The following is a 144,179-nucleotide window of genomic DNA, read 5'->3' as shown; positions in this document are numbered from 1 at the left end:
TCAGGGTTATTAGCATTAGTATATCTACCACTTTAAACAATTTATTTCATTTAAGAAGAGATATAATAAAACATTCTTTTCAGCAGTTTGAAATGCACAATTATTAATAACTATGTTCACTCTATTATATGGAAAACACTAAAATTTATTCTCATATAATGAATTGACTCATGGAAAAATTTTCCCATATTCTGATAATTTTCTACTTTCAGATTTTTATATGTTCAACAATTTTAGAGAAAAAGTTTCAAAATTTTTCAACATTACACACACTCACATTTTCACACACACACACACACACACACACATATATATCAGTGAATGATGTTGTGAACTGGGTTTGTTTTCACAAAGATAAAACAACAGTCGACGTTAGTGAAAACCACCAGCGTGTACTATGAACCAATCAAGAAGTACTTGCAAATACATCACTCACTGATCTGAAATAATTAAATGTTTATTTCATCAGTTTTGACTGTGTGACCTCTTTGACTAAATCATTTATCAATGGCCTATTTCAATAATGACAATTTTCACAACAATAGTCCCAGTCGTTGAAGATGTCATAGAAGTTTCAATCTTCTTTAGGCAGATTCAAGCCCTTGTTGCTTAGAGATGGAAGTGAAAATAACTTTGTAGGGCCCCTCTTGCAGTTTGGAAGTTCTGCTTGCTTTCCCTCTATAATAAAACTCTTCCAAAACTCACTCTCTGTGAAATTATTTCTGGACTTTGTGAGATGAGGGACCTAGAAGTCATTGGTCCAGGGAGGGTTTGGTGGCCACTGATTGGGTTTACACTTAGCCACTGAGTCACCCTAATGGGAGATAAAATTTTTCCTGGTGGTTCAAGGACTGTCTGTTTTTACCATACTTTACTTGCATATAAAATATAACTGTATGCATCTGAAGCACATACCATGCAGTAGAAAGGAAAAACAAATAGATCACTGGAAGGGAATAAGAGACATCAAACATGGTGCAGAAATCAAGTTGAATGATCATACCTGTATGTTCATTGCCACCCTGACTGTAATATAGATGCACACAGCAATGCTCATGATATGTTCTCACTTCCTTGAATTCTCATAGATGAATGTGACCTAACACATGATTGGCCAAGCTAGACCTTATTACCTGACCCTCTGACTCCCAAATATACTGTCCCCTCACTATACCTACCATCCAGATGGCATACCACTCTCCAGTCTTCATGATATTCCATGCTCAAATGTTTTCCCATTAAATTGGATAAAACATAGGCATGTGTATCTGCCTTCCCCCACATGTTCTGAAGAGAATAATGTATTTCACTTTGGGATACAAAACACCAATGGCTCGTGCTGTAAGATCAAGAATTGACAAATGGGACCATATAAAATTGCAAAGCTCCTGAAAGGCAAAGGACACTTTCAATAAGACAAAACAGCAGCCAACCAATTAGGAGAAGAGCTTTACCAATCCTAAATCAGATAAGGGGCTAATATCCAATATATATAAAGAACTCAAGATGTTGGACTCTAGAAAATCAAATAACCCTATTAAAAATGGGCTACAGAGCTAAATAAAGAATTGTCAAGTGAGCTAAATAAAGAATTGTCAACTGAGGAATAGAAAATTTCTGAGAAGCACCTAAAAAAATGTTAAACATCCTTAATCATCAGGGATATGCAAATCAAAATCCTGAGATTCCACCTCACACCAGTCAGAATGGCTAAGATCAAAAATTCAGGTGACAACAGATGCTGATGAGGATATGGAGAAAGAGGATCACTCCTCTATTGTTGGTGGGACTGCAAGTTGGTTCAACCACTCCAGAAAACAGTTTCACAGTTCCTTAGAAAAATTGGACATACGCCGGGCGGGCGTGGTGGCACATGCCTTTAATCCTAGCACTCGGGAGGCAGAGGCAGACGGATTTCTGAGTTCGAGGCCAGCCTGGTCTACAAAGTGAGGTCCAGGACAGCCAAGGCTACACAGAGAAACCCTGTCTCGAAAAACCAAAAAAAAAAAAAAAAAAAAAAAAAAAATTGGACATAGTACTACCAGAAGAACCAGCAATACCACTCCTGGGCATATACCCAGAAGATGCTCCAACTTGTAATAAGGAAACATGCTCCACTATGTTCATAGCAGCCATATTTATAGTAGCCAGAAGCTGGAAAGAACCCAGATGTCCCTCAACAGAGGAATGGATACAGAAAATGTGGTACATACTACTCAGCTATTAAAAACAACGAATTCATGAATTTCTTAGACAAATGGATGGTTCTGGAGGATATCATCCTAAGGGAGGTAACCCAGTCAAAAGAGAATACACATGATATGTACTCACTAAGTGGATATTAGCCTATAGGCTCAGAATACCCAAGTTACAATTCATAAAACACATGAACTCAAGAAGAAGGAACACCAAAGTGTGGATATTTCTATCCTTCTTAGAAGGGGGCACAAAATACCCATGGAAGGAGTTATAGAGACAAAGTTTGGAGCAGAGACTGAAGGAATGACCATCCAGTGATTGCCCCACCTGGGGATCCATCCCATAAACAACCACCAAACCCAGACACTATTGCAGATGCCAACAAGTACTTGCTGACAGGAGCTTGACATAGCTCTCTCCTGAGAGGCTTTGCCAGTGCCTGACAAATACAGAAGTGGATGTGCACACAGGGTCCCCAATGAAGGAGCTAAAGAAAGTATCCAAGGAGCTATGAACTAACCAGTACCCCCAGAGCTCCCTGGGACTAAACCATCAATCAAAGAAAACACACAGAGGGACTTGTGGCTCTAGCTGCATATGTAGCAGAGGATGGCCTAGTCAGTCATCAGTGGGAGGAGAGGCCTTTTGTCCTGTGAAGGTTCTTTGCCCCAGTATAAGGAAATGCCTGGGGCAGGAAGTGGGAGTGGGTGAGTTGGGGAACAGGGGGAGGGGGTAGAGGATAAGGGATTTTTCAGAGGGGAAACTAGGAAAGGGGATAACATTTGAAATGTAAATAAAGAAAATAATCTAATTTTTTTTAAAAAGAAAATAAAATAGAAAAATAAATGGAAAAAAAAACCCTATAATATTTGAGTTTGTGATACTTGAAGTTTACTTAAGGGGCATTAACAATTAGATTGCAATAAAAAGGCAAAGTATTGCCTCTCTCTTTTCCATCTCCAAGATTTCTAGAATGAGATGTGAGTACCTCTGTGTTTTAAAGAATGGAGTTCTGCACTCAACCATGACATCCCTTTAAGAAGTGGATGCTCACAGTCAGCTATTGGATGGATCACAGGGCCCCCAATGGAGGAGTTAGAGAAAGTACCCAAGGAGCTAAAGGGATCTGCAATCCTATAGGTGGAACAATATGAACTAACCAGTACCCCCCTGGAGCTCTTGTCTCTAGCTGCATATGTATCAGAAGATGGCTTAGTCGGCCATCAGTGGAAAGAGAGACCCATTGGTCATGCAAACTTTATATGCCTCAGTACAGGGGAATGCCAGGGCCAAGAAGTGGGAGTGGGTGGGTGGGGGAGCGTGTGGGGAACTTTTGGGATAGCATTGGAAATGTAAATGAAATAAATACCCAATTTAAAAAAAAAAAAGAGTTAAATGTAGTGGAGTTGTAACCTGCATTCTTTCTATTACCAACAATTTGAATGTCAATGTGCTCTGTGACTGTGGCTGCCAGAGGAGGCCTTTGAGCACCAAGACTTCTATTTGTGGTAAGTTATTATATTTCTCACCAACACTGTTCAAAATGTTTGTGCCTGCAGGTGGCCCGAATTTACACAAGTTGAAAGATAATTTCTTTATGATTCTGGTGATAAGAATGTGAAAGTAATTTCTAATAAAGCATTGCTTGTCTTTTCTTTTTTCAAGATTAATATAAAAATAAGAAAAAAAAGGAAAGAAAGAAAGAAAGAAAGAAAGAAAGAAAGAAAGAGAGAAAGGAAAAAGGAAGGAGATAGGATCAAAAGAAAGGAGGGTCCAATGATGGTCTACAAAATTCTTTATCACTTGCATCTTCTGTAAGACTCTGACAAGCCTTAACTTACCAGGGATCCCCTGAGTGAGCCACGTGGAGCCAGAACGGAGGCAAAAAGCAAACGGAATTCATTGGTGTCCAACATTTTGTGGTCGTCTGGCACCAAAGGTGAAGTGGTGACCCTACACAGCTCATTCAGTAAGCCTTTATACAGTTTTCAGGGCAGCAGTCATTAGGCACAATGTGATTGGCAGAACAGTGTGATGTTTTATAACTGATTGGTCTTTTGGGAATGAGGCGGCAAGAACTTCCCTTGTCTGAAGGTGTACAACAGTCCTTCCTGTGGAAGGTGTCCTGAATGTGTCCCCACCCACAGGTGGTCTAAAGAATGTTAATTAGCCTCTCCCTTCCAGGGGGGCAATTGTTCCATGACCTTCCGGAAGTTCCTGAGCTGACCTTTTCACTTCCCCCTTGGTTCCTGTAAAGTATTGAGAATTGCTCAAAGCCCAACTTAACAACAACATGGTCTACTAGATAACAAAGTATTCTCAGGACTTTTTATATCAATTGCACATTTGGGGCTTTCAGTGGTTAATCCTGAGTGTCAACTTGAAGGAATTTAGAAATTGTATATAATGAAAATACTCTACCATTATAATTTTCTTTCTGTATAGAAAATTTTACTAATGCTCCCCTCATAAAGTGTTTTTTACATCTCATATTTTAATGTAGGAAGACTTCCATTACAGTGGTTTCCCAGGGGGCACTAGGGCACTTTATTCAGTGGCCACAGGTGGTAAGTGAGTGATCGACAGCTATGGGTGTGTTTGAATCACCAACTGCTTCTTAGATTCTCTATAATCCTAAGAAGTGTGAATTCCCTTATCTTCTTAAGACAAATTTCTGTGAGTAAATGTGCATATATTTTGCATTTCTTAGACAATCCCAAGCTTATGATTCTGTAACAGTATTCAGAATTCAGAAATTGTTGCTTGCGGGAAGCGGGTGTGGTTGCATGGGCCAAGACGGTGCCCTGGCTCATTGCCAGGCCCTGTGAACCCTGCATGCTTACTGCCTTGCCCGAACATGCACATGCGCAGTGAAACTGCATGCGTATCCCTCGTGATCCAGACCTGTCAGCCTATCTGTGATCGACCTGAGCTCGTGCCTGGAGCGTGTGTGATTCTGATTGGATGAGGTGGGGTGGAGCGTGATGAGGTCAGTTGCCACGAGTATAGGAGTATAGCGCTTGCTGCAAGAAGGACAGGGGAAGAAGAAGCTGCGGGGGGGAAGAGCTGGAAGTGAAAGAGCACCAAGTAAAGGAGCTGCTGCATGAACCAGCCTTGGTGTCCGTGTTGTTCTTGTCTCCGTGGGTCAGAGACTGTGGCAGTTGCTCATAGAAGTTTTGTTTACAACAGAATGAGAATAAACCAGTGGATAATGATGAGAATTCTTGGTGGCTTTTTAAGCTTGTCTCATGATATTCCTGGCAATGCTAGTGATGAACACAAGTGGACAGATTTCCAAGTTAACAAAACTAAAAACTGAAAGATGAGCAATGGTCAGAACAATCTCTTCAGCAGGTCTTATAGATGAAAGTAACTGTTTTCTCACTTTAATGAATGAATGAATGGATTATTTTAAATAATTAATGAAGAAGCATATTCTGACATGCACAGCTAGAGACAAGCCACCCCTACTGATCACCTTACCACATACTTGCTGATCTACCATTCATTTGAGTCATAGAACTTCTGCAATCTATGAGATGAACAAATTCAATCAGGCTCCAACTGTAGTGTCCAGTAAAGAAATTGAGACACTATAGATAGAATGAAATACACATGAAAATGAGATGAGTATTCTATGGTGGTTTGAATAAGAATGGCTCCCATAGGATCATACACGTGAATAAGTCATCAGAGAGTGGAAATGTTTGAAAGAATTAAAAAGATTATGAAATGTGGATTTGTTGGAGAAAATGTATCATTTATGGTGGGTGGACCTTGAGGCTTTAAAAAGCCTATACCAACTAGGCATGGTGGTGTACATCTTTAGTCCTAGCACTCAGGAGGCAGAGGAAGGCACATATCTGTGAATTTGAAGCTAACCTTCTCTACACAGTGAGCTAATGGACAGCTAGAGCTATATAGAAATGCCCTGCCTCAAAAGAAGTAAGTCCCATTCTCTCCCTGTTCCCTGTGGTTCAGGATCTAAAGCTCTCAGTTCCAGGACTATTGCTGCCTGCATGCCATCATGCTTCCTACTATTGTTAGTGGAATAATAGAATAATGGAATCATAAGCAAGCCCCCAATTAAGTGCTTTTTTAAAAAAAATAAGTATTGCTTTGGTCATGGTATCTTCTCTTCACTGGAATAGAACAATTACCAAAACAGAGTCCAACCACAGGTATAAATTAAATAATATTGTTTTTGCTGTGTGGTAAATCACAATAGTTAATTTTGCTATGTTACTAGATAACACAACTTTAAAAGGTTAAGGATCTTACAAAAATGTAATCACTGGAAAAATACTACTGTATGCACTGCCTTTCTCAGTGAAATCACAGAAGACTCTGAGGAGATATATTTTGGCTCACAGTGTGGGTACAGTCCATTGTGGTGACAGAGAAAACATGCCTACAAAGGATTGGATCAGCTTATCTGTTTGTTGGCTTGCTTTCCTTGGCTCTTGCAGCCTGGTGTTTTTAAACAACCCAGAAACATCAGCCCAGAGGTGCCCACCCCCACAATACACTAGCTCCTCCCACATGAGTAATCAATTGAGAGAGAAAATGTACTACAGACATGCTCAAATCAATTCAAATGGAGGAATTATCTCAGTGAGTTTCCCTTTTCTGGGATGAGTCTAGCTTGAGTAAAGTTGACAAAAGAAAATCCTAATCTGTACATCCTTTTTACAAGCCTGATTTAGGTGGCAGTGCCTTTTGACCACCATACTTCTTCCCTCATTTGTGTATCTCTTCCCATAAGACTGATGTTCTGATAAGCTCAGTCTTCTCTCTGCTTCAATAATTCTGAAAGATAATGGGTCTTTCTTCACTTCACCACCTATTTAACATCAGAATTCACTTTCACATTTCCATTCTTTAAAGCTTGACTAACCAATTACCTGGGTTTATTTTGTAAATGTTGCCAGACATTTTTATTGGAGTCAGAATTTGTGTGTAATTTTTGGTAAACATTATCGGCATTTTCCAACAGAGTATTATCCTTTGTAAGCTAGCCATCCCATTCATTTATTAAGATTTGGTTGTAATACATGGCAGTTGGTTTATTTGTCCTGTTTTTGTTTCTTCTTCCAGTCTGCATCATAAAGTCAAGCTCTTGGTCAGTGCTTGCAGTCTCAAATTAGAGAGAGAGAGAGAGAGAGAGAGAGAGAGAGAGAGAGAGAGAGAGAGAGAGAGAGAGGTTGGGGAAGAGGGTGAATGCTGGGTCTACCATGGCCTTGGTAGGGGTAGAATAATATGGTTCCTACCCCTGGAACCAAGACAAAAGGCTGTGGACCTCCTTGAGACACTGATGGCTGCTGTGGGCTTAAGGCTAGTTTGTATTATAATGCACATATTTTATGTTCCTCCTAAAAAGATTATCCCCCCTGTTAATGTTAATGACTCCACGGTAATCAGAGACATCAGAACGTGAAGGTGTGGCTAATATCTCAGCAACATCTTTTGGAGTTTTGTTGTTGTTGTTGTTTGTTTTGTTTTTGTTTTTGTTTTTTGTTTTTTGGATTTTCGAATCACGGTTTCTCTGTATATCCCTGGCTGTCCTGCCACTCACTCTGTAGACCAGGCTGGCCTCTAACTCAGAAATCTGCCTGCCTCTGCCTCCCAAGTGTTGGGATTAAAGGCGTGTGCCACCCTGCCCAGCTCAGCAACATCTTAAATGCAGGGATCTTCAGTCTGTGGAAGGGGACTCTAAAAATATGAGTTCAAAATATGTAATTTTTCAGGTATGCAAAATGCAAGGATGGAATATGAATCATATGAGGAGGCTTTGTGACTCTAAAGAAACAAAAGTAGCTGTACTGTGAGCCAACTCATTAGAAAGATATTATAAATGGAGATGGAGAGATTTGGGGAGTAGTGATCAGAGGAGATCTCACCCAGCTAAGTTTTTTTGTTTGTGCTTACTTACAAAGGCAGAGAGATTCCTGAGTTTATCAGTCTGGGAAAGAGCAAGATTAGGACTTAACTAGGTAGAACTGCTAATTTCAGGACAGGGTCCCACCCAGCTGACTTATCATTGTGCTTAACTGAGGAAGGCAGATCTCTGATTTCTTTTGCAAGAAACAAAACAAAACAAAACAAAACAAAACAAAACCCTGCATGTGTGCTTGCTGTCTTCTCAGAATTAAGAGGCTCCTGTCATTGTAAACGAACTCACAGGATAATCAAAAGGGAACCTGGAGTAAATGTCTAGATTGATGTTGTAAGACCCCACTCTCGGTCAGTGGTACTGACTTCGAGATGCCCCTAAAGTCAGACACTGAGAGGTAGATTCATTCAAAGGCAAGAAGTTTATTTTCTGTCAAGTTGGGTCGACCTAAAAAGAGTACCTAGAAGGTGTCCCTAAATGGCTATTACAAGCAGTTTTTATACTTTTTAGGGGCACAGATTACATCAGCAAGGTTACAGTTCAAACTTATTGGTTAAGCGTATTGAGCTTTAAATCTATTGACTAGCAAGCAAGATACACATTCAAACTCTACCTGGTACTTTCCAGGGGGTCAAGTGACTATCATCAGTCAGTACATTCTGAGAATTTTTTACTGAGAATGAAACTTGGCCTAGCCTTGATCCCACCTGTGGGAGAGTTTGGGACTGGAAAAAGCCCCTAGGGTCCCTCATTATGTAAAATAAAAGGTTGGGCTTGTGATCTGCAAGAGATTAGCTACCCGGATAATTTTTTTTTTTTTTTTAGAATAGTAAGAGAAAACTGCCTGAAAAACTGTCTCCTGCAGAAAATAGAGAGAGGGCTGTCTACTGACCTCCAGAGAAAGCAGAATAGAAAGAAAGCAGGCTGGAAAGCTGCCTCGAGCAGAACATAGGCTGCCAGCTTGAACCGGGAAGTTGAGTTCAAGTAACTTGTTTTCTCCACTCTCAGACACCTCTTCTCTCAGAACCCCTCTCCAAGTCGAGGCTGTTTCTTGGCAATGCACGCAAAGTTAATAGTTTTGACCAAGTGAGGTGTGCTACATCAAACTGTGAATTAAACTCTATGTTGCAGGTCTGGGGAAATGACTCAGAGAATATGGGGCTTGATGCACATGAGTGAGAGGGAGCAGAATTTGAATCTTTAAAACACATATTAAAATAATAATAATAATATGTGTGGCATCAGAGACAGGAAAGGCCTCAGAAAAAATGCTTAGCCAGACTGGCCAGAATCTATGACCTCTGGATTCAGCAAAAGATCTCAACAGCTACCTTTGACTTGAACCCTCTCAACAAACACACAAATGTAAACCCCGCCCCCCCCCCCACACATATGTGCTTGTTCATAGGTTGACATGCATGTATAAATACTGCACACATGCAAAGTAAATATATGTATGCCTATATTTATATCTCTGGGTATGATAAAATGGTCAAAATCTCTGTCTCTCTGCCCTTATACACACATTTACAAATGCTAAAGGTAGCTGAATTATAAAGTGCTGCAATAATGATAGTGTCAACGAGGCCTCCCAGTCACACAGAGAAAGCAATTACAAAAGATAATTTCAGCACTTGGGAAAGTAGTTTTCTAGTGTTGCTACCAAATTGAAGTTTTGGAAAATATATGCCTTTGGAAAGAAAAATCACTTTCAAATTCCTCTAAATGTTTTCCAGTGAATAACCTTTAAGAAAGTCAAGGAAACTCTCTTTACATTTTCTTTTCCATGTCAGTTTGGAGCCTTAACTTAAAGGAATTAATAAATAGAAATACACACACAAATTAACTTGGAAGATTTAGCTAATTAGAATACTAAGAAAAATGACTACAAACGTAACATCTCTAAGATCTTTTTATTACCAAAGCAGAGGATGAGTAGAAAAAAAGGGAGAGATGAATACTCAGTCAGTTATTGAAATTTAATTACCCTGAGCTTTTATATCGAAGGTTTGAAATACTGTAACAGGAATGGAATAGGATGAGCTTCCATTTTTAATTGAATGAATACATATTCTGAATAATGAAGATAAATATTTATTCTGAACAACAGAGATGAAATTAATAAGGACTACTAATTTGCTATTTTTCAATATAGCTATGATATAGAAGAATAATGTATGACTGCAATGATTTAATATGGTATTTCTTAGAGAAAAAAAAAGACTGGACACAGAAATTCTTTACCTATACAGAGATTTAGCTTGAAGTGTTCATGAAATATCTACAGGAATATGAATAAAATAGACTAGTCAACATTTATTAAATCTTGTTTTGGTCTTTTTAGGCATCTCTGAGCAGAGATAATTAGGTTTTAAATTAAGGACTATTTTAGGCAGTCAATTGAAAGAATCATAAAATTCAATATCTGCCCATTACTAATGCAGCTCCAGGGAACACTAGCACTTATGCCAAAACAATGAAGTATAATAACTTCATGTTATTACATCATGTTTAAGTTATTTTCCTGTAAACAAACACACGAGTAATATTACATTAAAACAAAAATAGGATACTAACCCTTCACGTACAGCAAAACATAATGTTGCATTTTATTTTTATATATTTACTATATGTTTTCAAATGACTCTATGCATTTGACTTTTTAAATTTTAGAGTAGCTTATGAAAGAATTGTCATATAAATCCAAGAACATAATGAAAGCAATAAAGGGTAAATTTTAAAATATGCTTGGTTTTCTTAAGTAGTTTTATTGTCTCCTGATTTGAATAATTTAGTACTATCTTTTTCCTTTGTGAGAACTTTTGTGATCCAGCTGTGTAAGACAATTTAGGAGGAAAGAATTAAAACTCCTACTTTGACAGAAATTTTAAAGTTGTGTTCCATTTTACTTGACTCCTCTGTGAATTTTGCAAGAGATTCTCAATTTGAGTAATGAAAAGGAGTCTATTTGACTTCTGAAGCCTCCAAAGGATCCTGGTTTAGTTTAGTATGTGTTAAAAACTCAGGTGAGGATGTTTTTATTTTGACACTCTCATGAACACTGGGTTCTAATGATAACAGCATTTTCGAAGGACTGAATGATGCAGGAATATGGGCTGGGCTAGGAAATCCTAGATTAAGATATTGACTTGATGACATGTTAACTCTAGAGAGCCTGTGTAAGAATGGGTAATGAAGTTTCAGTGTCTCTGTAAGAATGAGAGTGCATAACAGATTCACCAAAGCTTGAAATAGAGCAAGTGTTCTCATCCATAATGACCTAAACCAGCCTGGTTAGGAGCTACCAGGAGAGAATGCCCAAGCACACCTTGCTGCTAACAGAGAAAGAACTGACAGCATACCCGTGTTGGTTTGAGTGAAATAGTTGACCCCGTCTCCCCTATATGCTCTTGTATTGGGATACTTGGTCCTAGATGGTGGAATTATTTTTGGAGGGCTTAGGAGGTGTGGCTCTTGTTGAAGGAGGTAGATCATTAGGGGTAGGCTTTGAGGTTTCAAAAGCCCTTTAGATTCCTAGATAGCTCTCTCTTCCTCATGTTTTTAAATTGAGACATGAGCTCTCAGCTACTGCTCCAGAGCTTTGCATGCCTGATCACATGCTACCCAGCTGCCCATCATGTCAGCCACGGACTGTATCTAACCCTATGGATGGAATCGTGAGCCTCAAATTAAACGTGTTCTTTTATAAAAATTGCTTTGACCATGCTGTTTTGTTACAGCATTGAAAAGGTGACAAAGTCAGCATCCAACAGCGTGTAGTCCTGAAGCGCCACCGACGATGCTTCTCTTTATCTTCTAGTCCCACACTGATGAGAAGCAGGACTTTCTGAAGGCTTGTGGGCTGCTGAGAGTATAGGAGAAGGTTGGCAATGTGGGGAAACTCAAGACTACTCCCAAATGACACAAAGCAGAGGAATGGATTGTGATCTTCTGAAAGAAAAATTTGGCTGGGCAAGTGCTGGCACATGCCTTTAATCCCATCACTTGGGAGGCAGAGACAGGCGGATTTCTGAGTTCAAGGCCAGCCTGGTCTACAGAGTGAATTCCAGGACAGCCAGACAGCCAGGGCTACACAGAGATACCGCATCTAGAAAAGCAAAAAACAAAACAAAACAAAACAAAACAAACCCCCAAAATCCAAAAGAACAACTTGGAAACCTGTTTAGATCCATTACATGCAACATTGTTTGGAGCCCCAAGTAAAGTAACTGGAGATAAAAAAAATAACTTAAATCTTATCAAACCATAAAGTAAGTGAAAGTCTCTCGTTTAATAGATGATATGTATATGTATATGTATATGTGTATATGTATATGCAGAAAGTTTCATACAGAAACTACAACTAGTAAAGGAAGCCAGAAAATTTGCAATATACAAATTTTTAGCACTCAAAATCGTCTGTCTATTAACAAGATAGTATCCTAAAAGGAGAATTTATACAATTTTATTAATGATATCAAAAAATAAATATTAAGAATAATACTTACCAAGAGAGCAACAGATATATATCTTATAAAATATAAGTTCCTGAAATTAATGATTAGATGCATAGATGACAATATATACAATGTCTGGAATAATTTATATAATATTAAAATGACTGCACTATACTAAGATGTTTATTATTATATGTCATATATACATAAACATTTGTGTGAAAAATGTTATGGTAAATGAAATAAATCACCCACAAGATACATAATGCCTAGCTTTGTATGAAGTCTCCAAAAATGAGTTCACAGACTCAGAGAGTAGATGAGTTGTTGCCAACAGATGGGGAGGGCAGACTGAAAGTAGTTTTATTATACTTCCTACCAAATCAGTTTGGCAAGAAGGAAAATTTCAAAAGCACAGTTATACAATGCTTATGCCATTACTACTGCCACTGCTGCTACACTGGATACTTAAAATTTTTGTTTTTCTGTGATAGTTAAAAAAAATAGTACCCTAAATATTTTTGTTAGTATATTTCAAGAATGTTTGCTGAACCAGGAAGCAAAATCTCTTATTGTCTCCTAAGAAAAAGTGATAGAAATGGATGTAGAAGTCAGCCCTGTGTCTGTAAGAGTAGCAGCAAGCAGCTTTAGCCAGGTAAAGCCACAAAGATATTTTGATATTATTTATTTTCTTTATAAATATCACCACCCAATTTCTGTTATTTTCTGTTATTTATTTCTGTTATAACCAGTCACTTCGCTTATTTTATTTTGAAAAATTTGGAAATACCTAGAAATATTTTAATATACTTGGGTAGAAATATGAAATAATTAATTGAAACTAATAGCAAGTAACACAAAATTAGGTAATACTGAAAATGGGAGATTATGAAGCTCAATATACGTTATAAAGAAAATCTGTCAGGGTAAAAATTTCCTCACAAACTAATGGTATTGTAACGCACAAGAACAGAAAATAATGACTTTACAAAACAAATCTTTATAGCTATAAAGTCTTTATAAACCCAGGAAAGCCGGTCGAGGTGGCGCATGCCTTTAATCCCAGCACTTGGGAGGCAGAGGCAGGCAGATTTCTGAGTTTGAGGCCAGCCTGGTCTACAGAGTGAGTTCCAGGACAGCCAGGGCTACACAGAGAAACCCTGTCTTGAAAAAAAAAAAACAAAAAACAAAAACAAAACAAACAAACAAACAAAAAACAAACCCAGGAAAACATGTATTCATTGTTTTGAATAATTCAATAACATACAAACTGAATACATATAACAATATTTGAAATCTATCTAAAGATTCATATAAGTATAATACTTTATTAGAAGGAACTATAGTATAAATGTCAAATGATACAATAATTTGGGTAAGGCATCAAGGAAGATTTTGATATAATTTAGAAAATAACCTCTGTTGGATAAGGATAAGTTGATCTACAAATGATAGTAACTCTCTGTGAAGTGGAAATTCTAGACTAGAAGAGTGATGTCAACCTATCCTCCTATACAGAAGACATTTTGGACCATATTATCTTTAAACATTTGACTTAAATAATTTTTTCCTCTGGGAATCTTGATTCAAATTTGTATCAAATCCATGTTAACAGAACTACTGGAATTTTATTTGTTCTTAAATGACCAAGGGGTAGCAACACTGGGAGTAACTCAGAATCAACAGACAGCGCCATCCTGGGCATTGCAATGCATTCGGACCATGACTGCCTTTCAGAAAAGATTTTTTTTCACAACTTGCTTTTAAGGAAGATGAAGGCCATGAAAAAAAATGTCATAATCAGTGATAATAACTTGGATGTCAGGTTTTGGTTTAAAGGAAAGTCATTTCATCTTCTCTGCTATTGAGCAGGGCATTTATCCAAGAGTTTCCATTACCTCTATCAATCAGTGTAGCTCCACTGTCAAATCTGAGGGCTATGTCTTTCCCAGAAGGCAGTAAGGAGTCATGAGTTAGGAGGCTCTTTTAGCAACAACTAAAAGAAAATCCACATGAAAGTGGCCCATAATTGAAATGATGACTCAGTATGTTTCATTGGAACAATTTCTGTAACATTTCATGAACTGGTTAGTGAGGTGTGCCGGAGAAATCACACTAACAACTTTGATGTAGTTGTTTTTGCCATTTCCTTCAGGTTCTTCTCAGTGTCCCTTATTTCACACCAGAAAGGAGTCTACAGCAACTCTAGGGATACAGAGAGACATAACGTCCAATGGAATATGGAAGGAAAGAAAATAGGAAGGAAGAGAGAAAGGAGAAATAGGGGAAGGGTCTCAGTTTACATCAATAAATACATGAATAAAGCAAGATGAATAAAGCAAGATGAATAAAAGAATCCGCAAAACAAGCCAAACAAAGATTGATGCATCATTCACAGATAAAAGCAAAGGTGCAGTTTAAGAACTTGGCTCAATTCCAATTAACCGTAGTCATGACAACATGTTACAAACAAAAGGAGTTCATGCCTCAGGAGAAGGCAATCTTTGCATCAATCACATGTGCCTGCTCCATAGCTTGTATCATGGCCACTCTGGAAGCCATTGTATTTAAAGGGAAAAGTCAAGCAACAATAAGACCATGCTCTTTGGACTTCAAATACTTAGATATGAAAGAGATATTAGTCAATTGCAAGATATAACCGCAAACCCAAGCAGAGAATTAATATATATTTTTCCAAATCAGAGAATTAATTACAATTTTTTCATGTGATAAGAGACAGCAAGCATATGGGAATAAAAGACAAAAAAATACTTGAGGCTAGTATAAGTAATTTTATTTCATTTATTTTTCCTAGTTATAGTTTTGATATATTTTAATATCCATAATTAATTCCTATTTGGACAAGCAAATGTTGCTGTTTTGATTTCCACATCCTACCTGCCCAGAGGCCTAGCCACGATCTGAACAGGTGTGAGTTACTGGGGTAACTCCACAGCTTCTACTGGGTGTGCAGATTCCCTGATGGTCTCCAGGATACTGGCCCACAGGAACAACAAGTCTGTGAATGGAAGCTCCTCTGAGCTGCAGGTGGAGGCCCTGGAAAGCTCAAGGGCAGCAACAGGAGTTAAAGGAGCCTCCAGGAGCACTGCAGTGTGGCCCCAAAGCAGACATGGCTGATAAAATCCCAAACAGGGCAATTTGAGAGCAGAGGCTTGAAGTGAATCTGGGACTGAAAGAACCCTGGGTGCACTCACTGTCCAGAGCAAGAAAGCACAGGTGAGAACTGAGCCTAAGGTTCTCTGTGAAGGGTAGCCTTGGATTTTGGGCACAGCACAGTGACACACAGTACTGAGGTCCCTCCTGACTTCCCAGTGACGAAAATCTCGGTGGTCTCTTCCTCCCAGTCATCCACGTTGCTGTCCAGCTCATCAGTGTCCACCTCTCCCCATAGCTCTAGACGCTCTCTCTTCTGCTTCATATAGAGTTCCTGGGCCAGTTTTTAGAATGGCCTCCATCATGGTCTGCCTTCTTTCCAGCAGTTCTTTTGAAGCTTTGGACTGGCTCAAGTGATCCTTTTGCTCAAAGATATTAGAGTATTTCTTCAGATCCTTTCTCATTTGCTTTATCTGATCCTGGTTGAGGATCATCTGGGGCCTTGGCTTCCAGAGCAGCTAGCAAAAACACTCCTTGCTGTTCTTCAGAAGATGGTGTTTGCTCGGTGCTTGTCAAACATCTTGATGAGTTTGATCTTCCAGTTGCTCTTCATGTGGTAGAAGGAGACAGATATCCAAGGGGCCTAACCATGAAGCACAGCAAACTTGATGCCATCGGGTTCCCAGGCAAAGGCCATGATGGTTTCTTTCATCTGAACACCAACGATATACCTGCTTTTCCCTTATTCAGAAGATTTCAAAATGTGTGACAACACTCTGTGTGCCTTACAGAGTTCTGTTCACTTTTAGACAATCTCCATGATTCTGCAAGTACAGCTTGCTGTAGAATACACTGAACCTTACTCGTATCTTCTGATAGGAGAGCTGCATCAGGGTCACCCTGGTTAGAATACCTTTGTCTTCCAGCACCCAAAAGGCAATGATGCTACCACCTGGAGACCAAGACACATTGTTTATTCCAGAGATCTCCAATCTTTTCTTGTCTGAAAGGCCCATAGAAGGTGCTTCATAGATGCTAAGAGTATCTAGGGTCATTCTTGTAAAGAATTTGCTATCATGGTTCTACTTGAAGATGAGCCAGTTGGCTGAGTATTCACAATGAAGGCCTCTTTTCTTATGCTTGTGATGATGCCCCAGATGACAATGGCTTGAGGGTCATCCTGAGTATCCATCAGTGAGCTGAAAGTCACCAGGTATCTTTCACAGGAGAGAAATTGATGAGCTGCACGCCTTGGTGGCTAAACCTCTGGATCTGCCTGAACTTGTCCCCTCCCTAGGGTTGATACACCGCTGATGGAAAGTGGCCAGGTAGGTGCACTTAGAGGACCAGCGCACAAATGTCTCTGTCTGTAGGGCAAGTAGAACCATGTCACCAGGCAAAACATCTGCCCAACTCGCTCTTTCTTCAATTGAGACTGGGTCCTTGACATCATTCTAGAAGACAGATGTCTGATTTTCACTCTCAAAAATCACACTGTACTGATCTCTACACTCTGCCTCTTCTAGCTGGTAACAAATTGCCCAGGTCTTTGAAATGCTGCTTCTCTGGAATGTCCCACTCATCTCTGTTTCGATGTACTTAACAAAATCAGTAAGTAGGTTGACCCGGAATGTGTGCTGATTGTCCAGCTTGTACTCATTCACGTTTTTCACTGCATCCACAGCATGGACTGAAGAAGCATATTCCAGAAGGTGTACCCTTTTTTATTTTATTTATTTATTTACTTATTTTTTTTTTTTGTCCTCTTCAGGGTAACAGTCATTTCTGATTTCCCCAAACTTGGATGACATTTTGGAGTTTCTCAAGCAGGTCGGGCCCCAGTCCCACATGAGGAACGTTGTCAACAGCAATCACTGAGGCAATCTCATTCACTTCCTGAGGCCAATCTTTGAGTACATCCTCCTTGCTCACCTGTGTACAAACTCCTTGGAGTTGCTGAAGGAGGGCTCATCTGTCTATTGGCTCTCCAAAGCCCAGCTCAGCTGGGCTGCTATCAGACTTTCCTTCCTCCTCCTGTCAGGCCTCAGTGACTTCCATCATCCCCACTTGGGACCTCCAGACCACAGTGCCTTGTCTGCCAAGCAGTGACCTAGAGGCTCACTGCTGCCTCTCAGACTCAACCAGCCCCGGCTGCCCCTGGTGCTGCCACTTCTGCATGGGCCCCTGCTGCTTCTCACCAGGCTCAGCCTCTCTGCTTCCAACTCCCACAGCTGTTATTATTTTTAGAATAGTTTGGTAGAAAATCTTTTCCATCTACATTTCATACTAGGTGCAGTGCTTTAATAAAGATCTATTAACCTGAGAAGGACTTAAATATAGTGAAGAAATCAGCCAAGTAGAATGCCTTGTCTTCAATTCAATATGGAAAATAAAATGGAAGCATGTACTTAGGCACTTTCCACATATGGGATTTTTGTAGAGCATATTATGTCAATATACTTTCAGAACACAGTGTGTAGAATTTGGAAATTGGCATCCAGTGTCCAGCCTGCCATAGCCTATGCTCTCATCTGGCCTTAGAGCAACGTGTCTTTAATCTCTTGTGTTAGGTCTTCAGTTTCTTCACGACAACTCAGATCTGAAGAATCAGTGGGATTGCTATTGGAGACTCATTCCTCTGCTGCGCCCTGCCCTTCCCTTATTACAGATGACTGTGAAGGAATGGCCCCACCCTATGTCCTCTTATTAAATTATTCTTAAATACAGTTACTACTCCACTTACATCACCAACCTGGTCATGGTTTTATCACTTCAGACATTAAAAATATCTTATGTGTGTGTGTGTGTGTGTCTGTGTGCTGTGTGTGTTTGTGTGTGTTTATGGGGGGGGTGTGATGTGCATACATATGTCTCTGTAATTTTATGTGTGTGCACAGTGTATGTATGTGTTGCTGTGCTTAAAGTATCACAGCATCCGTGAGGAGATCCTTGGGTATTGGTCCTTACCTTTCACTTTATTTCTTGTTCACTGTTGTGTATGCTTCAAAGAATTCTTATGTCTCTCCCTTCCACCACCATAGGTGTCATGTGCTACCATTACCAATGTTATGTGGGTTCTTGGAATCAGATGTAATGTTTTGCCCTCCTGCTTGTATAGCAAGTATTTTACTCACTGACCTGTCTCCAACCCCCATTCTAGGCTTCATCTTCATCTACCTAACCATTAATGTAAGGAATCAATGATGGCTTTGACCTAAGATCAGACCGCTCAAGCCGAAGCCAAGTTACCTGTCAGATGCATTCCCTCCCCCCACCTTTCCATTTTACTTCTTTATATAGTCTATGCTGTTTAACATTAAAGATCCAAATTAAACCCAATATTTTTATCTTTTAATTGCTGTGCCTCCAGCTTCTGGAACAGCACCTTATATAGAAATGAGTGCTCAAAATGTGTTTCTTAATTTTATATGTATTGACCAGCAAAAGAGCTCTCTGTTCTACTGAAGGGTTCCAAGTTCCATTTTACTTCATATCTATTTACCTCTGAAAAAGCCAATCAGCTACTACTTGCAGGTTTTTCCAAGTGTAAAATTGTAGATGAAGTGAGCATTCAAATCACCATGTATTTTGAGAGGTGAAATAACCAAACCTTGTTAATAATCTTTTAGGAGTTAAAAAAATCCCATTTATTATTATAGATCTTGATGATCTAGGTCTCTTCTAGATAAAGAGGATGCCACAACCTGGTCACTCTAAGCAACCTTATGTGCAAGCCCCTTGAGACAGTACAAGTGTCTTTCCATCCTGTCCATATGTATTCCAAAGGGTGCAAATTAGCAGAATTGGGACTACTGTTAATTTGGAATGGGAAACTGACTTTGTATGACTTGACATATAAACATTGTCCCCAGGATCAGTTTCTTCATCAATAAATAATAATAGTACCTATATCTCATAGGATTTCAATAAAATTTGTGATGTAACATTGTATAAATTATCTCATGCCCTAAAGATGACCTTTGTTTGAAGGTAGCAGAGCACTGGCAATTCTCACAAAGGCAATAGATATGTGCAGTCATTTCTACATGTGTGAAAGACATGCTTCCTGTTCAGAACATTGATGAGATGTATGAAGTCATCTCTACATAAGTGAAGGACATGGTTCTTGTTCAATGGAACTTTTATCTTGACACATTATTATTTATAAAACAGCAAATATTGAGATGCAGAAAAGATTTAATTAGTAAAGAGAACTTTCTAGGGAAGCATGAGGCTATTAATTAGAATCCCTAAACTTACTTAAGGAAGCAGGGACAGACAGATTTATTTAAGTCAATGGCTAGCCAGCATAGCTGAAACAGGGAATTCCAGATTCAGTGAAGAGATTTTAAATCAAAATAGAATTAAATTAAATTAAATTAAATTAAATTAAATTAAAAGATGATATCCTTGTTCAGGTCTTTTTTAATGTAGGTTTTCTAACATATTTTATGAGGCAAAGATTTCACAGCAAATGTCCTGTTCCTCTGGCTCTTACAATATTTTCTCACCTATAAGCCCCTTTCTACTATGAATCTATGAGTGTGTGTATGTATATGTGTGTGTGTTTGTTTGAAACACTAAAGAAATAGAGGCAACAGATTTAAATGAGAATAAGGATGTCTGACAAAGGAGAAATTTTAGAACTGGGAGAAAAGAAGGGAAATGATGTAATTATAATTGAGTTTCATAAATAAAAACATATTTTAAAAAGTTAAAATGGACAAAGTTTACAGATGTCACCACATGCATGTAACAACACTAACTGCATTCCGTGGATTGAAGGCAAAGAATAGGACATAGAGTTAAGGATGACATGGGAAAGAAGGAATTTTGGAGGAGCTAAGAGGAATGAGGATCAATATATTTTGTATAGATGTATAACATACTTAAAGAATAAATAAATAGTAAATAAAGCACATTTACCTTTGCCTGCAACACTTTTAAAAAACAAACAGGTAGCAATAGAGAAAGGCACCTGACATGTTGTCCTGGCTACCATGTGCATACAAATGTGAGCATGCATCAGGAAGCTCACACACAAGCATCAAACACATACACAGACACACCCACAACAGACACACAGAGGAAAATAACATGAAAATTTAGTAATACAAACTTAGCACATCATTGCCCTCTTCTGACATAAGAATAAGATAAAGCCATCAACAAATAAGGCCATTTGCACAAAAAGACTATTTACCCCTCCAAATTTTCTTTATAAGGCATATTTCTCTTGACCTGTGATAGCTTGCGTCAATGTGATGTGTTGAATAAATTATTTTCCATTTAATGTACAGAATCAGCATGCCTTTCCTGTTCTGACCTTGATATATCTCATCTGTAGAATTATGAGCACTCTACTTTCAAAAGGCACCATAAGGTGCCAGATGCATCCCTATTGCCAATGTTAGGTATAGTTTATGAAACTTACCTTCTAGCTTTTAAAATAATATACAACCTATAACTCTTTGTCTAAAGAGAATGAAGATTAACTTGGATGTAAACATATAAAAGCCTGTTTATTGTATTTTGTTACAGAATATAATATATAACTAATTTCTTATTTCAGAATAATTTCATAGCTATTAACAGCTGGTTTACCTACTAAATGGCCATTATTTCACTCTCATAAAAAGCAATCCCTGAGGCCACGGGGACACAGGCTGAGCTCAGCAAGGCTACCAACCTACTTGAAGTTCTTCTCAGAGGACTTTTGGTTCAATTTGGCAAACATGATTATTATAAAAGATGTCAATACCCTCTATTAGAAGAGCTGTAATAATTTATTGCCTGATTAAAATAATTTGAAAATGTAAACAAGATATAGTTACTGGTTACCTCAAGAAACCAGCAAAAGTTGCATTTATTCTATAAAAAATATAAAATCACCCTGGCTTTTTCTTTTTTGTATTTTTTATTGGATATTTTCTTTATTTACATTTCAAATGTTTTCTCCTTCCAGGACTCCCCTTCAGAAAGCCTCTAACCCATCCTTTCTCCCCCTGCTTCTATGAGGGTGCTCCCTCACCTGCCTCACTCATGTGTTCCTGCCCTGGCATTCCCCTACACTGGGGCATCAAGTACCCACCCAAGGGCCTCTCCTCCCACTGATGTCCAACAAGGCCATTGCCATAGGTCCCTCCAAGTGTTTCTTTGGTTGGTGGTCCAGTCCCCAGGAGCTCCAGGAGATCTGGCCTGTTGACACTGTTGCTCCCTTCATGGGACTGCAAATGCCCTCAGCTCCTTCATTCCTTTCACCAACTCCTCCACTGGGGACCCCCATGCTCTGTCCAATGGTTAACTACTCTGTTTACCACACAGTTGATGACTTTCCACTGTGGGTCACATTGCCTCTATGCAAATATGTGGTTCATCACTACCCTTTGAAATACCATAAAACATGTAGGGGTAAAAAATAATTGTGTACAGGGTAATTTTTGTTTAAAGTCTATGGAGGAACATGGAGTGTAGCTTTGAGAGGGGACTCTATTTTAACTTGGTGACAGGCTGAAAAGTCTATAGACATTTACACAGCACTATATTTGAACTTTTTCTGTAATGCAAGGCTACATTTTCCAGGAAAGAAAAATTTGTGGGCCGTAATGTTTCAAGTAAAAAACACAACACATTTTTAAAATGGGAAGGATTTCAGTAGTGTTAGCTTGTCTGGGTGAATTTTTATCTTTGATTCTATAATGATTGCATTTTCAAAAGTCCAGGATACAAATTTGGGACCTTGGTATGCACAGACTCAGAAATGAGAAGTGAGTCTGCCATTTTCTCAATCAGTGGTTCTCAAACTGTTGGGGGAAATTGAATGGCCTTTTCATAGGGGCTTCCTAAGATCATTGGAAAACACATATAACTTACATTTTATTTAATAACAGTGGGAAAATAACATTTATGAAGCAATAATGAAATAAGTTTATGGTTGGGGTCACCACAATATTAAAAATTATATTAAAAGGTCACAGCATTAGGAAGGCTGAGAACCACTGTTCTAAAAGAAAAATACCCGTCCTGATGGACAAGACCCAATACACTAGTTGTGTTTTGTTTTCTAACAATTCTAAGAAGGAGCAAAGTGTCCACATTTTGGTCTTCGTTCTTCTTGAGTTTCATGTGTTTTGCAAATTGTATCTTGTATCTTGGGTATTCTAAATTTCTGGACTAATACCCACTTATCAGTGAGTACTAACAATTTTAGCTAATAAAAATGAATGGAGATACTATAGTAATTGAAAAAAGTGGCCATCTCCTGCAGCATAAAAGAAAATTAATCAGAGGTGAGCCACAGAATATAGCATTGTCTTAAAATGTAAATATTGGAAATTCAGTTGCATATCAAATGATAGTCAAGCATAATGAAAAGTTCTCATACCTTTTATGAAAGCATTAATCAGTACGCATTATATTTTATCAGCTTCATAAAAAACCAAAGGCATAAAATATTCAGTTCCAACCAATTTTTAAGCATTTCAGAAGCAAATAATTCCTGAAACACAGATGATAAAATGTGCTTTTATATGGATAGACCTTTAAGACATTTCTTAAATCATACACTTAAAAAACAAGTTTATTTAAAATTCTATCAGCAATGCATCCTTGGGAATTATGAGACAAGGGGCTATAGAAATTTCCATACATTATGTGCAGGCTCTTTGATGTGGTTTATAAAGAGAAAACATCTGTGGGTATAAATAACAGCTTATCTGAAAGCTTTGGAATCACATCTGTAATAATCAATACTCTGTGTTCACTGGAAAGGCAGCATTTATTTTCTGCTTCCCATTCCTGATACCTTTGCCGACCTTTCTGAGAATTATGTGTTAAATTTAATCACAAGGGAATGTTATAGGGAATTAAAATTGGCATAGTGTTTGTGGTTACTCTGAATGAGACCGCTCCTTCCCATATCTATCTGAGACAGGGTAAATGCTTAACCTCGGGGAGACCACATACTCTCTGTGCCTTAAGTAAAGTATGGCTTCACTACAGGTTTGATGTGATGAAGATTAATAATTAATGCAGAGCTTCTAGTATGATGTAGAGGTTTAGAATTGGTCTTGATTATTACAACCACTCAGCAGAATTATCTGAAGGTGCATTACATTCAGAGCGCCATCCAGGAAATCATTATGTCTGGTTACATGGCCCATTAACAAGGCTACAGATGTCATGACAATTGAGACCTTGACAATTGAGATTAAAAATGGGTAAGACCTTGACAATTGAGATTAAAAATGGGTAAGCAGTGAGGTTTTGTGGGTTTGGTACTTGGTTTGGCTTTTCCCACATGCTCACCAAGCTTCATGGTTTTCCAAGGTCTCTTGTCCACCCTGCCACATTCTCTGAATCCTTCCGCCCCATCCAGGTCACACACAGGTGATTCTGTCTAGAAATGAACACACACACCTATGGTCCACTTGATCTTTGACAAGGGAGCAAAAACCATCTAGTGGAAAAAAGACAGCATTTTCAACAATTGGTGCTGGCACAACTGGCGGTTATCATGTAGAAGAATGTGAATTGATCCATTCCTATCTCCTTGTACTAAGGTCAAATATAAGTGGATTAAGGAACTCCACATAAAACCAGAGACACTGAAACTTATAGAGGAGAAAGTAAGGAAAAGCCTCTGAAATATGGGTACAGGGGAAAAATTCCTCAATAGAAGAGCAATGGCTTGTGCTGTAAGATGAAGAATCGACAAATGGGACCTCATAAAATTGCAAAGCTTCTGCAAGGCAAAAGACACCATCAATAAGACAAAAAGGCCACCAACAGATTGGGAGAGGATCTTTACCTATCCTAAATCAGATAGGGGACTAATATCCAATATATATAAAGAACTCAAGAAGGTAGACTCCAGAAAATCAAATAACCCCATTAAAAATGGGGCTCAGAGCTAAACAAAGAATTCTCACCTGGGGAATACTGAATGGCTGAGAAGCACCTGAAAAAATGTTCAACATCCTTAATCATCAGGAAAATTCAAATCAAAACAACCCTGAGATTCTACCTCACACCAGTCAGAATGGCTAAGATCAAAAATTCAGGTGACAGCAGATTCTGGCAAGGATGTGGAGAAAGAGGAACACTCCTCCATTGTTGGTGGGATTGCAAGCTTGTACAACCTCTCTGGAAATCAGTCTGGTGGTTCCTCAGAAAATTGGACATAGTACTACCTGAGGATCCCGCAATACCTCTCCCGGGCATATATCCAGAAAATGTTACAAGAGGTAAGAAGGACACATGCTCCACTATGTTCATAGTAGCCTTATTTATAATAGCCAGAAGCTGGAAAGAACCCAGATGTCCCTCAACAGAGGAATGGATACAGAAAATGTGGTACATCTACACAATGGAGTACTACTCAGCTATTAAGAAGAATGAATTTATGAAATTCCTAGGCAAATGGATGGACCTGGAGGGCATCATCCTGAGTGAGGTAACCCAATCACAAAAGAACTCATACAATATGTACTCACTGATAAGTGGATATTAGCCCAGAAACTTAGGATACCCAAGATATAAGAAACAATTTGCTAAACACATGAAACTGAAGAAGAGCAAAGACCAAAGTGTGGACACTTTGCCCCTTCTTAGAATTGGGAACAAAACACCCATGGAAGGAGTTACAGAGACACAGTTTGGAGCTGAGACGAAAGGATGGACCATCTAGAGACTGCTATATCCAGGGATCCATCCCATAATCATCTTCCAAACGCTGACACCATTGCATACACTAGCAAGATTTTGCTGAAAGGACCCTGATATAGCTGTCTTTTGTGAGGCTATGCTGGGGCCTAGCAAACACAGAAGTGGATGGTCACAGTTGGGTATTGGATGGATCACAGGGCCCCCAATGAAGAAGCTAGAGAAAGTATCCAAGGAGCTAAAGGGATCTGCAACCCTATAGGTGTAACAACAATATGAACTACCCAGTACTCCCCAGAGCTCCTGTGTCTAGCTGCATATGTATCAGAAGATGGCCTAGTCGGCCATTAGTGGAAAGAGAGGCCCATTGGTCATGCAAACTTTATCTGCCTCAGTACCGGAGACAGTGAGGGCTAAGAAGTAGGAGTGGGTGGGTGGGAGAGTGTGTGGGGGACTTTTGAGATAGCATTGGAAATGTAATTGAAATAAATACTTAATAAAAAAAGACTCATCTAATGCATTTTCAACATGGTATTATAGAGGATTCAACTGAGTTTCAGTGAATTAACATCTCTGAGATGAAAAGGATTAAGTATAGAAGTGAAGATCAAACACTTCTCCAAGTCATCCTCCACAAAGACCTAGTGCAAAGGTCTCCCAAATTTCTTGCCATGCAGATTACTTGCTGCTATTTTCTACCTTCTAAAAATGTTTAGCTTATTTTTATTGTTATATATTTGATTCTAACATGTGCCTTGCACCTACATGTTTCCTTGATTTTCCAAGTGTGTTGTTCTGAAAATGCCATGCAGTCATGCAGTCCTTTTTAAAAAAAAAAAAAAATCTTATGCTAATCCTTTCTAATTACTTCTAACTATATATTTCATTTACTTACTTAATTTTTAAGGTGGAGACTCACTGTATACTTAACTGGATACACAGTTCAAACTTGCCTCAAACTTGTGATCTTTTTGCTATAGTTTGCTGAATGCTGGGATTACAGAACACAGCCATCATATCAATACCTGAGTGCTACTGGCACTGTCACTTTGCACACAAAATTAAACAATGTTGTGACGCGTTAGGTGGTGCAGAGCTCTTGTATTAGATGCTCTAATGTCATTCTTTACTCTCATAAACATTTCTGCCACACATTTCTATTGTCAACTACATACAACCAGAAGCTCACAAGCAGAAGCATGCTGAAGAATAGATGGCACAGCACGACATTCTGATTATAATACTAGATGTGGCTGTTACAAGCACTTCAAAGTATCCTGGCACCAAGACCAATCCTACTATTGTCTGCTTATTTAAATTCCTAAAACACTGTTTTAGTCAGAGGTCTAGATACAAATATGTGAAAATTATAACATCATAACTATTTGAAAGCATATGTTGTAGATTTATATATTGTCCACTGTAAAAAAAAAAAGTCTTCCCTATGTGTACTTAGATATTTTCTAATCCAAAGATCTATTGTAGTAATTTCAAATATCCCTTTTATAGACCATGGTTCCAAGGACAACCATTTTATCAAATTTTTTGAATAAACTGAATAGTGAAATTATGTACTTTGAATAAATCAGATTTCTCTGCATATTGTGAATAATCCTTATTCAATCAGTATATAAGCCTTGCAATCTTCAGAAGAACTGAATTAAAAAAATTTGTTATCTTCTGTGCCAAAGAGAATTCTGAAGCCTGTAGTCCTTGATTTTGAGCCTCTCTCTCTCTCTCCTTCTCTCTCTCTCTCTCTCTCTCTCTCTCTCTCTCTGTCTCTCTCTGTGTGTGTGTGTGCATATAAATATGCAGAAATACATATATGTATTCATTCACATACACAAATGTGTACACATATGAGCATGGATACAATGCCTAAGCAATGAAAGTCTTCCTAACCTAAGGAATAGGGATTTAACAGTAACTGAGATTGCTGCATAGACTTTCTCTCTCTTGAGAATAAACATCTGCTATCTGTCAACATGTAGATGAGACACCGTGTTCTGTTTTCCCTTGTCACAGAAAGACATAGGAAATCTTCTTCCCACAGACAGAAATTACCTTAGCCCCCAAATGAAATTGGTTTGCAGTAAAATGATTATTATAACAGGGACATGACTACCAAATCAACACAAAATGACAGTGTTTCCACCTGGCTCATCCTCATTTGATTGCTTGTATATCTAATTTGAATGAAGCAATTGCTTTTAAACTCATTAAAATTAATTAAACCTGTTATTCTGATAAAATTATACGTTAATTTTTAGGTCCATTCAAATATCCTTGGGTCCCAGGGATATCAACATATTATAGTTACATCTAGCTGTTCAGAGCCTATTGACTATAACACAAAGTCTGTAATTAATGTGTCCCTAAAACTGCATTCAGAGCATTTAATGTTTTATAGAGCATTCTCGTATCATAACTTGTAGAAGAAAATAATGAAATGAATTAAGAAGTTTGCTTTGTCTTGTTTTACCAACTATGTTTTAAAGCACAAAACGAACATTTGACAAAAGACCCACTGAGACTCATATATGTGCTTCTTCAAAGATATGACAAGGGGTGGAGGGCTAATTCCCTAATAATAGATCAATTACACAGCATTACATGTATTGTATTCAGTCTTTGTGCTTTGAACAAAGTGGTAGAATAATGCTTTTTTATGGCGATTACAAATAAAGTAATTCATGTAATTATTCTGTAATAATGTAATTGTTGCCATGTAGACTACAGACCATAAAAAGCATTAAGTAATTGTAGGGTTATTTATGGCCTGAAAATTGTCTGGCAATTATGCTAGAGGTAATAGTAGCATGAAATTCACAGCTTAATTGTTTCTTGATTTTAAAATGTAAAATGTGAGTATATTTTTATTATAGACCTAAGCATCTTACCTGGTAATTATGTCACATGTTCCACAGTAGAAAATTGGGCATAATCCCACAAAGAGCACATGCTCCTATTTAATGTTTAGTTCTTGAAAAATTAGCTATGTTTAAAAGGTGGATTATGTCATTCAATTTCACTTCACAGAATTTGAAACTGAAAGTTCTTGTTAAGAAAAAAAATTGATACTGGGCTTCTTTTTGTGTAAGTGTACATGTAGGTGTGACGGATGCAATTTTAACAGAAACTACTTTGTAAGTCTGACATATTATTATAGAAAGTTGGTGGTGTTCATGATAAAATTTTTCATAAGAACTTGACACACGTGATTTATCTAATTCCTTATTGCAAAGAGAAATGTTAACTTTTGGAGAAAGGCAGACTTCTTTTGGAAGATTTCTATAGGAGCAGTTAGGGTGTCTTCAGAGATAAACATTAGGATTCAGAAACTCACCCTAAGCTTGAGTGGGACAGCATTGCCTGCGATTCTGGCATCCCAAAGACAGTGATATAAACACTGCAAGTTCAAAAACAACTGAAGTTAGGAAAGACAGGGCAGGAGGAGAGACAGGGAGACAGAAACAGATAGAAAGTCAAAGACAGAGACATACACAGAGAAAGAGATAGAAAGAGAGGAATCAGACAAGGCATGCTTCCCCGTATCATATGTATTAGCTTTCTATTGTTATGGTGGAACAACATGGCTAAGGCAACTCGTAGGGAAATTTACTTTTTGCTCACAGTTCTAGAGGGTTAGAGTCCTTAATGGTGGGAACAGCATGATGATGGGCTCCCAGAGCAGGAAGCTGAGAGAGCACCCATCTTTAACCTTAAACATGATGCACAGAAAAGAAGACACAAGACAAAGCTGTGAACAGCATCACCGACTGGGGATTAAGTTCAAATATCTCAGCATACATTTCTCATTCAAAACCAGCATAGCATGCCTCCAATGACCCATGCCCTACAAATAGTCTAGATCTATGACCTGCCCATTAGGTTCGTCACTGCCATTTAATAGTGTCAAATGGGCAGAATGTAGAAGGATGTAGTAAGGACACAGATCTCTCAACCTGTCAGTGACTGTGATAGCATTTCCAGATTTGGTTAAATGAGATGGGAAGATCCATTCTAAATGTGAGGCCACTATTCCCTGAGCTTATCCTAGAGTGAGCCAAAATGAGAAAGCACAGATCTTCCTCCTCTTCCTAATTGAGATTCTCATGTGATCAGCCAGCCACCTTAAGCTCCTGCTACTGTTGTGTCCCACATTCTGCAGGAACCCCAGGAGAGCTCAAGAACTGCAGAGCTCTAATGCAATTATGCACAAGAGTATTTATTATTGCTATGACTCAGACTTGGATCATAACCTTTCCACCCTGTAGGACAGGAGTTCTACCCCAAGCCTAGAAGGCTTGCACTTTGTGTGTGTGTGTGTGTGTGGGGGGGGGGGTTTCAAGACTGGGTTTCTCTGTGTAGCCCTTGCTGTTCTGGAACTCACTCTGTAGACCAGACTGGCTTCGAACTCAGAAATCGTCCTATCCCTGCCTCTCAAGTGCTGGGATTAAAGGCAGGAGCCACCACACAGCATAGTTTGAGATTTTAGAGTGACGGGGGAGGTGACAAGGCAAGTCATTTTTCAAACATGATACCATTTGTTCAGGCAGCAGGGCAGAATCGCATAACTGGGAGGAGAACTCTTGTGACCTAAGGAGTATCTTTATGATTCTTATTAGGAATTAGTGTGTATTTTATGGCGGGCTATAGCTGTCTGTGGCCTCTGATTACCTCCCTTTCATGATCTGAATGTGGGACCCAAATCTTCCCAAAGATTTGGGATTCTCTTCCAAGGACAGGTGCCACCTTCATCTGGGAAGTTTTTAGCCCTTTATCAGTGAGAGTGTCAGCCTCCTCGGTGACAGGGAGGCAAGGGAGGTGGCCATTTGTCTACTCAAGTTGGTATCTGTGGCTCCTCGGAGTGTTTTCCTTAAGAGGTGCCTTTATGGAACCACAGACAGACCGGGTCCTCTGGGAGAGGCCAGTGAGGAGGAGGAGGAAGCCTTTGTCTTGCTGCTGGAGGGAGCAGCAGGTAGGGGAAGTGGAACTTCTGCCCAGCAAGCTGCCTGTGCACTTCACCTCCATGCCATTCCGGGCAGGATGAGCTGTATCTCTGAGTGAAAACAAACCCTTCCACTTTCCCTCCCTTAAGTTGCTTTTGTTAGGTATTTTGTAATTGCAATGAGAAAAAATAACCAATACATTCAACAGACTAATCCTCACAGCATCTTTTCAACCACCCAATCAGCTGGGGTCTAACCTGCACTATGTGAACTTTTGGGGATAAATTGTATGTGCAACTTACAGTCTTATCTTCTGAATGCTTGTGATTCATTTATGAAGAAGGCATTGTCTCTCTTTCTCATCTACCTAGGAACAGCCTGATTTCTTTGTTCTATAGAAAAATAGGATTCATCCTTGAGGACTCTGGCTGCCCTAAAGAACTTTGAAATGATGGATATTTCTCCAGCCCTTAGCTTATTGCCTCTCTTTTTGTATGGTATCTTCTTATACCACATGTTTATGCACAGATCCTGTTCCTTCTTATTTTCTGTCCCCTCCCTGGCACTTTGAAATCTTATATCTGTGTATTTATCCCACTTCACTGCTCTTCTTGTCTGCCAACTCCCAAGACAATTTTACCACCTGGTTCACTGTCAGTCTTAAGAAATCCATATTCATTATTTACCTGAACATACTGAAAAATAAAATAAAATAAAATCCTTACACTTAATAGAGTTGTCTGCAGCAAGGAACTCTTCATGATTTGGGCAGACCTCAGAATCAAAGGAGATTCAGAAAGCTCCATTCAACGACATGGAAAGGCACTTAGGAATTAAAAATAAGAGTGAGATAAATGGGAGAAAGAGAGACCTTCATTTCATAATAAAAGTGCTAGCAAGTCAGTATAGCAAAAACCAATGCAGTCTTATTTCATGACCTTGCAAAGTGGGGCATCAGCCTAGAAGGGCAGCCATGCTGACTGAGCACAGAGTACAGGTTTTATAGGCCTAATGCAGGCCCCTTCCCCTTTCCTTATTGACTGAGTATCACGGAGAGCACAAACTCACATAGCATCCTAATCTCACTTTTTCTGACACTTTCCTTTTTTTTTTTCCCCCAACAAAATCTATGTATAACATCTATTCTATGTTTTTGTTTTTGTGGTTTTGTTTTGTTTTGTTTTGTTTTGTTTTGTTTTGTTTTGTTTTTTGTTCATTTTAAAGCATATTAGATGACCTTGCAGAGAAGACTGGCTGTTAGTAATTTTACTACTCTGGACTGCTAGTCTGAGAATGAATAGCTTATCTCAATTCAAGTGGGGGAAGTAGACAGAGGACATTAGCAAGGGCTTAGTGCTTTCTATTAATTTGTTGCTGGACCTAAGAAGGTATGAGGTACCTGTGAAAATGAACTACCAGATTTTATTTAAAATGATGTAGATGATTTGTTTTTAACTAGGCAACTAGCTTAGTAGGGCATTTGTGTTTCTGATGATATATTTGCTTTACATAGATGTAGTATAATCTTCTATTCACTTGATATTAGCTATTGATGTAACTGGCTGACATTTTTATTGCTTTAAGAATATATCCTTCAGCCAGGTGTTGTGGCACACGCCTTTAATCCCAGCACTCGGGAGGCAAAGGCAGGTGGATTTCTGAGTTCGAGGCCAGCCTGGTCTACAAAGTGAGTTCCAGGACAGCCAGGGCTATACAGAGAAACCCTGTCTGAAAAATCCAAAACCAAAACCAAAAAAGAATATTTCCTTCAATGCTCTACAGTTTGTTCAATATGAACTAACCAGTACCCCCAGAGCTTCCTGGGATTAAACCACCGATCAAAGAAAACACATGGAGGAACTCGTGGCTCTAGTTGCATATGTAGTAGAGCATGGCCTAGTTGGTCATCAATGGGAGGAGAGGCCCTCCCCTGTGAATGTTCTATGCCCAGTATAGGGGAATGCCAGGACCAGGAAGCAGGAGTAGATGGGTTGGGAAGCAAGGGGAGGGGGAAAGGATAGGGGATTTTCAGAGAGGAAACTAGGAAAGGGGATAATATTTGAAATGTAAATAAAGAAAATGTCTAATAAAAAAGTCAAAAAATTTTTTTGAAAATCTACAGTTTGTTAAATACTAAGATAGCTCTAAAATTTACTTCATAGAATTTAAAAAAGTCAAAGGCTGGAGAGATAGCTCAGTGGTTAAGAACACTTGTTCTTGCATAGGACTAAGGTCCAATTCCCTCTTATAAGGTGGCCCACAACTGTCTATAATTTCTCTTTCAAGGGATTCAACTCCCTTTTCTGACTCCCAGGGGCACCAGATACACAAATTGTGCATATATGTACAGACAAAATACTGGTACATATAAAATGAATAAATATAAAAACAGAGAGATTAAAAGGATACCATTAAACCTAAATTAATTTAATTTGATAATACAAAGCTCATCTCCCTATTGACCTTGTAGAATATGGAAAGCTTTCATCTTATCTTATTATTGGGAATTAAAATTTCCAATTTTAATAATTAAGATCAATGAAACACATAGTTTTAATCTGCTTTGAATGATGATATAATACTTATTAAGCAACCCCAATTCCACGACATCATCTCCACTTATATAAACAAAATAAATTGATTTTTTGGTAGATCAAATGAAGAGAAGGGGGAAGCCAACAAGACAGTGATGCAACCACCCAGGGGACATTTCTAAGGACCCACTGCCTTCATAGAGTATAAAATGGAAGAAAAACAAAATAAATAGATTTCTTTAGCATTTAACATTATGCTTCTTATACTGTACATATTAAATGAGCTAATTGAATATAAAAAAACCCAATATGATAAGTCTTTATAATTCATGCTGCCAGTCTGTACCTTCCTAAAGCTTCTGGAATTATTTAGTATACAATTATATTATTATGATTTTAAATGTTTCCATGTTTCATCAGTTTTAGGTAGCTGTGACAAAATACCTTTCACAGCTTAAAATGGATAAAAGCCACAGTTTATAGAGAGTGAAAAAGGTAGAAAGTGGAAAGAATACCTCCAGAGTGATAGAGGGGAGAAATAGCAGAAAGAGAAAAGACAGAGAGCAGAACGTAGAGTCCAAAAGACAGAAATATGTCTAAGGTAACACTTCTGAGGATCTATTGCCTTCAAAAGGCAGCCAATTTCCACCCCCTTTCAGTAGCTCCTTGACTTGAGTCTAAGTTAGAGCCCTCAGTTCAGTCACTTCCCCAAAGCTATGGATGCCTATATTGGGTCTGCACAAAATGTGCACATCAGTAGTCAGACATGGGTAGAGAAGGGTCTCAGGGTCACTCACCATTCATTGCTAGAATATTTGCCACTGATCGATTCAGAAAGAACAGGGCCCAAGGTTTCCATGTACCTACTGGTGACCTCTCTAGGCTCCAATGTATATTTCTAGCCCAGTGGTCCTATAGATGGCCCTGCACAAGCTAAATGGGTCACAAGACAAAAATATATCTCACTAATCTGGAATGGAATGGGTTTTAATGGGGGTGGGTTGATAGATATGGAAGGGAGATGACAAAAATGGAGTGGAAGACTGTAATCAGAATACATTTTATATATCTGTGGAATTGTTGAAGACCACATTTAGTCAATATTAGGGGCTGGACAGAATTCATAGTAGCTAGAGTGATTGGTGTTCTTTTAAATAGGAGCCATGTTTGGCTTCCATCACTGATATATTTAAGGTCATAACATTTGTTTAGTTATTTCTCATAATTCTACTTAAAGACTATACCAACTTCTCAATATTTCTTTGTTCTTAACTAACTTATGTGCATGTTTCCAAATCAAAGTCATAAAGATAACCTCATGCAGTGATGAGTAACAAACCACTGTATACAATCCCTTCCTGACAGCAAGATAAAATCCTGCTGTGCCTCCTGCCTCCTCTGGAGTGACCACCATTTACTTTCTTTTTGATTGAATGATGGGAAGTAGACTTAGCTTGTCTAGGTACCACTAATTCAAGAGGTATATACTAGTTATTTATTGCATGGGCCATGTTGCAATTATCTAGGTAATATCTGAATTTATTAATTTCTTAAGAGAAACCAATAATAATACAGCATTATAACTATTATAATCCCTTATTCACATACCACAATTACTGAGGGTACTGCCATAAACTTGTAAAAACTCTTCTGTATTAGATGCATGTACTGGCTGGTTTTGTGTCAACTTGACACAGCTGGAGTTATCACAGAGAAAGGAGCTTCAGTTGAGGAAATGCCTCCATGAGATCCAACTGTAAGGCATTTTCTTAATTAGTGATCAAGGGGGAAAGGCCCCTTGTGGGTGGGACCATCTCTGGGCTGGTAGTCTTGGTTCTATAAGAGAGCAGGCTGAACAAGCCAGGGGAAGCAAGCCAGTAAAGAACATCCCTCCATGTCTTCTGCAACAGCTCCTGCTTTCTGACCTGTTTGAGTTCCAGTCCCTACTTTCTTTAGTGATGAACAGCAATGTGGAAATGTAAGCTGAATAAAACCTTTTCTCCTCAACTTTTTTCTTGGTCATTATGTTTGTGCGGGAATAGAAACCTTGACTAAGACAAATTGGTACCAGCAGAGTGGGGTTTTCCTGTGACAACTTGACCATATTTTGGGGAGGACTGTGGAAGGACTCGGAAACTTTGGGCCAGAATATTCAGTGTTAAGAGTTCTGTGAGATGTTGTGTAGGAGCTTGGAAGATAATGTTAAGAACAGCGCAGAAAATGGAGGCCTGGCTTGTGAAATTTCAGAGGGAAAATTAAAGACTCTTTTCAGGGCCATTGCTATTTTGGATTGTGAAAATTCTGTCTTTCTGGTTAGCTGGGGCTGAAGAATCAGCTGTGATTAGCAAGATACCAGAACTACTAAAGCAAAACCTTCACATTACTGGGACTATAGATGCTGGTTAGCTGGAGCTAAGGAATTAGCAGTGATTAAGAAGAGACCAGCATCATTGAGGTGACATCTTTTGGAAAGAGTTTTCTGAGAGCACAAAGAGGCTGTGTTCCAGAAATAGCCAAGGTTGTATTTCTGCTGCAGCAGGATTTGGTAATGTGTAAGGGTCACCCAGGTGGTACTGGTTTTGAAGGTATGAAGGGGTCACGCAGAGCAGCTGAGGCTCGGCACTGTGAGAGGCCATGGAAGGCCATTGGTGAAGGTACAGCCTCAGTTGCAATTGACAGCCCAGGACTGAAAGGGTCATGCAGTGTTTTGGAGATGCCAGTACCACGAGACGACCACCAAGAGCAGCAGAAGTGGAGAACAAGCATCTGGAGCCTAGAGGATGACGCATGTGCTACAAAGGGCATGGCTGGGGAAGTGACCCAAGCCCTAGGAGGAGCCCAGAAGATCGTGAGTTGGATCTCAGACATTGGATGGTTGAAGATTAATTTTTACTTTGGATTGTGACTGTGCCCTGATATTTTCCCTCTTGAAGGAAGAAACTATTTTAGTGGAGCCCACAGTTAAGAGATTTTTAATTGTAAAAAGACTTTGGATTTTAAAAGAGATGGATATTTTAAAGAGATTGAAATTTAAAAATATATAAAGACTGTGGGACGTTTAAAGTTATTTAGATCTTGGGGATGAATAAGAATGTAAGGGTTGAGGCTTACTAGTGATGTGTCTGTGTGTCAAGTTGACAAGGGGTCAATTGTACTGGCTAGTTTTGTGTCAGCTTGACACAGCTGGAGTTATCACAGAGAAAGGAGCTTCAGTGGAGGAAATGCCTCCATGAGATACAACTGTAAGGCATTTTCTCAATTAGTGATCAAGGGGAAAAGCCCCTTCTGGGTGGGACCATCTCTGGGCTGGTAGTCTTGGTTCTATAAGAGAGCAGGCTGAGCAAGCCAGGGGAAGCAAGCCAGTAAAGAACATCCCTCCATGTCTTCTGCAACAGCTCCTGCTTTCTGAGTGTAAGCTGAATAAACCCTTTCCTCCCCAACTTTTTTCTTGGTGATGATATTTGTGCAGGAATAGAAACCTTGACTAAGACAACGCATGAATCATCCACTTCAAATATATTAACTATAATAATTAATGTATCATCACATGATAATCATATGATTTTCCATTATTCTTTTTTATGCTATTAGTTTTATACATATTAATTTTCATGAATGGCATTGTGCCTCAGCCATGCCTGGCTTCTTTTCTAACTTCTCGATATCTGCTCCCCCCACCCCCATCTATTTTTCCCCTTCCCTAAGAATAGTGGTTTGTGTCTGGCTTACTTGGTGTAGATTTTGACATTTAATATGGATCAGTGCTGTGAGATACATAGGTTTGCTCCTTCTTGGAAACATTTGAAAATTTTTGTGGGGAGCATCATTTGGTCATGAATTCCCTTGGCATTTTTGTGTGTTTTCTAATAAAGCCTTTCTTTTTCCTTGCTCATTCCTACAAGAAATGAAATCCTAGAATTAAAATCAATACAACTTTAGAATTTCCTGCAACTTTGGATTTCAGTGTTTTCTCTCTACTAAGGTGAACAAATTGCCTTGAAATGATAACTTTTTTCTGGATATAATCTCTACGTGGGTACCCCATCACTTTGACAATCCCCATTCACTGTCTTTGTGTAGCAGTTGCTGAGTAAGTGGACTGTAATGTCTCATTTTGCTGCATAGAGCAGCACATACCATTGTTTTCATGTAGTACTCTTTAAGGATATTGCCCTTGTCTTTGCCTTCCTGTCAGCAGGATAGGACTCCTAGTTGCTATTGCTATGTCTATATTTTGTTTCATTCTTCCTTTCATTTTATTATTTATGCTGCCTTTTCTTTGAAGGTTTTGTGGTTTGGAATCTGTTTTAGAGTTCCTATCTGTAGTTAAATATTCCAGCCAGCTTTATTCTCATGCTTCTCGTTTGATATTCTTATTACAGTAACCTCCCAGTGGGATTTCTACAAAGGGCTCAATGCACACTTTGTGTGCTTAGTCTTTTCCTGCTTTGTTCTCCATCTCAACAGTTCTTGTCCATGCTTTCTGCTACTGAAGAAGGCGTGTCTACTATGCCAGCTTTTGAAATCATTCTTCATGTCTATCGTACTACTTTTTTATTTCTAGTACTCTATGTTCATATGTTCCCTCCTTCCTGCTAATTTTATGCATTGCCCTTTAATGCTGTCTCCCTTTTCCATGGAATTGTTTAATGCAAAATTTGTATTTATATTAATCCCACTGTCTAATAAGTCCTACTTATTTTCAATGTGTATCTTGTCTTTGTTCTTAAATGTTTACTTTTTCTTGGGCCCTAATTTGATTTCTTGGGAAGTTTTCACAGGGTTAATTGTTAATATTGTCTTGGATGGACAAACCTGTGCTATAATAGTCTGTGTCGATTTTGCTTACTTTGCGGATGTACTTATTATCCTTTGCAATGCTGTCACTGGAGCTATGACATAATCTAATGTAGATGATTTCTTTTTTGGGGGGGAGGGTTCCTAATAATTCTTAAAATTGGCTCACAGCCCTGTAGCTCTTCCAGCTAGGGTCTGTTGTCTTTATACTGAAGCCCTGTTTATGCAGTAATGGGAGAGATAGGTGAAATATCATGCAATCTTAGGATGACTCCCTTTGCTTAGGTGGCAAACATTAGGATGTAGTCAGAATCCTTTAAGTGGCTGTTCTTGAACCATGATGAACAGGTCATTCTAAGTAGACTTGGTTTTAAGAGAGCATGCTGGGAATATTTCAGATGGTTCATTCTTTTCATCACCTTTCAGAGACCTTCACATATCACTGTGAGAACTGCCCAAAGCCCTGGACTTAAGATTTGAGAAAGTGCGAAGCCTCTGGGAATTTCTTGCTATTTCACTAATGCTTATCAGAATACTGTTCAAATATTCCTGCCTAGTTATGACTCTGGTAGTTATTTGGCATGGTCTGATCTTGGATAAAATCCCTGTCTTTACCTGGCTCTCTCCTAATATCAAGTTGGCAATTTGCCTTGTGATTGGAAATCTCTGATGGAGCCATTAAAGTTAATTGATTTTCAGTGTATTCAGCTCCTCCTCTTTTGATGATGAGAGTGATGACCTCTGACCTAAGATCTCCTCACAAGTCTAAGAGTGGACTGGATGATGTCTTGGTAATATCTCAGTCTTTGTATATTCACTCATAAAATCATGAAAGAGTTATTTCTTTAAGCATCATTAATTAATTTTTCTCTTTAAGTTTATGTCTGCTGAAAGCATTGGAGAATGACTTGATTGAATATGTGCCTTGGAGTTATAAAACCAAGCTCAGTCTTATTATGCGTAGATTCCAGTTCCAGATAAAAATCATTAATTTTGATAAGCAAGGAAAGAAAGCACATCAAGCAACAAATCGGCTAACACTATGAACAGGTAATTCTGACACAGTAAAGAATGTCAAAGCCCTGATATGTCTTTTCTATGACAAGTCTCTGTCCCTCATTCATTTATTCTCTCTCTCTCTCTCTCTCTCTCTCTCTCTCTCTCTCTCTCTCTCACACACACACACACACACACACACACTTCTCTCTAAAATACAACTGTTAAAATGGCATATAAAATCAATCAAGAAAAATGGATTTTGCAGACACTGTCATAAAACCACAGTTACAGCTCTTATCCCAGATTTTATGCCTTGTCTCCATATCTCATCTAGGAGGGCTGTCCATTAAGTAAACACTATTTGTCATTTGTCACTTCAAAGACAGTTAATCATGGGGGTTGTACAAACTGCTTGGGACCAAGAGAAATTATTTTTATTATGTAGAAGACTTTATTCAAAAATAATTTAATTTTTTACACCACATATGTATTTTATCAAATGAGTAGTTCACAATTCTCATCTGGAAATGATTGCCTGCTAGAGAAAAATTTGGTTATGTTTAGCATCAAGTTTAATTATGTCTAGGAGACTTCTCCATGTTTAGGATCAAGTTTGATTACATCTGGGAGACTTCTCCTGGCTGTTAGTAGACATAGTTTCAGTATGGAACTAAATCCCCCAGAGTCATAGAACAGTTTAAATGATATAATGGCTACTTTGAGCAAATGTCAAGAGAGTATCAAGTTAACACCCTAACATGGTTCATGATTCTCTCATACACTTTTCTGTATGATCATCACTGTTGTTAGTGAAGAATATCCTTGCTGGAACCCCCATTCATACACACTTTAGTGGCTATCATCCTGACTAAAAATCCAAGATAACTACTTCCTATGTCCTAAGACAAATTTGAGGTCAGTCTAATGGATAAGTCTGACAGAGTTCTCATATTCAAGATGGGGCTCATAGTTTCTAACAGTTTGTTTTTTTAAAAGCAAACTTTGGTCACTTGGCAAGTAATATGTGTGAAATTTCAAGGGAAAATTTAAATATCACTTTGATGACTTAACATTCTTTGTTGAAATATGTAAGCATTAGTAAAATTGTAAGGCACCTCTGTAGGTGCTGACAATCTAGACCTTACGATTTTCTGAAACACTACCACATATCAGTTTAGGAATCATGTAATGCCATATATACTGAAGTGTAATAGAATATAATAAATAGTACTTATAGTATGTAGGATGTATGTTGTATAATACATATATATTGTATAATACATAGATAATATACTATCACAAATACATGATTATTAAATGTGTGGGTTTTGGAAAAATTATATATATATTTGAAAAGTACTATACATAATTTATTACTATGTATTACATAAACACTATATAAACCTAATTTACATTTTAAAAGAATATATTTTTTACTGCTTCAATCTAACTTAGAAATCACAGGGTACATCTATAAATAACATTCTTATTCAGCTATTTCCAAAACTTAACAGTAATTTTACTGGAAGTGCAGATAATTTATTTCAATTTTATGACAGGTACTCAGGATATGTTTATTTTTAAAAAACTGAAAGTCTAGTTCAGACAGTTTCCCTTCTCTGGCATAACTTAAGGTGTTTGTTGCTGCTTTTCTGTGTCCCAGTGTCAGTGCGGATCTGACTCAGCACACTTGTACATGAACTTTTAGTTTGACTCATGCATATATTCATTTTATCTAGTTTTCTTCCCTAGATTATAGGAGCTCATTAAATAAAGCATTGAACTTGTCTGATATGTCTATTTAGTTGCCACTTTTAGACAGTTTGATAACCATGTGTTAATTTATATTTAGCTATCTATAAAAGTAGAGAAATGCTCCAGAAAATGACTAAACCAGCCAAAGCCTGGGATCTGAGTGACTGTGGCGTGCTTGGAACAAAAAATTTCTTCCAGCTTTGGTCAGGAACTCTATGGTTCCAACACCGAGCTACATTCTTTCAGCCTTTAAAAAATATTTATCATGAATATTTTTCTCTTTCTCAGACATTGACTTTTTTATTGGTTATTTTATTTATTTACATTTGAAATGTTATTCCCCCTTCGTGGTTTCCCCTCCACAATCCCCCTAAGTCATTCCCCCTCCCTACTGCTTCTATGATAGTACTCCCCAACCCACCCACCCATTCCTGTCTCACCACCCTAGCATTCCCCTATGCTGTGGCATTCAGTCTCCACAGGACCAAGTGCTTCCCCTCAGGTTGATGCCAGAAAAGGCAATCCTCTGCTATATATGCAGCTGGAGCCATGGGACCCTCCATGTGGTTTCCACCCATCTCTAAAATATTAACCAAGAATTGCTCCCATCTAAAGGAAATGCAGGGACAAAGAGTAGAGCAGAGACTGAAGGAAAGGCCATCCAGAGATGGCCCTATCTCATCTACAGACCCCACACTATTGCTAATGCCAAGAAGCGCTTGCTCACAGGAGTCTGATAGAGCTGTCCCCTGAGAGGCTTTGTCAGAGCCTGACCAATTCAGATGTGTATGCTCAAAGCCAACTGTCTTGACTATTTTAATGTAGATGAATTTGTGTACATACATGTACTTGTGAGTGCAGTGTCAAAAGTGGTCAGAAGAGGGCAACAAATCCATTGGCACAAGAGTTATAAGCAGTTGTAAGCTCCCCAAGATGTGTACTGGGAAAGGATCTTGTGTTCTCTGCCATATCAGAATGCACTCTGAACCAGAGATCGATTTATCTAGCCCCATTCTCTTACCTATTGACACTTGTGCTTAATTCACCAGTCTGACAACCAGTGTGAAATGACATACATCATCAATAATCCCACCACAAAGACTAGAGTGCAATCTTGTTCAGGGTTGTTGTAAAACAACCTCATGAAAAACTGTATAGTCTTGGAATTGCTTCTAACATCATAATTGTGTTTGTTAATCTAATTGTATCAAGTGTCCTCCTTTGTATCTGTCTGCTTTCTGTGCCTCATAATTGTATCTGAAGATCAGAATCCCACGTTTTTGATATGATTTTACTCAGGATTACAAATGGTAACATTTGTAATGATATCTTAAAATTTTACTAGAAAACTTCATGGAAAAAAAGCATCATAGATTGTAATATATTTATTTATGCAGAGAATCACATAGAATTTGATTGGATGCAACTCTATAGAGTATGTATTTCCAAAAAGTGAGAACTAAATTTTAATTTCTTTATTAAGTAATCATACTCCTGACATGTAATTACTATGAGACAATTTGACAGGATTAATTATCAAAATTACTTCCCCTAACTTATAACATGGCTGAGTACCTTCATCATTTGAATAAGGCACTCAAGTGAACATTTATTAAATATCCATTTTTATTAACTGATAAGTATATTTAGAAATTGAATGCCTACACTTAAAATTTTCATAGAAAAAAAGGCTTCTTAATCAGCATAGCTGAGCACTATTACAAAATAGTAACGTTATATTGTAAAATCCCTAAAGTCGAGGAGCTGGGAGTTATTCTGGTTAAGCCAAATACTTATTCAAATTGTAAATGATGTATCAAAGCCTAAACTGTTTTTTTTTTCTGTAACACTATAAGAATATAGATAAAACCCTTCTCCAAATGTTATAAAACTTTCTACTCCCAAATAGGATAGATTTTTAAATTTGGAGAAAATGTGAATAATTGAGAATATGTTTCCTTATTAGAAGTAAATATCCACTCACTCTGGCACATGGAGACAGGCATTTTATCCAAGAAGTAATTGTTAAGTTATTCTGACTACATTCATTAGGGAGTTGTTCACTTAGTCTAAGCAATTTCCTAAAGGTCTGAGTCATACCATATGTGAAAAGAAAAGAAAAAAGAAAAGAAAAGAAAGGAAAAGAAAAGAAAAGAAAAGAAAAAAGAAAGGAAAGGAAAATAAGAAAAATGAAAGAGAGAGAGAGAGAGAGAGAGAGAGAGAGAGAGAGAGAGAGAGAGAGAGAGAGAAAGAACAACCAGGAGCCATTGTTTTTATATAGATATATTCCATAATTCAGAGAAAGGGTAACTTATAGTCACAGCCCTTTTTCTTTTAGCCCAATTCTGCCTCCACCATCTCTCCTGAGGTAGCAATTTTCTTGAATAGGAAAAAAAGGGGACATTGGCTCCCTGGGAGTTCAGAAGACTAAAGAAGGCACAGCAGTCTGCCTGTGTCCAATAGAAATGATGTCTCTGTTGATAACTACACATCCTAGATGAGTCTGGCCTGTAGAAATATGAGCATCCCAAGACATGTGTGGACCCAGGGATCTAGGCATGTCTAAAATATTTGCTAAACATGGATCTTATATAATATAACCTATCTAAAAAGAGTCAAAAAAAAAAAAAAAACATCTAAGATATCACAGGAGAGATGTCTCGGTGGATAAGGTGCTTGCAGTACAAGCACAAGGACCTGGGTTCAGATCCCTAAGGCTCTTGTAAAAGTTGGCAATGACAGCACACCCCTGTGACCTCAGCACTTGAGGGTACATGGAAAGAAGACAGAGACAGGCAGATCCCCAGAGCTCAGTGGTCAACTGCTGGAGTGAAATGATCTCCAAAGTCAGGGAAGAGATCTGTCTCAAAGGTTAAGCTGTAATGTGGTAGAAGAAGAAATGCAAAGCCAAGTAGGTCTTTTGCATCTACATGCTAATGCACAGTCATTCCCATCTACACAAGCATGAATATACCACACACTAAGAACACAGAGACAAGATAAAACAAATATTTACAAGGATTATGAACATATCACACCTTATTAAAAGTCTGGATACTCATAACTACACATAGGAACACAGGTACATGCATACACATACACATATGCACACATACACACCACACACACACACGCACACGCACACGCACACACGCCCGCGCACGAACCTAAGAACACTAATATTATACTTAAAACTTCACAGCAGATTGAAGCCTTTTCAAAAGTAAACACAGCAACCAAAATGCACTTCAAGAAAAGAATGAGTAGGCGGTTGAGTGTTTCTATAATGGAAGATTTTTTTTTTCAAAAAAGTTAATGGACTCTGGGGCCATAATAATGACACACTGAAACCATACATACACAATACCAAGTGAAAAAAGGTTATATCTAGGATAACCCCTAAGATACACCATTCTGGAAGACAAAACCATAGCAACCATAGCTTACTGGTTGCCAATTCAAGGGGAGGATATCGTAGTGTGAAGCTTATACAGGCAAAATGCAACTGCTTTAGAGGCTACTGAACTTTGCCTGCATTGTATTCTTCCAGGGACAATGAGGTTGTCATGCTCCAGTCACACACAGATACTTCTATTGCAGCTCAGAGATAAAAATTGTCAGCATTTGGTGACCACATTGCGCTAAAGTTATTATTATAACTTCTCTCATGTAGTGTGTTCCATAGATTTGAAATTTTTTCATAACTAGAAAATAATAATAATAGTAATAGTAATAATAATAATAATAATCTATTCATCCTTTCATTGGAAACTTTGAAATATCTGTGTGGTTTATATAGAAGTATCAAAACCTGGACTTATGGAAATTAATTTTAATAACTTATTTATGTTATGTGTGTGTATGTGTGGGTGTATACAGAAGTTAGAAGAGGGATCAAGATTATCTGGAGGTAGAATTATAGGCAATTGTAAAACAATGAGAACCTAATTTGGGTTCTTTGGAAGAGCAGCATGCACTCTCAGTGTCTCATCCATGTATCCAGCCCCCTAATATTACTTTGACTTTTTTTATAAATGCTTATTATATTTAATAAGTGCTGTAGTCCTTTTACCTTTCTTCTTCATTTATTTTCTTTTTAAAGTATTATTATAGGATCTTATACAGCTCAGGCTGACCTAGACCTCCCTGTATTACCAAAGCTTCATTGAATTCTCGGAATTCCTGCCTTATCTTAAGCACTTTATGCAGTGTGATGCCTGAGCACTTCTTACAGTTTCACATGTACCATAAGTCTTGTCTTATAATCTTGAAGTGGAAGTGTCCTAATAATTATATACCTTAGAAATATAGTTCAGAGTGAGTTCCAGGACAGTCAGGGCTATACAGAGAAACCCTGTCTCGAAAAACCAAACCAAACCAAAGAAAACAAAACAAAACAAACAAACAAACAAACAAAAACAACAAGAAATATAGTTCAAGTAATCTATACGAATTAAATTTGTATCCAAGAATCAAGAAGGAAATAATGAAAAATTCTAAGTAAATTTTGGACTAAATATAGAAACCAAAAGAATATGAAATATACATTTAAGGAAAAGAATTTAGAAAAGTAAAGAAATATTAATACGATGAAAATATTTAAGTACAGATTTAAGTTAGTAATTGTGCATAGACACTGGCTCCCTAATTGCTATTACTAAGAGTTGATAATGATGAATGTATAGGTGCTCTGCAGTATCACTGCTATGGGTTTGTACATTTAAATATCCAAAAGTAGCTGAAATGTTAGAATATTATGAGTTAAAATGTACCGTATTAATAGTATATACTTGACTTCAGAGAACTTAGGTCATGGAGAAGAGGTGACAAAGGAAAATTATCATCAAATATAACTCTAGAAAAGAGTAACTGAGGGGAGAAAAGTTCATTTAAAGTGAGCAGAATTACTTACCATCCAAGAATAAAAATACGTAGCACAAAGTCGCTTGCCGAAAGTCAAAGCAGACTCAAATTTCTCTACTAGGAAAAATAAAAGTGCCAGAGGATGAGGTAGAGAGGTATAAGGATAGCCATGATAATGTCCCATTACTGGGGACCAGATGTTGAAGCAGCAGAGGAGCAGATGTTTTAGGCAGAACCCTAGGAAAAGTCACCTGGCAGCTCAAGGGACTATAAAATTACCATTGGCGCTATATGAAGCATGATAACAGGGGGTCCGTTGTAACAAAGTGACAGATGAAGGCAGGTCTAATAAGTTATTAATGTTTTCTTGTTTTTTATACATCTCCACAATCTTGTTAAAGGTCAAAGCAAGGAGCTCATAATTGAATTCAGAACAACAGAGATAGTTACTGTGGCTTGAAATTCCTAAATTGTCTCCAACAGAAGAAATAGATTCCAGTAGATTAATTCAGATATTAATTTGAATCCTTCTATGAACTTTAAGATTTTGACATTTGAAAATGCGTTGAGACTTATTTCATGGCACTGGGAAGAAGCCTAGGTAGAGACTAAAAGTATCCCAGCTGGGTGTTAATGAATGATCTTTCTTGTGTCTACAGAGAACAGGATGGATCCTGAGCCTCTGCTCTTAAATAGTGGCAACAGGATATCTGTCCATCTTGTAGCAGGAGAGTTGTGCTCAAAAGCTAACAGAATCAGAACTTTCCCCAATGGACAGAGTAAGAAGGTAGCAAAGATTCCCTGCCAATATAACCTGTTTGATAGTCTTGTCCAGGCATTACGCTGTTCCTCTCACATGGATGTAGGAAGTGGTTCTGCTTATAAGGTTCTGTTCCCCAATTGGTTCTTACCGATCAATAAAGATGCCAGGGGCCAAATGCTGGGCAGAGGAAATAGGTGGAATTTCCAGGTCCCTGAAGGCAGGCTAAGAAATGTAGGAAGAGGAAGGGTAGGGGGATGTCATGCTTTATAGGGAGGAAAAGGTGATCAGCCATGTGAAATCTTGGGCAGAGTGAACATAGGTCACTTTCCCAGGCAGGAGATTAAAAATGAAATGAAGTTGACTTCAGTTTTGGATTGTTGAACAAGGAGAAGGTAACAGGGACACTAAGTTAAGAACAGATTAAGTGGTTCTGAGCTAAGAGTATTGAGTATTGAGAAGGACACACTAACTATGGTAGATTAGAAGTGCCCAGCAATTGAGTGAATAAGGCCGGTTGAGATTGAACTGTGTGTGTGTGTGTGTGTGTGTGTGTCTGTGTGTGTTATCCTCAGCTCTCTGGGCAGGGATGGTGGTACAGTCCTCTTGGAGCTTAAAGAGTAGTAGGAATGACATACTACACACGGATGAGCATCTAAAGTCCAATCTATTCACAGAAGAGCAGTAACACCCCTTGGGATACCAGGTCTGCTGAATGGATAGTGTGTCCTTCCTCTGACTTCCATCACAATATGTGGAAGTATGTCATATGTCTTCATGTGACAATGTTAGTAATGAGAACCTAAAACAAATATAAAACATGATATAGACTATTGATGTTTGATATCAAGCAGAAAGGCTTTCAAACGTAGGGAAATTTTAATCAGAGTGAGAAAATTCAGCTCATAGATGGCAAGAGAAAGATGAAAACAGCTACATTTTTTTAAAAAAATTATTTATTTTTTACTTATTCACTTTATATCCCACTCACTGTCCCCTTTCTGGTCACTCCCTCCCACAGTCCTTCTCCCATCCCCTCTCCCCTTCTCTTCTGAGTGGGTACACTCCATTATCCCCTAACCTGGCACTTTTAGTCTCTGTGGGGCTAGGTGTTTCCTCTCCCATTGAAGCCAAATAAAGTAACCCAGCTAGAAGACCATATCCCACATACAAGCAACAGATTTTGGGATAGCCTCCATTCCATTTGTTCGGGATCAACAAGAAGACCAAGCTGCAATCTGCTACATATGTGGTGGGAGGCCTAAGTCCAGCCCATGTATGTTCTTTGGTTGGTGGTTCATAAACTTAGAGTCCCAAGGGTCTAGGTTAGTTAACTGTTGGTCTTTCTATGAAGTTCCTATCCCCTTCTGTACCAGCAATCCTTCCTCCTATTCTTTTCTAAGAGTCTCCAAGCTGCATCTATTGTTTGGCTGTGGGTGTTTGTATCTGTCTGAGTCAGCCTCTGAGTGGAGCCTCTTATAGAAAGATTTCATTTATGTATGTATGTATGTATGTATGTATGTATGTATGTATGTATTTACTTACTTAGTCACTCACTAAATTTTGGTGTAGTAGAGCAGATATGTGCCTTCTGCAGGAGATGCTTGCAACTTGTCACTGAGTCAAATTCTGGTTATATCAAGGGGTTTAAAGAAGCAAGTACACAAACATTCTTGACTAAAAAATGGAAAAACTGGAGCTAAAGCGTTGGATCAGTGATAAGAGCCCTGGGTGCTCTTGCAGAATATCTAAGTTAGCTTCTCATATCCCTTGCCTGGAATCTCATAGCTGTTGTAGCTCTAGTTCCAGGTGACTCAACACCTTCTTCGGTTCTCATCCCTTTTCTGTTCTCTGAGAACACCTACATATAAATGGCATACACATGACAGATAGACAGATATACATGTACACACATACATAAGTTGGGGATGCATAAAGAAAAAGAGAGACATAAGATTTAATTTTTATGCGGAAAGCATAGAAAGAGTAAAAGAAAAAGAAAATCTCAATGAAGAATTGTAGAACTTAAAAATGAAATTTAAATTAGGAATTCAACAGTTGGATATAGAAGGATAGAAACAAATTCATGACAACAATAATAATCCCACTATCATGTAAACTGAATTACAAAGGAAAATGAGCTGGAAGTTAAAATGCTCAGAGCCTCCTGAGCAAGAGGAGCTGAAGAGGAGCTGATTCTGATCATGTCTGGAGAGGGTAGAGTACAGGTGAGAAGAGGGTGGGGAGTGAGGCAGGGAGGCACTGGAAGCTGGTCACAGTAACTGAGAAGTTTCCCCATTTTTTATATGATAGAAACACACTCAGAGAGAGAGAGGCAGGGGGGAGGAGAGAGAGAGAAAGAGAGAGAGAGAAGAAGGAGGAGGAGGAGGAGGAAGAGGAAAGAGAACAACAGATCAAAGCATATTTCTCAAATGTGCAAACACTGAAAACCTATTGAAATTAGTGAGACTGAAGCATCTAAAACTATAAAGGAAACATGGAAAACATAGGCAATAACAGTTTTTATAATTAGAAAAAGCTTTGTCAACTGTGATGCTGACAAATTGCTAAACTAGGATATGATATCAACCCACCCCAAAGGGGGGGGGGAATATAGCTGAAGAGTGAGAGAAGAATCCAAGCATCCTCAGTAAAGGAAGAATAAGTGAATTTGTGAAAACATTTTTTGAAGGTTTATTTATGAGTATGTGTCCGAATGAGTTTATGTGCATGCTCTACCCAAGGCAGCCAGATGAGGATGACATATTTTTGGATCTGGATTTTCAGGCAGTTGTGAGTAGTTTGACAGTTCTGCTGGGAAACAAACCTTTGCAGAATCCTTAAGCAAATCTTTGAGCTATCTCTTCATCCTTAATTTTACAAAACAACCAGATTTTCTGTAAACATTGGTGAAAGGTTTATGGTGTTTGTGTGTGTGTGTGTGTGTGTGTGTGTGTGTGTGTGTGTGAAAGAGAGAGAGAGAGAGAGAGAGAGAGAGAGAGAGAGAGAGAGAGAGAGAGAGAGAGATATTTTATGCTAAGAGAACAAGGGATAGGTCTGGCCTTATTACAAGAACAAAGACATGGAAACAAAAGCCTAGTAATGTATTTACTTTAACCTGGTTTTTCTAACAGTGGGAAGCAGAAACAGTGGAGGTACCTTAAGAAATACCTTTGTCAAAGCCCAGATAAAGACTGATGTTTGTTTCCTTTGTTGGAAGAAATGTGTTACCAAAGAGACATTAAGTACAGACAATTAGAAACTTGAAACAATCTCGATATGTAAATACCCTCTTAGCAGAGGATCTTCAAACGCTGCATATCTCAAGAATGACATATACCCCCATCTGGTACTCTACACACAGCAAAGAACAGAATAAGGAACTGGTGCTGCAGCTTGGTCTGAAAGCCATGGGAGAGACTTATACATTCTTTAGAGACTGAGATTAAATGGGCGCCTCTCACCCTAGCATGGTGAGTGCCCCCTGCTTAAAGCCTTGTGTCATATGTACTTGTAATTTCTTAACTCTTGATTCGGTCTAGAGCTATTATATAAACCAGGAGGAGTGATTGGTGGAATGCTGTATTCTCTCTCAGGGAAGTGATTTAGTTATAATTTATATGTGTAGATTATGTGGAATATAGATAATTGATAGATATGACAAATAATGGTGGATAGACTCTATGGTATGGTGTTTTTATTCTTATTTTGTTTTTGCTTTTATAATTTTTTTTTTTTTTTTTTACATTTCTGTAGGTTATGGGTTAGATTTCTTTTGTTGTTTGCTTGTTTTGTGGTTTTTTTTTTTTTTTGGTTTGGTTTTTCAATTGGTTATTTATTTATTTATTTGTTTATTTATTTATTTATTTATATTTTAAATGTTGTCCTCCTTTCCAGTTTCCCCTCCTCAAACCTCCTACCCTATGGCCTCACCCTCTGCCTCTATGAATGTGTTCCCCTGTTGTAGATTGCTGTATATATTTTCTGCTCCCTTAAGAGGGGTGCATGTACTCATGTGAGGTCAGGTGAAATCTGAATTGGTCAGATAAGGATAAACTCTGTGATTGGGCACTGGAAGGAGAAGGCAGAGTTGAAAGTTTTAGAAAGGGGAAAGAGGAAGAAGGAGAGACAGAGAGTCAGAGAGAGACAAGACAGAGGATGGAGAGAAGATGGAGGAAAAGGAAGATGAGTCAGAATCATGTGGCTTGGACAAGCCATAAGTAGCTAGGAATTTAATAGATGGGCAATAGGGTCATGTAGGGTACACTTGCCCAATCTAGATGTGCAGCTTGTAATTATATCAATTGAATTTTGTGTTCTTTGTGTGGGCATTTTGGGGTTGGCGATTTACTGCTATAAATCTGGTTGGTATATTACAAGTCTCTAGTGTTATCATTTTACAGAGCTAAGGGAATCTGAGCAGGAGGTAGCTGGCTTTCTTCAGGCTAGCATCAGTGGGTGGATAGTCTGGGAAGTAAGAGCAACTTGGCAGCATGTGGGGCAGTGAGCTGTATACAGGCATCCTGGTCCCTGGTGGAGTGCAGGCTTTGAACAGGGGACCAAGTGTTCAAATACTCAAGGCTAAAAGGGGACAAAACTCAGTACGGATCATTATTTTAAGAACTACAGACTACACTCCCCCCACCCACCCACCCACCCATTCCTACCTAACTACCCTACCATCCCCCTGTGCTGAGGATCAAGCCTCCACAGAACCAAGGGCCTCCAATTGATGCCAGATAAGGCAGTCTTCTACTACTTATGCAGCTGGAGCCACAGGCCCCTCCATGTGCATTCTTTGGTTGATGGTTTGATCCCTGGGAACTCTGGGAGTCTGCTTAGTTGATATTGTTTTTCTTTCTCTGGGGTTGCAATCCCCTTCAGCTCCTTCAGTCCTTCCCTTAACTCTTCCGCTGAGGTCCCTGTGCTCAGTCTGCTGGTTGCCTGTGAGCATCTGTATTGGTCCAGCTCTAGCAGAACCTCTCAGGGGATAGCTCTACCAGGTTATCCCCTGAGAGCAAGTACTTCTTGGCATCAGTAATAGTGTCTGGGTTTGGTATCTGCAGATGGGATGTATCCCTAGGTGGCGTGGTATCTAAAAAATCACATTAATTACAAACTAACCTTACAAGTTTTTGGTCATTTATTTTCTTTCTTCTACTACTTTATTACTTTAAATCAATAGAGACATCTAGAATACATAATTAAAAACATAATAGATACAGACCCTGAGCCTATTGTTCAGGGAATTAGACTGTGGCAAACAGTTGGAAAAACAAATAGGCACAGATGTGAAGACTTTCAGTTCACATCATCTTTGTAACATCACTTGCCTGTGCTTAGAAAGAATGGAGCATATCCACTGGCATAAATGATATTTAAAGATGTAGGATTAAACACAATAAAGCAGAGAAAAATATTGAGCAGAAGAAATCTCAGGGTACTTGGTGCTGATGAAATTTTAGAACTCAGGTACCTCACAATTTTCTAGTAGAAGGATGGAAGCTGGGGTCTGTGGAGGTCATTAGATGCTGTCTTCATAAACTAGAATACTGGGTATTCCCTGGAATATGCAAATAAGGGACTTGGTAGCAGGGTTTAGGCGATTGGAAGACTGAGTTGAGACTAAACCTAGAAAAGAAAAGAAAAGAAAAAAACTAAAACAACAAACACAAAAACAAAAATAAGGTATCTCCCATCCTTATCACAGCAGACTTCTCAAAGTTGGGTGCCTTAGAATTAGTTGTTAATAGCTAGAGATTCTACTGTAGCTTACCTCTGCATGATTATTATATGCACATATAAGTGTAGATCTTGCTAGAATTAATGTGTATACTTAAAAAGATAAGTATTTCTTATTAAAATGTTAATACTTTTTTCATAAATAGGAAAGAAGTTCTTGCCTCCTTCCCTTCCTTATGATTTTTGTGCTCCTTCTTCCTTTCCTCTGCCTCCTTTCTTCTTCTGCTGCTGCTATACTGGGGCTCAAACTCAGGGTCTCTTGTTTACTAAGCAAGTATTCTACCACTGAGATGTACTTGAGTACCAGCAAATACTCTGAAATAAAAAGTTAAATAAATTAAATGCATTATCAGCATTTAAACAGTGTGAATTTGTACCACATAGATTATAATACAGATGGTATACCATATATGTATATCTATATGCCATACATAAATGGATTATCTATATTAATATATGCATTAACTTCTTTCAGTTCAGTGACTTGCTCACCCAACACTGATTCATAGAGAAGGAAATATTTCTACATAGATTCATTGTCATTTAGAAGACTTCTATATAAATAGTACTACAGCTGATAAATAGTTATTTTTAATTTTTTAAGTTACTATCAAATGGCTGTAATGGTCATGGTTAAGCAGCCATTCTTTCTTATACAGCTCAGAATTCCTTTAGCTTTATGCACTTTCTAGCCACATGGTTAGTCATCTTTAACTTCGGAAGAGTTTAATTCTTTGAAGTCATGGCTGAGTTTTTACCTCAATTTTTATGGAAATGCCATAGAGGCTTCAAGATATAAAATATCATGTTGAAAACAGAAGTTTAAGAAAGAAAAGATAGTTTTAGTTTTGTGTTGAAGACTGTACTGAAGAAGGCAAATGAACCTTCAGCAAGGGCTTGTTGGAGATGAGATAAGCTTCATTATTTAGGAATTCATGTGTAGAATCGGGAGCTATTAAATACCTCATATAAACCTTCAGTGCAGAAACATGCTGAATGTTTAATATTTACCAGATGATTTAATGCATGGATTCATTTAATTGTTTCTGAAATGCTATAAGCGAACTGTAGATAGCCTTGTTGTACAAATGAAGATGGAGAATTTCAAGGCACCAAGTAGTATGGCCAAGGTTATTCGTGATAAGTTGTAACTGGGCACCCAAGCCCACTCATTGCATTGCCATCTGATACTGGATCATTCCTTTTAACTTATCCTAAGTGCTTTTGGATTGGAAAGTTCTCTCTACACAAGTGACTTGCATACATACTTCTAAAAAAGAATAAGGAAGAATGTAATAGAAATCTCATTCATTCATGAATCAGGTTGGGTGTTTTCTAACACCTAGTAGGAAATACTGGTATGTGAAATTGTCTTAAAATCTCTGCCCAGACTGGTATTCAAAGTTAAAATTTCTCTTTCAAGATTCCTCTGATGGTGGACTACAGCTTTATACAAATATAGTTGATACTATAGCAACCATGTCTTTCCCCAAAGTCTAAAGTTTGAAGCAGCAGAATTGAACATTCCCACAGTAACAAATGCAATGATTATCGATGATGGGAACAAGGTTAGAAACAAGTTTTTACCATGTAAACCTGCTGGAATAGTGCTGCCAACAGGGAACCAAGTGTTCAAATACTCAAGGCTAAAAGGGGACTCTCTCATCACAACCATGACAGCTACTAAGTTATTTGGAACACATATGGCTGTCAAGGATGTGAGCCACATAAGCTTCTACTCAGCCATGGTAGGAACAAAAAAAGCAGCCACTTTGGAAGATAACTTGGCATAAAAAGCTAGACATAATCTTACCCTATAGTCCAGCCATTAGACTCCTGGATATTTCTGTATGGAGAAAAGAATACAAATATAAACAGGTTGAATACAAAGGGATCTTTAAGCCATTGAGGTATTCTCTAAGGTAATATAATAGTGGCTTCATTTCTTAAATGTTACTTATTTATTTATTTTGTATGTATGTGTACTTATGTAATGGTGAGGAAGTGGACATAAGAGGACAAAGTACAGAAGAAAGTTCTAAGGATTGAATTTATGTGATGAAACTTGGTGACCAGATAAATGCATTTACTGTTTGTGCTCTTTATTGGCAGGTTAAAATAATACAATGTTGGAATTAATTTTTATAATTTTAAATGCTTTTTTCTACAAATACAATATTGTTCTAAGTAAAATATGTTCACAAAAATTGTTGCATACAACTTTGCATTAAAGATGTGCAGTTCTCCACAATAGATGGCTTCTGGAAGAAGTACAAGTGGGAAAGAACTCAGTTTTCTTTAAGGGGCTTAGCTACTGAGTGTTTGACCATGCTTCATTGAGGATATGGGCCACACAAATTTGGATTTTTCATTTTGTTTTCTGTCCCCCACCCCTTTTTTATGCCACAGCTCATATGCAAGGTTGGTTATCTACTTGTATTTACCATGCTTGAGCCTTAGTTATGCAGACACAGAAGGACAATCAAGAAGTGGGATTTGTCAGGTCATTCAGAAATGCTTAGGGTACTGGTTACACCTTAATAGTGAGTTAGCAAGAAGTCTAGGCATCTGCCCAGTGAAGCCATGAATCTTTGAATAGAATTTAAAACCACCGATTCACTAAATCAGCATAGTCCCTAAGAATAGTCTGAATGTTTGTCCTTAAGTTCACAGGTAAGAGTAGTTCTCATCCTTCATCAGGGAAGCTGTTCTTTGCAACAGATAAAGACAATTATAGAAAACCACAAATGATAAAAATTCAGACTTGAAGGGCCTAATCCCAAGGGATACAACTATAAAATATCCCCTAAAGTATAAGAAAAAAGTGTAAGAGCTAGAGAACCAGGATTTTTGCTGTGCAACTCTGTCTTCTAATATCAGAAGCAACAGTACTAACAATCTCACCAATGTGACTGCCTAAACATGTGCTTAACAAGGACAACAACAGGCATGCCCAAGTGGAACAGAGAAAGCCCACTCTCAACCCCACACAAAGAATTATGGGAAACTATGGAAAACTGAGTTATAACTATCACCTACTTCAATAGTAACAGCTATTTTATGGGATAGAAGTGGTATTACCTGATTTAAGTTAAGGTATAGAGCCAAACAACTAGTTTACCCCCCACCTCCAAGGATTATACTATAGAGAATTTCTCTTAATAGTGCATGCCTTCCTGTGTATTTCTCTTAATTGTCCATGCCTTAGTGATTTTATTTAGACAGGCAAAATTCGTATTTCAATGACTGGGGAAACACTCAGGAGACAGTGTTGAGTCTTATGGAGCTACTGTGGGGGTATAGCTGTCATTTTAAATAATGGATTCTTGTGGAATTTTTGCCTTAATTTAGAGCAGGTTCTTCTACAGATAATAATTTCTTGACTCATGATGATTTTGCTTATTTATAAATAACAAATGCAGCTTTAAATATTTTTGGCCCTTCTGCCTAGTTTTGCTTCCAAGTCTTCCTGTTTTCCTTCTCATCTTCCCACCACACACTTTCTGCTTCATTTTTGCATTCCCACTAGTAAATTCATCTTGTCTTCTGACTTTAACTATCACCGAATCTACAGAATTAATCTCCTGTTATCTACTAAACAAATAGCATAATGAAAAGGAACTCATTAGCTGTTCACCATAAAATTCATTCTTTTTAATGTGATTATTTGAAACTTTGTTAATAGTATGCTAGAATAATCTTTTATTTTAAAATCAAATAATGACTGAAATTGCCTTGCAGTGTTGCCATTTAAATGAATAATCAGATGAGCATTGTGTGACTCATGAATAAGTCATCTCCATCAGCAAGCAGAATAGAATGGCAGAGTGATGAGGGAAAAGTAGAGGAGCACAAATTTCTTCAGTTAGCATAAATAGTCAGACGAGGAGTAAATGCTGAGGTGAACACCTATTCTAGCTTTGGGACAACTGGATTAACTCTGAAGGCAAAATCAACTTACCTGCTCTAGTAATGTATCTAGAGGCTGGATAGACACTTTTCCAAATTATTAATGTGGTTAAAGGAAAAGAAAACCTCTCTGAATGAAATATGTTTACAGCAACTATACAGGAAACGGAGTACCAAAACATACACTTGTGTTTATCTGGACTTGTATCTTAACGATTCTCACATTAAGACTCACCCTTGCATTCACCTTACAATTGCTTCCTAATATTTTTCTACTCTTCCCTGGGGTCTTCTTCAGCTGTAATTGTAATCTTAAAAGGTTGGAAATTAGTAAGCCAAATGCTACTTTCTACTAAAGAAGTATGTCTCAACCTGTGTGTCACGATCATCAGAAAACACATATTTCTGATGGTCTTAGATCCTTCAACTGTAAATTTATTTTTGTTGCTACTTTATAATTGTAATTTTGCTACTAAATGGTGTAACAGTTTGTAATACCATTGGAAATGTGTTTACCCATGATCACAACCCATAGGCTGAGAATCTCTATAAAGGACTAAGGACTATAGGAGGTAAATAGATGCTGTAGTTGGATTTATTATTATTATTTTGGTTTTTCGAGACAGGGTTTCTTTGTATAGCCCTGGCTGTCCTGGAACTCACTTTGTAGACCAGGCTGGCCTCGAACTCATAAATCTGTCTGACTTTGCCTCCTGAGTGCTGGTATTAAAGGCGTGTGCCACCACATCTGGCTATTTTTATTATTTTTAAGTTTGGAATTCAGCAATAATTTAACGTGATCTTCAAAAGTCTCAGATAACTACTTAGACATATCAACAATATGCCTTATATTTATGATTTTTGTTTTCCAGAATCACTTAATTCCAATCTTCATCCTTACAAACATCTCTCCACACATCATTCCAAATTCTTTTAAAGGAAGAATTTTGGTGTGTTATATAAATGAATTCTGCAGTCATCTTTCAAACAAACAAACAAACAAACAAACACAAAATTTTGCACTGGCATTTCTTCAAGAGAATTTTTCTGCATTTTTTTCTGCATTTTAATTCTTCTAGATTACAGGGATTTTGTAATGACTTATTTTAGTATCCCAGTTTCAAGATAGTTGTACTGGCTAGTTTTGTGTCAACATGACACAGGCTGGAGTTATCACAGAAAAAGGAGCTTCAGTTGAGGAAATTCCTCCATGAGATCCAACTGTAAGGCATTTTCTCAATTAGTGATCAAGGGGGAAAGGCCCCTTGTGGGTGGTGCCATCTCTGTCTGGGCTGGTAGCCTTGGGTTCTATAAGAGAGCAGGCTGAGCAAGACAGGGGGAGCAAGCCAGTAAAGAACATCCCTCCATGGCTTCTGCATCAGCTCCTGCTTTCTGACCTGCTTGAGTTCCAGTCCTGACTTTCTTTAGTGATGAACAGCAATGTGGAAGTGTAAGCTGAATAAACCCCTTCCTCCCCAACTTGCTTCTTGGTCAGATTGTGCAGAAATAGAAACCCTGACTAAGACAATAGTCAATAGCTGCAAGCTTAACACTGGATTCAGAGTAGACCCTCTAACTTCATTTCATTGTTCCAATTCATTACATCTCACAGATGATTTACTCTTGCCCTTTAGTTTTCTATAGTATCCTCTGCAATGTGCCTCTACTTCACCATTAATTACCTGTGGGACAGGATGGAGATTTAATTTCCACAATAGTATTTTCTCCCTAAACTCTCAGGTTTTAATGTACCCGAAGTTGTTTTGTGTGTTCCAATCACATTTACCTCTCTCATGATGAACACATTATGTGGAAATAAGAAGATATGGGTTAACATTCACTGAAAGGATTTGCTGTTTTGTGTACCCTGAATAGAGAATACACTCACTTTGCTATCCTGGTATAGAATAGAAAGATGGGGAAATTAAGGGTGTATCTAAAAAGCAAGAGCCTCTCACTCCCCTGGATGCAATTTGAATCTTACTGGCTGAAGGTCAAACATTTCAACATAACTAATCAAAGATTTGCAAGGGCACCTTCAAAGAAATGTACTCTGTTTCATGAGAAATATTTCAAGCAAAACTATTAAGGTAGTGAACACAGGCTAGTGATTTGATTCAATGAAAAAGGAGATGGTTGCCCCAAGCCTGATAAACAGAGTTCAAACTTTAGGACCTATATTCTTCAATGGGGACAAAACAACACTGAAGTTCCTCTGGCTTCTATATGTGTACTGTGCCATGAATATGAAAACACCTATATACATAAACAAACACACACATATGCATACACAAATAACTAAGTAAATATAATTTAAAAAGTATCCATAATATAAAACACATGCCGTAAAACACTGTGCTTTTTCTGTATGTTATCAACACATCTTTCTCAATTATAAACCTATAAGATTCCCTTTATAAATCGTTTTATACCCTTGTAACCTTATAACTAGGTGATTTTTACTCAATTTAAAAAGTTTACTCCAAAATTAAATTTATCAACTTGTAGGTTATATGCACCGAGTAACATGGACATTGAGTTCGCAGATTTGCTTTTGAAACTATTGCTAAGCTATTTGAACGTGTTTCATTCCGACTCCCACATCTGAAGCTGCTCCTTTGAATATGTGTTCTCATTTGCTTCATAAACTCCCTCACTCACGAAGAAACTGACTTCTCTTTCTCCATGAATGGGTCACAGTCTCAGTTGAACTTGAGGAAAAATCTCCCAGGCTTTGGAAATAAGAAGAAATGTGTTAACATTATCCGTGGGAAAGTTGCAATTTTTTTTGTGGGCCCTGAGCAGAAAATGCACTCATTATGTCCTGCTGGTATGCAATAGACAGACAGGGAAAATGAGAAAACCAAGAGCTCTCTCTTCCCAAGCATTCAGGCAGCCATATGGAGACATGCTCCTGCATCTGGTGACTGTACACTTACATTGTGCTGCAGAATCAGTAGATATTTGTTTAAAAGTAATTTCATATAAATTCAGTCCAAAACAAGTACACTGATATGCCGTCCATAGAAAATCTCTGGCCTAAGGAAAGGAGACATAAGGCTTTACACCGGGGAGGCGGCCTCAGCCTCAGCAGCAGCAGTCTGCATCTGGGTTCCGGGACTCCGCGGGACCTAGGAAATTAGTCTGAACAGGTTAGAGGGTGCGCCAGAGAACCGGACAGCTTCTGGAACAGGCAGAAGCACAGAGCCGCTGAGGCAGCACCCTTGGCGGGCCGCAGACAGCCGGCCACCATCCGGACCAGAGGACAGGTGTCCTCCTGGCTTGGGAGGCGGCCTCAGCCTCAGCAGCAGCGGTCGCCATCTTGGTTCCAGGACTCCCTGGAACTTAGGAATTTAGTCTGCACAGGTGAGAGTCTGCACCACAGAAGCTGACAGCTTCTGGGAACTGCCAAAGCAACACAGCTTCTGAGAGAGGCCCTGTTTTGGGCCTTCTTCTTCGACCAGGAGGAGGTCCAAAAACAAGATATCTGCGCACCTTCCCTGTAAGAGAGCTTGCCAGCAGAGAGTGCTCTGAGCACTGAAACTCAGAGGAGAGAATCTGTCTCCCAGGTCTGCTGAGAGATGGTAACAGAATCACCAGAAGAACAATCTCTAAACAGAGTCAACTATAACTACTAACTCCAGAGATTACCAGATGGCGAAAGGTAAACGTAGGAATCCTACTAACAGGAACCAAGACCACTCACCATCATCAGAACCCAGAACTCCCACTTCGCCCAGTCCAGGGCACCCCAACACACCCGAAAACCTAGACCTAGATTTAAAAGTATATCTCATGATGATGGTAGAGGACATCAAGAAGGACTTTAACAAATCACTTAAAGAAATACAGGAGAACACTGCTAAAGAGTTACAAGTCCTTAAAGAAAAACAGGAAAACACAATCAAACAGGTAGAAGTCCTTACAGAAAAAGAGGAAAAAACATACAAACAGGTGATGGAAATGAACAAAACCATACTAGACCTAAAAAGGGAAGTAGACACAGTAAAGAAAATTCAAAGTGAGGCAACACTGGAGATAGAAACCCTAGGAAAGAAATCTGGAACCATAGATTTGAGCATCAGCAACAGAATACAAGAGATGGAAGAGAGAATCTCAGGTACAGAAGATTCCATAGAGAACATCGGCACAACAATCAAAGAAAATGGAAAATGCAAAAAGATCCTAACTCAAAATATCCAGGAAATCCAGGACACAATGAGAAGACCAAACCTACGGATAATAGGAGTGGATGAGAATGAAGATTTTCAACTCAAAGGACCAGCAAACATCTTCAACAAAATTATTGAAGAAAACTTCCCAAATATAAAGAAAGAGATACCTATAAACATACAAGAAGCCTACAGAACTCCAAATAGACTGGACCAGAAAAGAAATTCCTCCCGACACATAATAATCAGAACAAATACACTAAATAAAGATAGAATACTAAAAGCAGTAAGGGAAAAAGGTCAAGTAACATACAAAGGCAAGCCTATCAGAATTACACCAGATTTTTCACCAGAGACTATGAAAGCCAGAAGAGCCTGGACAGATGTTATACAGACACTAAGAGAACACAAATTCCAGCCCAGGCTACTATACCCAGCCAAACTCTCAATTACCATAGATGGAGAAACCAAAGTATTCCACGACAAAACCAAATTCACACATTATCTCTCCACGAATCCAGCCCTTCAAAGGTTAATAACAGAAAAAAACCAATACAAGAACGGGAACAATGCCCTAGAAAAAACAAGAAGGTAATCCCTCAACAAACCTAAAAGAAGACAGCCACAAGAACAGAATGCCAACTTTAACAACAAAAATAACAGGAAGCAACAATTACTTTTCCTTAATATCTCTTAACATCAATGGTCTCAACTCCCCAATAAAAAGATATAGACTAACAAACTGGCTACACAAACAAGACCCAACATTTTGCTGTTTACAGGAGACACATCTCAGAGAAAAAGATAGACACTACCTCAGAATAAAAGGCTGGAAAACAATTTTCCAAGCAAATGGTATGAAGAAACAAGCTGGAGTAGCCATCCTAATATCTGATAAGATTGACTTCCAACCCAAAGTCATCAAAAAAGACAAGGAGGGGCACTTCATACTCATCAAAGGTAAAATCCTCCAAGAGGAACTCTCAATTCTGAATATCTATGCTCCAAATACAAGGGCAGCCACATTCATTAAAGAAACTTTAGTAAAGCTCAAAGCACACATTGCACCTCACACAATAATAGTGGGAGACTTCAACACACCACTTTCACCAATGGACAGATCATGGAAACAGAAACTAAACAGGGACACACTGAAACTAACAGAAGTGATGAAACAAATGGATCTGACAGATATCTACAGAACATTTTATCCTAAAACAAAAGGATATACCTTCTTCTCAGCACCTCATGGTACCTTCTCCAAAATTGACCATATAATAGGTCACAAAACAGGCCTCAACAGATTCAAAAATATTGAAATTGTCCCATGTATCCTATCAGATCACCATGCACTAAGGCTGATCTTCAATAACAAAAAAAAAAAAATAACAGAAAGCCAACACTCACGTGGAAACTGAACAACACTCTTCTCAATGATACCTTGGTCAAGGAAGGAATAAAGAAAGAAATTAAAGACTTTTTAGAGTTTAATGAAAATGAAGCCACAACATACCCAAACCTTTGGGACACAATGAAAGCATTTCTAAGAGGGAAACTCATAGCTCTGAGTGCCTCCAAGAAGAAACGGGAGAGAGCACATACTAGCAGCTTGACAACACATCTCAAAGCTCTAGAAAAAAAGGAAGCAAATTCACCCAAGAGGAGTAGACGGCAGGAAATAATTAAACTCAGGGTGAAATCAACCAAGTGGAAACAAGAAGAACCATTCAAAGAATTAACCAAACGAGGAGTTGGTTCTTTGAGAAAATCAACAAGATAGATAAACCCTTAGCTAGACTCACTAGAGGGCACAGAGACAAAATCCTAATTAGCAAAATCAGAACTGAAAAGGGAGACATAACAACAGATCCTGAAGAAATCCAAAACACCATCAGATCCTTCTACAAAAGGCTATACTCAACAAAACTCGAAAACCTGGACGAAATGGACAAATTCCTGGACAGATACCAGGTACCAAAGTTGAATCAGAATCAAGTTGAGCTTCTAAACAGTCCCATATCCCCTAAAGAAATAGAAGCAGTTATAAATAGTCTCCCAGCCAAAAAAAGCCCAGGACCAGACGGGTTTAGTGCAGAGTTCTATCAGACCTTCAAAGAAGATCTAATTCCAGTTCTGCACAAACTTTTTCACAAGATAGAAGTAGAAGGTACTCTACCCAACTCATTTTATGAAGCCACTATTACTCTGATACCTAAACCACAGAAAGATCCAACAAAGATAGAGAACTTCAGACCAATTTCTCTTATGAATATCGATGCAAAAATCCTCAATAAAATTCTCGCTAACCGAATCCAAGAACACATTAAAGCAATCATCCATCCTGACCAAGTAGGTTTTATTCCAGGGATGCAGGGATGGTTTAATATACGAAAATCCATCAATGTAATCCACTATATAAACAAACTCAAAGACAAAAACCACATGATCATCTCGTTAGATGCAGAAAAAGCATTTGACAAGATCCAACACCCATTCATGATAAAAGTTCTGGAAAGATCAGGAATTCAAGGCCCATACCTAAACATGATAAAAGCAATCTACAGCAAACCAGTAGCCAACATCAAAGTAAATGGAGAGAAGCTGGAAGCAATCCCACTAAAATCAGGGACTAGACAAGGCTGCCCACTTTCTCCCTACCTTTTCAACATAGTACTTGAAGTATTAGCCAGAGCAATTCGACAACAAAAGGAGATCAAGGGGATACAAATTGGAAAGGAGGAAGTCAAAATATCACTTTTTGCAGATGATATAATAGTATATATAAGTGACCCTAAAAATTCCACCAGAGAACTCCTAAACCTGATAAACAGCTTCGGTGAAGTAGCTGGATATAAAATTAACTCAAACAAGTCAATGGCCTTTCTCTACACAAAGAATAAACAGGCTGAGAAAGAAATTAGGGAAACAACACCCTTCTCAATAGTCACAAATAATATAAAATATCTCGGCGTGACTCTAACTAAGGAAGTGAAAGATCTGTATGATAAAAATTTCAAGTCTCTGAAGAAAGAAATTAAAAAAGATCTCAGAAGATGGAAAGATCTCCCATGCTCATGGATTGGCAGGATCAACATTGTAAAAATGGCTATCTTGCCAAAAGCAATCTACAGATTCAATGCAATCCCCATCAAAATTCCAACTCAATTCTTCAATGAATTAGAAGGAGCAATTTGCAAATTCATCTGGAATAACAAAAAACCTAGGATAGCAAAAACTCTTCTCAAGGATAAAAGAACCTCTGGTGGAATCACCATGCCTGACCTAAAGCTTTACTACAGAGCAATTGTGGTAAAAACTGCATGGTACTGGTATAGAGACAGACAAGTAGACCAATGGAATAGAATTGAAGACCCAGAAATGAACCCACACACCTATGGTCACTTGATCTTCGACAAGGGAGCTAAAACCATCCAGTGGAAGAAAGACAGCATTTTCAACAATTGGTGCTGGCACAACTGGTTGTTATCATGTAGAAGAATGCGAATCGATCCATACTTATCTCCTTGTACTAAGGTCAAATCTAAATGGATCAAAGAACTTCACATAAAACCAGAGACACTGAAACTTATAGAGGAGAAAGTGGGGAAAAGCCTTGAAGATATGGGCACAGGGGAAAAATTCCTGAACAGAACAGCAATGGCTTGTGCTGTAAGATTGAGAATTGACAAATGGGACCTAATGAAACTCCAAAGTTTCTGCAAGGCAAAAGACACCGTCAATAAGACAAAGAGACCACCAACAGATTGGGAAAGGATCTTTATCTATCCTAAATCAGATAGGGGACTAATATCCAACATATATAAAGAACTCAAGAAGGTGGACTTCAGAAAAGCAAATAACCCCATTAAAAAATGGGGCTCAGAACAGAACAAAGAATTCTCACCTGAGAAGCACCTGAAAAAATGTTCAACATCCTTAATCATCAGGGAAATGCAAATCAAAACAACCCTGAGATTCCACCTCACACCAGTCAGAATGTCTAAGATCAAAAATTCAGGTGACAGCAGATGCTGGCGTGGATGTGGAGAAAGAGGAACACTCCTCCATTGTTGGTGGGATTGCAGGCTTTTACAACCACTCTGGAAATCAGTCTGGCGGTTCCTCAGAAAATTGGATATAATACTACCGGAGGATCCAGCAATACCTCTCCTGGGCATATATCCAGAAGATGCCCCAACTGGTAAGAAGGACACATGCTCCACTATGTTCATAGCAGCCTTATTTATAATAGCCAGAAGCTGGAAAGAACCCAGATGCCCCTCAACAGAGGAATGGATACAGAAAATGTGGTACATCTACACAATGGAGTACTACTCAGCTATTAAAAAGAATGAATTTATGAAATTCCTAGCCAAATGGATGGACCTGGAGGGCATCATCCTGAGTGAGGTAACACATTCACAAAGGAACTCACACAATATGTACTCACTGATAAGTGGATATTAGCCCAAAACCTAGGATACCCAAGATATAAGATACAATTTCCTAAACACATGAAACTCAAGAAAAATGAAGACTGAAGTGTGGACACTATGCCCCTCCTTAGAAGTGGGAACAAAACACCCTTGGAAGGAGTTACAGAGACAAAGTTTGGAGCTTAGATGAAAGGATGGACCATGTAGAGACTGCCATATCCAGGGATCCACCCCATAATCAGCATCCAAAAGCTGACACCATTGCATACACTAGCAAGATTTTATCTAAAGGACCCAGATGTAGCTGTCTCTTGTGAGACTATGCCGGGGCCTAGCAAACACAGAAGTGGGTGCTCACAGTCAGCTAATGGATGGATCACAGGGCTCCCAATGGAGGAGCTAGAGAAAGTACCCAAGGAGCTAAAGGGATCTGCAACCCTATAGGTGGATCAACATTATCATCTAACCAGTACCCCGGAGCTCTTGACTCTAGCTGCATATATATCAAAAGATGGCCTAGTCGGCCATCACTGGAAAGAGAGGCCCATTGGACACGCAAACTTTATATGCCCCAGAACAGGGGAACGCCAGGGCCAAAAAGGGGGAGTGGGCGGGTAGGGGAGTGGGGGTGGGTGGGTATGGGGGACTTTTGGTATAGCATTGGAAATGTAAATGAGCTAAATACCTAATAAAAAATGGAAAGGAAAAAAAAAAAAAGGCTTTACACCCAACCAGGTTTATGGTTGTGGGTATGCTATTCATCTTTTTTTCTCTCTTTATTTTCATGCTTATGAAAATAAAGAAAATTTTCTGTAGTGCTTTTGCAGTTACTTAGCCACTCTCAAGCTTTCTATGTGGAGTATATGCTTTTTGTTTTTATATCTAGCCTGTTATATTTCCCAGCATTCCTACAGCCTCCAGTCTTTCAGCCACAGATTTTCTATCCCTTCAAAGAACAAAAATTAGAACAGCTCCTTTCCATCCATTCAGAATTCCTCTGTCCTTTAACATTATATTGTGTGTAAAGTTCAGCAAAAACAAAACAAAACAAAACAAACAAAAAACCCCAAAACCCACAGCATGGACTTACTTTTGTCCCTAGCCATGTCTAATACCTCACTGGCTAGGCACATGGTCTTATATCTCAAAGTTCTACTTAATGTTCTGTCTCTAAAGCTTGCTGGAATGATTTACCCATCTCTTTAGCACATCAATTATATCATCTGTATTGAGAAGTTTACTTCGACTTAATTGTATTGTCAAAAAAGTTCTCTTAGCATTTTGCTTATCTATGCCTTTGGAAAGGGGATTTAGGGCTATAAAAATCGAACCATTTGAAATCAAATCTATGTTCCTCCCAAGACCAAGTTTTGAATTTATCTGAGTGTATGGTGATTCGTGACAAAAAATGTTTACTCAGAAATTGAAGAAGTAAATGACATAGTATCTATAAAAAGTCTGATATAAAGCTAGTATATAATGTTATTAACATAGATCATAATTTAGGGTTGAAAAGATGGATCAGCAGTTAAAGTGCATTTGCTGCTCTTCCTGAGGATCAAGATTCCATTTTGAGCATCCACATGGTGGCTCCTCATCACCTCTAGTTCCAATATAGGAATCAAATGCCCTCTTTTGGTCTTCATACACACCCGAATATAAGCTTCACAAACATGCACTCATATTAATATATACATAAAATAAACAAATATTTTAAATATATCCTTTCATGAAAAAAATACAGGTGGTCTAGAACACAGGAAAAAAACTTACAAAAGCAAAAACAGTACAAGATAAAAAACATAGAATGATTTCAAACCTAATATATGAGAACCAGAACTGTGTAATCAATATTCTGTAACTTTTATAAATCAGTGAAGAACATTCAGGCGTTGTAGTTAGAAGCAAGGTCTGTATGCTACCAGCTAGGTGTGTATTCATGAGAAAACTCCCTCTGATGGACTATAATCTGTAATGATAATCTAAAACATGCAACTAGAAATAGACTATGATACAAATCAGTACTGATAATTAGGATTAATGCTATGGTTTCCCTGCTTGTGTAGCTTTTGGGTACTTAGAGCTGTCATGCTTAAGGAATAGGGGAAGATTTAGAACTTTAGGTTAGAAAAGATCATGTATATTATAGAAAAATCTTAATGGGGTGTTGTTATGGAAACTTGTAAGAAAAGAATGCTCAGAGAAATACTAACAGGGGCTGCCCAGCTCATGAGATTTCAAAGAGGAGAAAGGGCCATCATGAACAGTGCTACTAACTTTTGCTTATATAATATTTGTCCAAGATGTTTTCCCAAAGCTTCATTCTTTCCATGCCCTGAGAACCTGGGTGAGAATAAACTGAGGGATAACGGACTAATTGGTTTAATAGAGGAAACTTCAATGTGGCCTGTTATGAGTCTGATGTTAATGAAACAGCTATGGTTGCCCAAGTGATGAGCATAGTTGGAGAGAATATTCTTGAACCACACTGGGAGACTAGGAAAGTCTCTGCTCAGCATACAGAGACTGATGTAGTTATGGTATGGTCCAATGGTCCAAGAGCAGGCTACATCTTGTGCATCCAGCCAAACTTGGCAATGTGATAGGTGCCATCCATGTGGTATTGATTTTAAATTCACAAAAGAATCACAAAAGTAGCAAAATGGAGAGGATTATGAAGAGGACCTGAGGCTAGGCACCATGTGACGAGGCCACAGTCTCTGTAGAGCTTTCCAGAGAGACCACTGCAAAGGTTGTAATAGATATCTTTAAATACCAGAATTGCCAGAATCCAGGGATGTCTACCAATGAGAGCTGCAGATGTAGAGTAGCTGACCTGAAGGCCAATCTGTGTGCCTGAGGTGGCAGGGTCAGAAGGGTTGGATAGCAAGCTATTTGAAGCTTAGGAGTTACATTATAAACTCTAGGTTCCAGACATAGTCCTGCAGGATTTAGTAATTTTTCTGTTACATTTTTATTTTTTGATTCTAAATTCCTATGTTGTAATCCTTCTAATCATTTTGAACCGGAAATGCTTGTTATATGTCAATATAGGTTGAAAATATCATTTTCTTCAAGGTTAAAATGAAGTTTATTATGGTTTTGTTTTTTGTTTTTTTATTTTTGTTTTTTTAAGTAAAACTGTTTGTAAAAAAGCTATTTTATCCCCACGGCCAAGTGACCCCTGAAAGATGCACATATCCCTTCTTAAGGCCTTAACAAGATTTTTTTTTTGGTACTTTTTTCATTTTTTTTAAAACTCATATTTAAAAATTAAACAATTTACAAATCATAACAATACAACATAAAGAGTCACATAGCATGGGCAACATATCTGACAAGCTCCTTTTCCACTCTAAAAAATAAAAGCAATAGAGAAGTGTTAAAGTGGCTGGCTCTGGTCAGCTTAGTGCACCCACATGGCTCACACCACAGTTCTCTCCCAGACCCTGCTTGTTTCAGCAGCATAGGCCTGGGCCTCCATGGTTTCCATGGATGTTGTGGGTCCCCCCCACCACCACCACCAAGGGTCCCAACTACATGGAATGTGCCAAGGAAAGAGGGCACCAGAGATAAGCCATTCCTTGCGTACACCTGTTGGGGCTATTCTACCTACTTGGTGGGGCCACAGTGATACAGGATACAGCCATGACGTTGTAGCATCTGCCAATTTCACCACTACCACCCACCCCCTGCAAAAAAGAAAAAAAGGGAAAAATAAAAATAAATAAATAGTGTTTCTGGAAAGAAAAGAAATTATTTTTGTGTTTAAACATCGTTCCCCACACTTTTGAAAATGACCAGCCCCAATCTGTCCCCCTTCCCCAAACTTCCCCTGTGAGACAGATTCTAACCAAGGGAAGGGTGGTTGCCATTTGTCTGCTCTTTCAGTCCAGGGTCTAGTGTTCACTGAATTGTGAGACAGGCTAAAGATCAAAGCCACACCCCATCCTTGATGAGATGAGTTTGTTCAGTTCAATTTCACATTCAAATTTCATTGTCATTGGTACAAATTTTGAATTAACTAGATAATTTTAAAATAGAATCAAAAGGGATAGCGCACCTTTCATTTAAACAAAGTCTTTCCAGACTATATATATATATTATCCCTCCCTTTTAACTTCCCGTTTCCCATCAGCCCACCCCTCCCCCCTCCCCCACATTGTCACTATGGAGATTGTGTCCATGGAAACAGCCATTCAAACATCTTGTATCTTTTCCTGTGGTATCACCAGTTTGAGTGTGATGTGAGAACATAGGAAGGAAGTGTTGGCATGGGCAGTGCGCACAGCGCAGCGGGGGTGCAGGACAGGGCAGAGTGGGGTGTGGTTGCACAGCAGGAGGATTCTGTTACATGTGTCCTCCACCTTCTCATCTCTACAGTCTCACCTTAAAATCCATCTTCAAGATGAAGCAGCTCATGTTCTTCAGGAGGTGACACTTGCAGAGACTGTGTTTCGTTGCGTGAAACATGGCTCAGAGGAGGTAGCTAGGCCTCAGGCCTATGTCAAGTAAGTTCTCTGTCATTCCAACCTTGTGCTTGGGGCACCTCACCGAGAAATTCTCCTCATGCAGCAAACAATCTGCATCAATGGCACATGGGTAATGGTGTCAGAAGGAGCAGCCTGTGTTGTAGCAGCCCAAAGTAGTTCCAGCCTCCTGGTAGTGGGAGCATTTCATCTCTCTGGTGATTTCCAGCGCTCCCTGCAGGCCATAGAGCCTGCCACAAACCAGGTAGATTCCATTGGCCCAGAGAATACAACCGTCATGGACCCAAAATTCGTTGTTGTCAAGAGGCAGTTCAGGGATTTGTAACTCCAGCTCAGGCCCACCTTCTGAAGTGGTAGGTACAGAAGGCTTTGTGTCTGAAACTGTCTTTTCACTGCTGCCCTCCGAGGCTGCTTTTTTTTTTTTTTTTACAAGGGAGCCCCCTGGACAGGGACCGAGGACCTCCACCACAGTCTTCTGAGTGGTGGTGCCGCTTGAACCCAGGATGAGCAGCCAGGCTCCTCTGCTCCTTCTGCTGCTTCTCCTCCTCCTCCTCCTCCTCCTCCTCCTCCTCCTCCTCCTCCTCCTCCTCCTCCTCCTCCTCCTCCTCCTCCTTCTCCTCCTCCTCCTCCTCTTCCTCCTCCTCCCTCTTCCTCCTCCTCCTCAGAGTCAGTTTTAGAACCATTAGAAGTTCTTTCATGGCGAACCTTGACTTTATAATCCTTCTAATCATTTTGAACTGGAAATGTTTATTATCTGTCTATATAGGTTGAAAATATTTTTTAAAAGATATTTTATATTATAGAAGCTAACAGTTAAGAAATTTTAGACTTTTAAGATGAAAAGTTTAAAGACAGTGGGTTTTGCATTGTGAGGTAAATATGGATCATTAGAGATAATGGATAGAATGTTGAAGCTTAAAAATCTTGTTTGCATGTCAAAGTAAGAAAAGGTGGAGTTGGTAATGATCAGTTTATATTGTCCATCTGAAGCAGTCTAGAATTACCTTGGAAGAGAGCCTCAATGAGAAACTATCTAAATCAGGTTGGACTCGGTACATCTATGGGGAATTATCTTGATTATGTTATGATTATGAGATGAGAAGACAAGTCCACTATGGTATGCCGTTCCCTATGCAAGGCATCTTGAGCTGTAATGGAGTGGAAAATTACAAGCTGTTGTGATTTGAACGAGTGTCTCCTGTTAATCTTCACATAAACACGAAGTCTTCTTGATGGTCCTATGTGAAATAATGATAGGCTATTGAAAGTTAAAGGTTTCAGGGCTGATTACTTGTAGTAATAACAAATCTGTAGTTTCTTATTCTCTGGGAAAGATTATTTCTCCTGTTCTTAGCAATATATATATATATATATATATATATATATATATATATATATATATATATATATGTATATATAAAATGTCATAAATTTGAGTTCAAGAGAGGTAATGTATGAGAGAATTAGAAGACGGAAAATAAGCTGTAAACAGTATAATCATATTTAAATTTCAAAAGACTATGTTTAAAGCCGGGCGTGGTGGCGCACTCCTTTAATTCCAGCACTCAGGAAGCAGAGGTAGGTGGATTTCTGAGTTCGAGGCCAGCCTGGTCTACAAAGTGAGTTTCAGGGCAGCCAGGGCTCTACAGAGAAACCCTGTTTCGAAAAACAAACAAACAAACAAAAAACAAACAAACAAACAATATGTTTAAAGAGTTAGAGAAATATTTTAAGTCAGTAAGAATGTTTACTCCAGTGGATTTTAGAACTCTGATATGTCTCCCTGTCTCCACTCTCTCTCTCTTCCTTCTCACTGTCCCTTCTTCCATCTTCCCCTCCCTACTTCTCCGCCTCATTATTGAGTTCTCCTCCAAAATACATTGCTTCATTAAAATATCACCTCTTCCAGATATGCAAGGAAACGAAACTCTGTGATCTCAGAACTGAAGCACCAAAACTATGAACTACTGAAACATTTATTCACCTACAGAATGACTCAGGTATTTATTTGTAATAATGCAAAGCTGATTAAGGCTTAAGCATTCATTTATTTAAATAAAAAATTAAATCATTCAATTTCTCTCTCTCTCGCTCTCTCTCTCTTCCTTCCTATATCTCTGGTGATCTGAATTATCAGTTAATCAGGACACTGTTACAAAGAAGAGGAAATTGTGCATACTTAAATGAAAACATGACCCTTTCATTCACATGTGATCAGCTATGCAAGCCATTGTCTCTCTGATTGCTCATCAGAATGTTAGATAACAAGGGGTGGGTGGTGTGAAACATATTTAATACACTAGTTGCTCTGGAGGGACAAGGTCCATATTAAATTACCCTCTTACCACACTGATGTAAGTATTAATGTGGGACAATCAGCAAATAACTAATTACTGCATTTGTATTATAATTAGAAATCTGAGTGGAATAAATTACACATCCCAACCAGCAGAACCAAGGATTGGTTCAAAGGAATAAACTTTGTCCAGTTTAGGATCAGTTGGAGAGTCTAAATAACTAAAAAGGAATTCTATACAATTATTTCTTCTTTACATTTTTCCATCTTCTTTCCTTATTAAAAAGAAACTTTATTTCCTTTCTTCTTTAAATAAGTACTTACTCATAAACTAAGAGGTAATAGGTAAGTGCAGTATAATCCGAAAATTTTAAGACAACATAATGAAAATTTATTTGTGCATGTATCCATTTCATCACTGTTCACCTTAACATTTCAGATATTCTATCAACTCCATCAGGGAGTCTATCTATGTCCATGACTTTCTCCCTCTCTACCATGTTATAAGTGTGGTTTCCATTCTTCTTAAGGCAAATAGCAAATACTATAAATATCTTCAAGTTTTGTGTCCCTTTACTTAACAGTGCTCTTTTTAGGTTCAGTTATTGAAGAGAAGGTAATCATTACAATGACATAGTTATGTTCAGTTGAACTTGTTATGAGTGCCTTCATGAATCAATTGCAACTCTGTCTCTCTGTCTCTCTGTCTCTCTGTCTCTCTGTCTCTGTCTTTCTCTGTCTCTCTCTCTCTCTCTCTCTCTCTCTCTCTCTCTCTCTCTCTCTCTCTCTGTCTTTGTCTTTCTGTGTGTCCATGTGTGTGCACTTGTATGCCATGGTCTTCATGCGATGATGCAGAAGTCTGTTCTCTCTTTCACATACATGAGTCCTGGGAATTGATCTTGAGCTGCCAGGTTTGCCAGAAATCATCCCTTCCTGCTGAGTCATTTCACTGACATTAATATATTCATTTTTTATGAAGACTAACTTTATTTTTTTCTGAGGCGTAGCATTTTGGATAGTCTCTTTCCAACTTAAATTTTTTTGTATGAACTTCTTGGCATTATTTTCATTATTGTCGAACACTTGAGAAATTTGGAAAATACTCATTTAAACGTCATGATATACAGCAAGGTGAAAGATCTGTATGTGAAAGTCCCTAGTTTACTTCACAATCCACGAAATGAAATAAAATGTTACTAGGAGATGAATTTCAGTAAATGAACTGAGGAAGTTGACACCAAGACAACTCTGATAAATTCAATCAATGAACAGATTTCTGTGCCTTCAGACATAATGGTCTTGGCTTATATCTTAGACTTCCCATTATGGAATACATTCTCCTTCATGTGCTTTTGGATTACTTGAAGCTATAATTTCTTTCTAACATTCAAAATATCTGTGTATAAACAATAGAAGAGGCAAAAAGGAACACTAATTTTCAGCCTGAGTTTCCTTGACTAATGGACTCTGAAAAATAGATATAACCATCATGTTAGCACATAATGCCTTGGGCTGCTTTCCATAAAGACAGAAAGAAAAACACCATAGAATATTTCTCTAATATAAAAAATTGTACAGTGTCATCTCTGAGATACTTTTACTCAAAATTTCTTGTAACTACCATAAAATTGTCATTGAAAAGAATATTTTGAAGTTTTTTCAAATGATGCAGAAAATTCCATCATTTTTCTCCAAAAATGCTGTTGATTAGTAGGCCTAAACAAACTAGAGAACATAGTCAAGAGATACAGAACTTGATTTCCTTCTCCAGTAAGTGAGACCCTTAGCTATACCAATCCCCATGATGGAATATTTTTATTAGCCATTCCCTGGTAGTCTCTGCATTCTCTATTTCTTAAAAATATAAAGAATAATTATTCTACATGAACAAATGCTCACAGTCCTGCTTATATAGCAGCTTATTTTACTAAGAAAGTACCCTTAAGTGTGCAAATCATTTTGAAAATCCCACTCCTGCTTTTACCACATTGTGATGATGTCTAAAATGATCCCGACTAACAGATTTGTCTGGTATTACTTTTTGAGAAAGAGTCTTTTGTTGTCTAGAATAGGTTAGCACAGTGGCTCTCAACTGTGACCACTTTGGAAAGGTCAAATGACCCTTTCACATGGGTTACCTATGACCACCAAAAAACACAGATATTTCTATTATAATTTATAACAGTAGCAGAATTACAGTTGTGAAGAGTAATAACTTTATGGTTGGGGGTCACTACAACATGAGGGACTATATCAAAGGGTGGCAGCATTAGGAAGGCTGAGAACCACTGGCCTAGAGCTCACTGTATGTACCAAGGAATGACAATAAACTCGTAATCTTTCTGTGTGTGGGTACAGAGTGCAGGACTATAGCATGCACCACTATGTCCAGTTTATCCAGTGCTGGAACTAGAACTCAGGGCTTCATGCATGATAGGTAAGCACTCTACCAAGAAATGTCTCAGTTTGACTACAGTCACAATTTCAGCAATGCTGTGGGCACCTCCTCACCTATTTTTTTTTTTAAGTAATAGAAAAACAACAACATTGTTTTTTCTTATTGGATATTTTATTTATTTACATTTCAAATGTTATCCCCTTTCCTGGTCCCCCCTCTTGATACCCCCTATTCAACTCCCCCTCCCCTTGCTTTTATGAGAGTGCTTCCCTACCAACATACCTGCTCCTTTCTCACTGCCCTGGCATTCTCCTACACTGGGGCATTTAGCCTTCATAGGACAAAGGGTCTCTCCTCCCATCGATGCCCATCCTCTGCTACATATGTAGCTAGAGCCATGGGTCCCTCCATGTGGACTCTTTAGTTGATGGTTGAGTTCCTGGGAACACCAGGAGGTCTGGTTGGTTGATATTGTTGAACTTCCTATGAGACTGCGAATCACTTCAGCTCCTTCAGTCCTTTCCCTAACTCCTCCATTGGTGTCCCCATGCTCAGTCCAATGGTTGGCTGTGAGCATCCACATCTGTATGTTTCAGGCTCAGAGCCTCTCAGGAGACAGCGATATCAGGCAAGCATTTCTTGGCATCTGCTAAAATGTCTGTGTTTGGGGTCTGCATATGGGATGGATCCTCAGGTAGGGCAGTCTCTGGATAGCCTTTCCTTCAGTCTCTGTTCCACACTTTGTCCCAGTATTTATTTTAGACAGGAACACTTCTGGGATAAAATTTGGAGATGAATCAGTGACCCCATCCCCAAACCAGGACCTTGCCTAACCTAGGAATATGGTTGCTTCAGGTTCTCGCTCCCTTTTGTTGGATATTTCAGCTAATCTCTTCCCCATTGGATCCTAAGAGCCTCTTGCTTTCCTGGCATCTGGGACTTTCTTGTAGCTACCCCTAGTTCCCCATCCCCCATTACTATACAACTCTGTTCAATTTCCTGACCCTCTGTATATCATCCAAGTTTCCTCCCATACCTGATCCTGCCCCTCTTCCCCCCCCTCCTCTTTTTCTCCCAAGTGCCTTCCTTTTTATACCTCCTATGAAAATTTTGTTCCCCCTCTAAGAAGAACTGAAGCGTCCACACTTTGGCATTCCTTCATCTTGAGTTTTATGTGGTCTGTGAGTTACATATATCATGGGTATTCTGAGCTTTTGGTCTAGAATCCACTTACCAGTGAGTACATACCATGTGTGTTCTTTTGTGACTGGGTTACCTTACTCAAGATAATACTTTCTAGTTCCATCCATTTTCCTGTGAATTTCATGAAGTCATTGTTTTTAATTGCTGAATAGTACTCCATTATGTAAATGTACTATATTTTCTGTATCCATTCTTCTGTTGAGGGACAGCTGGGTTGCTTCTAGCTTCTGGCTATTTTAAATAAAGCTGCTATGAACATAGTGGACCATGTGTCCTTGTTCTATGTTTGAGCATCTTTATAGTACATGCCCAGGAGTGGTATAACTCCGTCCTCAGTTAGTACTATATCCAACTTTCTGAGGAGCTACCAGACTGATTTCCAGAGTGGTTGTAACTTCAAATCTCTGAAGAAAGAAATCAAAGAACATCTCAGAAGATAGAAAGATCCCCCAAGCTCATGGATTGGCAGGATTAGTATAGTAAAAATGGCCATCTTGCCAAAAGCAATCTACAGATTTAATGCAATATCCATCAAAATTCCAACTCAATTCTTCATAGAGTTAGAAAGAACAATTTGCAAAATTTTAGAACAACCAAATTCCTGGGATAGCGAAAACTATCCTCAATAACAAAAGAACTTCTGGGGGAATCACCATCCTTGACCTCAAGCTGAATTGCAGAACACTTGTGATAAAAACTGCATGGTATTGGTATAGAGACAGGCAAGTAGAGCAATGGAATAGAATTGAAGACCCAGAAATGAACCCACATGCCTATAGTCACTTAATTTTTGACAAATCATCTAAAACCATCCAGTGGAATAAAGACAGCATTTTCAACAAATGGTACTGACTCAAGTGGTGGTCAATGCAAATTGACCTATTCTTATCTCCTTGTACAAAGCTCAAGTCCAAGTGGATCAAAGACCTCACTTAAAACCAGATACACTGAATCTAATAGAAGAGAAAGTGGGGAAGAGCATCAAACACATGGGCACAGGGGAAAGTTTCCTGAACAGAACACCAATGCCTTATGCTCTAAGATCAACAATAGACAAATGGGACTCATAAAATTGCAAAGCTTCTGTAAGGCAAAGGACACTGTCAATAGGACAAAATGGCAGCCAACAGATTGGAAAAAGATCTTTACCAATCCTATATCTGATACAAGGTTAATATCCAATATACACAAGGAACTCAAGAAGTTAGACTTCAGAGAACCAAATAACCCTATTAAAAATGAGGTATAGAGCTAAATAAAGATTTCTCAACTGAGGAATACTGAATAGCTGAGAAGCACCAAAAGAAATGTTCAACATTCTTAGTCATCAGAAAAATGCAAATCAAAATGGCTCTGAGTTTCCACTTCACACCAGTCAGAATGGCTAAGATCAAAAACTCATGTGACAGCAGATGCTGGTGAGGATGTGGAGAAAGAGGAATACTCCTCCATTGTTGGTGGGATTGCAAGCTGGCACAACATTGACTTTTACAAAAAAAAAAAAAAACTTAAAAGCTCAATGTTCCCTTCATCGTTATTGAATATTAAAATATAAATTGGCTTATCATTTTTCTTTTGAAAATCGTGAACATACCATATTTAAAACTTAATATACTTTTTTTTCCTCATAAAATCGCTATCATACATGTTGACCATTTAAGAAATGATTGCTCTTACAAATAGGTTCTGGGCACTTAGTGTAAGGAGGTAACCTGCTTTTTTAGCAGTGGTAAAACCTTATTCTCTCAGTGCCTATTAAACTTCTGCAGACTGAGTGTGCTCATACCACACTGTACACTGGGTGAACTTTACTTACTGTAAATACTCCATGCTCCAAAAGCAGCTTAATCAATCAACACCTTCTCTGCGTTCATCATGAGGGAAACTGGGGCAAGGTCCAGATGCTGAGAACAGGAAAGATGGTATAATTAGGATAATTAGAGTTGCAGGCTGAGGCCTCCATGCCTGCTATGTAACACTTGTACTAATGATCCCCCTGCTTTGTGGTGTGTGTGTGTGGGGGGGGGGGGTTCACATGAGTACAAGTGCCCATAGTGGTTAGCTATGTGAATCCCCCTGATGCTGTTTTTATAGATAGTTGTAAATCACCTTAAATCACCTGATATGAGTGCCAGGACTTGAACTCATGTCATTTGCAAGAGCAGTTTACGCTGTACTGTATACATCTCTCCAGCTCCAGAACTAACTTTCTTTAATATCATTTTAATTTATCTTTTATTCACTGTGTGTTTTTCATATACTCCAGTGCTACCTCCCTCTGAATACTTGCTATCTCCCCAAATTCATCTCTCTGCTGATGACATGCTCTTTCTTTTTAAAACTATAGCCCAGTGAGTAAGATCAATGCTGTCTTGATCACTGTAGTATAGGCAACTCACGAGAGTGGCTATGTCTGTTAAGGTTATGGCACTATTGCTCTCAGCACCTATCATAAAACTCCTCAGGAGAAGACTAAGTGAGGCCCTCCCCAGTTCATGTTGGAGATTTGACTGGATTGACCTAGTGCTGTGAATTCTTGAGTGCAGATGTCCCTCCATGTCCGCAGATGCTTCACAGCACTCCCCCCATTTTTCGCATTCTTTCTCTTCCCTCTTCCCAGAAGTCCCCTGAGATTTTGGGAAAAGGGCTGCTCTTATCACTGAGCTGTCACTTCTTGCCGTCCCATTTAGGGCTGAGCACTTTCTGTTCTTATTCTCAGGGCTTTCAGTATTATGACTGTTTGCGTTAAGCGCTTCCCACCACACAAAGCAGCTTCCCTATTCAACATTGAGAGCTGCACAAAGCAATGGGTTTAAACATAGATATGTAGAGGCCAAATTGAAAACATGAAGAAACATGTAACATTCTAACAGAAACAATATTATCCCTACCATAAAAGATACTGAGAATCACCCCCCCCCAAAAAAAAAGCTTTTTGCTCAAATTTCCCAAGGGCAATGAAAAGACATGATTCAAACCCAATTTTGCCTAACATAAATTCTCATTTTTTTCCAAGATGTGAAACTGCCCTTCTTGACAATTAAAAGAGTTCTATGAAGGTCAATTAATTTAGTATCTTTGAAAATCATTTTATTCCTTCAAAATGATGCACACACATTATAAGTATCTTAAAGGTTGAATATAAAAATATATTAAAGGCCCACTCAAGTAAATGCTATTAAATACCCACTCATTCAAAAACATTTATTAAGAAGTATCTTTGTGGCAGACTCCTTCCTAAGCATCCTATGTACAAAGGCAATAAATGTTATAACACAAATCTTTGCTTGGTGGCATTTTTATTCTAGCGAGACAGACAGAAAATAAACAAAATAACCAAACTGGGTGAATGCTTACAGATATACTATCCATGATTTCCTTGGATCGCAACATAGTCCCAAAAGCATATGTGCATCCTATCTGTGGCCACTATGGAGAAGGTCAGCTAAAGGAAACCAGAAAATTTCAAATAACTGTAAAGAGCCAAAGCCCTAATCCAACAAAGGCAACCGAATTCTGAATGATGGTGAGTGTCCCTCAGGACAGATACATAGGAATCATTACAAGCTTAATAAGGTTGAAGGGGAAAAAAAAACAGAGGAGGAAAAATAATGTTGTCAAGTAGTTTAGAGAAATACAAACATCATTAATAAGTGATTAAAAAAAAGGCAGGGGGTATTGTAACAAAATTGGAACTTTCAGGGAAACTTGAAGAGAAAAGGACACATATTTTTCTGGTGATTTCTGTGATCAACGCTCTCTGTTCAGTCACCCTTGTCTTTTCGACATGCTCAGCAGTGTATTTTTTTGTTTCTACCTGTTCGTTTTTCAGTATACCTTTGTGCTTACTGCAGACTACAACTGTTCCTCTTTAATGGCTTTATTCTAATACTTGCAAATTTTTTCTAAACAAAGTTACATAAACTTCTTCGCCATTTATCATGTGGTTCAGTGACCGGCAGTAATCTCCATTTTGGAAAGTACTTTTTTACTTCTTTAATAATCCTAACACACTATTGCCCTTATCTAAAATTCTCCCCTAGAAAGTTTGTAGAGTCGGTCTATACTATTTTTACAAAACCAGATTTTCTTTTCTTCTCTTCTCTTTTCTTTTCTTTTCTTTTCTTTTCTTTTCTTTTCTTTTCTTTTCTCTTCTCTTCTCTTCTTTTCTTTTCATTTTTCTTTCTTTTTTTAATGTACAATATTATGTTACTTAATCCTGTAAGGGGTGTGCGTGTGTGTGTGTTCTCACACTATATCAGACCAACCTAGCCAATCTATAGAACAAGACAGGTACAGTGAAATTATTTTTTTCTTTTTTTCTTTTTTCTCTCTTTTTTTCCTTCTTTTTATTAGATATTTTCTTCATTTGCATTTCAAATGCTATCCCCAAAGTCCTCTATACCCTCCCCATGCCCTGCTCCCCAACCTACACACTCCTGCTTCCTGGCCCTGGCATTCCCCTATACTGGGGCATATGATCTTCACAAATTATTAACAATAGCAAACATATTTATTAAACTCTAGATCCTGTACTAGCACACTCACTTGTATTTAATTCTGCATCCATTCTTAAATAATTCTGTGAGGTATTTTTATTTCTATCATAAACAAGAAGCCAATTGATGAATATAATTAAATGGTTTAAATTCTATAACCCATTAAGGAGGAATCAAAATGTAAGTGATGGCCTGTTAACTCCAAAGCTATTGACTTGAAGTACTTAGAGAGCATTCCAAACTTGTTTCAATATATATTATAGTATATTTACAAAAATATACCTCCTATTGCTATGCTTCTAAAATATTTATTTTATTTTTGAGATTATGTGTTTTTACATTTATTTTTATGTGTATGTTATGTGTGTTTCCTGGCATATATATCTAAGTTCTACATGTGTGCCTAATATCCATGGAGGTCAGAAGGGCTATCAGATCCCCTTAAATTGGAGTTACAGACAATTGTGAGCTGCTTAGAAACAAACTTGAGAAGAGCAGACAATGCCGTTAACTGCTGACACATCAGGGAGTTGATAAAAATATGTTAACAAATCATTTTTCATATTTAATTGTTCCTAAACAGTGTTTCTGACACCCATCACATGTAATGCTGTAATTGTTGATACAGCTAAAATATAAGAATCATCTGACCAAAACACAGTTTGTTTTGCACTTTGTAGACTTTGGAAAACCTGGTGGTCCTCATGTTCAATCTTTGCAAGAGATGTTTCTGTACCTGTCATCCTAACTATCATTGCCCAAGATTTCTGTCTGGTTGCCAAGAACCTCATCTTCTTAATGTTACATTAAAAGTCTACAGAGTATGTACAGTGCAGAGGAGTGATCAAAGTCTTGACTGCCCTTTGCAAGACATGAGTGAGTGAAGAGTGACGAGAACCACAGGACCTCTCTTGTAATCTACCAGATACATTTAATGTTGATAATTTTAAGGAATAGTATATTGGATTTAAAAAGAAAAAAAATTGGTTAAGGGATTGTATTTGGGGGCAAATGAAATTATATATAGTTAGCACTTGGAAGAAGTGATGGCAAATACCATCTTGTCACATTTTAGCAGATCTACAAAAATGATATGTCACCATTATTTAGTTCTTTATTAGTACAGATGTATTCTTTTTGATTCCTTATAACTTTCTGAGAACTGGACACCTAACTGGGCTGTCTTGTCTAGAGAAGGTCCACAGTTGTATAGCAACTTGTCTGCCAAGGCAGGTTGATATCCATGGGAGGCCTCCTTTCAATGAGGAGAAAGGGAGGGAAATGGGAGGATGGAAGGTGAGAGGGAGAGACTGGCAGAAGAGGTGAGGGGAAGCTGGGATCAGGATGTAAAGTAAATAACATTAATTAATGATCAATAAAATGAAATAAAAACAAGACCTTAACTGAAAATGAGATTGTGACAACAACCCCAGTATAATTTGTCCATATCTGTCTTGTCAAATGAGGAAGACCTTTCTGTTCATTTGAAACACTCTAAACATTTTTGAGCATGGTCCATCAAAAGGGGAAGAACAGAACTATAGAGAAACACAGTCACCAGTTCTAGTCCTATAGAATAACTGAGAGGGAGCATTCTTGTTAAGCTTGACAATGTATCATTAAGAGAGGCCAGGGTGAGTCTGCATTGGGCTCAACTAGATGAAACAATTTGTAAAAAGATAGTCACTCTTTTTACTGTTATTGAGAACATGAATATCATATCATTCACATTCTAAGAGGGTTTATGTTTTATATTATCACTAGTAGTGTTTATATTAATGCTCATGTTTATTGTGGTAATGCATAAGCTCTTTCAAGTTTGACCAATACTCCTCTGTCTTTGCCTGGCTGTCAGTGCATTAATGTCTGTTTTACTCAAGACTTTTCCTTTGCTAATCACTAGCACTATATATATCTTTAGATAGCTTTATTAATCCATGGAGCATGGGAAATGTGAAGTATTGCCAGACATGATTTAAACCAGACACAGCTTTAACCTAAAAGCCACTGATGAAGGGAGGAAATGAACTGAACATGCTGAGCTGGGGAAGGGACTGTCATGGTGAGACTAAGTATGTGATCTTTGTTTTATGAAGTTCTCTTTCCAATGGTATCTTTGAAACCTAGGAAGAGCAATAAAATTTTCTGGGAAGCTTTTCTTTTCCTTTTCCTTTTATAAAGCAGACACTCTACTATCATCTACACTGTTGTACTCGTCTGAAGTTTAACATGAGCAATTTGGAAGCACTTAGCTCTGAGAAAAGATCAAATGACCTGAGAGTTGCTGTTACTTACACACTGCCAGGGATTGCAGGGCCCATGCCCAGTCTTTAGCTGAAAGGACAAGCAAGCATACACCAGCTGATATGAGGTCCCTAACACATATATAGCAGAGGATTGCTCACCAAAGCTGCCTTTGCTGTTACACACTAAAATATGGAACCTGTATTGTTTTCAGGTTGACATCGCCATCATCTTCATCTTCATTATATGCAGTCATTCTGGCTGTTCCTAGGTCTGATATATCACCTCCGTTTGTGTCTGGGCATGCGATATGCTGTGCTTGTTTTCTCACCAGGCATTCAGTTGCAGACCTTACATTATTAACCTTAGTTATTCATGATGGTAAGGATTTTGCATTGAGAGTGTTTAGTCAGTGAAATGCATACCTCAGAAAATGAAAACTAAAAAGTAATGTTAGAAAGGCAATACATTTATCAACATATCTTTTATAACCTCCTATAGAATTATTTATGAGTTTAGGGTGTGTTAATCCTTACTTTCTTTTTTTTTTATTTGATTATTTTTTTATTTAATCTTTTTTAACAGTCCAGACTTTATCCCTCACTCGTCCACCCTCTGACTGTTTCACATCACATACCTCCTCCCTCCATGCCCTCCACCCACTCCACGAGGGTGTCCCTGCCCCCTATCCCTACCCTACTAGACATCCTCATTCCCCAGGGCCTCCAGTCCCTGGAGGGTTAGATGTGTCTTCTCTGACTGAGTCCAGAGCAGGCAATCCTCTACTGTATATGTGTTGGGGACCTCATATCAGCTGGTGTATGCTGGCTGGCTGGTGGCTCAGTGTCTGAGAGATCTCAGGGATCCAGACTAGATGAGATAGATACTTCAGGGGTCATCCTATAGGGTTGCCCTCCTCCTCAGCTTCTTCCAGCTTTTCCCTAATTCAACTACAGGAGTCACCTGCTTCTGTCCATTGGTTGGGTGTAAATATCTCATCTGACTCTTTCAGCTGCTGGTTGAGTCTTTCAAAGGGCAGTCATGGTAGGTCCCTTTTTGTGAGCATAGTGTCAGGCTTTGGGCCTCCCCTTGAGCTGGACCCCAATTTGGGCCTATCATTGGACCTTCTTTTCCTCAGGCTCTTCTACATTTTTGTCCCTTCAGTTCTTTAAGAAAAGAACAATTCTGAGTCAGAGATTTTGACTATGGGATAGCAACCCCATCCCTCCTCTTGATGTCCTGTCTTCCTACGGGAGGTAGGCTCAAGTTTCCTCTTCCCACTGTAGGGCATTTCATCTAGAGTCTCTCACCTCCTAGGACTCTGGTATATTCTAGAGCCCCCCCCCCCACCATCTGCCTCCTGAGGTTGCCTGTTTCTTTCTATTCATTCTGCTGCCTCTCAGGGTTTCAGTCTGTTCTCCTCACCCAATACTTGACCATGTTCCCCTTTTTCACTCCCTGTCCCCTTTTGTCCCGTCCAGCAGGACCCAGTTCTTCATGGGTACGAGGGGAACAGCAAACCTGCAAGAGAAATGAGCGGAAGGGAAAGAAGAGAGGAGACCAAGAAGGGTTCCTGTCAAGGTCTCAGTTTATTAGGCTGAAATGCCAGGTTATAAGCACACAGCAAAAGGAAATAGGGAGGGGTTGAGGGGGAATTGATAAAAAACAAAGAAGCAGGCATCTGGGGACATGAAGGCTGAATTCTGACTGCAGGCGGGAGGCAACTTGAGTCTTATCTCAGGAATGTAGATTCCTCCTTAACAGTCCGGGGTGTCAAGCCAGGCTCAGCACATAACTCAAGTCCTTGGAAGTCTTGGGAGTCAGAAAGAGATAAGGAAGAGGAGACTATAATTCAGTTTTTTAGAGCCTCAGGTGCCAGGAGGGGAATAGGGAGGAGAAGGTGACTGGCTCCTTCACACAAGGCCATTTGGCTTATTAGGGTGGGAGACTGTGAAAGGCTTACTTTCTCACGGTATGGTCTCCAACACCCTTTCTAATCCAGGTCCCTCCCTTCCTTCCCCATTTTGTCATTGTTTTATTCTCCCTCCCAAGTGGGACTGAAGCATCCTCACTTGGGTCCTTAGGCTTGTTAACCTTTTAACGTTCTATGGATTGTATGTATCCTGGGTATTCTGTACTTTTTGGGCTAATATCTACTTCTTAGTGAATACATACCATGCATGTCCTTTTGTGTCGGAGTTACATCACTCAGAATGATATTTTCTAGTTCCATTCATTTGCCTGCAAAACTCATGATGTCCTTGTTCTTAATAGCTGAGTAGTATTCCATTGTGGAAATAAACCTCATTTTCTGCATTCATTCTTCAGTTGTGGGGCATCTGGGTTGTTTCCAGCTTCTGGCTATCACAGATAAGGCCACTATGTACACAGTGGGACATATGCCCATGTGGCATGGTGGGGCATCTTTTGGGTACATTCCCAAAAGTGATATAGCTGGGTCTTCAGATTGATCTAGTTCCATTTTCTGAAGAACCTCCAGATTGATTTCCAGAGTGGTTGTACCAGTTTGCAATCCCACCAGCAATGGAAGAGTGTTCCTCTTTCTCCACATCCTCTCCAACATGTGCTGTCACCTGAGATTTTGACCTTAGCAATTCTGATTGGTGTAAGGTAGAATCTCATGGTTGTTTTGATTTGCATTTGCCTGATCCCTAAGGACTTTGAACATTTCTTTAAGTGCTTCTCAGCCATTTATGATTCCTCTGTTGTGAATTCTTTGTTTAGATCTTCACCCCATGTTTTGATTGGGTTGTTTGGTTTCTTGGAGGTTAGCTTCTTGACCAGCAATACTCACTTGTGTTAATAGTTATATAAGATAGCACACAGAATAAATCAGCATAAAAGGATTTTGTTTTATATATGTCATATGTCAAGTATGCCTCCAGACAAAAGCACACATGTTCTTATTTGGTTGTTCCAGAAAAAAATTACAGAATAGACATTTACATACGCAGACACAGAGACGTAGAATGAAGGAGAATGTGAACAATCTGTGAAACCTGCTTTCCTGTTCCACATTCCTCAGGACTTGCTTGGTTTGTCAAGTCTGAGAATCAGCCTCTAGTTTTGTAACAATCTGCATTTAACTCAAATACATTTAGAACATTGGATATTTCACAAGCCAGATAAAATCATCAGTTTCATTGCATATGCCAGCAAGATTTTGCTGACAATACCCTGATATAGCTATCTCTTGTGAGGATATGCCAGTGCCTGGCAAATACAGAAGTAGATGCTCATAGTCATCTATTAGATGGAACACAGGGCTCCTAAAGAAGGAGCTAGAGAAAGTACCCAAGGAGCTAAAGGGGTCGGCAGCCCTATAGGAGGAACAACAATATGAGCTAACCAGTACCCCACAGATCTGTGTCTCTAGTTGCATATGTAGCAGAGCACAGCCTAGTCGGCCATTAATGGGAGGAGAGGCCCTTGGTCTTAGGAAGATCATATGCCCCAGTACAGGGGAATGCCAAGGCCAGGAAGCAGGACTGGGTGGGTTGGGGAGCAGGGCAAGGGGAGGGTATAGGGGACTTTTGGGATAGCATTTGAAATGTAAATGAAGAAAATATCTAATAAAAATTGAAAAAAAAAAGCATCGGTATCAGGAATGCTCACAGTTGCAGTGGCTCTAGCTTTCATTTTATTTAAACTATTTTTATATACTATTTTTTAATGGTTTCTCACAAACCTCTCATGAAAAGATAAAGGAAAATAATAATAATAATAATAATAATAATAATAATAATAATAAATACCAATAAGACCCCCCAAGAAAAAGCAAAGTGAAGCTAAAAGTCACAAAAATACAATTGAGTATTGTCGATCTACTTGTAGGCATGGAGCTGAGCTCAGATTCTGGTTGGCATATCCAGTGCCATTCTATTAGAGCAAACTGATCTGTCTTTGCCAGTCAGTATCCATTACAAATAGCTTCTAAACTCGGGATAGGATCCTGCATCTACCTTCCCTTGTCAGTTACTGAATTCTGTTGGGCTTGAATCTCTGCAGGTCTTGTAGATGTGGCCACAGCCTCTGTGAGTTTACATGTACACCAGTCCTTTTGCTTCTGGAAAATGTTTCCCTGTACTTATCCATTGCTGACAGCTTTCACAATCTCTCTCTCTCTCTCTCTCTCTCTCTCTCTCTCTCTCTCTCTCTCTCTCTCTCTCTCTTTCTATGCATACACCCCTCAGGCTTTTGGACAGAGGTGTGATGAGGATATCCCATTCGTCTGAACACTGTCTGGATGTAGGTCTCTATGCTAATTCCTATTGACAGCAGGAAGAAGCTTCATTGATGAGGGTTAGGCAAGGCACAGAGTTTTGGCTCTAGCTGAATTCCACTAGGATCCTTTTATTTGTATGCTCCTTTAGGAGAACAATAGCATTTGATTGTCTTCTAGACTATAAATATTTAAACAAATTCCTAAATCTTATTGTTGGCTATAATTTTATTTCATGAGAGAATGGGTAAACATTTGGAGAATGGTCAAGTATTTTTGGCATTTATAAAGGATGAATAGTAAAAACAAAATTGTATGACATTATACCTACTGAAGTTAAGAGGACTTATATAATGTAGATGTTATTTTGCATATTCTTTTTAGACTCTATTACAAAAATTATGTTTCCATTTACATATATGAATATTGTTAAAGGACAAGAAAATGATATAGAATAATTCTCAGGAGAATATACATCTCAACTGGGATCCCAGCTAAGCGTCTTCTAGGGAGTGTTTTACAGCTTCCTCGTCTTATTTCGGTCAGCTTTCAAGGAGCCAAGTGGTACCAGTTACATATACATACACATGTAATATTTCCTGAGTTACATATACATACACACGTAATATTTCCTGAGTTATACAGGGCATGTAAGTTGATACAATTATTAAGTATTTAAATACTATCAGGTTTTACTGGGGGAACTGATCCAGCTGACTCACTGACACAGGGACACCTCACAGAATTAGCATGGTTGAGCCCCACCCACAGGTTCCTTAGGAGTCACTGAGGCTTCTGTAATTAATTACATTTGGTCAGTTATAATTCTACAGTTCCTCAAACTTTATGTCACCAACTACTGTCACAGCAAAGGTGTCCAGTTTGAAGAGTTGTTTTAAATTTCTTTTGGCTTAAAACTATAATTATAAGAGTTCAACTTTTTACTTGTTCAATTGTTCAAAGTTTACTTAGTGTATGATTCACATAATGGAAATAGGACATTTAAAAATGTATCATTGGGCTTTGTGATTAAAATTTAAAGTCCCTAAATTATTTTCATTATACACATGTGCATATGCATGTCCGTTTGTGGGTATGTGTGTGCATATGTGTAGGTGTGAGTTCATATGTGTGTGTGTTCATATATGTGTGTGTGTAGCATAGTATATTGTATGTGGCATATGCACAGCAGTGGAAGTATTTGCATATACAGCAACCAGAACATGAGACTGAGTATCTTCTTCTATTGATGTCCTCGTTCTTCCCTTCAGACCAGCTTCATTACTAAACTGGAAGCTCTCTGTTTCAGTAAGGATTGCTGGCCAATTAGCTCTCTGGATCTGTCTGTCTCCACACTCCAACTCTAGAGTCAGAGGATCCAACTGGCATACAAAGTTTTATATATGGATGCGATGATTTGAACTCAGATTCTAATGCTTATAGAACAAATACTCTTACCTACTAAGCCAACGTGACTAATACCTATAATGTAAATCATTTCTTAATATTTTCATACAACATGTTGCATTAAATCTTCATATATTATAAAACCTGTGTAGGTAATGTGCTGTAAATATTAACACAACTAATGTATGAGAATACTAATGATCAGAGAGGTGACAGGATTCTTATCTATATTAATAATGATTAATTTTGTAAAATGCAGCATCCGTGTTAATAGAAAACTTCATTCTCAGCTCCTGGGACACAAACACCCAGGTTGAATAATCCCATGACAAAATTGTCTATCAAAGGATGACTTTTCTTTTTTTTTTTTTTTTTTTTTTTTGTTTTACTTTTGTTTGCCTTTATTATTTCTAATTTTATTATTATTTCTATTTTTCTCATTTTCACAATGCCATTAATATTTTCCTTCCTTTGGTATAGTATTATTGCTAGACCAAAGAACTTTTAACATATTAGGACAAGATAACATGTATAGTATACTTTGTAGCCATGTTTGACATCTCCTTATTTGAAACTAAATTGCTTTTTTTTTTTCTCCATTTTTTATTAGGTATTTCGCTCATTTACATTTGCAATGCTATACCAAAAGTCCCCCATAGCCACCCACCCCCTCTCCCCTACCCACCCACTCCCCTTTTATGGCCCTGGCGTTCCCCTGTACTGGGGCATATAAAGTTTGCGTGTCCAATGGGCCTCTCTTTCCAGTGATGGCCGACTAGGCCATCTTTTGATGCATATGCAGCTAGAGTCAAGAGCTCCGGGGTACTGGTTAGTTCATAATGTTGTTCCACCTATAGGGTTGCAGATCCCTTTAGCTTCTTTGGTACTTTCTCTAGCTCCTTCATTGGGGGCCATGTGATCCATCCAATAGCCGACTGTGAGCATCCACTTCTATGTTTGCTAGGCCCAGGCATACTCTGACAAGAGACAGCTATATCAGGGTCCTTTCAGCATAATCTTGCTAGTGTATGCAATGATGTCAGCATTTGGAAGCTGATTATGGGATGGATCCCCGGATATGCTAGTGTCTACATGGTCCATCCTTTTATCTCAGCTCCAAACTTTGTCTCTGTAACTCCTTCCAAGGGTGTTTTGTTCCCACTTCTAAGGAGGGGCATAGTGTTCACACTTCAGTCTTCATTTTTCTTGAGTTTCATGTGTTTAGGAAATTGTATCTTATCTCTTGGGTATCTTAGGTTTTGGGCTAATATCCACTTATCAGTGAGTACATATTGTGTGAGTTCCTTTGTGAATGTGTTACCTCACTCAGGATGATGCCCTCCAGGTCCATCCATTTGGCTAGGAATTTCATAAATTCATTCTTTTTAATAGCTGAGTAGTACTCCATTGTGTAGATGTACCACATTTTCTGTATCCATTCCTCTGTTGAGGGGCATCTGGGTTCCTTCCAGCTTCTGGCTATTATAAATAAGGCTGCTATGAACATAGTGGAGCATGTGTCCTTCTTACCAGTTGGGGCATCTTCTGGATATATGCCCAGGAGAGGTATTGCTGGATCCTCCGGTAGTACTATATCCAGTTTTCTGAGGAACCGCCAGACTGATTTCCATAGTGGTTGTACAAGCCTGCAATCCCACCAACAATGGAGGAGTGTTCCTCTTTCTCCACATCCACGCCAGCATCTGCTGTCACCTGAATTTTTGATCTTAGCCATTCTGACTGGTGTGAGGTGGAATCTCAGGGTTGTTTTGATTTGCATTTCCCTGATGATTAAGGATGTTGAGCATTTTTTCAGGTGCTTCTCTGCCATTCGGTATTCCTCAGGTGAGAATTCTTTGTTCAGTTCTGAGCCCCATTTTTTAATGGGGTTATTTGATTTTCTGAAGTCCACCTTCTTGAGTTCTTTATATATGTTGGATATTAGTCCCCTATCTGATTTAGGATAGGTAAAGATCCTTTCCCAATCTGTTGGTGGTCTTTTTGTCTTATTGACGGTGTCTTTTGCCTTGCAGAAACTTTGGAGTTTCATTAGGTCCCATTTGTCAATTCTCAATCTTACAGAGCAAGCCATTGCTGTTCTGTTCAGGAATTTTTCCCCTGTACCCATATCTTCAAGGCTTTTCCCCACTTTCTCCTCTATAAGTTTCAGTGTCTCTGGTTTTATGTGAAGTTCCTTGATCCACTTAGATTTGACCTTAGTACAAGAAGATAAGTATGGATCGATTCACATTCTTCTACATGATAACAACCAGTTGTGCCAGCACCAATTGTTGAAAATGCTGTCTTTCTTCCACTGGATGGTTTTAGCTCCCTTGTCGAAGATCAAGTGACCATAGGTGTGTGGGTTCATTTCTGGGTCTTCAATTCTATTCCATTGGTCTACTTGTCTGTCTCTATACCAGTACCATGCAGTTTTTATCACAATTGCCCTGTAGTAAAGCTTTAGGTCAGGCATGGTGATTCCACCAGAGGTTCTTTTATCCTTGAGAAGAGTTTTTGCTATCCTAGGTTTTTTGTTATTCCAGATGAATTTGCAAATTGCTCCTTCTAATTCGTTGAAGAATTGAGTTGGAATTTTGATGGGGATTGCATTGAATTTGTAGATTGCTTTTGGCAAGATAGCCATTTTTACAATGTTGATCCTGCCAATCCATGAGCATGGGAGTTCTTTCCATCTTCTGAGATCTTCTTTAATTTCTTTCTTAAGAGACTTGAAGTTTTTATCATACAGATCTTTTACTTCCTTAGTTAGAGTCACGCCGAGATATTTTATATTATTTGTGACTATTGAGAAGGGTGTTGTTTCCCTAATTTCTTTCTCAGCCTGTTTATTCTTTGTGTAGAGAAAGGCCATTGACTTGTTTGAGTTAATTTTATATCCAGCTACTTCACCAAAGCTGTTTATCAGGTTTAGGAGTTCTCTGGTGGAATTTTTAGGGTCACTTATATATACTATCATATCATCTGCAAAAAGTGATATTTTGACTTCTTCTTTTCCAATTTGTATCCCCTTGAACTCCTTTTGTTGTCGAATTGCTCTGGCTAATACTTCAAGTACTATGTTGAAAAGGTAGGGAGAAAGTGGGCAACCTTGTCTAGTCCCTGATTTTAGTGGGATTGCTTCCAGCTTCTCTCCATTTACTTTGATGTTGGCCACTGGTTTGCTGTAGATTGCTTTTATTATGTTTAGGTATGGGCCTTAAATTCCTGATCTTTCCAAAACTTTTATCATGAATGGGTGTTGGATCTTGTCAAATGCTTTTTCTGCATCTAACGAGACGATCATGTGGTTTTTGTCTTTGAGTTTGTTTATATAATGGATTACATTGATGGATTTTCGTATATTAAACCATCCCTGCATCCCTGGAATAAAACCTACTTGGTCAGGATGGATGATTTCTTTAATGTGTTCTTGGATTCGGTTAGTGAGAATTTTATTAAGGATTTTTGCATCGATATTCATAAGAGAAATTGGTCTGAAGTTCTCTATCTTTGTTGGATCTTTCTGTGGTTTAGGTATCAGAGTAATAGTGGCTTCATAAAATGAGTTGGGTAGAGTACCTTCTACTTCTATCTTGTGAAAAAGTTTGTGCAGAACTGGAATTAGATCTTCTTTGAAGGTCTGATAGAACTCTGCACTAAACCCATCTGGTCCTGGGCTTTTTTTGGCTGGGAGACTATTAATAACTGCTTCTATTTCTTTAGGGGATATGGGACTGTTTAGAAGCTCAACTTGATCCTGATTCAACTTTGGTACCTGGTATCTGTCCAGAAATTTGTCCATTTCGTCCAGGTTTTCCAGTTTTGTTGAGTATAAGCTTTTGTAGAAGGATCTGATGGTGTTTTGGATTTCTTCAGGATCTGTTGTTATGTCTCCCTTTTCATTTCTGATTTTGTTAATTAGGATTTTGTCCCTTTGCCCTCTAGTGAGTCTAGCTAAGGGCTTATCTATCTTGTTGATTTTCTCAAAGAACCAACTCCTCGTTTGGTTAATTCTTTGAATAGTTCTTCTTGTTTCCACTTGGTTAATTTCACCCCTGAGTTTGATTATTTCCTGCCGTCTACTCCTCTTGGGTGAATTTGCTTCCTTTTTTTCTAGAGCTTTTAGATGTGTTGTCAAGCTGCTAGTATGTGCTCTCTCCCGTTTCTTCTTGGAGGTACTCAGAGCTATGAGTTTCCCTCTTAGAAATGCTTTCATTGTGTCCCAAAGGTTTGGGTACGTTGTGGCTTCATTTTCATTAAACTCTAAAAAGTCTTTAATTTCTTTCTTTATTCCTTCCTTGACCAAGGTATCATTGAGAAGAGTGTTGTTCAGTTTCCACGTGAATGTTGGCTTTCCATTCTTAATGTTGTTATTGAAGATCAGTCTTAGGCCATGGTGGTCTGATAGGATACATGGGACAATTTCAATATTTTTGTATCTGTTGAGGCCTATTTTGTGACCAATTATATGGTCAATTTTGGAGAAGGTCCCCTGAGGTGCTGAGAAGAAGGTATATCCTTTTGTTTTAGGATTAAATATTCTGTAGATATCTGTCAGGTCCATTTGTTTCATAACTTCTGTTAGTTTCACTGTGTCCCTGTTTAGTTTCTGTTTCCACGATCTGTCCATTGATGAAAGTGGTGTGTTGAGGTCTCCAACTATTATTGTGTGAGGTGCAATGTGTGCTTTGAGCTTTACTAAAGTGTCTTTAATGAATGTGGCTGCCCTTGCATTTGGAGCGTAGATATTCAGAATTGAGAGTTCCTCTTGGAGGATTTTACCTTTGATGAGTATGAAGTGTCCCTCCTTGTCTTTTTTGATAACTTTGGGTTGGAAGTCGATTTTATCCGATATTAGAATGGCTACTCCAGCCTGTTTCTTCAGACCATTTGCTTGGAAAATTGTTTTCCAGCCTTTCACTCTGAGGTAGTGTCTGTCTTTTTCCCTGAGATGGGTTTCCTGTAAGCAGCAGAATGTTGGGTCCTGTTTGTGTAGCCAGTCTGTTAGTCTATGTCTTTTTATTGGGGAATTGAGTCCATTGATATTAAGAGATATTAAGGAAAGGTAATTGTTGCTTCCTGTTATTTTTGTTGTTAAAGTTGGCATTCTGTTCTTGTGGCTGTCTTCTTTTAGGTTTGTTGAGGGATTATCTTCTTGTTTTTTCTAGGGCGTGGTTCCCGTCCTTGTATTGGTTTTTTTTCTGTTAGTATCCTTTGAAGGGCTGGATTCGTGGAGAGATAATGGGTGAATTTAGTTTTGTCGTGGAATACTTTGGTTTCTCCATCTATGGTAATTGAGAGTTTGGCTGGGTATAGTAGCCTGGGCTGGCATTTGTGTTCTCTTAGTGTCTGTATAACATCTGTCCAGGCTCTTCTGGCTTTCATAGTCTCTGGTGAAAAATCTGGTGTAATTCTGATAGGCTTGCCTTTATATGTTACTTGACCTTTTTCCCTTACTGCTTTTAGTATTCTATCTTTATTTAGTGCATTTGGTGTTCTGATTATTATGTGTCGGGAGGAATTTCTTTTCTGGTCCAGTCTATTTGGAGTTCTGTAGGCTTCTTGTATGTTCATGGGCATCTCTTTCTTTAGATTTGGGAAGTTTTCTTCAATAATTTTGTTGAAGATGTTTGCTGGTCCTTTGAGTTGAAAATCTTCATTCTCATCAATTCCTATTATCCGTAGGTTTGGTCTTCTCATTGTGTCCTGGATTTCCTGGATGTTTTGAGTTAGGATCTTTTTGCATTTTCCATTTTCTTTGATTGTTGTGCCGATGTTCTCTATGGAGTCTTCTGCACCTGAGATTCTCTCTTCCATCTCTTGTATTCTGTTGCTGATGCTGGCATCTATGGTTCCAGATTTCTTTCCTAGGGTTTCTATCTCCAGCGTCGCCTCACTTTGGGTTTTCTTTATTGTGTCTACTTCCCTTTTTAGGTCTAGTATGGTTTTGTTCATTTCCATCACCTGTTTGGATATGTTTTCCTGTTTTTCTATAAGGACTTCTACCTGTTTGGTTGTGTTTTCCTGTTTTTCTTTAAGGACTTGTAACTCTTTAGCAGTGTTTTCCTGTTTTTCTTTAAGGACTTGTAACTCTTTAGCAGTGTTCTCCTGTATTTCTTTAAGTGAGTTATTGAATTCCTTCTTTATGTCCTCTACCATCATCATGAGATATGCTTTTAAATCCAGGACTACCTTTTCAGGTGTGTTAGGGTGTCCTGGATTGGGCGAAGTGGGCGTTCTGGGTTCTGATGATGGTGAGTGGTCCTGGCTTCTGTTAGTAGGATTCTTACGTTTACCTTTCGCCATCTGGCAATCTCTGGAGTTAGTTGTTATAGTTGTCTTTGTTAAGAGATTGTTCCTCTGTTGATTTTGTTACCCTCTATCAGCAGGCGTGGGAGACAAGCTCTCTTCTCTGAGTTTCAGTGGTCAGAGCAGTCTCTGTAGGCAAGCTCTCCTCCTTCAGGGAAGGTGTACAGTTATCTGGTGTTTGGACCCCCTCCTGGCTGAAGGTGAAGGCCCAAAACAGGATCTTTCCCAGAAGCTGTGTTGCTTTGGCCAGGAAGGTGGCCAGTTGTCTGGAGCTGAGGATGGCGCTGCCTCAGAAGCTCTGTGGCTCTTGCCGGGAAGGTGGCTGGTTGTCTGGAGCTGAAGATGGCGCCGCCCAGAAGCTCTGCGACTCTCGCCCGTCCCAGAAACGGCTGGCACTCTGTATTCCACACGGTCACCCGTGCAGCCTGCCCTCCGCGGAGTCCCGGAGCCAAGAAGGCTCCCGCAGGCGCCTGTGCCACAAACCTCTCAGGCCGGGCAGACCCCCGTGCTCTCACCAGGAAGGTGGCCGGCTGTCTGGAGCTGAAGATGGCGCCGCCCAGAAGCTCTGCGACTCTCGCCCGTCCCAGAAACGGCTGGCACTCTGTATTCCACACGGTCACCCGTGCAGCCTGCCCTCCGCGGAGTCCCGGAGCCAAGAAGGCTCCCGCCGGCGCCTGTGCCACAAACCTCTCAGGCCAGGCAGACCCCCGTGCTCTCACCAGGAAGGTGGCCGGCTGTCTGGAGCTGAAGATGGCGCCGCCCAGAAGCTCTGCGACTCTCCAGGATGACTTTTCATTATGTGCAGAGCTCACATAAGAATATGTATTGTCCATTCTCAGACTGCAAACCCTATTTTGTATTTGTCATTTCTAACTGTCAGCCTCACACCCACTCTTCCATCAGCACATATACTTGAAAACGGACTTGCAGTTAGAGAAAGATTATATTGAACGATTTCCTTAATATAAAAGTTTCTTTCACTCTTATAATTTTCTGCTTATTGCTTGAGCTAGAGAATAATAAATGCTTGATTACTTGTTCTTTTATGGCTGCAAGGATTGTCTGTTTCTACAAAACAGGGCTATTTGTATATTGTATTTTACAAAAGATTAGATCTATCACCTCATTACCTGGGAGTGCGGCTCCATACATAATGTTTATCCCACAATCTTTCTTCTATCCTACCTACTTCAATTATCTCCCTCCCAGTATTATTGCTTGGCATCTATTGCCTGAATTACCAAGGCATGAAATGTTCTTTTTTATATAACTCAATCTCTGACATTTCCAAATCTTCCTTGTGAGAGGTATCAAGATGGAGTGCTTCATTTCTTTATAGAATTAATAAGACATGTGATCCTAATTGCAACTCTTTTTTTTTGTTTGCTAATTAGAATTCATGTGATATAGAAAATGTTTGAATTGGCTGTCAAAATATTCATGAATTTTAAATTTTATGCCTTGGAAATTATTCTATTATTTGTTTATTCAAATATATACAAATATATGGAATCCTGTTACACAAAACATTGAAGGTGGAAAAACTAATTTAATTGTTCTTTGCTGTTAGGGTATTCTTCCGTAGTGGTTTAATTTGTGATTATAATATGTTCAAAATATTTTTTATTTTTTACTAATTTCCCTTAAATTTCATATAATTTTGGTAATAAGTAATGAATCCTGAAAGCAATAGCTCACATTAGTTTTACAAATTTGAAAATGAAACTCAGTTCACGTACTCCTTATAGGTACACAAAATATAAAGTTATTTTTACATACCAACTGCAACTCCATCCATAAACAAAGACACATTTCATGTGTGTGGTGTGGTGTGGTGCAGTGTGTGTGTGTGTGTGCATGTGTTTGTGTGTTTGTGTGTATGTGTGTCTGTATGTGTGTGTGTGTTTGTGTGTTGCCCATGGAGGTCAGAAGCTGGTAATGAATCCCTGGGATCTACAGTCCCAGATGGTTGTGAGCTGCCAGATATTCTGGGAATAAGACTAAGAACCCCTGGAAGAGAAGCAAGTGCTCTGAACAATCTCTCAGGCCATCAACCCTTTATTATTCTACATAATATTGCAAAGTTCTGTTAGGTGGTAGACTAATGTTAAGAAATTGAAAAGGAAATGTTTGTTTTAAACAAAGGCCCTAGTAAAGATAAATATGCACACATTTATTTTAAGTGATATTAAAAACTAAAGTATTACAATATTGAAGAAGTAGCCATAGTGCATGTCATAGGGAGCTATATGCCTTCTAATGTGGACTTCCTGATTTATGTTCCTTTATGACATGTTTTCTATGGTTCCCTAGAATGAGATCGAAGAAAGTAAAACTGTTCCTTTTTTTCTTCACTCCAAAAGAAGTACTTACAAGGAAAGGCCAGAAAATGAGTTTCTAAAACTTCCTAACTCTCACTGTCCACTATGGCTTGTAAATAACTTAGAAGACAGAATTCTCAAACATACAGTGCTACCAGAAAACATTGGCCAAACAGAACTGGCAGCTTCTATGGGGCCCATGAGAGAATAATTATTTAAGCAAATAACCTCACTAGCCCCACAGCCACACAAATCTACAACCTGGATCTGCTACTCTGCATGGATGTTAGTGGGGCAATATTGAGTGCAACAGTGAAACGAGCCATTTGTTGAATTACTGTTTGTTATTTGTGGAGAAACTTGAATCCATAAAATGTAGTATTGATGAGGATGATAGTCTTCAGTGCATCACAGTCACCATCATGGGTGTTACCTACTTTGAGATAAACCATGATATCACTGAGGTCTCAATATCCTCTTAGGAACTTGCAATGAGAGAAATATCATAATACTTATCTAGTAGACTCAGAATTTTCTTATAAAGATCTGTTCATGGTGTAACAGTAACCAGCCTGACAAGATATGCCCCTGAGGGTAACAGTGACATGAATGTTATAAGTAATTAATTGATATCAAAATACATTTAAGACTCACTACACAAAAAGAAACTTATACCTAGTGCTACAAATTGTAAATGTGGCACAGAATGAAAGTCTGTGAGCTCTTAGGCCCTAAAGGAGAGTCACTACTATTATTTTGACAAATAGACGAAGTATGAAATGTCCCTCTAAATATTTTCCTCTATAGTCATAGATAAATTCAACTCTGTTCTCAAATCATTTTTTAATGTGAACAGCAGTTAATACAGAGACTCATAAATACTCAAAGTACAAGGAGTATGAGGTGCAGTGTGCTCACTTACGCGTTCGCTCTCTCTAAGGGTCAGGGAACATGGGAAGAGAGGTGGGAGGATTGTGGGACTCAGAGTTCAGGGAAGAGTGCTGCAAAAGAGTCTTGTGTGAATACGATAGAGCCACTGCACGTGTGAATGCACACCAACTGCAGTTGCCTGTACCAGGCCTTCACAAAGTTAAGGACTATTTCATCATGGATGAAGAAAAGGCCCATGAAGGCCATTCACTGGTAAGAAGCTTTTGGCAGTGGATTACGGCTAGGAGAAACAGTCAATTTTCTTCAAGAAAGTGTTCCATACTCCATTTGGTTGTGGCACACCCATGTACATATGAGGCATCACTAACCGGAATCAGTGGTTTATGTTTTAAAAGGATACGAAAGAAGGAGAGACAGTAGGAAGGCAAATCTGGGGATAACTGAATAGTGTGAATAGGGGGTGCTCATGCTCAAACTTCATTGTATACATGGAGACAATTCTGAATAAATAAAAATATTAATTGAAAGAAATTACAAGAACTATTCTCCAGGAAATAAGCCAGTGATGGCCTTTTATATTTTTTTTATCTTTTCATATTCTTTAGATTTTCTATCTTAGATAATGTGGAAGCAAACCGTAAAGAATATATGACTTCACAAATACACTAACTATAGTCTAGGAAGAGCAGTGGATCTGAGCAGAAAGACACCAGACTTCTTCTTCTCACCACCAGACCTTCAAGTTGTCATCTAAAACTGAATGGAGCCCAGGCACAAAGCTACTCCAGAGAACTGGAACAGAGCACAGTAACTGACCTGTTCTGCATTGTACTCAACTGCACAGTCCTAGGTTGTGAGTTGAGATGCTAGTTGTCTAAAATGCATGCAGTTGTATATAGAATTACATGGAGCAGACAGGCCATTTGCTACAAAGTCTTCACTGTGCAAACGACCCCCACTAGGTGACAAGGGAGCTTCTGCCTTTTGTTTAGAGCTTGACATTTGAGCTACTGAACTTGCTTCTGAGTCCAGTTGCTTCTGCCTTTAAAGATATGTCTTAATCTAATGAAATGCGCCTGCTTTTAGTAATATCCAGATGTCCGTCTACCTGTAGGTCTGGATAGAGGAACCACTTATAACATCATTTCTGAGGAGCTGGAAAGGTAAGTCACAATCAGGATATGAGGAGAGTGGAGGCTCTTGGTGTATTTATAGTTAATATTATATATGGCATCTTATAGGTAGAATAAGTATTAAATTGAGACTAGTTCAATAGATAGCCAGATTTTTTTTTTTTTTTGAGACAGGGTTTCTCTGTATAGCCCTGGCTGTCCTGGAACTCACTTTGTAAACCAGGCTGGCCTCGAACTCAGAAATCTACAGACCTCTGCCTCCCAAGTGCTGGGATTAAAGGCGTGCACCACCACTGCCCGGCAGCCGGATCCATTCTTACAGGTGGAAGCATGACATCAGGTTGTCACATCAGGAATCTGGTACAATTCATCTTTAACCACACACAAAGGCAGAAAGAAATCTAGAAATGCAATCAGGGTATAAAGTCTCAGAGCCCAGCTCCAGTAATGTACATCATTCAGAAAGGCTCCACATCCTAATTGTTCTAAAAGTTCTCAAACAGCACCAAAGAAGATAATCAAGTGTTCAGATGCCTGAGCTTTTGGGGGAACCTTTCTCTCTCAAACCACTATGCATTTTAAAGAGGAAAATGACTATCAGAGACATGGTATAAAATGTGGGGTTTATCAGAGTGGAAATTTCTAATAAATATGATTAATGATTGAAGGTTTTGATTAGAAAATATGCAAGAGCAGATGGGTAAGGCAAAGAGATGGAAGTTCTATAAGAGAGTCAAATTGAAATAAAATAAATTGCAACAAAGGTAAGCAATGCTTTTGATGAACTCAACCACATTCACAACATGGTGCAGTGGGAATCAATGAGCTGAATAACTCTATACAGTGAAACACAAATGGAAAGATGGATGTGAGATGAAGAACTGTGGGCTGACTTTCAAAAGGTATGAGTTAAGCATACTTACAATATCAGGAGTTGGAGATATGGAGCAAAGAAATATTCAACACCTTAATGGCTGAGGTTTTCAAAATGAATAAGCTACTTCTAATAAGCCACATTGCTAATATGCTCAGAAAACAACCAGCGCTTATTGTACCTAGTGCTTTCTGAGCATTCGTTTGGAAAAGTGATCGAATTATTGCTTGATGTAGTGTTTTGGAATGAAAACTAGTTCAGACCATCCCTACATGCCTTGTTTACAAACTGTTGCTCTAAGCTAATAAAATATTTCAGAAGTTCATATTAGCAAAATATTTTTATTAATCATCTTATTCATTTACATTTCAATGATATCCCCATTTCCAATTTCATCTCCACAACCCCCAAATCCATCCCCCTCCTATTTGCTTTAATGACGATGTTCCTCCACTCACTCACCCATCCCTGCCTCACAGATATAGCATCCCCCTATGCTGGGGCATCAAGCCTCCTATAGGACCAAGGGCCTCATCTCCTATTGATGCCAGATAAGGCCATACTCTGCTACATATGTATCTGGAGCCATGGATCCCTCCATGTATACTCTTTAGTTGGTGGTTTAATCCCAGGTTGCTCTGAATGGTTGGGTTAGTTGATATTTATCCCGTCCCGCGGGATTCAGTTATTTGTGGGTGCGAGGGGGACCGCGAACCTGGAAGGAAATGGAAATAAAAGAAAGAAAGTCGGAGGACCAAGTAGATATACCAACCTATCAAGGTCTCGTTTATTAGGCTGAGGTGCCTTCTTTTTAAAGCATACATCGTGGGGAATATGGGAGGGGTCGAGGGAGAATTATACAAAGAACAAAGAAGTGGGCATCTGCTGACATGGGGGCCAAAGTCAGGCGCCAGGCAGCGGGCACTCTGGATCTTATCTCTGGAACATCGATCCTCCTTGACAGCCTTGGGGGTCAGGCTGGGCTCGGGTGTAACTCATGTCCTTGGATGGCATGGGAACTCTGAAAGAGATAGAGAAGAGGGGACTATAATTCAGCTTTTACAGCCTCAGGTGCCAAGAAAGGAATAGGGAGGAAGGGGGGTGATAACCAGCTCTTAATACAAGGCCATTTGGCCTGTTAGGGAGATTGTGAAGGGCTCACTTTCTCATGGGATGGTCTCTGACAGATATTGTTGTTCTTCCTATAGGGTTGCAATCCCCTTCAGTTCCTTCAATCCTCACTTAGCAAAATATTTTAAAAGTTATTTTGTTTTTGATTATTAATATATGTCAGTGCTAGGAAGGGAGTATGTTTATATGAGTACAGAAACCCACAGAGGTCTAAACATACCATCAGATCTATTGGAACTCTAGGTACAGGCAGCTATGAATTGTCTGACATGGGAACCCAACTAGAATCCTCTACGGGGGGGGGGGGGGTGGTAGTACCCCGTAGATACCACCAGTGATACACCTTTCCAGCCTCCTAGTAAAATATATTTAATCATTTTCTATCAATATTCTTATAATTCTCACCTGAAACTTTTGACTCTCACATTAGATTTGATCTAATAGTGTATATCCTTTAATATTTGGTTTTCTTAAAATTCTTCTTTTATTTTGGGTTATATCCAAAGTATCAACAAACATCCAATTCTCCAAATAGATTAATGTTGTCTGCTGTTCAATAGTCATTGCTGTATTAGCAAAAACTAATTTCTATATTCACCATCAGAATTTATTATCTCTTTGAATGAAAGTTGATAAGGCACATAGCCAAGGTTTTATGAGGATTTATAATGTTATATTTCATTAAATATATATCTGAATCTAGCATTTTAATAGAGAGGAACAGGCTTTTAAATTTTAAAACACAGTAATATAATGGCCCAAAAGGAAAAATGAATGGGAAGTTTGAATATATTTAAAAATTCATTTGAATATGTGGAGAGCAGTAGGAATACATTCCTTTCTTAAGCATTAAAGAGTTATGTTTGTTAGTTTGAGCTTGAGAGATTTATCTTTATAGAACGATCTATATCATGGCTACCAAGGGGAAGACACATGGTATGAAAAAGGTGAAAGTGAAATAAAAAGAAAAGGTTCAAAATGGGAAAATAAAGAATAATGTGGAACTGGTTCAGATGCAGGCATGGTTGCAGAGAGATGCCTGATCACTGAGAAGGGCCACCATTTTTAAAATTTGGAAACATGAAGTCAATGGATTCCCTGAGTATTTTTTTTTTTGTACATATTGACAAATAACTCACAATGCAGGCTTTGAATGACTCAAGAGGGATATTGGAGCAATGCAGGATAGGAATGAATGCTAGGCATTTTGTTATCTTGATATGATCACTAATATCCTATTAGGATAACACTTAGTCCATTGAGTACAGATTGCAAGGACAAATAACCTTTCAAATGGTTCAGATTGATAACACATTACTAGCCATCGGATAGAGATATTATTTAGACTTTGATGTCTCTCTGTTTTTCCTAGAACACACACACACATATGTTTAGAGACAAAGTTCTTATTGATATACAGAGGAACATGTGTGTGTATGTGTTAGAGAGAAAGATAGTGAGCAAGCAAGAAAGAGAGAGAGAGAATTGTCATTGCAAACCAAATTTATGAGTCCATAATAACTGGAAAATCACTTTGTATTTTGATACATTAGCAAACATAGAAAAGAATGGTTGTACTTTATGACAAATGGAAAAACGTTTTGTAACATGTCTATTTTTAAATTTATTTATTTTATTGGGTATTTTATTTACTTATATTTCAAATGTTATCCCCTTTTCTGAGTTTCCTCACCCCACAAAAACCCTATGACATCCCCTCTCCCCCTTTTTCTATGAAGGTGCTCTCCCACACACACACCCACTCTTCCCTCCCACCCTGGCATTCCCCTATTCTGTGGTATTGAACCTTCACAGGACCAAGGGCCTCTCTTCCCACTGGTGCCCATATGTGGCTGACAAATATTGGTGACACATATGTGGCTGGGGCCATAAGTTGCTCCATGTATACTCTTTGGTTAGTGGTTTAGTTCCTGGGAGCTCTGGGGGATCTGGTTGGTTGATATTTTTGTTCTTCCTATGGGGTTGCGAATGCCTTCAGCTCCCCTTGGAATATAGTGCAGCATTTAAAAATTACAGATGATTCACTAATCTCATCATATAAAAATGCTAAAAAAATAAATATATATTCCTTGACTTTACCTTGTTAGACTTTTGTCCATTTTTGCAAAAATAATTATTTTTAGTTTATGTTTATGAGTATTTTGACTACATGTTATATTGGTCTTACATTATATGAAGTCATTGCCTGTTAAAACCAGAAGGATTTGGATCATCTAGAACTGGAGTTATTGATGGTTGGAAGTTACCATGTGGTACTGGGAACAGAACCTTGTTCCTCTGCAAGAGCACAAAGTGCTCTTAACCACTGAGACACCTCTTCAGCTCCCCTCCTCTCTTACTAAAGTTTTGAGTAAGCAAAATTTTAGCAAAACTATTTCTAAGGGAAATTTGTTGGTACCATTGTTGTCATTATACTAGATGTTTAAGAAATATCAATTAAATGTTTGTTTTGTAGGTAATTTCCATCTATATGACAGATAATTCTTCCATAAAACCAAATCAGTATCTGTTTAATTTTAATGTTGGACACAGGCAAGAGGCTTACATTTGGGGGTGCTGATCTGGAAAGTAGGGTAGTTGGTGTCATGTCCCATAGCTAACTCTCCTTGACATATTGCCCTAACTACATGTTAGGACATACTTATTGTTCCTATCATTGTTTTCCTTTACTGTTGTTAATGAGAAAGCACTAGATGTAATTATGAAAGTTGTTGTTTTTACAGAAAACCTCCCTTGAATTAAAACTAAAAAGAAAGAAAGCTGGCAAAGAGGTAGGATATTCACCAGCTTTGGTATTCTTTTACTACCTGTATCTCGCCAGCATTTAGCATACTTTATCTTGTGACATGTTAGAAGATTATGCTAATTAACAAACAAGTGCACACAGCCTAAGGGATGAACTGAACATCTATATGCCTTTCTGAAGGCTTTAGAAACAAACTTCTGAGGCCACGGAGGGCTATAACTTGGACAGTCTTTTAATAACACACAAATGATGAATGTTCTTATTTAGGAAATTTTCTTAACTGAATCACATAAGAAGAATCATTTTAAAGTTTGCACGACCAATGGACCTCTCTTTCCACTGATGGCTGACTAGGCCATCTTCTGATACATATGCAGCTAGAGACATGAGCTCTATGGGGGTACTGGTTAGTTCATATTGTTGTTCCACCTATAGGGTTACAGATTCCCCCAGCTCCTTGGGTACTTTCTCTAGCTCCTCCATTGGGGGCCCTGTGATCCATCCAATAAATGACTGTGAGCATCCACTTCTGTGTTTGCTAGGCCCCGGCATAGTCTCACAAGAGACAGCTACATCTGGGTCCTTTCAGCAAAATCTTGCTGGTGTATGCAATGGTGTCAGCGTTTGGGGGCTGATTATGAGATAGATCCCTGGGTATGGCAGTCTCACCAGGGCCAAGAAGTGGGAGTGGGTGGGTGGGGGAGTGGGTATGGGAGGCTGGGGGGGGACCTTTGGGATAGCATTGGAAGTGTAAATGAAATAAATGCCTAATAAAAACAAAACAAAGAAACAAAAAAAAACCAACAACAACAAAAAAGAAGAATCATTTTAAATGCAATACTTTCCCTTTTGAAAACCACGAGAAATTTCGGTGTGCAATTCTGCAAGAGCAGAGGCATTTTTATGTTTTATTTTATTTCGTCTTGTTTTAAGCTCGGTGGGTTAGAATTTGTTAGCTCATTGGATTGTAAAGAATATCACTGTAGAAAACCATTATTGAAGTGCTTTGTCACTGAAGCATAGATTTTGACATCCCTTAGGATTAGCCAGCCTGTGGTTTTATATGTAGGACCCACTGGAGCCCTGTCTATTTGTTCTGCTGACACGCCACCAACTCTAAACTTTCAAGAGAATTGAGCTATACTTAACGCTATCTCTTCAATTCCCAAAATGAAATGAAATATTTAGAGAAGGCCTCAGTATTAGGAAGCAGCAACGGGTTGTTCCTGGAAACTACTGAGTTTCCAAGCAATGAGGTATGCAACCTATGAGACACACAGCTTGATAGGATTCTACCTGTAGACAACCTATAGCATTGATGGCATGTCTAAAGCGTGTGACATTGCTGGGCCAGAATAAGAAGTCCTTTTGTATCCTGTAAGAAACCTGTGTGGGAATACTGACTGACTTGTCTTGTGAGACTATGCCGGGGCCTAGCAAACACAGAAGTGGATGCTCACAGTCAGCTAATGGATGGATCACAGGGCTCCCAATGGAGGAGCTAGAGAAAGTACCCAAGGAGCTAAAGGGATCTTCAACCCTATAGGTGGAACAACATTATGAACTAACCAGTACCCCTGAGCTCTTGACTCTAGCTGCATATGTATCAAAAGATGGCCTAGTCGGCCATCACTGGAAAGAGAGGCCCATTGGACACGCAGACTTTGTGTGCCCCGGTACAGGGGAACGCCAGGGCCAAAGGGGGGGAGTGGGTGGGTAGGGGAGTGGGGGTGGGTGGGTAAGGGGGACTTTTGGTATAGCATTGGAAATGTAAATGAGCTAAATACCTAATAAAAATGGAAAAAAAAATTTTATTATTAAAAAAAAAAAAAAAAATAAAAGGCAATAAGAGACAAAAGAGGAAGATTTCCTATCAAATGGGTTGGTGTCTTTAAGGGAAGATGAAAATAGTCTGTTTTCCTTTTAAGCTTGGGTATCATTAAAGGACTCTGTCAGCGTGAGGAAAATGTAGCCATCTGAAAGCCAGATCCAAACTCCTCACCAGAACCTAGCCACGCTGGCTCATGCTTGTGGGATTCTAGTCGCTGAAATTACGAGATTCTGGAAGGAATGAGAAGGAAGAGTAAGTAGCAGAGGAGGAGGAACATGGAAAAGAAGATGAGGCAGGAACAAAAGCTCACATTTTCTTGGAAATACTTTCCTAGAATCAGAAAACATTTTACTTTTTTATCCTTATAAAGAAGATCTTAATGTTTTCTATATCCCAAGCTTTTTGTTCTGAGGGACTGTAGATACCTATAATTACATCATGATAGGATGGCATGAATATTTTACATTGTATTCTCAAGATTCTGAAATTTCTGAATGACACAGGCAGAGTTCTATCTAAGAAGATACTCTAAATAGGGTCTTGAAAAGTATGCTAGTTTAAATGAGAATAGACTCCTCAGGCTCATCTATTTAAATATTTGGTCCCTGTTTGGTGGAACTGTTTGGGAAGGATTGATTAGGCTACATGGAATTATAGGAGGAGGAAGTATGTCACTCAGGGTAGGTTATGATATTTCCAAAGGCTCATGTGATTCTAATATAGCTCTTTCTGATTTCTGGTGGTAGATCGGGATATAAGCTCTCAGTTGTTCATTAACTCTATCATCATGGATTTTTACCCTCTGAAACTGGATATCAAATGAAATGTTTCCTTTGGTAAGTTGCATTGGTCAGGGTATATTTTTATAGCCATAGAATAATAACTAAGATAAGAGCTGGGTAGGACACTGAAACATTCAGCTATCACTCCATTCTCCAGGAAAGGCTTGAGATAACATTAATGTTTTATAGTAGTGTTCTCTCTCTCTCTCTCCCTCTCTCTCTCTCTCTCTCTCTCACCCTCACCCTCTCTCGCTCCCTCTCCCTGTGTCTGTGTTTGAGATAGATTGCTAGAGAGGGAGAGAGAGAGAGAAAGCTTCTATGCAGATCTTTATAATATGAAGTTCAGAAAAAGTCTGGGATCACATGTGATTCCATGTGCCAGAAAAGATGTCCATCCTAATCCCATGTGTATACAGCATCTTCTATGTTGGACCCTTCCAGACACATTTTAATATATGTCTCTATTGGCTTGTTTATTTACATTCTTTATGACATACTGATTAACATTAGTGATGTGTTTCATGTGTTCTCTGATGAGCTATAGCAGATTATCCTCCATGATACCTAAGGCAGAAGAAACATGACTATGTAGTCAAATTAAAAACATTTATGTGCCCTGTGTGTATCCTATACTAACACCTAGAGCACCCTCCCAGGAAGAAAAATGTTAAGGACCTAACTTAACTAAATTTACACAGCAGTTTCTACTTGGAAAATATGTGGAATCAAAAAATATATAGTTGATGTTTAGTGATTTGTAAAATAAAACCTCAAAAATTATTTGGTTTTAGGAGTGTGCAGGAATATTCTACATTTAGTGATGACTGTGGAAATCCAGCATAGTGCACATTGAGAAAAAAGTTATAAGAACACTACAAGTTTAACATTTGGTAAAAATCTGTGATACTCAAAATTATGAGATATAATATTATTCTTATGATTAATGGATTCCATCTCATCAGATCTTTTCATTACATCTCATTGCCTACATATTTCGACAATATTTTATATTCTTGTCTTTGATAATTTGACTTTTAGATAGATAGTTTTTTCCACTACTGAATATTTAGAAACTCATATAGTCTAATTTAGGAAAGAAGTTAGTGGTCATGACAAATTATAATGAGATGGAAGAAATTATATTAACATACAACTTAGAAATGGATGAAGTAAAACTATATGATGGTCATAGTTTTGGATTAGACAGGAAAGTAAAGTCAACATGCATGGTACATTCACTCTGCCTATGAACTCCCTAAGCTATTTAGAAATACACAACCTTCATAAAACTTACAGGTTTAAGGCTGTGTAAACATGTCTAAATCTTCTCTATTACATTGCTCTAGATATGAAATTTAACACCACAGTGTTTTTAATCAGTATGTAGTTGTAAATCTCATTGCCTATCTCTGTGTACTTTTATAAACTGTTCATCCTTATAGTCACTGGTGATATACAACAAATACATGAGCAGAACCCCCCATGAGTTGTGGTCAAATGAATGATGTAACTGGTAGGCACATAATGGCTCTACCTGTGTGTCTGGTTCCCTCTCTGCCTGTGAGACTGGTAGAAAATAGGAAACAGAGAAGAAAAACACTGAAGATAAAATAAGATATACAACGCTTATTTTTCCTACCTATTTGTGATTTACAAATATCTTCAGAAGTAGCTGAGCAATTTGAGCTCACTACTTACTCTGTTCCCTAAGGGAAATAACTCTAATATGAAAATTGCCACATAGAGAGTGTCAAAAATGACATTGTGTACAGATAGGTTTCCTACTTCACCTTGGCCTCAGCCCACTACCTATTTTTATTTTTTTACAAAGTATTTATATCTCAGTGGTAGTTTGTCAGTTCCATGGACTGGTTTTGGATGACTACACTATGACAATCTTGGTTCATCTGATTGGTTTAGTATATTATGCTTTATTCCAATGCCACAATTTATGTGAGTTTAGAAAGATTTTTAGAACAATGATGAAGACTAGTAAGTGGAATTATATGTCTATATACATATATAAATAATTCATAAAATATATGTGACATACATATATATATTACATATAAATACATATATATATACATACACACATATATATGTGTGTGTGTTTTTATTTTGAATTCACATTAACAAAGACATTTGTATTTGATTCAGCATTTAAAGAAGCAAGATATTATGAATGTGTGTGTCTCATGTATGTGTACATATGTGTAGATATATAGTTTCATTAATTATTTTTTCTCATAATTGTTCTTTGAAAGAACAAAAAGACTGAATCACATTAAACATTATATAGATTAAAAGTAATTAATTTTTAATGGCTGCAGGAATCTGGCACAAGCAGAGACTTACTATCAAGAGAGTTTCCCAAACCCATCAGGAATTCCGAAGATAAAGTAAAATATTAATATTAACAATAAATAATACATATAAACATTAATATTATTGGTAATATTTTTTCACTGGATCTGAAGACTGACACAGTTTGTCACAATGAATCATGTATTTATTTAATGATTGATATCTGTTCATTCCATAGCCTCCATGAAGTTTTGAAAACTTGATATGAGGACAAGACATTATTAATCCTGGGATTTATCGCTCTGAAACTAAAAAAGATATGTGTTTATTCTTTCAGCCACCGGCTATAATCTTACAGGTTGAGCATTCCAAATAATGAAGGAGATAGTTTCCATGAGATGCATTCACTGTGAATGCTGCACTATCCAATGTGTCATTTCTAAGGTCCATAGTGATAGATGTGATGGATTTCATGTTTTAACTGCAACTATAAGCAGAAGGGATCAGTTGGGGGTACACATAAGGGTCCACTCAGACATGAATTTCCATGTAAGTTTTGTGAGGAAATAAGTTTGAAGGGAATCAGTAATAAGAAAAATGATTGTGAAATTTATGGGCATTGCCTTTCCTGCCTCATTTATTTAACTAGGTAATCATTCAAATACTCTTATAGTGTTCCTGTGGACATGGTTTTAAATGGTTAAATATCTAAATAAATAGGCTTTGAGTTAAGCAAATTGACTTCCATAAGGTAAGTGAGACTCATTCAATTTAGTTGACTTTCTTGAGAAAAATTCTTAACCCCATAAAAGAAATCGTTCTGTCCCCAGATATTCTTCTCTACATCAATACTTCTTTGTGTCTTTTTGCTTCTAGACTCATAACTGGACTCAAAGTATGCTATTCTTCAGGGTATTCAAAGTATAGCAAATGAGTAATTGTGTACACTTCAAAATAGCTACATGCATAAAGTTTATAACTTATATAACCAGAAATATTTAAAATGTTTGTGGAATAATGGTGGAAATAAAGTTTGGAGGATATTGAGTTTACTGATACAAGTCTATGCTTATGCACAAGAACTTTATGAGTCTGACCATACTCTCACTTTCCCACAGTAGCAAACTTTACTGAATTATAGAATAGATAACTTAAGACTCAAGTCCACTGCCAGCCTTAAGACATCAGCTTGCAAAGATTAGGGACATTTTCTCAGTAGGATATACATGCTCAAAATTAGCATCACATATACAATGATGGTTTTCTCATACCCATGGTAAATTGTACTACTGTTTCAAAACAGACATTAGGAAAGATGCTTCTTGAATCAAGTGGCTCTAAGGTATCTGTGAATATTACTAAGTCTGGTTATTATTGTCAGTGGAAAACTGCCAGAAACAGCTTAATCCAGGCAGAGTTACTCATGCCTGGATTACCTCATACTTGAATAATGAATGCTTGAGTCACAAATACAAAGGTTCAGAGTCAGCTAAAGGGACAATGGAAGGCAAACAAGGAGATATTTTGGAAAAACCCAGCCTTTACCTTAGCAACTGCTTGAACCATCAGACCTGCCATAGAAAAGGAAACTGGAGCTTACAAGTGTGTCTTCCATTTTTTTTATGAATTTGTTTCTTTCCATATAAACTCACTTTTATCTTAGACCTTTATCTTATAATTTGCAATGAACTTGCATAACATATAAATATTATTAGTACTACTTTCTAATGAATATTTTCATATTAATGTTACTTTAGACAAAATAGCTAACATTATATATAATATGATATATGTTATATCATGTGTCATATGACATGTCATATGTTATTATGTGTTGCACAAAGATAAATGTATACATAATGATGTAACACATATGTTTTTTTCTAATAGCTTATGCTTATTTTATGGCCTGAGGTTTTGTGTAGGTTGTAGAATGTATATAATTCCATTTACCAGCAATGGCCTGACCTAAATCAACTTTAGAGCAAACTCTGTACAGGATAGAAAATTGAGCACATGAAATAAACCAATTTTAAAAATCATGCACATTCAGTGAATGGTGCATGTCTGAATTACTCTTGTACATATCAACTCCATAGGGTTTTACTTCCTTTACTTTCCCAAGAAATACAGTTGTATAGTTTTAGAGAATCCCTTCAAGGTTTTTGAGGACAAAGGAAATTCAATAGAGATCAATAGATACAAGTTAGATGTTTAAATAATTGGACTCATGCTGTCAGAAAAGAATAGGTAGAACTCTTAAGTCACATTCTTGGGATGGCCCATGAAGATTAAAGCAGAGGCTCGGCTGGGAGTTGCTTTATTTTCTTGGAGCAGCTAGCCATTTGTTCTGACATATAATGCATCGAATCAATTCAGTAGGTATTTGTGTTAGGGAGCAGACACTCAAAATACTCCTGTAGACACAGAAGCTATGAATCACAATGAAGTCTAAAGTGCTGGTGAGGATTTTTGACTTAGGGAAAAAATAGAACAAATCATTTTACCCATTGACATAAGTCAATATTTTGTCAGGCATGGCAGTTCTTACAGCACCCACTGGATAGATAGTTTGTATCTTTCCTCTAAACTGTTTCTAATGTAGGTTAGAATACTTTCCTAAAAGTAGAACAATCTATGTCATCAATTTGAAAGTGCAGATGTAAGGAAACATATTTTTTTATGTTTTCACATATGTGTTAGATGAGTAACAATTCAAAAAATTACAAACCACTTGACCCAAAATGTGAACATTTATGTATACATATGCACATGTATGTATAATTTTGCATATGTTGACAAAATTGCATAGTTATATATTTAACTGTAGGCAGATATTTGACTTAATATGATTTTAATTTTTTGAAATATTAAAAACTAAAAATCACACACATGAATGGAATCTACTGTCAGGGAGTCTATGAAGAGAAGAGATGTTTGAATACCACAGTTAAAATTAACTGTCTCAGAAGATGAGGTATGATCGATAGAAAGGTAGACTGTAGTTATCACTATCATATATATATATATATATATATATATATATATATATATATGTGTGTGTGTGTGTGTGTGTGTGTGTGTGTGTGTGTGTGCGTGCACATGTGCACGCACACCTGTGTTCATGTTTGTGTATGAGGAATTCATTACACCCATAATCTCACTGATTCTTCAATAAAATTCTTCAATAAAATTGTAGAACTCTAAAGTGAAATAGTCAAGTGTTTGTCTTATTCAGGAACCTAGAAACCTTAAAAAAGGAATATAATACAGTCTTAGTTTTCTAGTTATATCACAGAATATTGAAGTTTAAAACATTAAGTTAAAAATATGCTACTATTGTAAAAAAATAGTCAAATTTACCATTTACATAATCCTTATTTTGCTTCAGACCTAATGGAAAATATTTGTTGTGCTCACCTAGTCTGTAAACACTGATAGAGATTTGAATGGGCCACCTACTGAATTTGACATGTCTGAAGTCAACTAATTTGTTTTCCTATAACAGGCATGGATGGGTTCCCTCCTCTGTCTCAGATCTGGAATCCAATCAGAGACCTGCTGCTTGTTCCTCTTGTGGTGATTAACCATTCTACAACTAAACACACTTACGTTGACAGGTTTGTATTTAAGTTATTTTGTTTCATGGCTAGTATGCTGGCTAGTTTTATGTCAACTTGACACAATCTAGAGTCATCCGAGAGGAGAAAAGTCCAATTCACAAAGTGTCTCTATAATAGTAGGCTGTAGGCATGTAAGACTGTAGGACATTTTCTAATTAGTAATTTATTCAGAAGGTTCCCAGTCCATTGTGAATGAGGATAACCCTGGGCTGATGGACCTGGATGCTTTAGAAAAGCAGGCTGCAAAGGCCATGGAGAGCAAACCAGTAAGCAGCACTCCAAACCTGAGCACTAAGGCTCAGGTTCCTGTCTGGCTTTTAATTCTGCCTTTGCTTCACTCAATGGACTGTGTTCCAAAGTACCAAATAACCCCCAAAGGCTTCAGGATACCCTAAAAGTGTTCTGTATCATTGAGAAAGCCATTGATTTTGAACTACTGACAGGATTTTAGAAAGAACTACTAAAATCTTCAAAAAAATGTATAACTCAGTTTCAGACTTTAAGTTCAGTAGTCAGATTAAATAGAATACTTAAACAGAAAGTACTAAAGTAAAAAAACCAAATATTTCTTCAGAAACCAAGAAAAGCTCAGTGTGCTTCTTCAGGAAGTGAATGGTATGCTACTGATAGAGATCAATTTTTTGTAGCCACTGATCAAAAACAGAGTTTAATATGAATGTTGTAGAAAAGATTGACCTATTTCTGACAGACATACTGTTTTTTCTTTCTACTTAAATGTATCCACTGTGACCACATTTCTTTAGAGTACATTTAGAGTTGAAAGAGTAGACATCTGTACTAGACCTATGAACCTAGCTCTCTTGTAGCTTTTACCAAAGTCAAGCCAATCCTTTGAAGGAAAGAATGGCTCTCTGCAGTATAATTCTTTCCCAACTAATTTATTAGATCAAAAGTATTGAATTCTTTTAAAATGATAGATATCTAAAGATTCCAAAGAATATCATACATAATATAGAATATTTGGCTTATAGCACTCATAGATAACACATTTTATATGTGTCCAAAGGCCTTGAAATCACATAATGTATTGATTACATTCACTTTCTACTAAGGAGTTGTTTAGGGGCTGAAAAGATGACTCAGCACTCAGCTGCACTTGATTCTCTTCCAGGAGAACTGAGTTACATTCACAGTATCCATACTGGTCTGCTCCTAACCCCCTCTAACTCCAGGTCTTGGGGATCTGACTACCTTTTCTAGACTCCACAGGCACCCAGATATTCATGGCAAACACCCACAATGAGCTTGCATGCTCACTTAAGAGAAACAAAAGTTTCCAAAAAGGAATGCTCATGAAAAGAGATTTTTAAATCATAATGATATCTAAATTTTCTCTAGTCATTTGGTAGTTTTTATTGTTGTATTGAATATATAATTATCTAGACTAAGATTGAAGTGTTTCTATTATTTATTCCTATAACTCTGTAGCCGTAGGTTTTAAATGTCTATCTGTTGATATCTGGTTGATATAACATATCTCACTGATTATACACATGGAACATGGAGCTGGAGGATAGTCTTTTAAAATTTTAGATTTAGACTTGAATTAACACTATTTGCTAAAAAGATCACCTTTTCCCCAAACTTTATTCCTACAATCATAATAGAAATTCAATCATAGTATTTTGTTATAAAATAATTGTTCTGATCTAAATCTTTAGCCTTGTGGACTGTATAAATGTTTTTTGGTCTATGCTACATCATTAAATTGAGGTAGTAGCCTTGGCATATATGATTTAATTTGTATAGAAATATGCCTTTAGTTGAGACTAATACATTTTTAATTATGGGAATAAATTATTCTGATTCTTATTATTTTCCAAAAAATATTTTCCATTGATGTGTAAATGTATTCTAAAATTATTATTTCTACATCCCAAAGAAAGTCTATTATAAAGAGAATCAACATAAAAAGGTGATGTTTTATGTTTAGCAAGGCTACATAACTTGATTTATTAATGATTCATTTTATATTATTTAAAACTAATCATTATGTTATAAATTATTTATATGAATTTTCAGAACTGTAGTATAGTACAATTTTCCCCTAGAATAGTCTCAAGCTATCTACGCTGGTTATGTGCTAGAGAATATATACAAAAATAAATATATTTACATCCTGGCACATATTGGATGATATTTTTATTAGGCAATATGGAGTGATAGCATTTAATAAGAGACCTCAGCTCATGCCAATGTTGGAAGAGATCAGCAGTCATGCAACTCAACATTGCAGTAATAAAAGGCAAAAGATTATTTGAGTTTTTAAAAATATTTATGAGTATTCTATGCTTTTTAGAAGCATACTATATCCCCAGGAGTACCATAACAAAAAGTAAACACAGACTGGGTATTTTTCCAACCAGAAGGATTTTTCTCATTGTACTGAAGGCTGGAATATTAAGGTCAAGAACCCAGTAGGTTTGTTTCTTTGAGTTCTTTCTTCTTGGCCATCTTCCTTTTTTCATTTTACAAGTGCATCCGCTCCATAGCCTCAGTAATAGGGTGTCAGGCCTTGGAACCTTCCCTTGACCTGGATTCCACTTTGAACCTGTCACTGGACCTTCTTTTCCTTAGGCTCCTCTCCGTTTCCATCCCTGGAATTCTTTCAGACAAAAACAATTATGGATCAGAGTTTAGAAATAGATCTACCTGAACACCCAGATATACAACTCTTGGGAATATACTAAAAGATGGCCCACCATGCTACAAGGGCACATGTTCTACTATGTTCATAGTGGCCTTATTTGAGATAGTCAGAAGCTAGAAACCAAGATGGAAAGACAAGCTAGAAACGAAGCCATGACAGAAGAATGGATACAGAAAATGTGGTTCATATAAAATGGAATACTACTGAGCTATTAAGAATAAGAACATCATGACTTTTTCAGGCAAATGGATGGAACTAGAAAATATCATCCTGAGTGAGGTAACTCAGACACAAAATGACATGTGTAGTTGTAAGCCACTCACGACCTACAAGAACGGGTACTCCTGAAAGGCAGGCTGGGGCTGAAAAAGAGACTTAGATGGCAAGAGAAGAATGAGGTCAAGACAAATTGCTCTGATCACAGCCCATGAGTTTACTAAGAGACTGTGCTTATAAAGGGGGAAGGCCCACCACCCCTGCCAGTCCATCCTTGGAGCCTGGAGCCAGCCCAAAGATTCTGTGCAAAGTGGATTGTCTCAAAGGTGTCTCAACAGGCAGCAGGATCTCAGAGAAGAGCAGGGCAGTTGATAAATCAAAAAAAGCCAGCCAAGTCAGAAAGCTGCACTATAGGTGGCCCCACCTCAGTGGTGACAAGGTCTGCACCAGCTTGCTTCAGGCTGGGGAGGCTACAATTCCTCCCTGATTATATAATAAAAATAGCTGGACTGAGACATAAAATTTAGTTATGCTCCATAGTCCTGCCTGGGAGTTATGGTGGCTGGCAGCCATGCCTGACTTGGGAAATCTCAGATTTTCCTGAACTATTCTTATCTGTCAAGGAGTATACATGCAGCTTGTTTGTGTTTATTTTACACAAACATGGCTCTGTGATGTATTATTAATAAACCATGGCCTCTTGGCATGTACCTCTGTCTTAGATTGATATAGTTCCGAAATCTGGTTGCCCATCATTGGCTTGCTAGCCCTCATAGCACACCTTATTCCCAAATCAGACCAAAGCCACAATATATACTTAAAATGCTTCTTCATATTAATGAATTTCTGCCACCTGCACTTGCTGGAGGCAAGGCTGCATGCTTGCTGAAATGAGTCTGTAAGGAGAGACTGACCTGCTTGAAAAACAAAGTTGAGACAGTTGAAAAACAACAGGAAAAAAGCTTCTTTGGGGAAGTTCAGGTACTTAATTCAGTTGCAAATTAACAACCATCAAGCTCAGACTCTGACCTCCTGAATGGGGGAGCTGGCTTTGAGAATTAACAGAAAAGCTGAAAATTCTCTGAGAGTGGAGGCTGTGCTCCAAATTAACTTTTTCCGCTAAAAAGGATTTTTAGCCATCAATAAGGTTAGAATCATACTTAATAGAAGATTCAGGATCTTTGTCCACTTGACAAACCAATCTTTCAGGCAGCCATCATGCTCCATCTTCTTTTTGTGAAAAAACACAGACAGAACCTCTTCCCCAGATTAAAATGGGGTCTGGACCATTCCACACATTAGTTAATGGGTCCTGCCATTTAACCATGGCATAAGAACTGGAAGTAACTGGATGCCAGTGGTGATCTGCTGCAGACTGACCTTTAATATCAGTTTGCAAAAAAATTAAAATGAACAAGACAAAAGCAAGATGTGCTTTTGGTGACCTTGGGGGGTATAACTGCCCCTGTTTTGTTTTTAAAAGCCAATTTTTCAGAGTGCGATGAGCATGTTCAACGATTCCTTGTCCCATGGGGTTATAAGAAATTCCAGTTTTATGTTTGATACCAAATTCCTTACAAAATGAAGTAAAATTGTTGCCAGTATAGGATGGCCCATTATCTGTCTTAATGAGTTTAGGCAATCCCATATCATTAAAGGCTTGTAAACAATGATCAATTATATTTTTAGAGGCCTCTCCTGTATGTAGAGAAGCAAAAAAAAAAAAAATCACTTGAAAAGTATTAATAGTCACATGTGCATAATTTATTAATCAGAAATAAGAGTATCCATTTTCAGCAAATGATTAAGTATACATTCTCAAGAATTAACACCATTATGTGGAAACAGGTAGAATCTGAGGGCACTAAGAACAAATTTTATTTTTTTAATATTTTTTATTTTTTTTTACAATTTCACATGCCCATTCTCTAAAAATACCAAAATAATATCTTTAGCCACCATTGCTGTTTTGATTATATAAAGAATATATGGCCAATTATTTTTGTGTAAGGCCTGTAATCTGCCTGAGATATGAATCTATCATGGCATTGCCTTAAGGTCTTGTCCAGGCAATCTAGGACAAATTTTTAAATGTACAAAATCAGTCTTCTAAAAAGAACAGCATTTTCTCTTATGAGTTGTATATGCATAAACCATTGCAAATTTGAGAATTTATAGTATCTGAGGGATGAACAATTTTACACAATTGTAAGCTCTGAGATATAATATTGAGTATTAATATACAAAATAAGTTTGATTCTTCAACATTTTAAAACACCATCTACAGCACACAATTTAATTATCTGTGCTGAAGCAGGAGGGAACTCAAAAGAATAAGTATGTGATCCAATTCACATGTACTTTTCTCCCATAGTAGGGCTGTTTTTAAACACAGTAAATGCCATGCATGCATGCATGAATTTATAGAAGGTACAAAAGCATGCATACAAACAATTTTTAACTTATCTTTAGGATAGTGATTATCAATTTTATTTAAAATGACGGTATTCAATAGGCCAAATATCAATATTCTGCAATAAACAATTTAATTGCTGTTTGGAACAAGGAACAGACACGTTGTCAGACTTTTAAGACACAATTTTTTGTTATAGGTTTTCTAAAATATATGAATTTATCTAACAATTCTTTATTAGCACCTTAGCAGCCTTATAATAGGATGTTAAAACTTTACTTTGAGGTGAAGAAGGATGATTTTACATTAATGTTTTCTCTTGCCAAAGAATTGCTGTGGGTACATTTAATAACCATAACTAAAATAAGCAGCTAATATTTAATTACCATTGATTATAATTGATAACAATTATAAAAGCTTCCTTTATTTTCTGGAAAGCCTTTTGTTTTTTTACTAGTTAATTTGTGTCTCTCAAGATAACATCCAACAAAGGTTTAAGTCACTTTAAGACCTTAAGGTGAGGTCTTAGCCAATGTCTTAGCCAATTAACATCTCCTGGAAGCTTTCAAAAATAAAATTTTGAAGCAAATCAATTTTTCTTTCTTAGATTTTCTGTACCACAATTTTCTAGTATAACTAAAACCCTAAATATTAAAAAGATATTGCTTCTGAATCTTATGGAGCAACAGCTACTCCCCAGAACTTTAAAGCTCATTGTGCGAGAGTAAAGAGTTGAAGTAAACTTCCCTTGAGAGGCATTAGCTAATAAAGTACATTCCACTTAGGAAACAATATACACTGAAAGATTCAAACTCTTAGCTTCTTGTATTGAAGCAGAGACAATAAAATTTTTCTTACATAATGCAAAGCTATATTAGCCATACCAAGAGGCAAAATTTTCCAGTGATCACTAGTTCACTAGAAGCAAACTCTTTACAATTATCAGAATGCAAAGGAAAAAACAAACTTTTCAATCTATAATAACTTTATATGAAGTAGGCAAACCAGATTGTAATGCCTTTATAATTTCTACAGCCTCATTGACCTTTTATAAATTCTGAATTTAAATTTTATTTAAAACAACATCTGGATAGATCTGCAACAATGTTCTTTTAGCTAAAGAGAAATTCCCCTGAATGAAGGGAGGGGTGAGGTCCCAAGAACTTCCTTAGTCATGGTTTGCAAAACAAAAGAAACATTAGCACAGGCCCCTCTGAGGCTGCTCTGAGCTTTGTTCCTCTTGCAGTGAGGACAGATTTTAGAATTTTTTTTGTTTTTTGTTTTTTGTTGTTGTTGTTGTTGTTTTGTTTTGTTTTGTTTTCGAGACAGGGTTTCTCTGTATAGCCCTGGCTGTCCTGGAACTCACTTTGTAGACCAGGCTGGCCTCGATCTCAGAAATCTGCCTGCCTTTGCCTCCTGAGTGCTGGGATTAAAGGTGTGTGCCATCACATCCAGCAGATTTCTTTTGCAATATTAGACTATAACTACAACTTTGGGAAAGCAAAACCCAATTTTAAAACAATTTATCATCTTTAAAATCAATATTAGAAACATCACTATCATGTTACGAAGTTTGGCTGCCAATTTATACCTATGAATGCATGACAGTGCAAATTTTAATGCTTCATTGAAGAGACATTGTTTTAAATCTTATCTCTAAGTCTACTTTTTAGGATAAGAATCACATTAAATATTATCTCAACTAGAAGTATCCTTAGAGGCCTAGTTTTTTGGCCTGCATTATGTCATGTGTTTGAAAAACACACTTTAAGCCCTACTCCTCTCACCTAATGCAGTTCTTGACTACGGACAACCACCTGTTTTGAAGTTTCTAGTCCCATATTTCCCTGCCAAATCCTAAGTGGAATCAGAGCCACATCAGCACTGTTCCAACTTAAACCATATTGTATTGTACCTCCAGCAACACTTTAAAAAATGAAGTTTAAAACCAGTGCTAGCATAAATACCTGTTGCTCACTGTGCCTGATATGATCTTCTTGTCTTTCCCTTCTCCTGGAGCTCCACATAAGACAGCGGTCCTTCAGTGTATCCCTCGTTTCTAGGTCCCTGGTTCAGGCGCCAATATGTAGTTGTAAGCCACTTGTTGCCTACAAGAACTGGGTACTCCTGAAAGGTAGGCTGGGGCTGAAAAAGAGACTTAGACTGCAAATGAGGTCAAGACAAATTGCCCTGATCAATTTCTGCCCCCCACCCCCACCCCCCCATTCCCTCCTTGGTGCCCAGAGCCAGCCCAAAAGGTATCTCAGCAGGCAGCAGGATCTCAGAGAAGAGAAGGGCAGTTGACACATCAAAAGAAGCCAGCCAAGTCAGAAAGCTGCACCCCAGGTGGCCCCAACCCACTTCAGGCTGGGGGAGGCTACAAACTTGCATAGTATGTACTCACAAATAAGTGGATATTAGAAAAAAAAAACATACAGAATTCAACAGGGTTAACAAGCCGAAGTGCCCAAGTGAGGATGCCTCAGTCCCAGTTGAGAGAGAGAAGAAAGCAATGGGAGAGAGGGAGGGAGGGAGGGAGGGAGGGAGGGACTTGGGAGAGAAAGTGGATGGGGAGGGAGGAACCTGATCTGGTATTGGGTGAGAGAAAACTGGACTGAAGCCCTGAGGGCCTGCAGAAAGAATATAAAAAGGCAACCTCAGGAAATAGTAGGTTTGGGGGTCTCTCCAGAGTGCACCAAAGGCCTGGGAGGTGAGAGACTACCAGGACTTACAGGGAGGGAACCTTTGATGAAATAAATGCTGGATAGAAGGGAGGGGGAACTTATTGAGCCCACGTCCAGCAGGAAGACAGAACATCAAGTGAGGTATGGGGTTGCCATCTCACAGACCTTATTATAGTCTTAAGGTCCTTCTTTCCAAATATACTTACATTAAGGATTAAGGTTCCAACTACAAGTTTTAGAGAAAACATAGTTCTCAAGGAAGCATTCATTTCAAACATTTTATCTGACTATAAGTATTTGTGTGGAAAGCTTATAACAGTAAATGACAATAAACCCATTTCATATTTTTTCTAAGTGGATTTACAATTTTAAAAGTTCTTTAGGTGTAGGTGGTGATGGTGGTGGTGTTTTGCCTGCATGCCATGTGCACCTATAGATATTAGAGAACAACTTCGTAGATGGAGTTCCTTCCTTCTATTAGTCAGAGTTGGCATTGAGTATCTTTGCTGCAGAATCATCTTCTTGGCCTTCAGTGTGATTTGTGATGTGAGTATGTTTCATTAGATAAATAAAAGAGAAATAACAAGATAGAGTACATACTGTGTGTGGCAATAGAGTTTAAGCGAAAGAAACTAAGCAGTTAGCCAATGCCTAATGAAGAATGATCTTGTAATAATACCCAAAAGGGTTTTCATCTGTATTGTAAATAATTTTGTTGACACCATTAAGAAATATTTTATGCTTGTGCCCACTGGTGTATGTGTAGTAAGTAGCATTTCAAAGATCCCCAAAGCATCATTTGAACATGCACACTAGAGTTTTAGTAGATATATGTGGAGGCCAGAGGTCAAACTTCAGTGTCAGTAATTCCTCCAGTACTGTACACTGTTCCTCCTCCCAGGAAGACAAGGTCAAAAATTGGTCTGGAGTTCACCAAATATTTTGGCTGTATTATAGTCTAGAGGCTTTGGTTAGGTTTGTTTTCTGTGCCAGTAAAAATTTAAAAAGCAGGAAAAATCTCAAGTGCAACAGGTAACAGCAGAGAAATATCAAAAAAGCAGATAGATGATAAAGGCCATTCTTAAGGATGAAGAAACACATACATACAGAAGTCACATGGGGACACATAGCCTTTGCAATGCAGAGGGGGACCTTAGAGGCAGAGAAATTTCTTCTTGATAACTGCAATATTTTTAAACCCTGAAGGTTATCCATATTCTAATTTAGAGATGCTCTGTTTGATAAAAGGTAGGATGGTTGATGGTCCACAGCTGTTGTATGACATGTCCTCATCTAGCTTCCAAAATTTTGAGCCAGGCTTCTTGCCTGGAAAAGAGAGCCTACAAGGCCTTTGTTTGAAACGATCAGGTTTTTGCCTCTGATCAGCAGTGTGAGAAAGAAGTTGTATCATCTAAAAATTCCATTACCTGTATTACCTAGTCATGGTCCCCTTCCCTCTCTGTCTTCTTTCCAGGGAATCTGTCTAGCTCCTAGTTTCTCATTCCTCAATTCTTGTACCCTGTCTGGACAGCGATCCCCAGAGATTCACAAATCTCTACCTCCACATCTCTGTTATTACAAGCATAAATCACTGGGGTCAAGTCCTCATATTTGTTGTACTGGCTAGTTTTGTGTCAACTTGACACAGCTGGAGTTATCACAGAGAAAGGAGCTTCATTTGGGGAAATGGCTCCATGAGAACCAGCTGTAAGGCATTTTCTCAATTAGTGATCAAGGGGAAAGGTCCCTTGTGGATGGGACCATCTCTGGGCTGGTAGTCTTGGGTTCTGTAAGAGAGCAGGCTGAGCAAGCCAGGGGAAGCAAGCCAGTAAGGAACATCCCTCCATGGCCTCTGCATCAGCTCCTGCTTCCTGACCTGCTTGAGTTCCAGTCCTGACTTCCTTTAGTGATGAACAGCAGTATGGAAGTGTAAGCTGAATAAACCCTTTTCTCCCCTCTTGCTTCTTGGTCATGATGTTTGTGCAGGAATAGAAACCCTGACTAAGACATTTGTAAAGCAATTACTTCACTGAATAAGCTCTATGTCTAACCCAAAAACTTATATATTTTTAAATTCTTTTTAGTCCTTTTATTTTCTCACAGCAAATATGCACATCAGAGATAATTTTACATGTTATTGAAACATATTTTAATAGTATCTATCAGTCTAAAATAACCTATTTCATAACATTGAAAAAACAAGATGTACTTACTCATAAAAATTAACTTATAAAAATTAGCAAGTTTACAGTAGTATTTTAAAATTATGATAGCATTAGAAAGGCATTGAAATATATCTATTATAGGTAAATGACTCATAGCTGACTATAATCACTGATTGCATAAAATACATATTAAAGTTTAAAAATAAACAATTATGTATAATTTATGTAACTGATGAAATGTGTAGCCTGTGAAGAATCAAGTAACCCCTGCACAGTATGGTTAATGGAAGGGTTTTATTGTAAATATGAGAGGGAGAACAGCCAAAGACTTCTGGAAACTCCAGGACAGAGAAAAAAAGAAATAGACTGAACATGTGAGCAGAATAGAGTTGACCATGAGAGTAGCAAGAGAAGAGCAAGAGTGAGTGAGACCGAGGCATAGACAGATGGAGACAGAGACAGAGATGGGAGAAATGAGAGAGAGAGAGAGAGAGAGAGAGAGAGAGAGAGAGAGAGAGAGAGAAAGAGGAGAGAGAGTATGTGAAAGAGAGACAGAGCAGGAGAGGGAAAGAGACATATCTAGAGAGAGTGGGCAGAGAAAAAGATGGAGACAGAGAATGGCAAGAGGAGGCATAGTCTAAAGCAGGGTTATAAGGAGAATGAGTAGCTGGTGGGAAGGAAGCCCATGAGTGGGGAGTTTGGTAGAGGAGGAGGTGAGAAGAGCTAGGAAGCAGAACAGAATGTGAAACAAGCACTCTGTGATATTGAGGGATGCACTTTAGCATGGTAATAGGCACTGCAGGCAGCCATTTTTCCCTTCTGCCAGTGATGAGGGAAATGGCTCCTTTGGGTAGAGGGTAAGATCTCCACAAGCTCCTGGGTAATCCTGCTCCTCTCTGCTTGCCACTAACATGCAATGTAGGGAGATTGTACAGCTGTAGTGAGGTGAATGTTAGGTTACTTGGTCTGGCTGCTGGGCTTTGCCCAGAAGAAAAGTAAACTTTGCACATCTTCCCAACAGGCAGTGGCTTTATTCTTTGAAGCCAGACACCTAACAGCATTAAGTCTCTGTTTTCCAAAACAACCTGTGAGGTAAGGATAGTATTTTCCTTGATGATTGCGTTTCAAAGGCTATGGTCCCCAGGTCCTTGAGAAAGACAGTTCTGGGTTGTAAAGCTGTCAATAGGCTTTTATTAAGATTTAGACATCAAAAGGCTTGAGAAAGAATTTGCACTGTGAGGTTATTCTTTTTCTTTCTTTCTTTCTTTCTTTTTTTTTTTTTTTTGAATAAGTACTTTAAGCAGAGAGAGGCCAGTAGACCTAGACAGAATGCATCCACACAATTAGTGCTCTAAAATGCCATTAGTATGCTAGTCTCCTTACAAGGCTAGCTTTTTTTTTGCAAAGATGTTGAAAGCAAAGGAAAGCATACAAAAAAGGCCAACAAATCTCAATGACAGACAGTGTGAATGAAGAGAAGTTGTGCAAGTATTTGCTAGCTGAGATAGCCAATCATGAAGCTCATTCTCTTCCTTGACCTACTTCATGACTCTGTGCAATTTATCTTTTCAAATCCTATTTTGACTTGAGGGTGGTAGTAGACAGACGGCTCAGTGGTAAAGAGTACCTGATGTTCTTGGAAAGAACCGAGATTCATTTTCAGCATCTACATGAGAGCTCACAACTATCTGTTACTCCAGTCCCAGAGGATCTCATGTCTTTTCTTTGTAGTCTTTGTCATTACTACATGCATATGATGAACATATAACCATGTTCATACATATAAAATAAAAACCCAATATCATTTGAAATTCTGATTTCTAGAGTGAATGGTGATACTAATGAATGTCTCTATTATATATTATGAACAGAATTTGATAAGGATATGAGTATAAGGTAGCTCATGATGTATTGAATACTGAATGAATTTAATGGACTATATTAGGTTCTTTCTTCCTCTGGAAATGTCTTAGAGCAGTGGTTCTCAATGTTGTGACCCTTTAATATAGTTCCTCATGTTGTGGTGACACTCCACCATAAAATTATTTTTGTTACTATTTCATAATTACTACTGTTAGAAATATTTGATATACAGGATATATGGTATGTGACTCCTGTGATGTCATTGTAGAATGCATTTAAACTAGAAATAAGATCAGGACTGAGTTGGATGTTGCAGCAATGTACAGCTAGTTCATGTCAGCTGTGTGTAGCAGAGAAGAATTAAGTAACACCCATGATGTAATGATTCATTGTAATTGGCTCAAGAGTAATTGCCCCCTTGCAGCAAATAAAAACAGAGGCTGGCAGCAGGCAGGCAAAGAATCTTGACGCTGCAACAATGAGGACAGTCCAGCCATCTTGCTCTCTGACCAGAGGAAAACTGAACGTGCCTCCCTTGCACTAAGGTGCTGCTGCCACAGACAGATTTCAAGCCTTGCCTGTGAGCCTCTCAGCTGCTTGCCTCTGAGTCAGGCACTGCGTGCGTGTGTTATGGACTCATGCTTGCCATTGTAGTGAATAAACCTTAAGATCAAACGGTGTCTGGACTCTGTCTCTCCTTCATGGCCTTAAGCTGGATACAACACGTGACAGACATTCAATCCTCAAAAGGATCAAAACCCACAGGTTAAGAACAACTACCTTAGAGAAACAGTTTGAAAAAGAGCTTGTTTTGGTGTATGGTTTCAGATATTATGGCTATTGTTAAATACCTTTGTTGCTGTGAGCTTGAAGTAAGGCAAAATGCCATGGAGGAAATGAAGGGGAGGAGGAGAAAGGAGGAGGGGGAGGAGGAGGAGGAGGAGGAGGAGGAGGAGGAGGAGGAGGAGGAGGAGAAAGGAGGAGGGGGAGGAGGAGGAGGAGGAGGAGGAGGAGGAGGAGGAGGAGGAGGAAGAGGAAGAGGAAGAGGAAGAGGAAGAGGAAGAGGAGGAGGAAGAGGAAGAGGAGGAGGACAAGATATGATTAGATATTATCTCTGTGGTAGCTACAAAGCAAAAGAAGGCTCGGGGCAAACTGTATCCACAAGGACACCTTCAGACTGAACCTCTCCCTTCATCTTGGCCTATTTCTAAGGACATTTATCATCTCTCAATAATGCCATTAGTTTACTACATTTTCATTGCATGTTTGCATGGATTAGCTCTAAGTCCTCACAATCAAATTTCTTCTCAATGGTTGGATTCAGTAGCTGGACACTACATCTAGCATATGAAGCATTTAGTGGGCAATTCACATTGAAACCACCACAGGATATTAGCAAGGATTATCATAAACTGTCATAAGGAAACGCATAATATGAAATTGATGAGGACAGGAGAAAGAAACTAAACAGGCAATTTAGGGCTGTGTTCTTGACAATGAGGTTCTGTTTGTTGATAATGACAACTGGTTCTGTCTTGGACAGACATCAGAAAATGCCCTTGGTTTTCCTGGTGTTCTGTTCTAGCTAGAAATACCAAAAACTTTGAGTTTCCATTTTTTTGTTACTTTCTTCTCTTCTTTCATAGCAACTATAGTGAACTCATTAGGTTATAGGATATGTGTGATCAGACTCCTGGAAGTTATTCCCTAAACCATATACATAGATGGCAAACCCATGGACATCTAATGGGTAGGGTGACTAGAAGACTTATAATACCTCTTATGTTTCAATGCAGTGCATCCTAAATAAAGCCTAGAGCAGGCCCCTTAGTAACATGTATTGTACTTACTTTCCTGTTGCTATCATACAACATTGTGACATGGCAACTTAGGGAAAAGAGGGCTGGTTTAGGCTTGGGGCTCCAGAGGGTTAGACCTCATGACAACAAGATGAGTCAGGTCAGCAGGAATAGCTGAGTATTCATCTATCAAACCACAAATAGGAAGCATAGAGCAAAATGGACTCACAAAACACATCCCTAGTAACACAATTCTTCCAGCAAAGACAAACCTCCTAAGCCTCCCCATGGAGCACAGAGTGGGAACCAAATATTTAAATACCAGAGACAAGGAGGGGTATTTATTGTTCAAACCACCATGGCATCCTTTTCAATACAGGAGTTCTGATTGTTTTCTTTACTTTGTTGTTCTCTTCTACATTAAAACTCCTCATTAAAATACCTCTTCCCTTAATCATAGAATTGAACCTCAAGACTGTGAGACAGGAACCCTATATTCTAATGATTTTGATAGCCATTAACTCTCTAGTATCCTATTCCTCTGAGTAAGGAAACCTGTGTCATAGTTAAGTAGTGGTATACATGTTCATTTCTTTTAAAGAAGTAAAAATTGAACGAAATGTACTGTTCTAGATACTCAAGAGACTACCATTTTGTCTTAATCAATGATTTCTACAAGTCTTTGCTGCGGAGAGACACTGGTTTAGCATAGACAGAGACATTCAGTTTGGGAGACTAGGGCCATGAGAGAACAATGCCATTCTACCCCTGAATGAATTCCATAGGAGGACACTGCCTTTGGGCCCTGCCACTAAGGCTTATCAAATACTGAGTAGTCATTATTAAATTATTTATTTTACTGATTACAATGCTAAAAATAATTAGATATGCTCAAATATTCTGAATGTACAAATATGAACAAAGAGTGACATCCTCAACAAATATGACATTGTAAAGAATGAGGTTAAAGAAAAGAGCAAATTATTACACTGTAGGTACTACTATGAAAATTCTGTTATTGCCCTAAAATGTGCATTTATTTATCTTCGCCCGTTGAATGGCTAAAATAAATCCTTCAAGGAATTTTGCTACAAAGTTCTATTAGTATTCTTAACTGAGTACCAAGTAAAGAGGCTCTGCTTTGATATCTACAGCTTAAGAAAAACTAAATATCCTGTGTCTTTCACTTTTCTGGGTATATTTGGTGACCCTTAAACCTAGGAGGCTGATGCAGGATAATCATGAATTCAAGGCTACACTGAAAGGTACAAAGAACAAAAACCAAAACTAATATAGCATTCACAGTCATGAAATTAGAATGTCTGAAAGCTTTCCTAACTCATGTTTTATTTCATGCATCTAATTTATTTAATACAAAAGGCTCTATTCATATTGCCTCTGTAAAAATAGGCAAAACGTCTCTCAAATAAGAACAAGTAGCTTACCTCCTCAGAGGTAGGTATAGAAAGAACCCCAGTTACCATTTCACAGTCTCAAAGGCAGGAGGAGTACCAGCAAGCTCGATCATGGAAAAAGAAGCTTACGGTTGTATTCTGAGTGGAGGTTCATGTCCTGGGGAGATGGAATGATTAGCAGGATATCTGACACAATTTATTAAGGAAATACATTTGACTATCCTCAGTTGATTGGTCATCTCCTGAAAAATGATGCTAAAAACGAAGAGGTAATTCTAGTTGTAATACTCCATGCCTAGACCACTTAGTAGGCGTGGGGATTGGCTTCTTAAACTTGGCACTGCAGAGATTGTAGAATATACTCCTGTTGGTATGTGTGTTCTATCATTGTAGCCTTTGTATAATTAAAATATCAGTATGAATCCATTCTAAATGTTAATCACTTTTGTTCACACAAAACTCTTCAATCCACAAGAAAATTGATATCTGTGTATTTATTAATTTTTGGGGCCCAGTAGAAAATGTAAGCTGATAAAGATACCTGCCGTGCTGCCAAATTTGCAGACCTGAGTACATTCCTCAGAACACAAATGATTGATGCAGAAAACTAACTCCTGTAATTTATCTTTTGATCTCCTCATGACATGTGTATACTCATACATTCACACATAGGCACAATAAACAAACAGATAAACAAACTAACAAATGAATATGTAAAGTAACTAAATAAGTAAAAATAATAAAAAATAAGTAAAATGTTTTTATTGGATATTTTCTTTATTTACATCTCAAATGCTATACCCCTTCCTGGTTTCCCTCCCTCCAGGACACACCCTATCACATCCTCCCTCTCCCTGATTCTATGAGGGTGCTCCTCTACCCACCCACCCACTCCCACCTCCCTGCCCTCAATTCCCCTACCCTGGGATATTTATCGAGCCTTCTTAGGACCAAGGACCTCTACTTCCATTGATGCATGACAAGGCCAACCTATGTTACATATGCAGCTGGAGCCATGTGTACTTCTTTGTTGATGGCTTAGTCCCTGGGGGTTCTGGGGGTCTAGTTGGTTGATACTGTAGTTCTTCCTATGGGGTTGCAAACCCCTTCAACTCCTTCAGTCCCTTCTCTCACTCCACTATTAGGGACCCCATGCTCAGTCCAATGGATTAGCTACTAACATCCACCTCTGTATTTGTAAGGCACTGGCAGGGCCTCTCAGGAGACAGCCATATCAGGCTCCATTCAGTGTGCACTTCTTGGCATCCACAAGAGTATCTGGGTTGGGAACTGTATATGGGATGAATCCCCAGGTGGGACTGTCTCTGGGTGGCCTTTCCTTTAGTTTCTACTCTACATTTTAACCCCATATTTTCTCCTGTGAGCATTTTGTTCTCCTTCTAAGAAGGAACAAAACACCCACACTTTGGTCTTCCTTCTTCTTGAGCTTCATATGATCTGTGAATTGTATCCTGGTTATTTGAAGCTTTGGGGCTAGTATCCACTAATCACTGAGTCCATACAATGTGTGTTCTTTTGCGATTGGGTTACCTCACTCAGGATGATATTTTCTTATTCTATCCATTTGCCTAAGAATTTTATGAATTCATCGTTATTAATAGCTGAGTAGTACTCCATTGTGTAAATGTACCACATTTTCTGTATCCATTCCTCTGTGGAGAGACATCTGGGTTCTATCCAGCTACTGGCTATTATAAATAAAGCTGCTATGAACATAGTGGAGCATGTGTCCTTATTACAAGTTGGAACATCTTCTGGGTATATTCCCAGGAATATATAGCTTGGTCCTCAGGTAATAATATGTTCAATTTTCTGAGGAATTGCAAGATTGATTTCCAGAGTCATTGTACCAGCTTGCATTCCCACCAGTAATGGTCGAGTGTTCCTCTTTCACCACATCCTCGCCAACATCTGCTGTCACCTGAGTTTTGGATTTTAACCATTTTGACTAGTGTGAGGTGGAATCTCAGGGTTGTTTTTATTAGCATTTCCCTGATGACTAAGGATGTTGAACATTTCTTTAGGTGCTTCTCGGCCATTTAATATTCCTCAGTTGAGAAACCTTTACTTAGCTCTCTTCTCCATTTTTAATAGGGTTATTTGGTCTTCTGGAATCTAACTTCATGAGTTCTTTGTAGATTGGATATTAGCCCTCTATCAGATGTAGGATTGGTAAAGATCTTTTCCCAATATGTTGGTTGCCCAATATGTTTTGTCTTATTGACAGTGTCCTTTGCCTTACAATTTGCTTTGCAATTTTATGAGGTCCCATTTGTCAATTCTTGATCTTACAGCACAAGCTATTTTTGTTCTGTTCAGGAATTCTTCCCCTCTGCCCATATGCTCCAGGCTCTTCAGCACTTTCTCAATTATAAGTTTCGGTGTATTTGGTTTTACGAAGAGGTCCTTGATCCACTTGGACTTGAGCTTTGTACAAGGAGATAAGAATGTGTCAATTTTCCTTCTTTTTGATTTTCTTGTGTTTTGCAATTGTATCTTGGGTGTTCTATGTTTCTGGGCTAATATCCACTTATCAGTGAGGGCATATCTAATGACTTCTTTTGTGATTGGGTTACCTCACTCAGGAAGATATCCTCCAGAAACATCCATTTGTCTAAGATTTTCATAAATTCATTGTTTTTAATAGCTGAGTAGTACTCCATTGTATAAATGTACCACATTTTCTGTATCTATTCTCCTGTTGAGGGAAATCTGGGTTCTTTCCAGCTTCTGGCTATTATAAATAAGGCTGCTATGAACATAGTGGTGCATGTGTTCTTATTACCAGTTGGAACTTCTTCTTGGTATATGCACAGGAGAGGTATTGCTGTATCTTCATTCCTCCTTAGAATAGGGAACAAAATACCCATGTAAGGAGTTACAGAGACAAAGTTTGGAGCTAAGACGAAAGGATGGACTATCCAGAGACTACCCCACCCGGGGATTCATCCCATAATCAACCACCAAACCCAGACACTATTGCATATGCCAGAAAGATTTTGCTGAAGGGACCCTGTTATAGCAGTCTCATATGAGGCTATGCCAGTGCCTGGCAAATACAGAAGTGGATGCTCACAGTCATCTATAAGATGGAACACAGGGCCCCCAACAGAGAAGCTAGAGAAAGCACCCAAAGGATCTGAAGGGGTCTGGAACCTTATAGGTGGAACAACAATATGAACTAACCAGTACTCCCAGAGCTCGTGTCTCTAGCTGCATGTGTAGCATAAGATGGCTTAGTCGGCCATCACTGGGAAGAGAGGCCCCCTTGGTATTGCAACTTTATATGCCCCAGTACAGGAGAATGCCAGGGCCAAGAAGCAGGAGTGGGTGGGTAGGAGAGCAGGACAGAGGGAGGGTATAGGGAACTTTCAGGATAGCATTTGTAATGTATATAAGGAAAATATCTAAAAGAAAGAAAAAAAAAAAGAAAAAAAAAGAATGTGTCGGTTTGCATTCTTCTACATGCTGACCACTAGTTGAACCAGCATCATTTGTTAAAAATGCTGTCTTTTTTCCCCACTGGATGGTTTTAGCTCCTTTGTCAAAGATCCCTACTGTGCTGTCAAGCTTGCAGACCTGAGTACATTCCTCAGAACACAAACAATGGATGTAGAAAACCAACTCCTGTAATTTATCTTCTGATCTTCTCATGACATATGTATGCTCATAGATTCACACGTAGGCACGATAAACAGACAGACAAAAAACCTGACAAATGAATATGTAAAATAACTAAATACATAAAAATAATAAAAAATAAGTAAAATATTTTATTCACATTTTAATCTTCATTGCCTACATATTAGAACCCAAAAGCTCTGATCATGTAATTCAAAAATGGTTCATCAACTTCCAGCTGGACTACTCATTCATCTGATTTCAAAATGTAGGTCATTTGTCAGTAAAGCAAAGCACTTCCTTGATGTGTAAGAAGACTTAGGCTTAATCCCCAGCACCTAATATTAAATAAATAATAGTTTCATATTATTAATCATCCTCTGGTTTAAGCATACAAATTATTTTGTATGAAACTGTTCATATTCATTAGACTTATACTTACAAAATAAATCCCATGAAGTTTCCTTGGGATCTTAAGCCAAGTATAAGTATTATTAGATTAAATTAATGTCTTTTGCTTTGTAAACAAACCTAACCTAGTTTTGGAGATTTAGAACAAAACTGTAGGTTTATGACAACACATTTTGTAAAAAATCTAATCATGCTCAGTTAAGTATAAATAATAAGCAAAAGGTTTATAAAATACAATTTATTATATCTTTTCAAGTTTAAAGCTTTTGTTTCCCTATGTTCTTATGTCTACAGTTTTGAAGAAAAAAATGTGAACACATTAATTAACTTAAAATTTCAAGAACCAACAAATGATTATGAATTATACTTAATTTTAGAATATTTTTAATTATTTTGGTATGTTACCTTATTCAGCTTTGAGTTAAACATTTTGAGTTTATACATACATACATACATACATACATACATACATACATACAAACACACAACATGGTTCCTAGTTTTATAATGAACAGTATAGTTATCTACTAAGTATTATCGTTTAGCTACCCATTGATGTTTCATTGTATTCAATAGTTATCTAATATTAGATATTATCCTAGCTTGTGATAAAATAAAAATGAAACTTTATTAATACTTAGAAGTGGTTTTATTTGCATGCATGGAAATATACATAACACAAATATATGACTATATATTAATATATAGAGGGTATACAAATACTATGTCATACTGATCATCCTCTAATGCTATGTTTATGTATGTAACTTCTAACCACTTATTCAATAAACACTAAATACATTTCTATCTCACACCAGTCAGAATGGCTAAGATCAAAAATTCAGGTGACAGCAGATGCTGGCGAGGATGTGGAGAAAGAGGAACACTCCTCCATTGTTGGTGGGATTGTAAGCTTGTACAACCACTCTGGAAATCAGGGCTAGAGAAAGTATCTAAGGAGCTGAAGGGATCTGCAACCCTATAGGTGGAACAACAATATGAACTAACCAGTACCCCCCAGAGCTTGTGTCTTTAGCGCATATGTATCAGAAGATGGCTTAGCTGACCATCAGTGGAAAGAGAGGCCCATTGGTCGTGCAAACTTTATATGCCTCAGTACAGGGGAACACCAAGGCCAAGAAGTGAAAGTGGTTGGGTAGGGGAGTTGGGGGGGGAGGGTATGGGGGACTTTTGGGATAGCATTGGAAATGTAAATGAGAAAAATACCTAATAAATTTTTTTTAAAAATAAATAAATCATGTAATACAGATGAAAAAAAATAATAAATTTCTAGCATTTTCTGGCCACTGGTGTTTCGAGAGAACCTAAGGTAAGCAGTAGAAATATTTACAGCAACTCCTGTCCGTTTCCTCTATTCTGGAAAGACTGTTTATAGAGTCACTGGAGTTGAATCTTCGAACTGTTTCACAGCTCACTAATCTGCACATCTGCCTACATATGTGTAGAGTCCTTTAATATAATTAGACTCTATTATTCCATGCACTGCTTTGGAAATATTTGTTTAACTTCCTATAGCTAACCTTCTCATCACTAACCTTCTCACCTTTGTCTCTGTCATTAAACTACTTTGGAGTGTGAGGTAATCTCTTGATCCTTTCACTATGTCTGTATTCTTCTCTACTTTAGCCATGGTTTTGAAAAATACTCTATATGACTTACAAGTTACAAAGTAAGCAGAAAAAAAAAAACAAAAAACAAAAAACAAAAAACAGAGTCTATCCTTTCTGTGTGTATGTGCCAAAATTAGCCATGTCTACTGAGTGTGTAAGGTAACAAACACCATTCATTCCTAGAGCTGTTTTTGAAGTACTCTCCTAAGGATACTTCATTGTGTCATACAGCTCTGTAATGTTGAGTGCTACTCACTTGTGAGGTCTTTTTACATCTCCTCTTCATTGTTTTCCATTTTTCTCATTCACCTTGCTTTCTTTGCTATCTATAACAGGAACAACAGTGTATGCTTATATAAAATGCAGCAGAATATACTTTTCACAACTCCATTTTAAATGGATGTTCAGACCCATATTAAATATTCAAATATAGGCAGATTACACTTCAATAAAATAAGAACAAATGTATGTTTTCTTAGTCACCAACTCCTTCATGAAAGAGTAAAGCTTTAGGTCAGATTTCCACAGCTAATTTCAGCACACTGGCTGGCCTCATTAACTATTGTCTATTTATCATTACCAAAACCAAGGGTGTTCAGGACCAAGGTGCTCATGGATGTGGTGGGTGGTGAGGAGCCTCTTCCTTCTTTGCAAACATTTGATAAATTTTCACAATTCAGAGAAAGGGAAGACGCAAGTCATTGCCTCCTTCTCTTGCCATAAAGACATGGATCCTGACATGGGAAATCTATAGTCATACCTAATCGAGACCTGTTTACCTTCCCAAAATCATTCTTCCATACATCTCATTTGAGGATGTAATTTAAATATATTAAATGTTATAGTAGAAAACCCTTCAGTATACAACTAAGTTTTTTTTTCTTTGAATGAATGATTTTTTTTAAGTCTAACTTATTCAGTTCAGAGGTAGTACTGCTAATCTGCTCATGAGTGTGGGAACAATTACTAAAGCATTGACTACATAAGAATGGTCACATCCATAAAGAAAACTGATTCTTCTACCCCCAGCAGCTATCAGTTGCTAATAGTTTCTCTGGCATGGGACCTCTGGTGCTTCCTCATCTATGTTAAAATCCTACCAAGCTTTATCTTGTGCAGATCTTTTGGAGTCCATCACAGCAGTTGTTGGTCTATATCTGAAACAGACATAACATATCTTTAAGCTGGAACTTCACAACACCCATCTCAGCCATTTCAGCCTTAAATTCTTCATGCCTCCTCCTTCAAGATGTTCTCTGAACCTTGGATATAGCTGTTGTGTCTTTGATTAAGTACTCAGTTTTTGATTCTCAGTCTATTGACCAGTTACGTGTCTCTGCATTGACCACTAGCCACTCCATGTGTGTCTGAGGGGAGGGGCTTCTCTGGCCCAGAATAAAAATGTCATAAATCTATGAGTATAACCATAAATATTTAAGAGGCATGACCATTATGAAATCAATCTCAAATTGACCTTTAAGAAACTCCCTGATTGCCAGCTTTTATGGTTCTGAAAGGTGTCATGCAGACTTCTGGGTAGGAAAAGATAGTAATGATCTTATCTTATCCAACACTGGACTTTCCAGTAAGAGTGGGCCCACTTGTGTGAATATGTCATGGCTACTTTGGATGGAGGCAATAAGCCTCCGATTGGATCTGAAGCAATCTTTGGTGAAGGGAATTCATATTTCGTAAAATAAACCCAGTAAAAACTCATGCCTAAGCAGTTCACAGGCCCGAAGGGATAACCTATTTTAGATATTTTGCTCAATGATCATTCTATCAAAGTTACACTTCTTAAAAGGCAGTTGTGAATTCTTAATACTGTTGATACCTTTGATATTTGAGGTATATAAATCAACAATTGAGCATACTATCAAGTTGCCTGGCCATAAAAAGCCTCATCAACCAAGACTCAGCACTAGCTTCTTAGAGCCCAGTACTTCTCTGAGAGGTGGGTACAGTCTAAGTACATCTCTAAAACAATTCAGAGCATGATAAATTGTGAAACTGGGACACACCATAGACATTTGCAGTCTCTTCTCAATATTATTAAAGGTATTTACCTATAATTAGTTTCTGGGTTTTATAATATAAAATAATAAATTCTGAAGTGCTTCATTAAATACAAAAGTTAATGTATACTATGATTAGTAAAATTTATTTTCCTTAGTCTCTGAATAAAATTTCAAAATTTTGCATAAGAATGATTTGAGCAACTTTATTAGTATCCATTAGTAAATAATACTCTACTAGATTGTAGATTATCATCACCCCTGAGATGTTCATTAGTAAAGTTACATAGATAAACAAATGATCAACCCACTGAAACAATTTCTATAATATGCTCATTTAAAACATAGCAACATGATTCATTTAGACAATTTAATCATTTTGATAATTAAAAATAAGTAAATTGAAAACAGTTGCTGTTTTTTAGACAATTATATTTCCCCTAATTTAGTAAATAAGAATCAAAGTCTAAGTAGGCATACCTGGGTTCAAATTATTTCTCAACAGATTTTTGACTTCTGTAATATTAAGAGAGCTAAGTTATTTATATAACTGTATCACTATAAGGTAGTTAATGATAAATAGTATGGGGTTGGAAAGATGCTCAGCTGTTCAATATACTGATTGCTCTTCTGTAGGACCTGGGTCCAATTGTCAGCATCCACATGGCAGCTCACAACTGTCTATAGCTCCTGCTCCTGAAGAGCCAATAGCCTTCACTTGATTCTATGGGCACCAGGCATGCAAGTAGTACACAGATGTGTGTTCAGTCAAAATGCCCACACATGTAAAATAAAATTAAACTTAATTTAATTAAAGAAATAAGATTACATATATTTATATTATTATGAAGCTAAATTAGTCAAATGAAGATTTTTATTTATTTTTTATTAAATATTTTATTTATTTACATTTCACATGTTATCGCCTTTCCTGGTTTCCTCTCTGAAAACCTCCTCTTCCATACCCCCTCCCCCTGCTCATCAACCCACCCACTCCTGCTTCTATATCCTGGCATTCCCCTACACTGGGTCATCAAGCCTTCTCAAGACCAAGGGCTTCTCCTCCCATTGATTTCCAACAAGGCCATCCTCTGCTAAATATGCAATTAGAGCCGTGGGTCCCTCCATGTGTACTCTTTGGTTGGTGGTTTTGTCTGTGGGAGCTCTGGGGGGTACTGGTTGGTTCATACTGTTATTTCTCCTATAGGGCTGCAAACTCCTTCAGCTCCTTCAGTCCTTTCTCTAGCTCCTCCATTGGGGACATTGTCCTCAGTCCAATGGTTGGCTGAGAGCATCCCCCTTTGTATTTTTCAGGCCTGTCAGAGCCTCTCAGGAGACAGTTATATTAGGCTCCTGTCAACAAGCACTTCTTGGCATCCACAATAGTGTCTGGGTTTGGTGACTGTATATAGGATGGATTCCCCAGGTGAGACAATCTCTGGATGGTCTTTCCTTCAGTCTCTGCTCTACACTTGTCTTTGTATATCCTCCCGTGGGTTTTTTGTCCCCCCTTCTAAGAAGGACTGGAGTATCCATACTTGGGTCTTCCTTCTTCTTGAGCTTCATTTGGTCTGTGAATTGTATTAAATGAAGATTTTTAAATATGTATTTTTAAAGACTGATTCATACATGTATATTTATGTGGACTGCATGTAGTTGTTCAAGGCCATAAAAAGACCTTATATCTCCTGGAGATGTGGTCAGAGGTGATTGTGAGGCTGTGAGCCACCTGCCATGGGTGCTGGGAACTGAGCAAAGGTCTTCTGGAAAAACATCAAAGGCTCTTAAACCACAGAGCCACTTCGCTAACATCCATGGAAATCTTATTGGGTTTATTTTGTGTATATGAATGTTTGCTGCATGTATGTAAGTGCACGAAGTGAGTACAATGCCCATGGAAGACAGATGAGGACACTGGATGCTGTGGAAATGAAGTAACAGGAGTTTGTAAGTTGCCATGTGGGTCTAGGAACTGAACTGGGCTCCTCTGCACCAGCCCATGTGCACCTATCTGATGAAGCATCTCTTCATCCCAGTCTTGGGAATTTTGGGTAGGAATTCTGGAAAAAACTATTTTGAAATCATGGATAATAAAATAGGCAATAAATTTGACAATATTCATTTATTGTAGCATGGAGAAGGCTTAACTATATTTTCTTTTATTCAGACACATAGCAGTCATGTACAGCATATGAACTGTGTAAGTACACATTAAGAGAGAAACACTCACAAGACCTACATGAACCAGGATTATCTCCAAGTTCATCTATTTGATAAAATATGTTTGCTTTATACAGTATCAATTGTATTCCACGTAATTATAAGTGATGACATTATTTCATGAAACTGATTTCTATAAGAAGGAAAAAGAAAGAAGAATAGTAGTTTTTACTGATAACAATATCTGATGCATATTCTTCACATGGTTTCAACCAATGAGTGATTGCATTTACTATTTAAATCAGTAAGTTAACCACTGAATGATTTCAGCACAAATAGCTCAGTATTTTAAGCATATTACCATTTGTAATATCACCACCACAATAATAATCGCTCCCATACATGCTCCATATTGCACACCTTTATATATGCCTTCATTTTCAACATGTTGTATTTCATATTTTATTAGACTAACAACATTCTTTTAAAGTTTTCTTAGGTCTGTCATGCTAATTCCATGAACAGGACTTAAGCACCCCAAACTACTCCACACAGTGATCCAAGATTGGGCATCACATGCCAAGACTCTTGCAAAATTCTTCTCTTTGTTGTAGTCAGCTTACTCAGACTCAAAAACCATAAGATTAAGCAAAATTTCTTTCCTTTTTCAAAGACACTAATCATATTAGGATGACTCCATCTTTGAAACAAACTCAGATCTCAAAGACACCGCTGCTGAACACCATCCACGGAGACAGGATTTCAATGCAGGTGTCCTCATATCTGATTCTTATACTCCTTCATTGTGATCTAGTCTACAGATGAGAAGTACGATGTTTAGTTTCAAGTGTTTGGTAGTAATGTTCTGTTTTCTTGCATTTAATTATTGTTCTTAGATGGGTCCCAATGTGCTTCACAAACAGCCTGTATTATTTTAATGCTTTTAGTTTTGTGAAGGCATACTAAATTATGTGTATATACTGGGAATATACTCGGTATATATTTTGGGAATGCTTGAAAAATACATGTTCTTAAAAAAAAAGAAAAATACATGTTCTTCTATTATCCAATGCAATGGCATCACCTTCAGTAAGCAAAAACTCAGAAACTAATCCCCTTTCTTGTCTTTATTCCATATGGGCAGTCCATTTCCCCCTGGTGTTCATTTTCCCAACATTGTTCACATTATCACATCATGAATTTAACACATCTGTGCTAGCAATTAACAGGAGGACCACTGAGACACCATCTCAGAAAAGCAGCAAATAAACCCGAAATAGAGGACCTCCTCCTAATGCAAGTACATTGGGCATCATCCTTCATTTTATAGTTTAAGTGAAATCCAGAGCAAAGATCAGTCCTTGGGAATATGTTAGGCTTCCTTGGGAAGATGTTTGTTTTCCTGTTTGCTTTTCTCTTCTCTGAGTTTTGTTTTCCTTTCTATCATTATCCACCTGTAATTAGACACAAACAATTCTGAGCTTCTCATTTAGTCATACTTGACAGGAAAACCATGTTTACAGAGTTGCAAGGGGAAAGGCCCAAGTCAGTTCAGCATATTTGCAAAGTTCCCAACTGAAAATTAAGGATTATAGAAAACAAAACAGGTGAGACTTCTCAGAATGTTCTGCAAGAACAGTTATCCTGTTTAAGATGCGTTGTCTGTCTAGAGTGTGCTCACAGAGGCTCGCAGCAAATCTCCTTTGGAGGTGATTTCTGGTATCTTGTTTGCTGTGCCACATGATTACATTGACTAATAAGATAGGAAAACCACATTACTAGTCAATTGGGTGAATAAGTATTATTAGTGTCAATTTCCTTTCTATAGAAGCCATTTGGTTTTCTAACACCATGTTTTGGTTTCTCCATAAAATGACTAATTTGAGTTTATGCTACATCTTGCAGGGATGGAATGAGCCCATCTGCTAGGGTCCTTGCTTAGCATCTGTGAGGAGCTGAGTTCCATTTCTAGTATCACAGAAAGCTATTTCTGGTTCCTCAGGCTGGATATCCCAGCATTGGAGAGGAGTAAACAGAAGGATTAGATGTCAATAATACTTGGAAATTCAACGCTGTCATGGGCTACAGGAGTTCTCTTTACTTCTTAATATATCTTACATAGAAAAAGTATTTAATATATTTGGAGCAGATGATAGATTGAAGCAATGATTTTGAATAGCCTCTAACATTTACAAGCTATCTCTACAGATCAGTGATGTACAAGGTTGTTTTATTGGTAAGACAAATTCACTATTGATCCAGAACTATCTAGATGATGGTCCCTAAGAGTCTCAGGGACTGGAAAAAAAGGAGAAGCTCATGCAGAAGGAAATATATGAGCAGCAGAGTTAACAAAAGCATGAAAACATAGGTTGTATTCCCGTCCTTGAGGAAATACACTGCAGAATTCTTTAGCACTTCTGTCCATAGTTCTCTGATTCTCTATCAAATCTGACAAGATTGATTCTCCTATTGGATCCCACTGAGGTTCTGACACTTGGCAGCTCTCTAAGAATCTTTCCTCTCCACACATTTCAACTCCCATAGTATCCTGCATGGGCAGAAAATAACTACTGCTTCTGGTGTGCCTGTACTGACAACCCTTAATGAATTTCACTGACCCCAAGCACCTTAGTTCATTTTGCCTTGTCATTTGATGCTGTCCCATAACTTTGTTCATTATTCCTCATTCTCCTGTACTGAGGGCTACCTGATATAACACCAATTAGGCTCTTTTCTCAAACTGGACTCACTCAGGTTGCAATGTATATCCATTCTAAAGAATATTTGTATTGATTTTTTTCACAATCCCACACATGTACACAATGTATTTGATCACACCCATCCCTCACTCCCTGTCCTTGAATACATTTAGACTCTCCCTTAACTTTGTATCCTATATATATTTTATAACTTGCTGATTTTAGTTAGTTATGTTCCTACATGCATGGGTGTGAGATCATCCATAAGCAGAGATAGCCTACCAATGTCCACACCCCAAAATAAACCTTGCTCTCCCACTCCCGGCAGCCATCAACTGTCACTAGATCCTCGGGTATGTGTGTTTTTTTCATTCCTCTATTCATTCTAGAATTTTAAACTGGCTTGACATTGCTTAAGTCTGTGCAGGTAATCAAAACTGGTATGAGTTCTTGAATGGAACAGTCAAGCCATGTCTAGTATACATTGTTTCATAGCATTCCTCTGTATCTTCTGGCTCTTAAATTCTGTTCCTCTTCTCTTCCATGATTTTCTCTGGGCCTTTGAGGCATTGGAGAAGTTGATATTAATATCTCATAGGAAAGGGGATAGCATTTGAAATGTAAATGAAGAAAATATCTAATAAAATAAATCTTAAAAAATATATCATCTATGACTAAATGTTCAGAATTGTTTATACATAGAACTTTGTCCCTAAATACAGTGGATTGCAACTGTCCTTATATATCTTAAGCAACAATATTAATTCTCTGATTCTTCAAGGCAGCCTTTTTCAGACACAGAAAACAAAGCATCTTAGGTTGAAATACCTATTGATTATGGGGCTGTCCTTTAAAGCCAACTTGATTACTTCTTAGAACAAAATGCTAATTTCATATGTTCCTATTATTTTTATTTTTGTTAATTTGATAATTTATTTTTGGAAATCTAGAACATTTATCATAATGGCATGTATAGAAGGAAGCAGATAACCTGGCCTGATCCAGGGCACAAGTCCCTTCCGGTCCACTGCAGCACCAGGTTCCTTGGCCCAGGGAGTCTCTGGACACCCACAAGGATCCACACAGGATCTGCCATGAGATCCTAAGACCTCTGGTGAGTAGAACACAGCGCCTGCTCCAATCACGCAGGACCTCAGACTGCATTGATTAAGGAAGCAGGTAACCCGGACTGATACGGGGCTCAAGTCCCCTGGGCCAGCCCACTGCAGCACCTTGGTCCCTGGCCCAGGGGAGTCTGCGGACACCCACAAGAACCCTCTGGTGAGTGCAACACAACTTCTGCCAGGAGGCAGGTTCAAACACCAGATAACTGGGCACCTTCCCTGCAAGAGGAGAGCTTGCCTTCAGAGAGTACCCTGACCACTGAAACTAAGGATAGAGCTAGTCTCCCAAATCTGCTGATAGAGGCTAACATAATCACCTGAGGAACAAGCTCTAACCAGAGAGACAACTATAACAACTAGCTCCAGAGAATACCAGATGGCAAAAGGCAAACATAAGAATCCTACTAACAGAAATCAAGACCACTCACCATCATCAGAACACAGCACTCCCACCCCAACTAGTCCTGGGCACCTCAACACAACCGAAAAGCTAGACCCGGATGTAAAAGCATATCTCATGATGATGGTAGAGGACATCAAGAAGGACTTTAATAACTCACTTAAAGAAATACAGGAGAACACTGCTAAAGAGTTACAAGTCCTTAAAGAAAAACAGGAAAACACAAACAAACAGGTAGAAGTCCTTATAGAAAAACAGGAAAACACATCCAAACAGGTGATGGAAATGAACAAAACCATACTAGACCTAAAAAGAGAAGTAGACACAATAAAGAAAACCCAAAGTGAGGCAACGCTGGAGATATAAACCCTAGGAAAGAAGTCTGGAACCATAGACGCAAGCATCAGCAACAGAATACAAGACATGAAAGAGAATCTCAGGTACAGAAGATTCCATAGAGAACATTGGCACAACAATCAAAGATAATACAAAATCCAAAAAGATCCTATCTCAAAACATCCAGGAAATCCAGGACAAAATGAGAAGACCAAATCTACAGATAATAGGAGTTGATGAGAATGAAGATTTTCAACATAAAGGGCCAGCAAATATCTTCAACAAAATTATAGAAGAAAACTTCCCAAACCTAAAGAATGATATGCCCATGGACATACAAGAAGCCTACAGAACTCCAAATAGACTAGACCAGAAAAGAAATTCCTCCTGACATATAATAATCAGAACAACAAATGCACTAAATAAAGAGAGAATATTAAAAGCAGTAAGGGAGAAAGGTCAAGTAACATATAAAGGCAGGCCTATCAGAATTACACGAGAATTTTCACCAGAGACTATGAAAGCCAGAAGAGCCTGGACAGATGTTATACAGACACTAAGAGAACACAAATGCCAGCCCAGGCTACTATACCCGGCCAAACTCTAAATCACCATAGATGGAGAAACCAAAGTATTCCACGACAAAACCAAATTCACACATTATCTTTCCAAAATTCCAGCCCTTCAAAGGATAATAAAAGAAAAAAACCAATACAAGGACAGAAACCACGCCCTAGAAAAAGCAAGAAAGTAATCCCTCAACAAACCAAAAGGAAGCCAGCCACAAGAACAGAATGCCAACTCTAACAACGAAAATAAAAGGAAGCAACAATTACTTTTCGTTCATATCTCTTAAAACAATGGACTCAATTCCCCAATAAAAAGACATAGACTAACAGACTGGCTACACAAACAGGACCAAACATTCTGCTGCTTACAGGAAACCCATCTCAGGGAAAAAGACAGACACTACCTCAGAGTGAAAGGCTGGAAAACAATTTTCCAAGCAAACAGTCTGAAGAAACAAGCTGGAGTAGCTATTCTAATATTGGATGAAATCGACATCCAACCCAAAATTATAAAAAAAGACAAGGAGGGACACTTCATACTCATTAAAGGTAAAATCCTCCAAGAGGAACTCTCAATTCTGAATATCTATGCTCCAAATGCAAGGGCAGCCACATTCATTAAAGACACTTTAGTAAAGCTCAAAACACACATTGCACCTCACACAATAATAGTGGGAGACTTCAACACAGAAGTTTCATCAATGGACAGATCATGGAAACAGAAACTAAAGAAGGACACAGTGAAACTAACAAAAGTTATGAAACAAATAGATCTGACATATATCTACAGAACATTTTATTCTAAAACGAAAGGATATACCTTCTTCTCAGCACCTCACAGTACCTTCTCCAAAATTGACCATATAATTGGTGACAAAACAGGCCTCACAGATACAAAAATATTGAAATTGTCCCATGCATCCTATCAGACCACCATGGACTAAGGCTGATTTTCAATAACAACATAAATAATGGAAAGCCAACATTCACGTGGAAACTGAACAACACTCTTCTCAATGATACCTTGGTCAAGGAAGGAATAAAGAAAGAAATTAAAGACTTTTTAGAGTTTAGTGAAAATGAAGCCACAACATACCCAAACCTGTGGGACACAATGAAAGCATTTCTAAGAGGGAAAGTCATATCTCTGAGTGCCTCCTAGAAGAAACTGGAGAGAGCACACACTAGCAGCTTGACAACACATCTAAAAGCTCTAGAAAAAAAGGAAGAAAATTCACCCAAGAGGAGTAGACGGCAGGTAATAATCAAACTCAGGGGTGAAATCAACCAAGTGGAAACAAGAAGAACTATTCAAAGAATTAACCAAAGGAGGAGTTGGTTCTTTGAGAAAATCAACAAGATAGATAAACCCTTAGCTAGACTCACTAGAGGGCACAGGGAAAGCATTCTAATTAACAAAATCAGAAATGAAAAGGGAGACATAACAACAGATCCTGAAGAAATCCAAAACACCATCAGATCCTTCTACAAAAGGCTATACTCAACAAAACTGGAATACCTGGATGAAGTGAACAAATTTCTAGACAGATACCAGGTACCAAAGATAAATCAGGATCAAGTTAACCATCTAAACTGTCCCATATCCCCTAAAGAAATAGAAGCAGTCATTAATAGTCTCCCAGCCAAAAAAAGCTCAGGACCAGATAGGTTTAGTGCAGAGTTCTTCCAGAACTTCAAAGAAGATCTAATTCCAGTTCTGCACAAAATAGTAGAGGGAACTCTACCCAACTCATCCTATGAAGGCACAATTACTCTGATACCTAAACCAAAAAAAGATCCAACAAAGAAAGTGAACTTCAGACCAATTTCTCTTATGAATATCAATGCAAAAATACTCAATAAAATTCTTGCTAACTGAGTCCAAGAACACATGAAAGCAATCATCCATCCTGACCAAGTAGGTTTTATTCCAGGGATGGAGGGATGGTTTAATATATGAAAATCCATCAATGTAATCCATTATGTAAACAAACTCAAAGACAAAAACCACATGATCATCTCGTTAGATGCAGAAAAACCATTCGACAAGATCCAACACCCATTCATGATAAAAGTCTTGGAAAGATCAGGAATTCAAGTCCCATACCTAAACATGATAAAAGCAATCTACAGCAAACCAGTAACCAACATCAAAGTAAATGGTAAGAAGCTTGAAGCAATCTCACTAAAATCAGGGACTAGACAAGGCTGCCCACTTTCTCCCTACCTCTTCAACATAGTACTTGAAGTCCTAGCCAGAGCAATTCGACAACAAAAGGAGATCAAGGGGATAAAAATTGGAAAAGATGAAGTCAAAATATCACTTTTTGCAGATGATATGATAGTATATATAAGTGACCTTAAAAATTCCACCAGAGAACTCCGAAACCTGATGAACAGCTTCGGTGAAGTAGCTGGATATAAAATTAACTCAAACAAGTCAATGGCTTTTCTCTACACAAAGAATAAAAAGGCTGAGAAAGAAATTAGGGAAACAACACCCTTCTCAATAGTCACAAATAATATAACATATTTTGGTGTGACTCTAACTAAGGATGTGAAAGATCTGTATGATAAAAACTTCAAGTCTCTGAAGAAAGAAATTAAAGAAGATCTCAGAAGATGGAAAGATCTCCCATGCTCATGGATTGGCAGGATCAACTTTGTAAAAATGGCTATCTTGCCAAAAGCAATCTACAGATTCAATGCAATCCCCATCAAAATTCCAACTCAATTCTTCAACAAATTAGAAAGAGCAATCTGCAAATTCATCTGGAATAACAAAAGAACCCAGGATAGCAAAAACTCTTCTCAAGGATAAAAGAACCTCTGGTGGAATCACCATGCCTGACCTAAAGCTTTACTACAGAGCAATTGTGATAAAAACTGCATGGTACTGGTATAGTGACAGACAAGTAGACCAATGGAATAGAATTGAAGACCCAGAAATGAACCCACACACCTAT

General features: G+C 38.2%; 2 long non-coding RNA genes and 2 pseudogenes across 2 annotated transcripts; 1 reads left to right on the top strand and 3 right to left on the bottom strand.

Annotated features, from left to right (window-relative positions):
* On the bottom strand, positions 15,881–17,706 carry Gm19084 (predicted gene, 19084; annotated as a pseudogene).
* On the bottom strand, positions 23,885–68,373 carry Gm36128. Its single transcript, XR_381295.3, has 7 exons — positions 68,309–68,373; positions 67,862–67,937; positions 53,542–53,574; positions 51,463–51,617; positions 31,004–31,103; positions 28,673–28,735; positions 23,885–24,061 (listed from the first exon to the last, which is right to left on the bottom strand). It is a non-coding gene; the product is annotated as a predicted gene, 36128 (long non-coding RNA).
* Positions 68,776–69,298, bottom strand: Gm3838 (predicted gene 3838; annotated as a pseudogene).
* 4930448C13Rik (RIKEN cDNA 4930448C13 gene) lies at positions 69,688–123,688 on the top strand. The gene is made up of 8 exons (NR_045960.1): positions 69,688–69,777; positions 70,645–70,735; positions 97,664–97,712; positions 102,432–102,479; positions 105,032–105,121; positions 110,883–110,994; positions 122,168–122,238; positions 123,434–123,688. It is a non-coding gene; the product is annotated as an RIKEN cDNA 4930448C13 gene (long non-coding RNA).
* The last annotated feature ends 20,491 nt before the right edge of the window (positions 123,689–144,179 follow it).

This window comes from Mus musculus, chromosome 12 (genome assembly GCF_000001635.26).
Source record: "Mus musculus strain C57BL/6J chromosome 12, GRCm38.p6 C57BL/6J".
In the NCBI taxonomy this organism is placed as follows: Eukaryota; Metazoa; Chordata; class Mammalia; order Rodentia; family Muridae; genus Mus; species Mus musculus.
Note: the sequence above shows the minus strand (reverse complement) of the source record. Positions and strands in the feature narration are given on the sequence as shown.